The sequence below is a fragment of the Cyprinodon tularosa genome, unplaced genomic scaffold (genome assembly GCF_016077235.1).
Source record: "Cyprinodon tularosa strain WSP-4 unplaced genomic scaffold, ASM1607723v1 ctg66, whole genome shotgun sequence".
Classification (NCBI taxonomy): domain Eukaryota; kingdom Metazoa; phylum Chordata; class Actinopteri; order Cyprinodontiformes; family Cyprinodontidae; genus Cyprinodon; species Cyprinodon tularosa.
Window position 1 is genome coordinate 4,748,080 of NW_024039407.1, and position 126,853 is coordinate 4,874,932.

General features: G+C 37.8%; 4 protein-coding genes across 8 annotated transcripts; 2 read left to right on the plus strand and 2 right to left on the minus strand.

Moving 5' to 3' along the window:
• Positions 1-4,606: 4,606 nt before the first annotated feature.
• On the minus strand, positions 4,607-9,059 carry timm17b (translocase of inner mitochondrial membrane 17 homolog B (yeast)). Its single transcript, XM_038309343.1, has 6 exons — positions 9,013-9,059; positions 7,498-7,597; positions 7,357-7,420; positions 6,994-7,122; positions 6,806-6,916; positions 4,607-4,748 (listed from the first exon to the last, which is right to left on the minus strand). The coding sequence occupies exons 1-6, from the start codon at positions 9,036-9,038 to the stop codon at positions 4,663-4,665; spliced, it is 516 nt and encodes a 171-aa protein (XP_038165271.1). The 5' UTR covers positions 9,039-9,059; the 3' UTR covers positions 4,607-4,662.
• Positions 9,051-19,604, plus strand: pqbp1 (polyglutamine binding protein 1). 2 transcript variants are annotated; one of them, XM_038309341.1, is made up of 7 exons: positions 9,051-9,169; positions 12,383-12,450; positions 12,527-12,641; positions 12,796-12,896; positions 14,762-14,980; positions 15,060-15,117; positions 19,425-19,604. In XM_038309341.1, exons 1-7 carry the CDS (start codon positions 9,075-9,077, stop codon positions 19,573-19,575), a joined length of 807 nt encoding a protein of 268 aa, XP_038165269.1. In that variant the 5' UTR covers positions 9,051-9,074; the 3' UTR covers positions 19,576-19,604. The 2 variants fall into 2 exon arrangements, with proteins under 2 accessions (XP_038165269.1, XP_038165270.1); XM_038309342.1 differs by having other exon boundaries at positions 12,530-12,641.
• Positions 19,605-19,820: 216 nt separating this feature from the next.
• On the minus strand, positions 19,821-31,256 carry gpkow (G patch domain and KOW motifs). The gene is made up of 11 exons (XM_038309340.1): positions 31,025-31,256; positions 30,691-30,851; positions 30,464-30,609; positions 28,359-28,465; positions 26,081-26,285; positions 25,855-25,987; positions 23,903-24,056; positions 23,686-23,806; positions 21,963-22,032; positions 20,143-20,228; positions 19,821-20,050 (listed from the first exon to the last, which is right to left on the minus strand). Exons 1-11 carry the CDS (start codon positions 31,216-31,218, stop codon positions 19,922-19,924), a joined length of 1,506 nt encoding a protein of 501 aa, XP_038165268.1. The 5' UTR covers positions 31,219-31,256; the 3' UTR covers positions 19,821-19,921.
• A 4,733-nt stretch (positions 31,257-35,989) lies between these two features.
• On the plus strand, positions 35,990-121,084 carry LOC119799496 (membrane-associated guanylate kinase, WW and PDZ domain-containing protein 3). 4 transcript variants are annotated; one of them, XM_038309416.1, is made up of 20 exons: positions 35,990-36,279; positions 40,884-40,958; positions 70,215-70,504; positions 74,665-74,781; positions 85,626-85,745; positions 89,547-89,711; positions 94,235-94,436; positions 99,565-99,635; positions 100,601-100,762; positions 102,656-103,175; positions 103,252-103,807; positions 105,004-105,067; positions 105,157-105,570; positions 107,323-107,385; positions 112,205-112,405; positions 112,497-112,573; positions 114,203-114,349; positions 115,612-115,750; positions 116,116-116,219; positions 119,074-119,273. In XM_038309416.1, exons 1-20 carry the CDS (start codon positions 36,197-36,199, stop codon positions 119,140-119,142), a joined length of 3,639 nt encoding a protein of 1,212 aa, XP_038165344.1. In that variant the 5' UTR covers positions 35,990-36,196; the 3' UTR covers positions 119,143-119,273. The 4 variants fall into 4 exon arrangements, with proteins under 4 accessions (XP_038165344.1, XP_038165345.1, XP_038165342.1 ...); XM_038309417.1 differs by lacking the exon at positions 40,884-40,958; XM_038309414.1 differs by lacking the exons at positions 40,884-40,958; positions 116,116-116,219 and having other exon boundaries at positions 35,992-36,279; positions 119,074-121,084.
• Positions 121,085-126,853: the final 5,769 nt, after the last annotated feature.

The window sequence follows — 126,853 nt, forward strand, 5'->3', positions numbered from 1 at the left end:
GACAGTTGTCCAAAAGACGACCATCGACACCTTGCACAAGGAGGGCAAGACACAAAAGGTCATCGCTAAAGAGGCTGGCTGTTCACAGAGCTCAGTGTCCAAGCACATTAATAGAGAGGCGAAGGGAAGGAAAAGATGTGGTCGAAAAAAGTGTACAAGCAAGAGAGATAACCGCACCCTGGAGAGGATTGTGAAACAAAACCCATTCAAAAATGTGGGGGAGATTCACAAAGAGTGGACTGCAGCTGGAGTGAGTGCTTCAAGAACCACCACACACAGACGTATGAAAGACATGGGTTTCTGCTGTCGCATTCCTTGTGTCAAGCCACTCTTGAACCACAGACAGCGTCAGAAGCGTCTAAAGAGAAACAGGACTGGACTGCTGGTGAGTGGTCCAAAGTCATGTTCTCTGATGAAAGTAAATTTTGCATTTCCTTTGGAAATCAAGGTCCCAGAGTCTGGAGGAAAAGAAGAGAGGCACTTCATCCACGTTGCTTGAAGTCCAGTGTAAAGTTTCCACAGTCAGTGATGGTTTGGGGTGCCATGTCATCTGCTGGTGTTGGTCCATTGTGTTTTCTGAGGTCCAGGGTCAACGCAGCCACATACCAGGAAGTTTTAGAGCACTTCATGCTTCCTGCAGCTGACCAACTTTTTGGAGATGCAGATTTCATTTTCCAACAGGACTTGGCACCTGCACACAGTGCCAAAGCTACCAGTACCTGGTTGAAGGACCATGGTATCCCTGTTCTTAATTGGCCAGCAAACTCTCCTGACCTTAACCCCATAGAAAATCTATGGGGTATTGTGAAGAAGAAGATGCAATACACCAGACCCAACAATTCAGAAGAGCTAAAAGCCACTATTAGAGCAACCTGGGCTATCATAACACCTGAGCAGTGCCACAGACTGATCGACTCCATGCCACACCGCATTGCTGCAGTAATACAGGCCAAAGGAGGCCCAACTAAATACTGAGTGCTGTACATGCTCATACTTTTCATGTTCATACTTTTCAGTTGGCCAACATTTCTATAAATCCTTTGTTTTTATTGGTCTTCAGTAATATTCTAATTTTCTGATATGATGAATTTGAGATTTTCATTTGTTGTCATTTGTAATCATCAAAATTAAACAAAATAAACATCTGAAATATATGAGTTTGTATGTAATGTATGAATATAATATACAAGTTTCACTTTTTAAATGGAATTACTGAAATCAATCTACTTTTTCATGATATTCTAATTTTATGACCAGCACCTGTATATATATATATATATATGAGAGAGATTCTTTCCTCCGAGTTACAGTGACATAGACAAACTTGAAGATACAGGTGCTGGTCATAAAATTAGAATATCATGAAAAAGTTGATTGATTTCAGTAATTCCATTTAAAAAGTGAAACTTGTATATTATATTCATACATTACATACAAACTCATATATTTCAGATGTTTATTTTGTTTAATTTTGATGATTACAAATGACAACAAATGAAAATCTCAAATTCATCATATCAGAAAATTAGAATATTACTGAAGACCAATAAAAACAAAGGATTTATAGAAATGTTGGCCAACTGAAAAGTATGAACATGAAAAGTATGAGCATGTACAGCACTCAGTATTTAGTTGGGCCTCCTTTGGCCTGTATTACTGCAGCAATGCGGCGTGGCATGGAGTCGATCAGTCTGTGGCACTGCTCAGGTGTTATGATAGCCCAGGTTGCTCTAATAGTGGCTTTTAGCTCTTCTGAATTGTTGGGTCTGGTGTATTGCATCTTCTTCTTCACAATACCCCATAGATTTTCTATGGGGTTAAGGTCAGGAGAGTTTGCTGGCCAATTAAGAACAGGGATACCATGGTCCTTCAACCAGGTACTGGTAGCTTTGGCACTGTGTGCAGGTGCCAAGTCCTGTTGGAAAATGAAATCTGCATCTCCAAAAAGTTGGTCAGCTGCAGGAAGCATGAAGTGCTCTAAAACTTCCTGGTATGTGGCTGTGTTGACCCTGGACCTCAGAAAACACAATGGACCAACACCAGCAGATGACATGGCACCCCAAACCATCACTGACTGTGGAAACTTTACACTGGACTTCAAGCAACGTGGATGAAGTGCCTCTCTTCTTTTCCTCCAGACTCTGGGACCTTGATTTCCAAAGGAAATGCAAAATTTACTTTCATCAGAGAACATGACTTTGGACCACTCACCAGCAGTCCAGTCCTGTTTCTCTTTAGCCCAAGCAAGACGCTTCTGACGCTGTCTGTGGTTCAAGAGTGGCTTGACACAAGGAATGCGACAGCAGAAACCCATGTCTTTCATACGTCTGTGTGTGGTGGTTCTTGAAGCACTCACTCCAGCTGCAGTCCACTCTTTGTGAATCTCCCCCACATTTTTGAAGGGGTTTTGTTTCACATTCCTCTCCAGGGTGCGGTTATCTCTCTTGCTTGTACACTTTTTTCGACCATATCTTTTCCTTCCCTTCGCCTCTCTATTAATGTGCTTGGACACTGAGCTCTGTGAACAGCCAGCCTCTTTAGCGATGACCTTTTGTGTCTTGCCCTCCTTGTGCAAGGTGTCGATGGTCGTCTTTTGGACAACTGTCAAGTCAGCAGTCTTCCCCATGATTGTGTAGCCTATAGAACTAGACTGAAAGACCATTTAAAGGCTTTTGCAGGTGGTTTGAGTTAATTAGCTGATTAGAGTGTGGCACCAGGGGCCATCAATTTTGAACCTTTTCACAATATTCTAATTTTCTGATATGATGAATTTGAGATTTTCATTTGTTGTCATTTGTAATCATCAAAATTAAACAAAATAAACATCTGAAATATATGAGTTTGTATGTAATGTATGAATATAATATACAAGTTTCACTTTTTAAATGGAATTACTGAAATCAATCTACTTTTTCATGATATTCTAATTTTATGACCAGCACCTGTACATGACATCCTCAAATTTCTATTCTATTAAAATTTCTGTATCTGTATAATGGGTCTGTTCTATATGTTGTCTTCTCAATTCAGAGGGCCCCATGCCTGTCTTTGCCTAGGGCCCCAAATTTCCTAAATCCGCCCCTGTGTAGTGGAATTTGTCTAGTTTTGAAGTTCGTTTTTCTCATGATTCAACCTGTAACAACCTAAACCATTTGGCTTGGCATAAATACGGATTCAAGTAGCCTACTGTAGCCTACACATTTCTGAAAGACCCCCAACAACTCTAGAAAAAGTCGGAACAGTCGATTTAATTATAAATAAATAAATGCCAGTTGATTCCCCCTGCCTCCCGCCTTATGACATTGGCACCTCTCTTCACGCTATTCTCACTGACCGTCTCTACTCTTTTTTCCACGGCGACATCGAACAGACAACCAAAAAAATGCAAGATATGATGAACAGTTTACTTACAGTTGGTGCTTCTCGAAAAAAGGATGCAATTGTTTTCTGTTTTTTCGGTTTGGCTGGCCTCACGTTGATGTCCGGACTCCGGAATTGGGAACTATCCCACCACTACTGTCTGTCTGAATAACCATGGAAACCAGGCTCGAGACGTAAATGCCAGAGACAGGATAACTTTTAGATTAGAATCTCTACGACGCAGGCAGCCTGCAGTTAAACAAAACGATTGCCCGTCTATGATCTGACTGTTTTATGTTGTTGTTGCAAAGCAGTAAATTAGAAAAAGCTTTTTGATTTTCTGTGAGTTTCGCCGTATGTTTTTTTTTTCAATAAAAGTGGGGGGGACGGTTTGAGGGTAATTCTAATCTGTGTACGTCAGAACACCCCTGACGTACACGCTATCTGCGTCCTTGCCCTATACTCCATTGTAATGCAGTAAATTGATGCTCCCCATGTCTGAAGAAGTAAATGTTAACAGATCGGCTCTAAAGATGGGAGTACTTTCCCAGCCTGCTAGCTTCAGCTATGATTCAGCACTGTCCTTTAGAGACACGAGCTGCAGAAATAAAAGGTTCAACAGAATGTTCTGGAGGGGTGGCATTTGTTAAAAAGCAATTACCCGTAGTGTTTGTGTGGATATTATCGATCAAGCTACCTGATAAGATGCCAGGAAGATCAGCATAAGCTTTGAATTCAAATGAGAATCCTCTAATGTTTGCTAATGAATCCATGTCCTGCTTCAGAATAATGCTACATTATTTTATCCAAGTTGATCTGAAATTTGCTGCATAATACTTATGAGGAACGAATCAAGAAATCTGAGGTGGATGTCCTTTAGGATAGGAGCTTCACTGCACACTCCTTTTGTTTTTCATGAACAGGTCCAGAGGATAATCTGCTGAGCAGAAGTGGACAGCAGATTATTGGTAGGTTCCGTAGGATTTACAGCAGCTATACAAGTATATCTCATACTTGTTCTATCCAACAAAGCACATGCAAATAAGCCAGCTCCCCCTAAAAAAAAAAGAAATTCACAGTAATGAAAGAAAACAAACATGAAACAAAATGCAAAATGAGACAATATAAGAATTTCAGATTTCATTCATAATCTCTAAATAATAATATCTGACCCCTGAGGTACGATAACAAAGTGCAGCTACTTTTCAACACTGTAGTGACCACAGTCTCCTGTTAACAGTGGCGTTCTCTTCTCATTGCGACCCGCTCCGATTCCCTGCGTCTTCAGTCTGCAGACGTTATCTAGTGAAAAAGCCCCTTTGAAGCCTGCTGCTGATGGTCTCCGTCTTTGGGAGGGAGCTGACTGGGGTCGTCTGCAAAGGGAACAGCTGCAGGAAGCAAAATGAAATAAGAACAAACATGTTAACATTTTCTACTGAGAGATTCAAATTCTGAATTTTTACAGAGGTAATGTGTGTGTCTGTACTTTTTTTTTTCCTACAAGAGACAATTTTCTGTTAAAGCGCTACGATTTGGGGACCAACAGTCCTTATGGGGAGATTACCGTTTTAGGCTTAGGTGTTAGGTTTAGGACTAAGGTGTGAATTGAGTTTTGGTAAGTATTAGGTATGTACCTAGGTTTAGGGCAAGGGTCACGGTTAGGCTGTATTACTCACCCACAAATGAATGGAGGTCAATGGAATAATGAAACCAGAGGTGTGTGTGTGTGGGTGAAAACATGGGCTTTCTGTGAGCAGCTTATTTCTGCCTCTTGGGGACCAGCATTACCTGTACTTATATAGCATTTTTAAAGTCAGAGAGCTTGACCAAAGCACTTTACATTACATTCAGTCATTCGCCCATTCAAGCAAACACTCACTCACTGATGGTGGCAAACTACATTGTAGCCACAGCTGCCCTGGGGCTCACTGACAGAAGCGAGGCTGCCGTACACTGGCACCAGCAGGCCCTCTTTGTCCAACCATCAGTAGGACATGCAGGTGAAGTTTCTTGCCCAAGGACACAACGACACTGAAAGCCGGAGCCAGGGCTTTAACCGACAACCCTTCGATTTCAGGGCAAACCCCTACATCCGTCGCCACTGTCGCCGTCGGGATAAATGAAAAACAATTTGCAAAGATTTTCTGTTATTGACGAACCATCTCACCACGGAGATTTAGGCTGCATCCACACTGCAGGCCTTACTGCTCAATTTCAATTTTTTGTGAAATCCAACTCTTTTGCATGGTCGTTCACATTTCCAAATTTATGCAACCTATATGTGATCCCATGTGTGAAATGAATTTATACAGCGCAGGTATCCCGCATGCGCAGTAGAGCACGCAATGACCTCACAAGCGAGCGTGCTCTGTGTTTACGGAAGTAAACATTGATGGAATTGCTGGAGCGCATCTAGCAATCTTTCCCAACCTCAGCCAGTGCATTAACAACACAATCTTTTCAAGATGGTTGAAGATAAAGACTGCTCTCCACATCATCGTCATCCATGGCTGTTTGTTTTTCCTGCTGATTCTGTGTAGCAATATGCAGAATAGTGACTTTTGTTGAGTATTAATGGCGTTCAGGTCGGATGAATGCGACCTGACCGTTCAGACACAGGTCGCATTTAAAAAAATCAGATTTGTATCGGATTCAGGACCACATGGCCAAGTGACCCGGGTCGCAGTGAAAAATCAGATCTGTGTTGTTCAGACTGCCATGAAAATATCAGATACAGGTTGTATGTGGGCAAAAGAAAAAAAAAATCAGATTTGGGTCACTTCAGGCTGCTGTTTGAACGCAGCCTTAGTTTTTTTGACACTCATCCATTTCTCTCCCTTTATTCTATTAAAATTTACTGGCTTCACCGGGTCAAATGCTTTGCTTTGTAAGGGGCAATTAATATTAATTCTAATTCTGCACTAACGTCCCGGGGGCATCCTGGGACAGAGTCGGCCTTCCTGAGGAGCTTATCAAACTGCTTCCTCTCAGCTTTAGATAAGCTGCTGCTCCCATAAACCACCGCATAGAATAAGGTTGATGTCACCACACAATAAAAAAAAAAGGTATTCAGGAGTCAATGGGTTTTGAAACACATGTTTAAATCAAAGATATTTAAAATAGTTTTCCAGACCTGGATAATGCTTTAAAAAAATTGCAATTTTTCAAACTTTTCTAGATTGCCAAGAAATATTATCCCAGAGGTCTTAAATATTGAGACAAAGGGGGTCTTTGTATTCCAGCCTTTTTTTTTTTAGTTAGGGACATTTTTTAATTAACAATTTATGGTTAAAAACTAAATATTTTTCAGCTCAAAGGTGTTTTTTTTTTTACATCTAATTTTTAGAAAGTCAAAGACAGGAGACCTTAATTCTCATATCAGTCATTTTGAAGTTTTGTTAACTTGATAAAATGACACTTTTAACCGTGACTATGCTTCACTTACGGTTCTGGAACTGTTGTGCTGTGTATCTAGTCAGAAGAATACCGAAACCCTCAATGAGAGCGAGCAGGATCCCCCCCATCATCGCGGAGCCCATCATGGTTATCGGACCACCTCAAGAAAAACACAGCAATCCTTAGTTAGATCTATTATATCGCTAATTAACAGACGATGGTGGTGTTTTTTCTCACTGCGTGCTGCTAGGATGGCCCCCGTGAGGGCGCCACTTGTTATGGAGTTCCATGGATCCTCCTTCCCTCTCAGACGAACTAAACCACAGTCGATGGTGGAGAAGAGGCCTCCCCAGACAGCAAAACTACCTGGAAATACAAAGCAGTGAAGGTCATATTTTTTATGCAGTGTGATGAAAAAAGGGAAGGTTTTAATAGGGAACATAAAATCATTCACACTGTGATGATGTAAGAATGGATGAAGCTATATCTAAATAAATATTCAACATTAAAGTTGCTTAAAAAACGCATCAGTCTAAAACGAAAACGATGACAATGAATACGGACTTCCGGAAATTAATGAAGAAAACCAGCCTCCCTTACCTCCGATTTGAGGAGCTCTAACTCTCACTGCGTTTGCACTTCCTCTCAGTCTGTGTCCAACCCCCTGGAGTATTACAGAACAGTTGAGGATCACCGAAAATAATGAGTCAGAAAGCAAACAATCACATTCTTCCAACTTACAGCCGGGGCGTTTCGAAAACCTTTCACTGCCTGGAAAACCCCTCCTCCGATGGCCCCCATGGTGAAAGCTCCTCCACAGTCATCCACTATCCTCCAAGGGCTGCAGAGAGAAAGCAGAAGATGAGGATGCATATCAAGACACTGCTTATAATGGAAAATCTGAGAAGTTGTAAAAACTACAAATGCCTTTAAATCAACAACTGGAAAGATCTAAGGATTTAATATATATATATATACTTATGTACAGTACATATTTTGGATGAATGTGCAATAAAGGCACATTTATTTCCAAGGATCCATTCATGCTTTTTTATTACATCCCATCAATGTTCAGTCCTGAATCATCCATCCATTTTCTGACAGCGTTATCCCAGCTGGGGTCATGAGGGATGCTGGTGCCTATATGGGCGAGAGGCGGGGTACATCCTGAACAGGACGCCAGTCCATCGCAGGGCAACACAGAGACAAACAGGACAATTCACACACACAATCACACCTAAGGAGAATTTAGAGAGGCCAATTTAACCTAACAGTCATGAGTTTGGACTGTGGGAGGAAGCCGGAGTACCCGGAGAGAACCCACGCATGTTCAGAGAGAACATGCAAAAACAAAGCAGAAAGAACCCGGGCTGGTAAATTAAACCCGGAACCAGAGCTACCCACTGCAGCCCAGTCCTGAATCAGTCTAATAAAATATTTTCTATAAATGTTACATAGTTATCATGAAGATTAACCCCATTTTAAAACATTTTAATGGTTTTAATGGAGAATAGGCAATTTCTAGTTTGGGAAACTATTAACAGTCAAAGAAAAAAAAAATTTAATTTCCTTTAAACCATCCATCAGAATTAAAGATTTAATAACTTTCAGAAGCAACGACTCATGATTAATTATCTGTCTATCTCATTAGTCTCTTTACATGTAATTTTATTTCTAGTTTCTATAAATTTTGTGAGCTCTGAACTTGAGGTGAATCAACTTAAATGCTAAAAAATAAACCATATTAATCTTTGCCCAAATTAATAGATAGAAAACAGTTCCTTTCTTCAAAGTCATTGCTGATTTATTTTTTGCTTCTCCAAAGCAATAAACTACAAACATCCCTCTGGAGCCAGTGCCTGTTTCCTCCTTTTTTTTAATACATTCGATAACCTGGCTCCAAAAAATAAATAAATGTGTATTTGTTTTTGTTTTGTTTTTTTCCTATTTATGTATCTGAATCACAAAAATATTACATTTGAACACCATACAGTGGAGACATATTGACACGAAGCCCTCTTCGACTCTAATTTAAGATCAACGGGATGTTGTTAAACATTTTACACTATGATCTGAGTTGTTACCGATGGACACCAGCTGTTTATCAGAAAGTCTACAATAATACCAGCCGCTCTAGAAACACGAACTCTATCGGTTCATTCCAGCTAACAGAATAAATATGCTGCAAAAAGCTCTGCTATCTAGTTTTTTTAAACAGCTAAGAGTAATATTTAGCCTACTAATAATTAATCTTACCAAGGCTCGCGGGCATACTCCTCCATGTTTGTTGACGTCAAGCGGACACAGTGACGTCATTAATGTGCGCCGGGGGCTTTCCTTTTTTATTTTATCTTTGGAGGCGGTATTATCTTCTTTACTCCCGTCGAGTATACAACAATTTCCTTTCATACAGGTAAAACATTCATTATTATGAATTATTATATTTTTAAATGCTGGTTATTTTGTTTTTTCTCGTGTAAACCCTTATTTTATGGGTAAAGACAGCGTGGTTGTTGCTTTGGTGTTTTTAGCTGTTGCTACACAGTTATCACTGCAGGCCATACAGTGTTATTCCTCTCGCTAGTGATTTGGCTAACTGATGTTTGCAATTAATCTAGTTATTAATTAATTCTGTATTAATGGTGTATAAACCGAATGGCTGTGAGTTGAAGTCCCAGCAAGGTTGATTATTGGTCAATTCAGTTTATTTCTACAGCGCCAATTCACAACACATGTCATCTAAAGGCACTATACAGTTCACCAGATCATCCAGTCAGATTGATTCAAAGTTTTCTATTTAAGGAAAACCAGTTGATTGCATCGACTCATTGACTCTTCAGCAATCCCTCACACTAAGCATGCCTGTAGCGACAGTGGAGAGGAAAATTCCCTTTTAACAGGAATGAGCTAGCTCTGATCCTTTTTTTAAATTAGCAAATTTAATCTGCAAACAGTCCTGTTTCTTATTGCTTTTTAGTTACACCGTTACCTTATCAGTTTATGTTTTCTCAATGGAAAACCTGAGATACACTATATTGCCAAAAGTATTTGCTCACCCATCCAAATTATTGGAATCAGGTGTTCCAATCACTTCCATGGCCACAGGTGTATAAATTCAAGCACCTAGGCATGCAGACTGTTTTTACAAACATTTGTGAAAGAATGGGTCGCTCTCAGGAGCTCAGTGAATTCCAGCGTGGAACTGTGATAGGATGCCACCTGTGCAACAAATCCAGTCGTGAAATTTCCTCGCTCCTAAATATTCCACAGTCAACTGTCAGCTGTATTATAAGAAAATGGAAGTGTTTGGGAACGACAGCAACTCAGCCACGAAGTGGTAGGCCACGTAAACTGACGGAGCGGGGTCAGCGGATGCTGAAGCGCATAGTGCGAAGAGGTCGCCAACTTTCTGCAGAGTCAATCACTACAGACCTCCAAACTTCATGTGGCCTTCAGATTAGCTCAGGAACAGTGCGCAGAGAGCTTCATGGAATGGGTTTCCATGGTCGAGCAGCTGCATCCAAGCCATACATCACCAAGTGCAATGCAAAGCGTCGGATGCGGTGGTGTAAAGCACGCCGCCACTGGACTCTAGAGCAGTGGAGACGCGTTCTCTGGAGTGACGAATCGCGCTTCTCCATCTGGCAATCTGATGGACGGGTCTGGGTTTGGCGGTTGCCAGGAGAACGGTACTTGTCTGACTGCATTGTGCCAAGTGTAAAGTTTGGTGGAGGGGGGATTATGGTGTGGGGTTGTTTTTCAGGAGCTGGGCTTGGCCCCTTAGTTCCAGTGAAAGGAACTCTGAATGCTTCAGCATACCAAGACATTTTGGACAATTCCATGCTCCCAACTTTGTGGGAACAGTTTGGAGCTGGCCCCTTCCTCTTCCAACATGACTGTGCACCAGTGCACAAAGCAAGGTCCATAAAGACATGGATGACAGAGTCTGGTGTGGATGAACTTGACTGGCCTGCACAGAGTCCTGACCTCAACCCGATAGAACACCTTTGGGATGAATTAGAGCGGAGACTGAGAGCCAGGCCTTCTCGTCCAACATCAGTGTGCGACCTCACAAATGCGCTTCTGGAAGAATGGTCCAAAATTCCCATAAACACACTCCTAAACCTTGTGGACAGCCTTCCCAGAAGAGTTGAAGCTGTTCTAGCTGCAAAGGGTGGACCGACGTCATATTGAACCCTATGGATTAGGAACGGGATGTCACTTAAGCTCATATGTGAGTCAAGGCAGGTGAGCAAATACTTTTGGCAATATAGTGTATGCTTTTTAAACTGTACTTGTATTTTTGTGTTTCTGCTGAAAACCTAACTCTAGAGACCATACTTTGTTATTGAGGTTTGAAGTATATATATTTCTATCAATGTTCTCCAGAATCTTTGATTTATAATTTTTAATTCATAAAATTACCAACTTGCTTCGGCAAGTTCACTGACAGTTCAACGGTCCTTTTTTTTTACTTTTACATATTTAGACTTAGACCAAGTTTATTGTCATTTTGCATTCACATTTCATTGTGTCGTTGAACAGAAACTTATTTTTGATTGTATTATTTCATGCAAAGGACCAACAAAAGTTAACACACAGCTGCTGAGGTGAGGTTTTCTTTTCAGGACTGCTCCTAGTTTGATCTGTTGTCCAATCACAGCCTCTCTGTTAATTCCTAAAGCATGACACTGCCACCACCCCTTTACAGTGGATATTGTGTGTTCAGGGTAAAATGCAGGGGTTTAGTTACACATTTGTTTTTTTCTGCTGTATAAAGTCTTTAATGTTGGCCTCATCTGACCAGAGCATATTCTGGTTTTCTGCTCGTGGCTGGTGACAAACACTGCAACCTTTTATTTCCATTGGAGATTTATAAAGTATTTTTTAATTGAATTGAATTGTAAGGGCCTTTCAACAATAACCATCTCTTGGCTATGTTGCCATGGTTACTATTAGTGTGGTGGAAGATGAATGGATGTTTTATTGATATATTGTCTGATCTGAACTAGGGCTTGGCAATTAATTGCATTTGCAATATAATCACAATTTAACCAAACACAATTTTCAAATTTCAGAGGCACTGGTCTTTAATCACACTATATTTAACAAAAGTAAGACACTAAATGTCTCTCCAGCCGTTTAGGTGGTAGTTAAACGCTTCAGAGTTTGTCACAACACAGAAAGGTAGAGGTTGTAGCAACTAGCATGCAGATCTATGAATGCAAGTAGAAATCAACACTTTTTCACACAATGGTTACAGTAAAGTCCTATAACAATACACTCTGGGTATGCAATCTTTGAAAATCCGAGAGCCTAGTGCAAAGGAAAATGTAAATAAGATTTTGCAATTTTGGTTAAAATAATCATGATTTAGATTTTTGGCAAAATTTTTCACCCCTACCGGTAATCTGAACTCTGGAAACTCCTGCAGTTCTTTTAGAAAATACTGACTGCTCCTCTGACTGGCCCATTAGTTAAAATGAATGCAGCCCTTTTTTTGTTGTTGTTATGACAAAATAAATAGGGAGGTTTAAGTTAATAACAACTGATACTGTATTAGTTTATTCAACAACATATGCTGTTTGACTCAGTGAAGTGATAAATGCTCTCTCCTGGTTTTAAGAATGCCTCTTCCGCCGGCACTGCTGGCCCGCTTGGCCAAGAGAGGGATTGTAAAACCATCAGATCAAGGTAATCAATTATTTTGTATATTTTAGGCTAGTCAACCTAAATAAAAAGAAAATAACTATTTTCTTCTTGATTACAGCAGAGGCAGATGAGGAGATTATTGCTGAAGATTACGATGACAACAACGTGGACTATGAAGCTACCAGAGTAGAGAACCTGCCTCCAAACTGGTACAAAGTGTTTGACCCGGCCTGGTATGTACTCAGAAATAACCCCAAATTAGTCATACCTCCGACATTGTTTTTCAGGACTATTTAACCATCACTTCAATTATCAAAATCACCTGAATGATCATTTCTTATTGTCTCAAATTTTAATGGATAAAATTTTGCTTGTTTTATTCCACAGCGGTCTCCCCTACTACTGGAATGCAGAGACAGATCTGGTTGCCTGGCTATCCCCAAATGACCCTACAGCAGTCATAACGAAACCTGCCAAGAAAGTAAAAGGTGCGTTTTTATGCAGAGGCCCAAACTCTCAAATTATCTATTAATAAACGACTGACTTTAATGATCTCACAGTTGGAGAAATGTACTCGTTACATCGACTCAAATAGTGAAAAAGAAGAAGAAGGTACCAAAGGAAGAAAAGATTTTAGTTATTTATCTTTCCAGCTTTGGTCAGAAATGTACGTATCATTTTTGGGAATTGATTTTCTTTTCTGAACTAAATGGATATTTTAACTTCTGATCTGAGTTTTCTTACAAAGACCAGGCCTCCTCAGTAGGATTGTATTCTGGTCCAGTCTTCCTCAAAATGTTTGTTTGGGATCAATGTCCTTTTGGAACTGTAAGTTATGTCCAACATTCAAACATCTTATAGTTATTTTCATTTCCAGTTCTTGCGATCTGGTCTCCTGAACCTTTTAGGTGTCTCTGATCCCTGGATCTAATGGCTGAATAAATTCCTCTTTGCAGTTGAGTTTTCCTGAGTCCTACTAATGACCCGATTATTCAATAATAATAATAATAATTGAACTTTATTGATCTCACATTGGAGAAATTTACCTCTACACTTAACCCATCCCTATGGCGTGCAGTGGGCTGCCATTATGGGGCGCCCAAGAAGCAGTCGGTGGTTAAGGGTCTTGCTCAGGGAGCCAGAGTGGCAGTCTGCAGGAATGGGTTTCGAACTCAGAACCACAGGATTCCAAGCCTTTAATTTGACAGGGCTGTGTTGAAGCAGAGACACGTCTAAGAGATGCAAAACATCTGACCTTAAGCACTTGAATTAAAAATCTGTGGTATAAGTTGAACTAGAGTTTGGAGATACTCCTCCTATTTCATCCATCTACCCAGTTAAAAAAATAACTATTGTCACCCCCACAGCATGATGCTGCCACCACTGTGCTTGCAAGTCAGCTTAACTAGTTTTTGAATTTGAAAGTCTTCTTTAATCCTCTAAACCTATTTCCTGTTATTCTGTCCAGCCCATCCAGTCTCCAGAAGGCGCTTGGCCTGTTCATGTCGCCACATTTAATGTTTCAGTGAAGCTTAAAAGGGCTTGATATTTTTCCAGCACTGTGGTTTTTCTCTGTTCATTTAAAACCCTCTACCCTGTAAATAGAGACACTGATGATCCTGCAGCTTACGGTGAATAATTGGACTGAGTCTCGATGCTCCCTGGGTTGTTTTAAAGCATCCAAACCAATTTTCTGTCTGACTCCAGGATGATGCTTGAGTGTGACATATTATTGGATTAGATTAGAATTATCTTTAAATAGCACCCTGATTGCTTTTTATTAAAGCAACACTTTTTTAGGTGTAACCACCAGGGGTGCTAGACCTGTAACTTCCCGGTTTATTCCCTATGAAATCAACTGGCCACACCTCACTGCTGCAACAGCTTCTAAGATAAAGCAAGCAGGCGTCATGCCTCTAAATAACCTTCTACAAATCTACTCCATTAAAAACTAGATAAATTCTAATTAAATTACCAAAAAAGAGGCCTCCTGATTCTGCCAGAAAGACAATTTAATAATCATCCATTCCAAATGATTCCAGAGGCTTGTCGATTGCTACAGAAAGCCGTGTTTCTCTGCCATTTGCTCACTTTAGCCATTAGTCTGTGTGTATCTGTAAGCATGTATGTGTTATTATGACCCTGTGCTTGCTGGAGAAAATGAACAATAGAATCACCGATCCATCATAAAGACAAAATGATTTAAATAATCAATGTGATTGATGCTGAGGAGTAAATGAAAACGTTTGACTTAGATCTCTGGAGACCATTTTGTATAATTAGTTTCAAAGAGCTGCTTTTTGTTTGACTAATGTTAAATTAATCATTCTTTTGTCCTTTTTTTTTTTTTTAGCTGATGTCACGGATGAGAGAGCTGATAGACCATTTGAGAAGTCAGAAAAGGAACGAGAAAGAGACCGGGAAAGAGAACGAGATCGGGAGAGAGACCGGGACAGGGAAAGGGAGCGAGAACGGGACAGAGAGAGAGACAGAGACCGGGATGAAGGGAGGGACAGGGACCGAAGGAAACAGAGGAGAGACGACATTGCACCGTACGGAAAAAGCAAAAGAGGTAATAAATCCAAAGATTCTGGTCAATACATAGAACTCTTGTATAGAAATAGATTTTAAGTTCTTTATTTGTTTTTCAGGGAGAAAAGATGATGAGATGGACCCCATGGATCCCAGTGCTTATTCTGATGCTCCAAGGTACAGTAAGAGTGTATATATATATATATATATATATATATATATATATATATATATATATATATATATATATATATATATATGTGTATATATATATATGTGTGTGTATGTATGTATGTACGTACGTACTTTTTTGTAATTCAGTAAGTTTCCAGGTTCCTGGTGTGTATCTGCATGCGTCAGATAATGAACTCAAGCCTACATTACCGTGTTAACATGCTTTTTAATCCTTCCTGCACATTCTTTTCAAACTAAACTTTGCTTTAAACTGTTGTGTGCTTGGAAAAATATAAATTGTAATGTTAAAAATCTAAAAAAAAACTTGACAGGTTAAAAACTTACACTACTACTACTCACCAATTTAACATGTTTAGCTCTATAACATTTAAATTCACCACTCCAATGTCTAAGAGAAAAAAATTAATGAACATTTTTTTAATGTATGACCACTGTACAGATTTTGCCATATAATAGAAATATTTACACTGTGCGCATACAGTTATTATTATTATTTTCCTAATCCCTGATTGATTATTTTTTAATCTAGCGTGTATTATAGTATAGTGGGTGTGTTACTGTACTTACATTATTTTTGCCTTGTTGTTTTTTAGCCTGCCAAGTCGAAAAAAATTTCTGATTCGCGCCAATTCCCAGACAAAAATCCCACCATCTAGCGGAAAATCACGCAGCTTTTTCAAATCACGCGAGAATGTGTACAAAACAACAAAAATGGCGCCGGCAACGCTTGTGGGTCGTTTTCAGCGAATGTCTGTGATTTTAAAGTAATTTCAATGATAAATAAATTTTTTTTGCGATCATTGCACTTGCCCGCCTTTTGCTTTGATTGTTCATTAGGAGTGAGAAGTTGTGACTGAATTACTCAGATATTGGGCATTTAAATAGTTGACCTTTAAGGACAAGGAAACAACTAAAATACTCAAACCATTTTCTTCCTGCTTAGTGTTTATAACAAGACTAGATTGAAGTATCACACTTTGTGATTTCAAATAATCAATTTAATATTTACTTCTGATTGAATTTGTCCAGATTGGATATTTACAAATAAAAAGTTGATTAAAAAGTGCAGCTTATTTATTGCTGTGTAAAAAATAAAAGAAATAAAAAAATCAGCAAGTCAGTTTTTTGCTGCACTGACTTTAATGCAGATGGTTGCAGCTGCAGTGAAACATGATGCATGCTGGTTTGATACTTTGCTTGATTGCTGCTGGCGCTGCAGAGCAGACATCGGGTCACGTGAAAGGTAAACCCCGTGGGAGCGCGGTGGCTGCAGTTTTCTGAGTCAGGCGCTGCAGTTACGCTCCTCTGGTTGCACGATCCTAAAAACATCGATCCCAACAACTGATGAGTTAACACAGCTTATATTTTTCTAACAAGAGCTTCAGATTGATAATCTAGAAAAAAAGATTGGTAAAACAGATTTAGTTTGCACTTTTGTTCATCTCACACTCACAAACGGCATGTTACACATTTTCTTGTTTCTGTCTCAAACTTGATCACAATCACTCTGCAATATTGACATTGACCTTTCATTCCATTTTTTGTTTTATTAGCCAGAAACCACAGTCTAATTTGACTTTTTGTCTTGTTCCTCAAAGTTATTGAGTACAAATATGGGTTTTTAACGGCCTCAAAGTAATAGCTTATTTCCCATCAATTGGATTCCTCAATACAAGCGATGAATATGACTGCTCCCATGGTTCAAAAAGATCTTTGGAAATCCTACAGGAAGGTTTTGGGAAGAAATATAGTCTAGCTCTTTGAAAAAAAATCAACAGGTGCCAAGAATTTTAAAACAAAATTAACTTGTTGGGTAGACATTAAGAGTGTCTATATGTTACAGAAGTCTCTCTGGCCCCTTATGGTGAAGAAGGATCTGTGCCAAGAAGTAAAGCTTTGGATTGATGTTCTGTGTACAATCCAATGCTCACTTAAAGTCAGGGAATGTGTTGTGTGTGTGTGACAAAAAAAAAAAAAAAAACGCCTCTATTTCCTTCACTTCAGAATTTGCTTACTGAGAGTGATGCAGCAGTTTCTGGGTTTGTTTGTGTTCGTGGGTTTTTAATAGCCCCTAAACTTCGGAATAGCCCAGGGGTCGGCAATCCAAACTGCTCAAAGAGCCATATTGGACCAAAAAAAATAAATCTGTCTGGAGCTGAAAAAATATAAAAGTCTTATATATGCCTGGTATGGCAACATGGGCTCTAAGTGTATTATTCCACTATAAAAAATGACTATGTGGGCTTAAATATATAATAATTATTCATGATTAAATGTTTATCCTGGAGCAAATGTCACATAGAAGCATAAAGTGAGGGAGGGGCAGTGAACGCTCTCACCGCGCAGTTTAGGTTTTGTATCATTGATGAAATGATAGAAACACGATAAAAAAATCTTTCTATGGTGGACGTGTTTCTGTTGGGAGGAGTTGATTGAGTCATGAGGAACCAAGCAGGAACTGACATCCATCAGAGCAGAGCTCTCTAACCCTGAAATCCCACATCCTCCGTCACCAGCGTTCGTTGGTGTGATTTCTGTTTTTAGGATTTGGGGAAAAAAGGAAGTAAGTTCACATCCCTGCATCGGAGTGCTACCTTGGATGATCTGTGGATGATTTTCCATCCTTGCAACCAAACTAGCAGCAGTAGTGGAGTTTGGAGATGCAATCCACTTCTTAAATCTATCTTTGCACTCCTAATTTATTCAGAAGTTCTGCAATCACACTTTTTCCTCTCACTCCCAGTTTGTTGGTTGGCTGCATATTTGCCTTTCCAAATAATTCTTTTTATTTTTCGACAACCTCTCATTACAAAACAAAAATGCAGGCAATCCTTCTGCATTGATAATGAAAGCAGATGATTCGCTCCATTCTTTGAATCCTTTTTTTCCCTTTGGGATCCATGGTCCGAAACACACCTGCAGCTTTGTTTGCCTGGCGCCGCGCCGCGCTGGTTGCAGGTTCTGATCACTGATCTCTATGGCTATGACACAAATATTGTTCAAATATACTTATCGTACAAATGTTTATAGCATTGGAAAACAATTTCTGTTTGACCTCCTGCACACCGTATTAAAAAAAAAATTTTCATAAATTTTTGAAAAAGCTCCAGGGAGCCGCGGTTTGCCGACCCCTGCAATAGCCTCTCAAAGCTGCTTGTGTACCTTTTCCTTCTACTAAAGCTTCTTATTAAAGCTAGGAAATATAAATATTTAATCAGCAATCATTTATGGAAGGTCTTGGGGTCTGTTAGGACTTTACCAAGTCATTAGTCTCCCTCACTGTTGTGTCGGTCATTCACAAATCCTTGTGATAAATCAACATTTTAGGAAGCTTAAATTTATTCATCTACTGTCAACATTTAACACCAGAACAAAAGAATTAAGGTATCTGTATTTGATGAATGTGTTTCTATTGAGCTGAATAATTGTAGTGTTTTTTTGATGACATTCTGGTTTGTTGGTGTTGAAGCTGTGTCGTTCTGTTTGGGATGAACAATCTATCGGGGCTAACCTGACTCCGCCAGATGGATTTGCGCCGCATATCCATCTGGGAACCTTCCGTAGAAGTAATTTCGGGAAGTGGCGAAAATACTGGTTAGCTGATTGGCCTATGTTGGTGATAGACGGGCCAAATAAACCAATCAGATCAACGAAGCATATGACGTAACAGAGCGACGACGAAGAGGAGCCAATTCATAGATCAAACTCTTGCCGAAACCAGTCGGGAGAAGAGCAAAAACATCTTTTCCTCTGAGAAAAGCCTCCAGAGCAGTGTTTTGCTCTTCTTTCAGTGAAGAAATACTCTGTAATTCCCATAAAACTTGCTCGTTAGCCACGCTAACGCTAGTTTCATCGGCTGAAGCCGCCATGTTCTTTAGACTGAACTGTTGCACTTCTCGTTGCGTCACACCTCAACTCGCCTCAAAGCCAACGCTGATTGGACGTTCGTTTGGTGAACGGCTCCAAATTTCTTTCAATGGAGAGTCTCCAGACTGATTAGCGAGTGAAATCTTTAAAGCTCGCGAGATCAGGATGGTCTCACGAGGCTATATCGGGACAGCCAGAGAAGAAAATCTGGGTTTTTCCCTGATTACAAAGTAGTCTGACTTGAAGTCTCCCCTATATTTAAGATCACTGATAATTAAATCAAACGCTTGTGGTTTTCTTAGAGAACGCATCAACAGAAACCTCTCAACAGCTTTCTTTACAAGCTGAATATTTCTGAGCAGAAGTGTACTTTGACTTTGCATGAAATCAAGCTGCTAAAATTGATGTTTTCCTCCTAACAGGGGTTCTTGGTCGAGTGGCCTCCTTAAACGAAACGAAGCAAAGACAGGCGCAGACACCACAGCAGCAGGGCCTCTGTTCCAGCAGCGGCCGTACCCCAGTCCTGGAGCCGTGCTGCGAGCTAACGCTGCAAACCATCCACCCAAGGAGTGAGCAGAGATCCCACAACCACCGCTTCAAACGCTCCTTTCATCCTATCTTCATCCTTTCTTTGTATTTTTAGATGTGTGCATGTCAGATCCCATTGTGACTGCTCATGTTAAAAATGGTGTAAATATGTTTTATATCTGAGTGATGCTTTAGTTACAACTAGAATATCTCTGACCATAATAATACATTTCATTGCTGAGATTTGCCTGTCGATGTATTTTCTTAACAGCAATAAACAGCAATACAAATTTAATTTTTGATACTTTTATTATAAAAGGTTACATTGCTTTAAACTCATCTTTGAATATTACAAAATAACGAGATCGGGATTCCAAAGTGAAGCTTGAGTTCAGTGGTCTGAGGCTCCCACATACTGACAAATGGAGTCATAATCCAGACTGAACAATTTCTCCTCATATCTGTCGAGCTGCACCATCGCTTTGCACTTGTTCTTATCCCGCTGAAGAATGCGACCCACCTGAGGCGACAAATGAAGAGCTGATGATTAGCCACAGTTGATCACAGCTAAACCAGTATGAGCTGATTGTGTCTGACTGGCTGACGGCTCACCTGTCCTCTGTGCTCACCCAGTACAACCATTACGGTGTCATATTCTCCTTTAGGGATGATGGTTTCCAACATGTCCTGCTTCACATCTGCCACAGAGAGACCAGAGATGGGTTAATCACTAACATGATTTTGGAGCGGCTGTTACCATAGCAGCAGTCAGGAGTGAATCGATTACCAGGTCCCCAGTCATTATTTGCAGACTTTTGCATAAATGCTGGAAGCTACTGATTATTTCTTCTCAGAGTTATAACCTTTTCAAAAAATCTATTTTTTTCTTTCGAACCACAAAATACTCCTCAGTATGCAGCTGTCAAAATAACAATTTCAAAATGTGGAGAAGGAAATAGTTTTATCTTAAACACCAGATTCAAGTTATTGTAAAACCAGTGTCAATATGATCGGCATACATTTCAGTGGAGGGAAAACGGTAGCCATTTTTGTTTGGCTACTACTAACGGCGCGGTTGTTTCCTTCCTTCCTCTTCTCAGTTTGTCTGGTTAATCCAGGAAAACGGGGCTTTCTCATTTGTTTTTGAGTAAAAGAAATTCTCGTTATTCCGTAAAAATTAAAAAAAATATTCACTGGACTTGGTTTCCAAGATTTGAAGACGTTTCGCCATCTCTCCAGGAAGCCTTCTCAATTCAAATTGAATTGAGAGGTGGCGAAACGTCTTCAAACCTTGGAAACCAAGTCCAGTGGATATTTTTTTTATCTTGTACGAAATGAGTATGACCTGGATCAGCGGTCCCCAACCACCGGGCCGCAGACCGTTACCGGTCCGTGGGTCATTTGGTACCTGGCCACACAGAAAAAAGTGTATATATATTTTATCGACGATCAGAGTCTGAGTGATGTTTTCTTTTGAAAATTATAAAATATTGCGGTATTCTCTCCCAATTACATCAGTCGGGGCATCTGTGCCTCTTGACACAGGTTAATTCAGTTCAAAGAGTCATCCTATCTATAACATCCTATCTTTGTGAAGCGGGATTTTCTGCGGTTACATCGACCAAAACAAAACTACGGAGCAGACTGGACATCAGGAGCGCACTTCGTCTGTCATTTTCTCCGATTACGCCTAGATGGGACCGACTTGTTTTATTTTTATGCTGTTTGTATTTGATTTTATGCCAGTCGTATCATTTTACTTGATCGTATTAACGATCCCCCACTCCCTCGCCGGCCGGTCCGTGAAAATATTGTTTGACATATAGCGGTCCGTGGTGCAAAAAAGGTTGGGGACCTCTGACCTGGATGACAGAGTCTTCATCAGCAAATTCTCGTTAATTTAGAAAAAGCTGATGTTTTTTATTTCTTTATTTTATATTAAGAAAATCAAAGCAGTTTTTCATTTAATTTTGTGAAAGTTATATTGTAATTCAGAAAAACAGACCAATTTCCTTTTCATACGCTAAACCTGAAGCTCACAATTAGGAAAAATTAATTAATTTAACAGATTAATTTAGATGTTCAACATCTTTAAATCGTTAATATTGGATATTAGATCTAACAGGATAACAAATGTGTTTTTAAAGCTTTGTGTTTACAAATGCCCTATTTGTTATATTACCCATGGTAACCTAATTCACTGTAGGACTTCATGTTCCTTATTCTCTGTTAATCGGTTACAAGGGTCCAAGCTGAGGTCATACAGAGACCGCATGATAACCCTGCTCAGTTCATTTTAAACTGAAGTACAAACTAAATGGCTGAGTAATAGTGAACGACTCCCATGGTGCATAAACAGATAAACACACATTTTGCCCACCGGGAACTTCAGAGTACGGCAAAGTGAAGGACGGCCTGCATGCATGACTCACCGTCTAACAGTCCCCCCTCTTCCGTCCGACACTGGCAGGTAAGCGGCGTCAGGACATCCTCCACTCGCATCTGCAGCAGAGAGACACCGTCATGGAAATTCTGAATGCATTGACACCATTTAAAATGATCATCTTTAGGCGTAAAACTTTAAAGACAGTTTCTAAAGATTGAACATTTTAAATAATACAATTTCAACAGTTTAAAATGTTAATGAAATAAGAGAGAGTTGAAGAGTACAGCGTTTTCCCCCTGCTGCGTGGCGTAGCCCCGAGCTTCCCTTGATCCTCATGACCCAAAGATGGCTTCCAACCTAAAGTTCTCACTCTCCAATCGATTCTCACTTGCACTATTTATTGCAAGTTATTGCTTCAATTCCAACACCATATATTAAAAAGTTGTTTTTTTGTTTTTACTCCTTTATGCTGTGAACACCATGATGCCCAGAGGTAACCAATTAAAAACCAGCTGGGTCTGAATAAAGAAAATCATCAACCAGTAAAGATCTGGAGACATTTTTAATTATAAAACGTTACTTTAAACAGAATTTAACACAGAAATAAAATGAGGTGTTTATGCATCCAGGTTATACATTGACTTTTTAAATAAAAAAAGTTAAAATTTTTCCATTTTAAAATCTAAAGTGTTTTTTGAAGTAGAGAAGAACAATTTTGCAGTTTGGTGTATAAAAAATGTCCTGATTCACATATTTTATAAAACACCTGAACTGACTGTTATTTTTTTCTTCCTTTTTTCTGTCTTAATGAGAGCAGTGGACCCTGCCCTGCAACTTTAATAAACCTGGGTTTGAATGGAGACTAAGCCATTCTCAAGCACATATCAAGGTGCTCATTTTGAGCCTGGATCCAGATTTATTCTTGATTCTGTTCATGGTGGAGAATCCTGCTTCACAGCAGCAGGTTGAGCCAAACATCCTCTAAATGTGCAGGGCCATCTTTCAGCACACTATTTCACTTTTCTTTCACCAGTTCACCGCAGTTCTTCCAGCAGTTCACACTTTCTCTGCTCTCTTTTTCTCATCGTCTTCTCCTTCTTTCCCATCGCCCGGCTTGCCACAGGTTTGCCTGCTGTGTCTAAAAGTAGCTAGTAGCAGCAACCCAGACTGACAGCTCATTGGCTCATTTGGATCATGTATAGCCTGGTCCCAGACGCTCTGGAGGGCTTTACCATATTAACAGGAGAAGCAGCGCAAGTGAATTTAGACACTGTCGTCGGACAACATGCGGTAATTTTTACATTTTTAAAATCAGGTTGGGTCCGGATCATGACCGTGGTACGCTTATCTGTGACCTCTGCCCTAAAATAACTGTGTTTTCACACCAATAAATAACTTAACCTGCCACCCATTTTATTTTCGATTGCTTCCATTTGATTTTGTTTTATTTTCCAAAAAAAAAAAACAACAACAGAAGAGGGGAAATGAATAAATACAGACCAAAAATAGACGGAGTGAATGCACTTTGAACTTTAAACTTTATCACTTCCAATGATCCCAAAGCACTTTAATCTTAATTCAGTCTTTCACACAGTTTCATGTTGGATATCCTCTTTCTAAATAATGACAATAAAGCGTATTTTGGGTAGGATTGTACAAAATTTGCATGCTAATAAAACAGATCTCATCTTGAACCCAACACCTGCTCAGCCATGAGAAATGTAAAGAACTGATTTATGTAGAGTGAAAAGATGCTGAGGCTTCGGTACCTTTGAGTTGTAATATTTGCCTGCTTTGAAAGCCTTGTCTATAAAGCGGACTTTCAGGTCTCTCCGGAGCCAGGATGGGGGCGCTGTTCTTTGCTTGGCTTCTTTCACTGGTGGCTTATCTCTGTGCAGAAAACACCAACAAACATTTCAGGAAACGGATTCCAGTTAAAAGTCAATGAAAGCAAACAGAACAGGATCATTTAAAGAGAAAACATACCTGTCTCGGCTGGATTCTCTGTGTTTCCTCTTCCTCTCCTCTTTGCCTTCATCCCTCCCTTTGTCTCTGCTGCTACTCTTTCCTTCCTCCTCAACTCTCTGTCTTTGTCGCTCTTTCTCCTTTTCCTTGTCTTTATGGGCCTTACTAAGCCGGCCTGTGGGTTGGGTAGAACAGTATAATTAGAATCTGCATTGATAGATCAGGGTTTGTGCTCCGCTGTGGTCATTTTATTTTTAGGAAGAAGGTACTTTAGATAAAAGCAAATACGAGATTGTGTTATACTCTGTTGTGCATTAGTTTCTTGGTAGTTTCTTTTTTCCTGTTATGTTTAGGAGAATAAAAAAATGTTCACAGAGTACAAGGGGCACTATTAAATAATAGTAGATCATACTTGATATAGAGAAAAAATATGAATCGTAATAATATAAAAAGTCAGAATATCTTATGAATTATGAGAGATTATTTTGCTCAAAAAAAAAATCCCAAATCTAAACCAAATGATTTTATTCTGATGCTTGGTAATGAAACTCTTATCATTTCTGTATGACTAGAGCATGTCAATGCCATCTAAAAACATTTTCTGATGCATTAGATACAATACTGCCATTGTAATTATTTTATATTCTAAAATCAGTTATATATGTAATAAAGCGTTTCCGATATATAGTCAGTCCTACTTTTGAACATTATTTTTCTCCCCAACAACAGCTGTTATTCCACTTCCTGTTTTTCCCTTCACTGCCTGGCTACAGAGTTCTCAGCAGCTACTGGTTTAGCCTCTTTGTTGAGATTCCAGCATTCTTCTTCTCTTTAGTGTTCAGCGCCACCCCACCCACTCAATGACCCTGATTAAGACGTTAACCTCAAAGTGGGTTTTAAGAGACCTTAAGTGGGGGTAATAACTCAGAATTTAATTTCAGCCAGTAAAATTTTTACCAGCAGGTGGAGCCATTGCGCTCAGCTCCAAGCTGACGCCAAAAGTCCCATACCCCACAGCTCTGGAACTGTTAAAGCTAGAGGTCTGATATTTTCTGCATTTGTGGTTGACATGATGTGGAACAAATATAATACAATAAAACCTGCTTTTTCTCAAGAATGTCTTTATTACTGCCGTTCAAAAAAAGACCTACCATTTCCAACAATAAAAAAACAACTTTGAATCACGTTTGAACTGATGCAGGTTGGTCTGTGTTCCAGTCACCCAATTTTAAATGTATTTATTAGGAAACTAGAGGGTGTTAGCTTTCAAATAATGTATTGCACATGTAATCTGGGCTTACAGTTGCTTAGTTATTTGCTTTTCCATTTGGGTATGCAAAATAGGCGAGGATTACCCAAAATTAGGTGAATTTTAAGAGGTTAAAATATTGTTTTGTAAATAATTTCTTTAAAATGTAATTTTAAATTATAAATATTTGGAAATATATTTTTAGATGTACAAGATAAATATTTAATCTTTAATGACTAGTAAAGCGTCATTCCATTTTTTGTCAGATTGGTGACATATTTTCCGCCCTGGGTCGCAAAAATCTTTGCCCGTTGACTCTCGTTAGTAGCTGTACATGCGCAGTAGCTCCTCTGCAATACAAAGGTATAGGAGACAGGAGGTGTTTTTGCTGACCACCTCCCGCTACTGGAGTGATAACTTAGTATACATTTGATTGGTTTTTGGTATACGTCTATTTTGAAACTGGTGTTCAGGCCATAACATTTCTGCATTAAACCATTATACATTATTTGTTTTGTTCAATATATTTTAAAATTTGTTCTGGATTTTAATGAGCTGTTAGCCGTTATCACTAATAGTGAAATAACTGAAATAAACACTTGAAATGCATAATTTTTGTAAATTGGATTGCCAAAGGTTTTTTTCGTGTGATTTCAAAATATGGCAGCCATCATATTTGCATTTATATCAAATTAAAATTCATGACTAAAAGTAAAATACTCACTGAGATCTTTGCTGTATTTTTCGTATTCTTTCTTTCCAACCAGTTTAACCCCATGCTGGCTGATGGTCACTGCCTTCCCGCCAATGGCCAGCTTGACTACAACTCGGGCGTTGTCTGCATCCACGCCTTCTATCTGCCATGCAAAATAAAAAGTTTTTAGACATTCTTCATGGGAATTAATCAGCTAGAGCTGAATTGGTTGCAGTAAATAAATGATGAGCTTTACTTTGCCGTAAAGGTCCTTATGGGCCCCAGATTCCACCAAAACAAAGCCTCCAGGAGCCATCGCTAGTTCCTCCTCTTTAGCTTGCTCCTCGCCTGGCTTCGGGGGTCGCTGACGCTTGTTTGGCTCTAGATCCTTTACTGCTGAACGATCGGCTCCGAGGCCCAGCCCTTTTGGTCGGAGCTGGTGTTCGATTGGCTTCACGTCTCTGTAGGCGACAGAGTTAAATCAATGTACAAAGACATGGACGTGTGCAGGATTTAAAACAGCCTTCTGGGAGACCCAGCTTTGGTTCTCTGAGCAGATTTACACTGTTAGACTGTTTGTTATAAATACAGAAACAGCTTCTCTTATCACCAGTTTCAGACAAATGACCAGATTTTGTCCATATTGGATTTTAATTTTATAAACTAAGAAATTCAGTACTTTGCGGTGAATAAAAATGTTGCAAGAACTGAATGCTGATCATTGTCAACTTTGATCGCTTTGAGAAGTACAAACTTCAATAACAGCAGGCAAAGCTTTACAAAAAAAACCTATAAAAAGTTATGGAATATGAGAAACAATAAATCAGTTAAATTAAAAACCAAACCAGTAAAAGAAAAGAAAACTTTCATTATCCACACTGAAGTACATCATTATTAGATTCAAAGAAAACAGAGACGAATCAGTACGAGTGGAAGGAGACAGCATTACAGCTGAATAGCTGTGATCTCTGAGCCCAGAGGCAGTTGTAATAAAAATAGAGACGAGTGTGGTGCAAATCTTTCCAAGCGCTCTGAGAACAGGATCAAAAGAGGACACTGTTTGTTGCTACATCTTTAAATACACATACAGAAATCTCCAATAAAACTAAAATAACCAAACTAATTTATCTGGTATTTGTTTTTTTCAATCATAGATGCTGTATATTAATGCTGACTGTTATCTTCCATCCAGGTCTCCCTTTAAAAAAAGAGATTTTATCTCAAGGGACTTCCTGGTAAAATAAGGGTTAAATAAAAAAATTAAAAAATAAAATCTTTGCAAATTGCACAATCAGCACCAACATTGGTATGAAGGTTTATTAGTGATCAGAGCGAGAGCGATAACTGGAAGACTTTTCTGTAGAAACATCACTGAACAAAACCTCAGCAGCAACAAAAAAAAAAAAAAAAAAAAAAAAAAAAAGACAAAACTAGGGCTCTAAAAGAAACTATTATTTTAGGAATGGCCTATTCAAAGTTCAGCCAGAACCAAAGGCAGGGGCCGAGCATTGGTCAACGCTGGAAGCTAAGCTGCTGACTGAACTTCAGACAATTCCTGCATCTGACTGTCAATTTAATGTGAACCTACAACTTTAAAACTTTTATCTCTTTCTTCTTTTTAACTGTTATTGTCTCCCTCCATCGTTGGTAACCATTAGCGATAGCCAACCGCCAAAACACTGGGCGTAAACTTAAACGAAGCCACGAGGCAGATCCATTAATGTTTTCATCTACTGGACGCATTCTCTGACATTTTGCACACTATGCTACTCTCTCTGTGTCATTTTATAGGCAGGGAGTTGCAGCTATTCACATGAATGTAAATGCATGCAGAGGTCAGCCCAGTTTGTAAACAAGAGACTGGAGAACAACAGAGATGCTCTGTGACTTCATACCACAGGTGGACCTACAACGATTATTTTGGACGATATTTACTTTTTTTTCTTGCATTGGTATCAGCCGATTCGTACATGCGTTTGCAGATTAATTAGCGCATTGAACAGCAAACACCTTGAGAACACATTTAGTGCAGCAGCTTTAGATTATTATTGCGTACCCCGGCCTCTCGCCCGTAGACAGCTGGATTGGCACCAGCACCCCTCGCTTGGGATAAGCGTGTAAGAAAATGAATGGATGGATGGATGGATGGATGGATGGATGGATGGATGGATGGATGGATGGATGGATGGATGATTAAGGAAGAGGATTAGGGGGGGGAGTTAACTGATTTTTAAATTTTATTTCAGTTTAGTATGGGAAAAAGGTCAGAATTCTGACTTTAATCTCAAAATTCTGACTTTTTTCTCAGAATTCTGACTTTTTTTATTGTCAGAATTCAGTCAGAATTCTGAGAAAAAAGTCAGAATTCTGAGATTGTCATCATCTGGTGAGAGGTGGTGGATTGACCTGGAGTGATTTTAGGCAGTCTTAACAACCCTTTAGTTGGAACTGCATATAAGGTATGAAGAAGTAAAAAGCATCACATTATGTATTAGAGATAAGAACATTTAAGTTGACATAAATAGTTCACTTACTGTTTAAATGTTCGTCCAATCCCTTCTTCTTTCCTCCAACCCATCCCTTTCAGCATAGCCAGTCCATAGGCCTCAACGGGGACGCTCTCATAGTCTGCCTCTGTCGACTTTGAAAAAATAAACTTATTAAACAATCCAGTAATCAGAGAATACAGCACAGTGCGTGTGTGGGCTTTAATCAGAAGATTATGCTAAAACACAACAAAAGTCTTAGCAGTAACTGACAGACAGAAGCAGTTTGTGATGCGGCTCTTACTCAGCCTTTTGGCCCCAGGCTGTCACACTCAGCTTCGGCTGATCTGAGCTGCCCCCCACCCCCCACCCCAACCCAACCCCTGCCACTCTTCCCTGTCTCCGCTGAAGGTTTTCCCTCGGAGGATGGCTGGAAGCCCACCCTCTGACACAGGAGAGGATGTTAAAATGAGCTTAGGGCCACCGTGAGGCAGTTTGAGGCGCTCAGACGTGAGGTGACCGAGCACAAACAGAACATACTGAGGAGACATGTGAGGCCTGTTTCAAAAAGAAACAAAGAGATCTGATTGGCTGCCCTCATGTCTCTGGGGAAAATGTCGATGCCAGTCTGCCACCAAAAGCCTTACTGCAGTGACAGACATCTGTGCAACTGAATATGCATACAGCCATGTTACTCCACTCAGCACTTTCACACACTCAAATTTCAGCTGCCAGTCCACTGTAGGGGCGATTCTGTACTGTCAGGAATTTTCATGCTCTGACTAAAAGGCCTGCCTTAGTGATTCTATCATGATGTTCACATCACATTTAAATTCTGTTTGAGGAACTCATAATCAGCCTAAGATAGATAGACTTTGGAAATAAACATCCCTATATTGAAGCTTTGTCTACAGAAATGTACACACTGATACTGTCCGTCGCATGTAAGAAACAGCAGAGTGGAAAAAGCTAAAGTCTCTAATATCAAAATCCAGAATAAAAGTAGCCATAATGAGCTTCTTGCTTATAGTACCTGGACTTAGCCTTACAGACGAGGTGAGGAGCTCTATCGCCCTGAGAGAGAGGAGAACAGAGGCACTGCTCTTCTGCATCCAAAGGAATCAATCAGGGTGGTACGGGTTTATATTCATATCTATGTAGGAAGATTTTTAGTTAGGTTCCAATGAGAGGAGCAGGGAACAGAAATCTTTTCTGCTTGATGAGCTTGAGATAACCCAGAATGTACTAGAGAGTTGTACATGCAGCTTGGATTCTCCTCCAGGGAATAATACCCAGGCAACCAAATATTAGATGAGCACAAGACAATAGATAGTTGATAAATGAATGAATGTATGGATGGATGGATGATGCGGCTGAAAGTAATCTAATCCGTTGTTTTGTATGTGCCAAAAAAGTAAGACAGTGACATTTGGATTTCTAAGCAAAGAACTATAAAACTGAGAACACATGCATAAAATAATCTGCTTTCAAACAGCTGTTTAGATAAAATGGTTGGAATAACAGAGGAGATTATTGATTATTGATAAATACGCTTAATAGGATAGACTTTCTTATGAGTGCCTTTCTAATCTCCATTTCAAAAATGCTTGGCCATTTTTTTAGGCAAAAATATAATTTGGCCACATACTTATAGATTTGTTTGTAGGTAGAGGAGTTTTTTTTTTTTATATTTCTTTCAACAGCATAGTTAGAGTATAACAAAAAATTAGAAATACACAAGGGCTCTATAAATTTTGTCTAAACTGTACACTTTTCCAGAGTCAAATTTTGATAGTTTTGCTATTGTTTTTAAAAACATTAATATAATTTGGATTACACACTTCTATAGAGACGGGGCTCTTAATCCAAAACCTATGAAAATCACACTATGGAAGAAGAGATGCATAAATAGATAAGAGGATGAATAAATAAACAAACAGGTGGATTTTATAGGCGGTGAATAGGTAGATAGGTGGTCGGCAGGTGAATAAAGGACGGGCTGAAAAATTTTACAAACAGCTTTATGACATTTACACAAAGAGATAGGAAATAATGACTAGACCTACAAACATGTTTTGATATGCAACTGATATTTTCAATAATTATTCAATTTGCTTGGAAATACTTCAAATCCCGTACTGTTTCCTACTTACAGATTCAGGCCGCAGGTCCACCTTGACGTGATCTCCGTCCTCAAAGCCATCTGGTACCTTGTTTTGCATGAGCAGAGGGATGGAGAGGTTGGTGTTGCTGTCTGGCTGAGGCCCATTCTGCCACAATTCCAGCTGCCTCCGTGAATCTAAAAGCAAAGGTTAGAGACTCATGAGGAGGCTGACAGCATCAGTTATGGTCCACCATGAAATCCGCCTCGCATACAAACCTTCAATCAGTTCTTTCACAGCCTGAGACTCCACAGAATCCTTGTCACTGACAGGGGCCTCCGACTTCTCGTTTCCTTGCCGGGTCTGGCCCACTGGGTGCCAGCGGTTCTTTTGGATCAGGGGGATAATGAGCTCCTTGGGCTTCTCGGTCGGTTTTGTACTGCAAGGAAATAAGATTTATAGAAATGTCAGAAAATATTCCCTCAACCGACAATAGAAAAAAAAAAAAAAACTTCAATTTTTAGCTAAATAGCATTCTCTGATAACAAGATAACGTCAGATTTCAAACGTAACCGTGACGGCTAGATAGCAGCATTAGCTCAATAAGCCTACCTCTGTAATTCATTCCTATCAATTCCGGTCAAGTAATCTTTTTCAACTTTGGTGGTCGGAGTTCCGCCGGCGACCGGTTTAAATTTATTTACTGTCCTAGTGAAACCAAACGACACCGCAGCAGATTTTCTCTCCCCCTGGCTATCGGCAAAAGCAGATTTGCTAGCAGTCGCATCTTCATCGTTCGACGCCATTATTGTTTGTGGGGTAAACCGAACGGGAGCAGTGCATTCTGGGAATTGGAGGAAATACTCTGAAATTGTAACTGCTCTTTCTCTCTAATCAAACTACATATCCCATGATGCCTCATAGTTCTATATTCGTTTGTAGGTAGCGGAGTTTTTAAGATATTATTTTAACAGCACCGTTAGAGAATAACTAAAAAATAATGAATAATAGCAAAATATATTCTCGAAATTATATTTCTTTAGTGTGGTTCTTCCATTTAAGCAGTTTTGCTGAAGACAAATAATAGAATCAGCAATCTCATTAACATAAGGAGACAGAGATGTAGAAAAACAGAAATATGGAAGAATAAAATTACATCAATAAATGTGAATAAAAATTATGAAAACTAGAAGTAAATTAATGTAGGAATATAGGAATAAACTAATAAAAGTAGATTTAGATACATAAATAGAGAAATACAAGAAAACAATGACAAAGATTGAAGCTTCTTTATGACCATACATATGTAAGTTTGTATATATATATATATATATATATATATATATATATATATATATATATATATATATATATATATATATATATATATATATATATATATATATATATATATATATATATATATACAGGTGCTGGTCATAAAATTAGAATATCATGAAAAAGTAGATTGATTTCAGTAATTCCATTTAAAAAGTGAAACTTGTATATTATATTCATACATTACATACAAACTCATATATTTCAGATGTTTATTTTGTTTAATTTTGATGATTACAAATGACAACAAATGAAAATCTCAAATTCATCATATCAGAAAATTAGAATATTGTGAAAAGGTTCAAAATTGATGGCCCCTGGTGCCACACTCTAATCAGCTAATTAACTCAAACCACCTGCAAAAGCCTTTAAATGGTCTTTCAGTCTAGTTCTATAGGCTACACAATCATGGGGAAGACTGCTGACTTGACAGTTGTCCAAAAGACGACCATCGACACCTTGCACAAGGAGGGCAAGACACAAAAGGTCATCGCTAAAGAGGCTGGCTGTTCACAGAGCTCAGTGTCCAAGCACATTAATAGAGAGGCGAAGGGAAGGAAAAGATGTGGTTGAAAAAAGTGTACAAGCAAGAGAGATAACCGCACCCTGGAGAGGATTGTGAAACAAAACCCCTTCAAAAATGTGGGGGAGATTCACAAAGAGTGGACTGCAGCTGGAGTGAGTGCTTCAAGAACCACCACACACAGACGTATGAAAGACATGGGTTTCTGCTGTCGCATTCCTTGTGTCAAGCCACTCTTGAACCACAGACAGCGTCAGAAGCGTCTTGCCTGGGCTAAAGAGAAACAGGACTGGACTGCTGGTGAGTGGTCCAAAGTCATGTTCTCTGATGAAAGTAAATTTTGCATTTCCTTTGGAAATCAAGGTCCCAGTGTCTGGAGGAAAAGAAGAAAGGCACTTCATCCACGTTGCTTGAAGTCCAGTGTAAAGTTTCCACAGTCAGTGATGGTTTGGGGTGCCATGTCATCTGCTGGTGTTGGTCCATTGTGTTTTCTGAGGTCCAGGGTCAACGCAGCCACATACCAGGAAGTTTTAGAGCACTTCATGCTTCCTGCAGCTGACCAACTTTTTGGAGATGCAGATTTCATTTTCCAACAGGACTTGGCACCTGCACACAGTGCCAAAGCTACCAGTACCTGGTTGAAGGACCATGGTATCCCTGTTCTTAATTGGCCAGCAAACTCTCCTGACCTTAACCCCATAGAAAATCTATGGGGTATTGTGAAGAAGAAGATGCAATACACCAGACCCAACAATTCAGAAGAGCTAAAAGCCACTATTAGAGCAACCTGGGCTATCATAACACCTGAGCAGTGCCACAGACTGATCGACTCCATGCCACGCCGCATTGCTGCAGTAATACAGGCCAAAGGAGGCCCAACTAAATACTGAGTGCTGTACATGCTCATACTTTTCATGTTCATACTTTTCAGTTGGCCAACATTTCTATAAATCCTTTGTTTTTATTGGTCTTCAGTAATATTCTAATTTTCTGATATGATGAATTTGAGATTTTCATTTGTTGTCATTTGTAATCATCGAAATTAAACAAAATAAACATCTGAAATATATGAGTTTGTATGTAATGTATGAATATAATATACAAGTTTCACTTTTTAAATGGAATTACTGAAATCAATCTACTTTTTCATGATATTCTAATTTTATGACCAGCACCTGTATATATACATACATATATATGTACGTATATATATGTAGCTGCAGATATTCTACAAATCACTGCCAACTGAATCTGGACCTAAAGCAACCTAGATTCTATGCCTCTCCATTCATCTCCTTCATTTATTGATCTCAATTTCAAAAATTAAACAGAAAAGGTAATTTTATATGAGAAGATGACTTTGGGCTTTGAAATAATACTCTAATAATTTATTTGATTTTCAGGCCGAGTATAATAATTCAAGCTTAATATTTATAGTGAATGCAGTATCTGACGACAATTGACTTCTTCCTTCAACCCAACTTTCCTTTAATGCTATTAGATGTATCCCTCTGAGGTAGTGAGTGACTGTAAATGGGTCAAGTCAGCAACACTCTGCATGTTTGTGTAGGCTGCCTCATGGCCATGACATGTAATGATTTCTGTTTCACAAATATTTGTAATTTGTTGTAGGCCTTTGTAATATCTTACTCTCTGAGGAACCTTTTACTTATTCTGTATATGTCATAAGTGTTCAAGTAAACGGAAATAAAGGTATAATTGACTTAAATAGAACCTCTCTGCATAATTATAATCTATTTTAGAAATACCTTTTTTAGTTTTTAACAACATTCTTATATATTAAGATGAACCTTCACATCTTCTGTGAGTTTTCATGTTAAGTAAAATTCTCAGCAATAGTTATAATATCAAATTTATGCCCATGAGTCACGTTTATGACCTCTAAATGACATGGCCCTATGGAAGAGGATTAGGGCCACTGAAAAAAAAAGAAAAAGTTAATTGATTTAAAAATTTTATTTCAATATAATAGGAGAAAAAAGTCAGAATTCTGACTTGAATCTCAGAATTCTGACCTTTTTTTCTCAGAATTCTGACTTTCTTCTTAGAATTCAGACTTTAATCTCAGAATTCTGACTGAATTCTGACAGCTGACAAACATGTTAGCATCAAGCCGCAGCCATGTCTGTTTTAGAGACTAAACTAGATCTCTTGTTTTTATTGCCTTCTGTTCTTCCATTAATGAAATAGGATCACCAGGACCCCTTGGGCACGTAAAAAGTCGCCTAATTTAGTAATTTTCCACCAATTTGTTACTGGCCCTCCCGAACAACTCGCATATTTGTCAGTGAAGCTGAGTGCTCCCACATCTCTTCCTTCATGGTGCCCATCTAAATTAAGATCCAAAATTCTAAGGTTAAGAATTCTGATATTAAAGTCAGAATTCTGAGATTAAAGTCAGAATTCTGAGATAAAGTCAGAATTCTTAGAAAAAAGTCAGAATTCTGAGATAAAGTCAGAATTCTGAGATAAAGTCAGAATTCTGAGATTAAAGTTAGAATTCTGAGATTAAAGTCAGAATTCTTAGAAAAAAGTCAGAATTCTGAGAAAAAAGTCAGAATTCTGAGATAAAGTCAGAAATCTGAAAAAAGTCAGAATTCTGAGATTAAAGAAAGAATTCTGACTTTTTTTCTCGTATCATAGTGAAATTTACGGAAGAGGATTAGGGACAGTGGAAAAAAAGAAAAAGTTAACTGATTTTTAAATTTTATTTCAGCTTAGTATGGGAAAAAAGTCAGAATTCTGACTTTAATCTCAGAATTCTGACTTTAATCTCAGAATTCTGTCTGAATTCTGACAAAAAAAAGTCAGAATTCTAAGATTAAAGTCAAAATTCTGAGAAAAAAAGTAAGAATTCTGACTTTTTTCCCATACTAAACTGAAATAATTTTTTTAAAACAGTGAACTTTTTTTTCTTCCATTGGCCCTAATCCTCTTCCGTAGAAATTACATTTAACAATCAGTTAACTTAAAAAAAAAAAAAGAAAGAAAATTCAGTGGCTCTAGTCCTCTTCCTTGTCGCCCAGTGCACATCATGTTTTGGGAAAAACCAAGTTTTCATCTTGTTCTCACGCTTCTTAGTCCTGGAAGCAAAAGAGAAGCAGAGAGCGATGCTGTTGATGCAGGTAGGTTTCAGATGGACTGGGTGGGTGGGGTGGGGGGGTGTTTTCAGTCTTTAATTCTCCTCCCTCCGCCGTGTTCCTGAACACCTTAAGGTAACCTTCCCTTTGTTCTATCATCGGATATTTGCACCTAGAGAACAAGTCAGGATCAGCAACCTGATAGAACTTTCTGCAGTTTTACCCTAAAAGCTCTGCTTTCTGCAGCAATGCGTCTGGGATCCACTTAAGGAGCACGTTCTTCCTCAAACTTAAAGGGATCCTAAGTGATTTTTATTTTAGTTTACTTTCATTGCACCTAAATGTTTGCTTTAATAGGCTACCTGGGCCTGAGAAATGATCTGAAGTAAAGCGAATATGGAGGTAAGGAAATTGGTTCTTCTGCACAAGTTAAAATAGATCAGATCAGAACCAGATCATCCATCCTGCGCGCTTTTTGCTCCCAGCTGCTGCAAAATTATAAGCGGCGCTGTTAGATTTGCCTGATAGTCTGATGCATGTGTGTGTGTGTGTGTGTGTGTGGCTTCCCTCTCTCTCTGCTCTCTTCCTCTCCACAGCAGATCACCACGGCGCTCTCAGAGCATCACTAGTGTCCAAACATCCCATCAGCCGCAAACATCGTGTCTGACTTTCTCCTTTTTTTTCTGGCTTTAACTGCGGCGATCGTCTCTCCCCACCAATTTACCAGGACTGCCGTTGCTGCAGCTGCTTCTTCTCCAAACCAAGCGATTGCTCCTAATATTTCTTAAAGTGCTGGCTTGTTCTGTAACCTCAGCAGGGTCAATGTATATAGACGCGTTCAAACGGATCCTCTTTGAAAGGCTGAACTGCTTGAAGAGAATGTGTGTGTGTCAGCGACATGGCAGGTCAGTGTTTTCATGTTTCTGCATAAATGTGAGAAATTTGAGAAGCTGTTGGGAGGAATCAATTATATGTGTTGCAAGTGAGGGCGTGTGTGACTGACAGCATGGTGTCTGTAGTGAGTTTCTGTCTAAAAGAAAAAGTCAACCATGTTTGGGATGAGAGTTTCTTTTGCAGCTGGTTTTGTTTGTCTCAAAAAAGTTTTAATCAGTAGCACCTAAAATTATTATTATTATCAATAATTTGCTTGCCTACTCACTCCACATAAAGCCTAGTATAAGGAGGACAGTAGTGCTGTAGAGGGTGTGTTATTGATGAAAGGTAAATGCAATCTATAATGTATTTGATCATATTTTACTTAAAAATCTAAAATACTTTAACTAAAATTTTGTAACCTGAAAAGAGATTCTCATGGAGGCAGTCAGTGCTTCATCATTAACAGATCAATCATTTTTTTTCCCTCCCAGCTCAACTTTTTGGGTTGCTGCATGATAAAACAGGAACCTCTGCTGAAAGATTATGGATTTAGAAACCAACCCTTATAGTTCATTTATTGAAAGTTAAATAAATACTTAAGCATCAAGAATCATATCTAATCTAATAAACATATTATGCTGCTTAATTGGCCATCAAACTGGCCTAATCTGAGGCGAAAAGTCATCAGGAAGATTAGTAAAAAGCTGACCTAACAATGCAGATGAGGTGAGGGACGCTTGGAAGCAACCTAGGATGATCAAATAGCAGAAATTATGCAAAAAATTCCACCCACCATATAAGTACTTGGTGTGCATGTACATGCATTTCAGTGGGCTTAAAAAAAAAGAAAAAATTCTTTGATCTTGTGCATTGCAGGTACCTCTCAATAAACTGAAAATGACTAAATAATTAAATTATTTCAGTCAATCTAATAAGATAAACACTTTATACAGGTTTATTACACAGACTCCTGTTTTTCAAGCATTTTTTATTTCTGTTAATTATGACAGTTCTGGCATTGGGCTGATGAAAGTGACATTTCGCTTCTTAGAAGATTAAGATATTACATCAGGCCGATAAGAGGGTGCTCTGATTGAAAAATGTGGGCATAATAAAATATGTTCCATACCTGCTTTAAGGTTTTTATCTATTAAAAGACCTTTCAGTCCATCTTCTTGTCTGCTAGAGTCACAGCAGGGCTTAGCAGTCTATGAGCAAAGGGTGGGTTCACTCTGGACAGGTCGCCAGTCAATCACAGGGCAACACAGAAAAATACTACCATGCACACACAATTTAGTGATCCAAAATAACCTACCAGTTATGTTTTTGGACTGTGGGGGGAAGCTGGTGTGCCTGGAGAGAACCCATGCATGCACAAGGAGAACATGCAGACCTTATGCAGAAAGATAGTAGGCTGGGAATTGAACCCAGGACCTCCTTGCAGCAATGCAAAGGTGCTACAAAATGTATCACAGTGCAGCGTCCAAAAAAATTAATAAAAATAAAGAGATAAATTATTCTCTAATTTGTTTGGATAAACAAAAAAAAAAGCTTTATTCCAACAATTTCTGTAATTTTATTGGTATGCAGCACCATTATTTGGCATCGTAGCAATAATGATGACATTAAATCCTTGTGTTGTTTTTTATAGCTCCACTTGAGATGCATCTTTTATGAAAGAATTAGAAATGGCAGCACATTCATAAATACATAAAATACCTACTAACTTGTTATTGAAAAAGTGTAAAAGGAATTTAGATTTTAAAACTATATATGCATGTAAGAATAGGGGGTATGATGGGGAGCCTAGGAATAGACCGGACAATATTTATTGAAGAACTGCCTCTCGTTGTGTTTGTGCATCAGGATTCTTTAGCAGCTGATGTAACTTTTTCTATCTCTTTCCTATATTTGTTTTAAATTTCCAATCTCCTCCACAAATTACCTCAACGAAACCTAAATAGAATCCTTTGTTTAAAGCACCTGCTCCCATTTATCCAGCAATAGCTCAGACATTAGAATATTCTTAGTAATTCATATGGCAGGTGTGTGTGCATTCCCAAAAGTGCCTCGCTGCACTATTAGTGTGACAGTGTGGTGTGTGTATATATGTGTGTGTATGTCGCTGTATGTTTAGGGTGTGTCTTTATTTTAAAATCAAGGTGTTTGTTCCAAAGTGAAGCTCATGGACAGTCATTTGAATTTAACACATTCAAGATAATGCCATAAGAATATCGAATTCATTTGTTAGGGAATGATCTATATGTGATGTTGGATTGTCAGCACATTCAGCACTCATCCTCCTCACACATCTTTTTAAAGGAGACATCCAGGCATTTTTTGTGAACTTAAGCTAAGCTGAAACTCTGGATTTTTATTCTGCTTGTGTTGTGCCTCTGTTTAAAAATTCGGCCATGTTTGAGCCACTTGTAAGTGGAAATTCATGTTGACTTATAAGCACCACTCCCCCTTTTTACTGCTAACAAGAGGGGAGGATGAAGTGAGGGGCGCATCGTAGTAATGCATGTCATCTGGGGGTTGTTGATTGTCTAATTATGTTTCTCCAGCGTCCTTCGGCATCATGCATATTCATGCAGCTGTTTTGAGGTGGAAGTGTGTGTGTGTGTGCGCGTGGTGTGTGTAAGGTAGTTTACCCTTGACAGTGCAGGTCTATGCTGGCACATTCTCCCATCTGTGGTCCAAACCTTTGCTCCCAGCCACTGCATTTGAATTCTGCAGTTGTAGCCTGCTCTATTCTTAGTTCCTGACTCTTTGTGTGCAGTCTGGTATGAAAACAACAACAAAACATGCTAACCAGAAATGGGACCCATCTGCAGGCACATTTAGAGATTGTTTTGATTAACCGAAGCACGTTTAAGTGATTTATTCAAACTTTGCAGGCAGATCAACTATTGAATGAGCAGGCGTGGAGTTGCAGCTTTCACACTGTCGTATTTGAAATGTCAAGCAGGCAATAAGTGTATCCTTGAGTGAGATCTGAGTTGGACAACTGGGATCAATATCAGGAGGGTAGACAGGCAGCAGGAGCAGGAGAGGGTCACCTTCATCCATCCCTACTGAATCAGCAGAATCTCTCCTAGTCACACACAGCCACATGCACACGCTCAAAAGTCTGCTTAGGTTACAAAACTACGACCTCACAAAAACGCTCGTTATAGTGAACCGAACCCCCTCGGTTCGCTTCTGAATTATTCATTTTGTTATTATGATATAAGCCGTTTCTTTCTGAGGTTGCTGTATGCCTCTCTGTGTTTATTCTCTTCCGTTTTTCCTCCCAGGCTGGATCTATTTTCTGTTTCATCCACCTTTAATTTTCCTAATCTCACTCTCGCTGTGTTCGCCCCTCTCTGCCTCCCTTATCCATCAGATAGTCAAGGAGGCGGTCTGTTCTGTTTAATTAAAACACTACCTTGTCCCGATGAGAGCTAATCTGGGACCCCAGTGAGTGGTGTTACCTATTTAGTTACCCAACAAACGTGCTCATATCCCTTAAACTTCTTTTTACATTACAGACGAAAAATGTATTTCATACTGATTTTATTTATCAAAATAAAATAATAAATATACATCGGAGATAGATGGGAAATAAACTGATATTCATTCTTTATTTTTACAGATAGTTCAGAAGGAGTTGCATTAATTATTATTTAGTCAGTACTTTGTAAAAGCAAGTCTCTTTTGGTATTGTGTCCTGCACATCTAGTATGATGCTGCCACTACTGTGCCTAACAATGGTGGCGGTGTATCCAGTGCCATCGTCATGCATAGTATTTAATTCAAAAAGTTCAATTGTGGTCTCATCTAAAAACAGACCAATCATGAATATCTTTTCTGTCCCTTAAACAATTGGAGGAAAACTTCAAAAGGGATTTCTTATAGCTTTCTATCAATGACAGGTTTATTTTTGCCACTTTTGAGTAATAGAAAGTCCTCTCCCTAGATGAGCCTCCCCTTCTGCAATCCCCCAGATTAATCAAAATTAGGGAAATTATCTTAATCCTTGGGCATTTGAATGTCTTCTTGTTCTAAGCAGCAAACAAGGGAGAAAACATCTTAAATGATCACAGATTAATAGAATAAATAGAAAACTTTGCCAGTGAAAAACTGAACTCTAATCTCTTGTCTAGTGCTTATTCACAACTGTTTCTAATACCACCCTAAACAACTGCCCATATGAACAACCATCACACTCCGCAGCTTCTCCTGTTATATACAGATCTTGTATGAGAAGTCATTTTAAACAAGCAGCCATGTCTTGGAGGATTTTTAGTTGTGCCAGACTATTTCAGTTTAAAGGAAAAGTCCGGTCACATTCAGAATTCCAGCTTTTGAAAGTACTTTAAATAGGAAATGATTACATAGTGTTCAATAAATGATAAGTGTTTTTAATTCAGAGTAATTTTCATATGAATGGGCTTTACGGAGACATCCATGTTTGCCAAAAAGCACTACTGCCATCTACTGGTTTGTGATGTCACGGTGTGGTATCGGCTGTTGATCAAGTCCCAGTGCTGTATTTGGTGTTTGTCACAACCCACTATTATTCAAGCCATCTTGAAAACATTCTTCTTCCAAATGTTGGTGACACATTATGTGTTTTTTCTCTGGCCAGAAGTTCGATGGCAAATCCTCCCTCTTCAAGTTGGCAATCCAACGACGAACCCGTGGTGGATCATACATCGGAAAGGTGAAACAACAAATTTTATTTTTTCTTTCACTTTTACCCGATGTATTACTACATCCAACTGCCATGCACGTGGGCATTGTCAGTTTCAGTATAGCTCTGGTGAATTTCAATGGTGAAGTCCTCTCAAAATCTTCAATATTTGTTGTTGATTGCAGATGTGTCTAGTAGTTCCCATTGATTTTGCTTGTAAAGCGGGGAGAATGGCGCTAGGCTTACCGCACCGTGACGTCACTGCTGGAAGATGGCAGGAGTGAGGTGTTACTATATTTGGGAAAAAAATTTAAAGGTTTCACTCGCAGATCAGTCTGGAGACTCTCCGTTGAAGAAAATTTGGAGCCGTTCACCAAACAAACGTCCAATCAGCGTTGGCTTTGAGGCGGGTTGAGGTGTGACGCAACGAGAAGCGCGACAGTTCAGTCTAAAGAACATGGCGGCTTCAGCCGATGAAACTAGCGTTAGCGTGGCTATCGAGCAAGTTTTATCGGAATTACAGAGTATTTCTTCACTGAAAGAAGAGCAAACCACTGCTCTGGAGGCTTTTCTCAGAGGAAAAGATGTTTTTGCTCTTCTCCCGACTGGTTTCAGCAAGAGTTTGATCTTGTGGTTGTGTTTTCGTTGTCGCTCTGTTAGTACGTCATATGCTTCGTTGATCTGATTGGTTTATTTGGCCCGTCTATCACCAACCTAGGCCAAACAGCTAACCAGTATTTTTGCTCCTTCCCAAAATTACAGATGGATATGCAGAGCAAATCCATCTGGCGGAGTCAGGTTAGAAAAAACTGGCTGCTCCCAGACTCACTGATCATGACGAAAATTCTTTTTTTTTTCTTTTTTTTTACTGATTAACACTAAATTAATTAAATCACAGCAAACATATTAGTTTTAGGTATAGACAATGATCCATTGATTATTCCAACAATAAATCGTACAGTACAAACATAGGATATAGTTTTATAACCCAAACCTGTTTTCAAACTAACTGATCTTTTCCCTGACCAGCTGTACATAAGCAAGTAGATAATCTTCTGTTCAGTGGAACTCTGAAAATAATTTTCTATATATTTATGTTTATTAGACTCAAAGCGGATGAATACAAATGAATGATGCACTTTTCAGATTTTTATTTTGAGAAAAATTTGTTTTTTTCTGCTTTCAGAATTTTGCACTTCTGTTTGTCAACCTTTGAAATTCAATCCCAATAATCTATATAAAAGTTTTTGGTTGTGAGCAATTTCAAAATGTAGGTATACTTCAACACTGTGAGAATGATCTGTTATCGCCTTAGATTTCTGCAGATGTACACATCTCTGTACTGCATTTCCCCCCTGCCTTGACCTTGATCCCCTGACTCTAAATATACAGTTCTTCCCCTGAGGGAGCATCAGTAGGCCGGTTGCTGGTGTTATCCTTCCAGGTGTGTGTGAGAACTTTTATGCTTTTGATGATTAAATATTTTTGTGGTTAACACCAGAGCAGTTTTAATAGTTGTTCATTTATGTTATACACTGTAGTAATTTTTGGAAACTGTAGAGTAAAATGAATGTTCTTTTTATTCTGTGCGCTGGGGACTTATCAGCTTTTTTTCTTTTTAATTAAGTGTGTAAGAGATGCAAAATGCCTCCGTAAATGACAGAAAGGGGATATTTTTGTATGTGTTCCTCGGCTCACGCGTTTAATCTTTTATTTCTAAATCTGTCACCGCTATCTGTTTACTGATGAGCAGTCCCATGCCCTAGATTTGAAAGTGAGCGAGCATGGGTGAGGTTTACTACACCCCATGTTGCTTGTGTGCTCCAGTGCAAACGTTTGCTGGGAGATTTCAGAGCGTGCCTATAAGAGGAGACGTTAACAAACCCTGAGAGTTTCCCTGGATTTTTTGTCTTTCGGCTGATTGCCTCTCCTCTAGTATTTAATTTCAAATGAATTTAGGGCCTCTGGTTTTTTTAAGATGCTTTACTTGGCTGACCCTTTGCATTAACCCAGGAAGTTGTTGTAGGATTAGCAGCAGTGGGCTTCATTACCAAGTTCTATGGCTTGGGACTTTCCATCAGAATCTTAGAGAGTTAAAAAAAACAATTTGCTGGACTTTGTTTTCAAGTTTGAAGACGTTTCGCTTCCCATCCAGGAAGCTTTTTCAATTAAAAATGTCAGAAACAGCGTTGAGTTTGAAGCTTTATAGAATGGACCAAAGCAAACCCTAGTTTTGGCTTTGAAAACATGCAAATTGAACCTGATGAGCGGGTCCGCCCCTTTGGAATGGGGGTCATTTTGTTACCTTGTTAACCTGTAATACCCGTAACCTGTCCATGTCTTTGAAAAGGGGATCGTTAAAGGGAATTGTTGGTCTGGCTAAAGATGCGAGGTGCTCTGGTCTCCTGTAATGGGGTGGGTGGCTTGCAATGATAGTGGGAAGGAATCACCTCAATTCATCGCTGAATTGTAGGTTTTAAAAAGCTGAAATCTGAGTCGTCGTCCCCCCCATTTAATGTTGGTTTTTGCTGATGAAGATTCTTAGTCATCCAGATCTTAGTCAATCCGTAAAAGTTCAAAAAAATCCACTGGACTTGGTTTCCAAGATTTGAAGACGTTTCTCCACCTCTCCAGGAAGCTTTCTCAATTCAAATGTCTGGATCTGCAGCGAGTTTGAGTCTTATATGGACAAGGCCTTGTATTGCTTGGAAACATGCAAATAGGAACCGATGAGTGGGTCGTTTGGTTCCATTGTTAGCCTGTAATATCTGAAACCTGTCTATGATTCTGAAGGTTGGTCGTTAAGGAGGTATTGTTCACAATACCTCCTTAACGACCAACCCTTAACGTCTTAAAATCTTGGAAACCAAGTCCAGTGGATTTTTTTGAACTTTTACAGAATGTTGGTTTTTCTTTCTTACCATATATGGCTTCCTTCACGTCCCTCTCAAACCACCTATCCTCTCTGTCCAAAATTTGAACATCAAATAAATGTCCTCCGTCCATAAGGAATAGATGTAACGCAGAGTCTTGTCCCGAGTAGGTCGGCCTTCTGTGTTGGGCCATGCGTCTATAAAGACTTGAACTCAATGCTATTTCTGACATGTTAAATTGAAAAAGCTTCCTGGATGCGAACAAAGTGGATTGTTTTTTTTTTTACTTTTTTGGAATGACTATGACCTGGATGACTGAGAATCGTCACCAGCATTTTTAGAGAATCATTCTTGCCATTTCATTATCTGTCCTGAAATATCTTCCATGAAAATGTAAGCATTAACTGGGCAAATTCACAGACCGTGCCTTTAAAATTACACAAAGAAACATGAAATCATCTTCAAGTAGTACTATATATGCCAAGCATTCTTCCTGATAGGATTTACTTTGTCCTTTTTTAACCCTAAAAATAATTTTTGCACCTGGTGCGATCAGCAGGCATAAACATTATTTTGTGCCTTCACCAACTGCTGGAAGTACTGATTCACTCATCCATCAACTTGGCAGCTTTTGTACGTTTAGCTCCCGCTTCAGTGAACACAAACATTTATATTGTTTTCCATGCGCCACTTTTCTCTCATCCCTCTTGATATCCAGCATTTTTTGCACTTTAGCAGACTTGATTATGGACTTTTCCTTCACAGGGCAAGGCAAGCTTATTTGTATAGCACAATTCAATACACGGACAATTGAAAATGCTTTACATAAATTAGATAATAAAATAGAAGAACAATAAAATCAGAATAGAAGCAATCAGAGATAAAAAACATAAGTAAAACAAATAAAACAGCTGGACCACAACCTTAAACTAATAACACCTCAGTTAACAGTTTAACTTCAACAGTTAAAGGCAGTTCTAAACAATTTGGTTTTCACCTTTGACTTAAAACACATCTCTGTTGCTGAAATACTGACATGCATGGTGCCATTATTTCCTCAATAACTTGCTGCACATATGCCATCTTGTACCTTTGGTCACATTGTCTTGTTATTGTAAATAAACAAACTGTAAAAAAAAAAAAAATCCAACAAAAGGAGAAAGTACGTGGTGTAAACCAAAAATGAAGTATATTTAGCTAACGAAGTAGCATCTTTTTGTTTTCTACCAGTGTAAAAATTCAAAATGTCATTGTACATAACCATAAAGTCTGGGAGATTCATGCAGCATCAGATATCAGAGCATCAGAGATCAGTTTCATCTTTAATAGCCGTTTGCGCTCACAATTAACTCCTGATGCCCATTGTTGCAAATATGCAACAAACCCTTTGTATTATGCACACAGCCAAGATGGCATGTGGATTCCCTCAGTGCCAGTTATTACACATTCAGTGTGGGCCTAGGAAACTTTGGGAAGCTCTTGTTTCCGTTACAACTGGTTCCTAATGCTGTATGTTACCATTAACCTTTATAAACTTTGTCACAAATAATAATAATTATTTTAATTTTGATTAAACGTAATTATTCTAATAATAATTAAAATAAATAGAAAGTTTAGAAATAGAAACTTTATCCTTATTAATATATACATGTATATACATTTGGCTCTCTAGAGGTTAAGGAATTTGACATCTGGCGGCTGGTTTTTCCAAAAAAAAAGATTTAAACAGTTTATGTCCAGGCTGTGGGTATTCTGTTCAGATGCTTTTCTTCCAAAGCTACGTGCTGCTCCTGCTGCTCAAAATGTGCTGCAGGACCTTTTGCTGCTCCTTGATTCGCATCAACCATTGACTTTGCTTGTAAACTAGCCGCTTGTGCTGATTGCAGTCTGCACGTACCATTAGACCCATTTTAGTCCTGGATGAGGGAAGGGTCAGCCCCAATCATCCTCTATTTGTTTTCTGTAGTTCGGACTGGTCTGCTGCTGGGTCCCAAACATTATCTTTGTGTGAGGAGCATCTCCCTGAAGCCTACCATAATTTCCTGATGAACTGTTTAAGCTCCAGGTGGTTCTGTGGGCACCAGCCTATCCACCATCTGTCTGTCCTAGATTAGACCAATCGCAGCAGTATTGGCTGCAAGTTTTTGGGAGTTTCATGGATGGGTTCGATGTTTGATGAGGTGCAGCCATTTGTGTACATGGAGAGGGAGAGAGGAGAGAGATCACGTCCCTGGAGGGCTCCAGTGCTGACAGTTCTTATGTTGGAGAAGCTACCTATCTGTCAGGAAGACGGTGATCCACTGACAGGTAGCGGCCGCCGGCCGGCAATCTCAGTGAGTTTCTAGGAATAATGTGGCTTAATATTTTAGCTATTTATTTAGTTTGGATTAATACAATTTTTAGCGCGATCTCCAAAAAAATTCAATCTTATTTATCTTAAGAATTGGTAGATTTTTGCAGGCATGGCTGATTTTGATCTAAAGTTGGGCAATATTTCATGACGAACATTTTAAACAGTCTTTGAGCTTGAATGCTTTGGTAAATCAGAGCTCTGATGCAAATAAGATTGAATGCATGACTAAAAAAAGCAGCAACCAACATTTTTATTGTGTTTAACTCAGGTTTGCAGTTTGAGAGCAGAGTTTCCCCTGAATCACACCTCTAATAACCCAGCAGTCTGTTTGTACTCAGCTCACCTGTCCAGCTCATCAAGTTCTTTTAAATCCCAGCCTCCAGACGGCTTCATGGCGTATACCTTTTATAACATCTCTACCCTATCTCATTCCTCTTCCCTCTCCTCCTCCCTCTCTTCCTTGTTCTGTCATCCTTCTCCTTTCTTTGTCAGCTATTTTCATCATCTCCGTTAATAAAAGGAAAGTGACCCTTATTATTCATCCTTTATTCGGTATCATCATTTTTATCCCTATTAGTTCATCCCTTCGAATCAATATTCCCTCATTCCATTTTACACCTAATTCTTTAAGGCATTCTAATCCGAATTACTGCATCCCTCTCATCTTTTAATGGTATTCCCTTTTAATGCTTATTCGTCTAACTTCGTCATTCATCATCCCTCTCATTCCACCTCCATTTCATCCCTGTTCTATCATCTAATCTCATCCCCCTCATTCCAAGATCCACAACATCTTTATTTCCTCATTCCTTGATGCTTAATTAATCTCTGCTCTCTTCTTTTCATGCTTGCTTAATGACTCTTATTGCTCCATTCCTCTCTAATCCCTGTCATTTTCCTCATTCTTTCAACAGGCTATTTATCGTTTGAGAGGGTTTGTTCTACTGTATATTAGCAGCTTCAGTGGAGCTCCGACTCTGAGCCTCCATCACTAAAGACACCAGCAGTGAATCTCCTCCATAAATCTTTGAACTCAAACTGTTGTGGTGTGGTTTCTGCTGAAGGGATGGTGATGTGAACACATATTTTTGTACATAAATGATCAGCATCCCATAGCACTTGAGTGTTTGATTTAAAGGCGCCGTGATTCGGTAGTTAATCCAGAAATAAATCACTTTGTTTATGTAACCGTATAACGTATGACTCAGGATTCATTGCTACAGGTGCTGGTCATAAAATTAGAATATCATGAAAAAGTAGATTGATTTCAGTAATTCCATTTAAAAAGTGAAACTTGTATATTATATTCATACATTACATACAAACTCATATATTTCAGATGTTTATTTTGTTTAATTTTGATGATTACAAATGACAACAAATGAAAATCTCAAATTCATCATATCAGAAAATTAGAATATTGTGAAAAGGTTCAAAATTGATGGCCCCTGGTGCCACACTCTAATCAGCTAATTAACTCAAACCACCTGCAAAAGCCTTTAAATGGTCTTTCAGTCTAGTTCTATAGGCTACACAATCATGGGGAAGACTGCTGACTTGACAGTTGTCCAAAAGACGACCATCGACACCTTGCACAAGGAGGGCAAGACACAAAAGGTCATCGCTAAAGAGGCTGGCTGTTCACAGAGCTCAGTGTCCAAGCACATTAATAGAGAGGCGAAGGGAAGGAAAAGATGTGGTCGAAAAAAGTGTACAAGCAAGAGAGATAACCGCACCCTGGAGAGGATTGTGAAACAAAACCCCTTCAAAAATGTGGGGGAGATTCACAAAGAGTGGACTGCAGCTGGAGTGAGTGCTTCAAGAACCACCACACACAGACGTATGAAAGACATGGGTTTCTGCTGTCGCATTCCTTGTGTCAAGCCACTCTTGAACCACAGACAGCGTCAGAAGCGTCTTGCCTGGGCTAAAGAGAAACAGGACTGGACTGCTGGTGAGTGGTCCAAAGTCATGTTCTCTGATGAAAGTAAATTTTGCATTTCCTTTGGAAATCAAGGTCCCAGAGTCTGGAGGAAAAGAAGAGAGGCACTTCATCCACGTTGCTTGAAGTCCAGTGTAAAGTTTCCACAGTCAGTGATGGTTTGGGGTGCCATGTCATCTGCTGGTGTTGGTCCATTGTGTTTTCTGAGGTCCAGGGTCAACGCAGCCACATACCAGGAAGTTTTAGAGCACTTCATGCTTCCTGCAGCTGACCAACTTTTTGGAGATGCAGATTTCATTTTCCAACAGGACTTGGCACCTGCACACAGTGCCAAAGCTACCAGTACCTGGTTGAAGGACCATGGTATCCCTGTTCTTAATTGGCCAGCAAACTCTCCTGACCTTAACCCCATAGAAAATCTATGGGGTATTGTGAAGAAGAAGATGCAATACACCAGACCCAACAATTCAGAAGAGCTAAAAGCCACTATTAGAGCAACCTGGGCTATCATAACACCTGAGCAGTGCCACAGACTGATCGACTCCATGCCACGCCGCATTGCTGCAGTAATACAGGCCAAAGGAGGCCCAACTAAATACTGAGTGCTGTACATGCTCATACTTTTCATGTTCATACTTTTCAGTTGGCCAACATTTCTATAAATCCTTTGTTTTTATTGGTCTTCAGTAATATTCTAATTTTCTGATATGATGAATTTGAGATTTTCATTTGTTGTCATTTGTAATCATCAAAATTAAACAAAATAAACATCTGAAATATATGAGTTTGTATGTAATTTATGAATATAATATACAAGATTCACTTTTTAAATGGAATTACTGAAATCAATCTACTTTTTCATGATATTCTAATTTTATGACCAGCACCTGTATATATTCAGACCTTAAAGAATCCCAATCCTTTTGGATTGTTTATTCACTGCCAGTATGCGCTGAGGGACAAATAAGGCCTTAGACATTCTGGTCACACTTTAGCTGACAGAACACAGAGTCAGTCCATCAATATCCACTGAAATTCACATTTAGGAAAGACAGCTATTCACCGCATTGAACTTTCAGTGCACAACCATAAAATACAAAAATGCTTACAGAAAATTAAAGAGCACTTTAGCTCAGTTAATTGAATTTATTTTCTTTTACTATCGTTTAATTCATTTAGAGCGTAAATAACTTACAGTAACCCGAACGAGCATTTGTCTCCTTATAGTTTTTAACATACTTTCTTTTTTTTTTGACACTTTCATGATTTTTAGCTTCTCAAACAAACTTTGATATCAAACAAAGATAATCATGGTTATATAGGATTGACCAACTAGAAGAAAATGTATCAAATCACACCAATCATTAAATCCTAGCACTCTCTTCCTGTTAGTCAATAAATAGATAAAAAAATATATTTAGTGAATCCTGAATCTTCATTGGTCTTAATTAGAGCTGAAGCAATTTACCAAATGAATCGTGATTAATTGATTATTGAAATAACTGTCAACTAAGTTAGTATTTGATTAATTCTTAACTGGAGTCTACAGACTTGAAAACATTGCTTTAGCTGACAGAGCAACCCACTTAGAGCAGTACAAACAGTACAAACATTGTAAAAAAAAAATATATATATATATTTTGCATTTAAAATAACAAAAAAGCCTTTTCATCTCTCGATATCCAGAACTCCTCAAGTGGAAAAGCCTTAGTCCCACCTGGTTTAATTCCTGTGAAACATCTTCTTTCAGATTATTTATTATATCAGATTATTAAATGATTAATCGAAAAAATAAACAACATTTTAATCGATTTGCAAAATAATCGTTAGTTGCAGCCCTAATCTTTATACATTTCAAAGTTGCTTGTTAGTCATGAACCATCAGTATCCCTGAGATAAACAGCATTCAGTTTATTCAGCATTTAGTTGACATGTTTGTCAGCTCTGGATTAAGCTGCATGAAATGTTGAGATGTGAAAAAAAATGCTATTCTTTACACAGACAGACAGACAGACAGACAGACAGGCTTTTTTTCTGGACTCAGGGTCCAATAACTATATAAGATAAAAAGTACAATACAAGTATCAATTAGTTAGGAAATTTAAGGAGACAGGAAGTGTCTTCACAGCTTAGACTGGTATCGGATTGCACTACGTGTGGTGTCAGTAAGTGACAAGATTATATCATTGCCGGATGCATTTATCCCACAGATGAAAGTATATATTAACTTTCGTAAAACAGCATGTAAGGTATTGACTCTTACTGTGACAAACATCTCACTTGCACCAGTCCATCTTGGCTATTTAGCCGCAGAGCATCATTATGGGCCACCTGTAGCCTTTCCGGGCTGAATTTTTTTCTATGTAGACCACATGTGAGCAGTGTACAGAGAGGTACAATATGCATTAAATACTTCCACTTTTACTACATCAGAACATGCACCAAATGTAGGAGCGAGGGTATTAGCTGGAGCATACAATATTCTACATTGTCTTCAGATATCATCATCATCTGACATCATCGTTATATCAGGTCTGAAGCTTTGTTTTTTAATCTATCTTTAACATAAAGTCCCTCCCTTAGTTTATTCTTAGCATGTCAAAGCTATTATTTTTATGAAGTTTTACATCTTGTTTAAACTGTAATCTGTAAATGCATTTCTTGCTTGAAATATAATCTTGTTATCTCTATTTATTTTCCTGTAAAGTGCATTGAATTATGAATTAGTACAAACATCTAAACCTACTTACTCTGTTTGACATGAATTAGAAGAATTATATGAATACAATGAGTCAAAAAGGCTTGATAAGTGCAATAATTTACAGAAAAATCCATTTGTTTTCAAAGTTTTCTTCATCTTTTTTTTTTAAGTTTTAAAAACTTGGCTGCAGTCAAAGCCGATTATGTCAGTGAGTGATCTACAAGCTGAGGGTTGGCTTTGATGGGGATGAGGCCCGGCATCCAGATAGACATCAGGAACATGTGGAGAGTCACGAAAGCTGACAGTCGTAGCTTTCTTCTCCCAGCCTGACACATTTTATCGATAACGGGGAAAAGGGGGCAGAGAAAACAACGCTGTTCTCTCAGGGAAAACAGTCTTTAAAAAAAAGCTATTGAAAAGCATAAAAAATGTATTTCTAGGGACCATTCTTCTCTTTGAGAGCACTTAAATAAAAACAATTCTTTTTATTTGTTTTGGCTCAAGCCCAGATGAACATGCTACTTCCTGGCAGTGGATAGATTTATAGAGGCTCTGGATTTATTACTGTCTGAAAGAGAACTGCTGCATCTCAATAATTGCTTTTACCTTTTCTTACAATACGTGGGATTAAAAATGTTGTAAAAAATTTGAAATTATCATGTATTTATAAGAAAAATCTTTTGTTTGTACCTTTGTGAATTTTAGATTTTACCTTGAAATAAATCAGAGCAAACCTTTTTAACAGCCCTGCCAGAACTAATTTAAACAAAACAAATCTAGTTATTCTTGTAGGTTAATTAGTGTGTATTGCTTACTCTCTTCTTTTTTTTTGTTTTTTTTTTTTGTTTAAAAGTCTTACAGGAAAATTTCTGGCCTAGTTTCAAAATCTAGTTCCTTTTGTTTCAGTTTTTCTGCTTCGTAATGTTAAAAATATTGAAATACTCAGCTTTGTGGTTAATTTTCTGAAACTTGGACACTCACTGTGGAAAGAAATGAAAGAAAATAACACAATTTTTATGGAGGATAAAAAGTACCAAAATTAAATAAATAAATAAATACAGCATTAAATCAATGATTAAATGTGTCAATAATTAGTTAAATGTGGAATTAAATAAATAAATGTGTCATTAATTAATTAAAACCACTTCACTAATATAAAGTGCCTCAATTAAATAAATAAATACTGCGATAAACAATTAATTAAATGTGTAATTCATTAAATAAATAAGGAATTCAATATATAAATGTGTCATTAATTTAATAAAATTAATTAACATTTTATTAAAAATATATATATTATTATTTCAGTTTGCATTTTATTATTTCATGGTCCTGTGTTGCAGTGGATCGAAACCATTAAAAGAATCTGTCAAAATCACCCATCAAAGTTAGGGGCGGGGTTAACGCGAATAAAGTCTCTGTAATCGATTTGCTTCGCCTTAATGTGCAGGATGACCAATCAGGTGTTAGATAACCGCCCCCTAACTTTGATGTATATATTTAATTCCTTATTTATTTAATGAATTACACATTTAATTAATTGTTTATCGCTGTATTTATTTATTTAATTGTGGCATTTTATATTAGTGACGTGGTTTTAATTAATGAATGACACATTTATTTATTTAATTCCACATTTAATTAATTATTGACACATTTAATTATTTATTTAATGCTGTATTTATTTATTTAATTTTGGCACTTTTTATCCTCCATAAATTTAAGGGTTAATAAAAGATTAATGTCTCCTAGAAAAACAGGATGTATGTTAAAGATTAACAGTAAAGGGGAATAACAGGATTTGAAGGTAAAAGTGCACTTATGTGGTGTCATAAAACAACAGAGGGTTTAAATATTTATCACTGTTAAATAGTTAACACGTTTCAAAGCGTCATTTTAACTCAAACTCAATATGAATTATATAAACTTGGAAAAAGTGTCAAATTTATCACTCTTTGAGTTAAATTAACAAGTCCTGACTTTGCTGTGTAATGTGATTTGATGTGATAGACTAAGAAAAAATATGGAAGCCCTGCTGAGTCTTTGTAAATCCTCCTGCAGCTTCCACCACCACGTCTCAAAGTAAATGTTTTTCTCTGTTTTATTTGCAGATAGGCTCTTGTGACAAACCATAAATTGAATTACTTATGGCTTCCATGCAGTAACCCGATGATTTCCTTTGTGACAGTATGTCATAATAACAACATTTTTTGGACCAAACAATTAATACATTTCGGGTCAAGAGATTTCTTACTTACCTGAGCTGTGAAAGTCTACAGCTCCTCCAAAGTTACCCTAGTTTTCTTTTGACTGTGTTCTGTAATTAATGATCTCCTAGGAAGGAATTTTTACAGTTTATAAGAATAGAAATCTTTTTTGTAGATTTGAACAGTGCTCAGTGAAATCCTGGGCATGCTATTTTAGAAATGAACCTTTAAACTCCTCCACAGCTTTATCAGTCTGATGCACGGCTTCCTCTTTTGTCTTCATGATGCCGTCCATCCATTGATGTTTTCTAACGAACATCTGAGGCCTTCAGAGAACAGCTGTGTGTTTATATAAGATGAATACAAATTAACCCTATAATGCCAAATGCATCGTATTTGATACATACGGTTTCTGAAATGTTTTCAGTTTCAGTTTATTTATATAGCGCCAAATTCACAACACATGTCATCTCAAGGCACTTTACAGTTCAACCAGATCATACAGTCAAATCGATACAAAGTTTTCTATCTAAGGAAAACCAGTTGATTGCATAGACTCATTGACTCAAATACAATCCCCCACACTAAGCATGCTTGTAGCGACAGTGGAGAGGAAAAACTCCCTTTTAACAGGAAGAAACCTCCAGCAGAACCAGGCTCAGTGTGAGCGACCATCTGCTGAGGCCGACTGGGGTTCAAGGAGACAGAAGCAGAGATACAAAAAGCAGCTGTAAAAGGCGGCCCCGTCCAGGAAACACACAGCCAGGCAGACGAGCTCCGAGCCAGCTCCCATGCCAGAGGACGAAGAGAGCACATCCACTCAGTCACGGTCAGAGAAACAGGACCACACTGGAAAACAGGCCGATCTCCAACATCTATAAACAAGGGTGTTGATGGAGCAGCACAGCTGATGTTTCTTTCCAGGATGGAGTCACAGCCAAACAGGAACAGACGAGGCAAAGCTACTCTGAGAAAAAGCAGAGAGAGCAGAACGTTAGAGATTGAACTAACAGATTCTGCAGAATAGGAGAACAGAGAGAGAATGAAGCAGAATGATGAAATGGGCGTCCCTATGTCCTCCAGCAGTCTAAGCCTATAGCAGCATAACTATAGAGATAGCTCAGGATAACCTGAGCCACCCTAACTATAAGCTTTATCAAAAAGGAAAGTTTTAAGCCTAGTCTTAAAAGTAGACAGAGTGTCTGCCTCACGGAATAAAACTGGTAGTTGGTTCCACAGGAGAGGAGCCTGATGACTAAAAGATCTGCCTCCAATTCTACTTTTAGAAATTCTAGGAACCACTAGTAAACCTGCAGATTGAGAGCAAAGTGCTCTGTTAGGAACATAAGGAACAATCAGATCTCTGATATAAGATGGAGCTTGGCCATTTAAGGTTTTATATGTGAGAAGGAGGATTTTAAATTCTATTCTTGATTTAACAGGAAGCCAATGAAGAGAAGCCAGGATAGGAGAGATATGATCTCTCTTTTTAATTTTCATTAGAACTCTGGCTGCAGCATTTTGGATCAGCTGAAGGCTTTTAACTACAGTTTGTGGACTTCCTGATAGTAAAGAATTACAATAGTCCAGCCTTGAAGTAACAAATGCATGGACTAGTTTCTCAGCATCACCCCTGGACAGGAGATTTCTAATTTTTGCAATGTTCCTCAGATGAAAGAAGGAAATTCTAGAAACCTCTTTGATATGGGATTTAAATAACAGGTCCTGATCAAAAATAACACCAAGATTTTTTACTTTATTATCTGAAATCAGTTTAATCCCATCCAAATGAAGTGACTGGCTAATCAGCTTCTTTTTCAGAGACTCTGGTCCAAAGACTATAACTTCTGTTTTGTCTGCATTCAGAAGCAGAAAGTTAAGAGTCATCCAGGTTTTTATGTCTTCAAGACATGCCTGTAATCTATGTAATGGGTTAGCTTCATCTGGATTTATTGACAGATATAGCTGGGTATCATCAGCATAACAGTGGAAATTAATCCCATGCTGTCTAATAACTCTACCAATTGGGAGCATGTATAAAGTAAAGAGAATTGGTCCTAGCACTGATCCCTGTGGTACTCCGCAGGTAACCTTTGAGCGTGTTGAAGATCTATCATTAACATGAACAAACTGAATTCGATCAGATAGATAAGATTTAAACCAGTCTAGTGCTGTTCCTTTAATTCCAACAAAATATTCAAGTCCTTCTAAAAGAATATTATGGTCAACTGTATCAAATGCAGCACTAAGATCCAACAGGACGAGCACAGATACAAGTCCATTTTCTGAGGCCATGAGAATATCATTAGTGACTTTCACCAGAGCTGTTTCAGTGCTATGATGAGCTCTAAAGCCAGACTGAAACTCTTCAGAAAGTTCATTATGGTGTAAGTGATCGCAAACTTGTTTTGCAACTACTTTCTCAAGAATTTTGGATAAGAAAGGAAGATTGGATATAGGTCTATAATTGACCAAGTCATCTGGGTCAAGAGACGGTTTCTTAAGCAGAGGTTTAATTACAGCAACCTTAAAAGCTTTAGGTACATATCCCTGTAACAGAGATAGATTAATCACATCTAAAATGGAGGAGGAGATCAAAGGGAATACCTCCTTAAATAACCTGGTTGGAACTGGATCTAACATACAAGTTGAAGGCTTAGATGAAGACAATAATTTTGCTAATTCAGAAAGTTCAACTGGATCAAAGCAGTCTAAACCCGGTTCAGATTCCATGACTACCTCAGGTACAATCGCGGATAGAGGAGTGCTTATGATCTTATTTTTAATAAGATCAATCTTATTTATAAAGAATCCCATAAAATCATTGCTGCTAAGAGCAGGTGGAATGGACGGTTCAACAGAGCTATGGCTCTGGGTGAGTTTGGCAACTGTATTAAAAAGAAATCTAGGATTATTCTTATTCTCCTCTATTAATGAGGAGAAGTATGCTGCTCTTGCTTTACAAAGGGTCCTCTTATACAGCAGTAAACCATTTTTCCAGACTAGGAAGGACTCTCGCAGGCCTGTGGAGCGATATTTTCTCTCGAGTTTCCTAGCATTTTGCTTCAAAGTACGCAGCTCTGCATTAAACCAAGGAGCAAGCTTTCTATTTTTAACGGTTTTCATTTTCAAAGGAGCTGCGTTTTCTAAGGCAATACGCAGAGAACTAGCAACCCCATCAACAAAATCATCAACCTGTGAAGGGGAATAAGCTATGCTTTTGCACTCTGCAGCACTGCTCAGCGACACAGAGGAGAGAGAAAGTGAAGCAGATTCTTAAAATTTTATAGCTGCACTATCTGATAAAGATCTACTAAAATCGACAGGCGCGCTGGAAGCTGTTTCAAGCGAGGGGGGCTGATGGCTGGGTTGGAAAACACATGACGTCATTATGTTGAGGGCTGTGGCTGACGTTTTTAACATAATATTGTAGGCCTACATTTGTCGCCAAAAACTGCCATTTAAAATGCATCGGAACAAAGCATGAACATTTTAAACTTTATTTCTTCTCTTTTAATCATTCAAAACAAACAACAGCTCCCAATCAACAGGATCAGGAATACTTGAATAAAACATGGCCTAAATATAGCCTAAACTGAGCATTGAACGTCTTGAAAGTCCATTCGACTATGGATATGGGGGAATGATTTCATATCTGAAACAAAAAACACACACAAAAAAAAAAAATTAACTAATTTCATATTTTATCACTAAATAGCTTAATACAGACATAATATTTAGTGATATGCAGCCTTATTCTAGCGTAGACTTCTTCAGCCACAGGACTACGACAAATAGGCACATAAATAACGCTAAATGCGGCAGTATAGGGGAATTAAAACCATTTCTTACCTCGAAATAGTCAGAAATACGTTTCTGCTGCCTATTGCTAGCCATGCCTAAATGAATGTGAGGTGGCGGAAGCTTCCGGGAGAGTAGCCTAGTTTTTTATGAAATATTAAAATAATGAATCATTAGTTTATATCTTATACACAGCCCATCATTTTAATCCCATATCAAACACAGTCTTTAAAAAAATGAATACATAAATAATTTCATGTTTTTAGGTACAATATTATGTTACTCCACAGCCCCCCACCATGGGGGGCTGATGCTATGACGAGGGAGGCTGCAGCCCCCACAGCACCCCCCTTCCCGTGCCACTGAAAATTGAACCTTCTTTTGGGGGAGGAGAACTCTATTAAAGTAATCCTGAAGGTTATTAGAAAGTGGTCAGAGAGGACAGGGTTGTGAGGAAATACTGTTATTTCTTCACATTCTATGCCTTATGTCAGCACAAGATCCAAAGTATGAAGATGAGAATGCGTGGGACCATTCACACTCTGAACAAAGCCAATAGTGTCTAAGATAGCATTAAAGGCTGCTCTTAAGCTATCGCCTTCAATGTCAGCATGGATGTTAAAATCTCCCACTATGATGACCCTGTCAGTATTTAATACCAAATCTGACACCTTTTGCATAATTTAATGGTAAAAAACTTTGCTCAAAATCCTATTGTACACAATCAGATATACCTGATAACAGCCAATAGAAGACTACACAAAAAATAATCTTGACTTATCCCAATATCAAAAATGTATTTCTGTTTTTTCTTTTTACATATTTTGTTAAAAGGGCAAATAAGGAATTCAAACCAAAAAAAAATAATTTTCTGTTTTGTTTTATTCTTGAAACGGGCTTTAAAGGGTTAAAAACAAAGAACATCAGATTTTGAAATAGCATAATAGATAAATATCTAAATATACAAGCATGTATATGTAAAGTTTATAGAAGAGTTATTTATTTAAAGCAGAAAAAATGTGCCTGGACAACTATTTATACCGTACATTTAAAATAAGGACCGCCTCTAGCATGGGGTTTTATGCTTCATGTGTAAAGAGTTACACTGCAGATAAAACAACATACAGTTTATGCAAGAGAAGCCTCCGGGTTAAATATGTGTTTATTTACTGATGGATTGCTTTGGTTTGAAGTTACAGAGGAGGGCCAAGGATGAGATCTGTAAGGGTTGGAGCATCTCGCTGCTGGTGAAACATGAAACGTGTTTGTCAGCTCTTTTCTGACCTAAAGGTCAAAACTCTCAATGCAGCATTCTTTTTATAGGCTAGGAAATCTTGAAATCCTATATTGTGTTTCCCTAACCGGATGTTTGTGACTGTAATTCATGTAATTCATATACAGTTTGTTATTTTTAGCCACGCCTAAACATTTGGCTTTATAAAGACACTAATGCTACTCTGTTCCCAATATTATGATTTAAAATACCCAAACTAAAATAGCTCTTCATCGCCCCGTGGTTTCCTGTACGGCAGTTTTTGCTCCAACAAAGAAAATAGGTCCTTTCATAGATATTAGTCCTAATGGACTTTGTCATTGCTTGGAATGCAATTAAAAATGAAGATGACTCATTCTGCGCTTTGGGCCACATTCTAATTTATATCCACTGAATCACAGTTTCAAATTTTTTTTATTTTTCAGCTAAACTGACATACAGAGGCGCTTTGTGTCTGGACGGGCCAGCGCCGCTGACCAATCAGAGCAGACGTTTATTTTATTGAGGTGGCTGAGCTTTTCGGCTCTGATTTAACCAGAGACGTGTAAATAAAATGTACTGTTTATAGAAAGTAGACATAAAATGTGATTTCAGTCAGTGGTTTTAGAAATACTCTAAAAAAATAGAAAGTTAGAATATAATGTAATAGAACATAATAAAATAGAAAAGAATAGAATAGATACTTCACTTCCAGAAGAGATTTTAATGGGGTATGTTAAAAATCACAAGAACAATAGACAGCTCTGCACCAAATCAATTACCTTAATATCAACCATACTGACATTTATAGATCAGCATATTTATCCTTTTTAATTCCAAAGGGACAAAAAAGGTAAAGAGTAAGAAAGATCCAATCTTTTCATTTTATAAAAGAATATTCCAAAAGAAAATTAAAAACAAGCCACTGGACTGGGTTTCCAAGTTTGAAGACGCTTCTCTTCCCATCCAGGAAGCTTTTTCAATTCAAAATGTCAGGAATAGCGTTGAGTTCCAGGTTTTATCCAGCAGCCCAACAAAGCCTTGATTTTTATTTAGAAAACATGCAAATTGGAACAGACGACGGGGTCCACCCATTTGGAATGAGGGTCGTTTGCCTTCTTTTGTTAGACTACAATAATTTAGTTAGTTAGTTGGTTCACTGGAAAAACGTAGAAATAAGTAAAAATGTCTTAAATTAAGTCTATTTAACCTTAATTTGAGTAGGTAAATGGGATATGTTGCCAATTGAATGAGTATTTTTACTTTTAAAATAAGATAATTAGATAATATGTACTTGAAAGAAGACATTTCAATTATCTTTTCTTATTTTAAGTGTAAATTTTCTTGTTCCATTGACAAAATGGCTCCTTTACATCCTCAATCCAAGAGCAAATGCACTTATTTTAAGAAAAAAATACAAATTGCAAAATTGAATTGAACAAGCTTCCTGGATGGGAAGCGAAACGTCTTCAAACTTGGAAACCAAGTCCAGTGGATTGTTTTTCATTTTTTATGGAATGACTATGACCTGGATGAATGAGAACTTTCACCAGCTTATAACAGAATACTTTTCAGAACATTTTTAGGTGATAAACAATCAATGATCACATCAAGATGACCTTAGTAAAGTTTATTTTGCCATGATGACCATTTGACTGAAGAGGATTTTTTTATCAATCCATTTGTGATGCCAGCCACATGCTGATGCAAGTTCGATTCGATGCAGGTCCCGCAGATTCTACAACAGTTTCTTCCCCGCTGCCATCGTTGTGCTGAACTGTTGAAAAGAACTCTAAATCATGTCACAGACTCTACATCACAAAAATACTGTATATTTGCACCATATATATTTAATGCTCTGAACTTCCATATCAGTGCGTTTTTTTTGCATCATGTTTTTTCTCACACACTGTTTACATTTGATCACTGCTGTTCATTTAGCGTCTGGAAAGCTCTACTAAACGAAATTCCGTTTTGTATACACTCTGCGTATAAAAAAATGACATTAAAATGTGTCTAAGTCTAAATCTTAGTCTGAGGTCTGTCGGCGTGGCAACTGAACGCTCTCCTCCTGCATGTCTGGGTTGTCTCTGGGTACTCTGAGTACAGTACAAAAACATAGCTGCTAATTAGTTTCTCTTAATTGCCCTTTGATATCTGTGTGTGTATGAATGCTTGTTTGTCCTCTATGTTGACCTGCGATGGACTGATAAGTGTCATGATTTTACAAAAGTTCAGACCCAAATGCTGAAGACCAAAAAGGGAGACCAGGAGAAAAGGTTTAACAGGTTATATTGAATAGATAATGCAGAGAGAAGTGTTGCTCTAAACACTGCTCAACCGGAAGTTTCCAGAGAGGTTGTTGAACCTTTGACTCCAGTCTGTATGCTGTAGTTCCAGTGTTTGTCTGATTCGGTGGAGGGCGGAACAGGGTTTACCCAGAATGCGGTTGTTTGTAGGTGAACGGAGAAGCTGACTGCCACTCAGATTTCCTGCGGTACTTGAACGGGTCATAGTGGAGATGAATCCCTTTCTCAGTGTGAAGCTCAAGCGATCTCTTGGGGAAAGTGGGTCCAAACCTCCTGTTTGTAACCCCAGCTCAGTTTTTAGCTCAGTTGATCCTTCCAGGGAGAGAAGGTCCGAAAAAAATCCAGTTTGCAGGATGACTTCCTGCTGAAAGGCAAAGACAAAACAATGTTAAAACTCATGTTGACAAGAACTCAGTTTGACTTAGGAAAAACTCAGCTTGGCTAGAGTACCCAAAACTGGCAAACACTCTGGCGTTGATGTAGTGGCTGTTAACGAGGAAACCATAAGCAGGTGTGTGAGGAGGCGGACCAAAATCAGGCCCGTCCTGGTGGAGGAAGGGAGACAAACAAAGAAACACAAACACAAAGACAGGAGTCCTGACAATAAGGTTTCCATGATGTACCGCCCAATGATGCTAGGCGCCGCGTGTCTGAAACGGTGAGGCAGGTATAGTAAATGAATGGATTTGTGGAATCCTGCTTCTCAAGTAAACAAAACATGAAAGTATCATGTGCTTGCAGCAGTCAAATACTTTAAAACCAATAGTTTTAATTTAAATAAAGTTTTTACTTTTGTTGTTTTAGTCTGACTTTGTATATTTAAGGTTAAACATGGACCTTCATCTCTAGGTAATAGGTACCTTTGTTGCATTGATATAATGGCTTTAGTAAATTGTATTGTTGTTATTAATCTGAACATTAGCTTGACTTATGATCTAAACTGTCTGCTTTACTTGAGTGACATGTTCTTCTGCCTGACCCATTTTGAGGAGTGGCTAAAAGAAAAGGGCATATATGTCACATTCTGTTTGTAACCCGGAGACACTGAAAGCTTATGCACACTCTGAACCCAATCAAAAAGTAAAAATGTCAATAAAAAAAGCTTTGGTTGTATTGATATTAAAATGACTGATAAGGGCACAAATACAACTCAGTTTATTTACCACAGCAAAAAACAAATGAGGAGAATCTTACACAAAACATCTTTTTTAGAAACAGATACTGTATTAAATGGTTTAGAACCACCATTTTCCCCAAAAAATACGTATTTTTCTTCTATATATAAGCTTATAGATGAGGCATGTTAAACTTTGCTGCTTCAGACAGGAAGATACATCCTCTCCTCATTCAGTCTCACCTCCAGCTCCTTTTCTCTAAAAAAAGAAAAAGGAAAATAAAAAAAAACTCAGATTTCTGTGGCACACAGAACCACTCAGCGACAATTATCAGTCCAGTCTCTCTTCCCATCCTCTCTCTTTCGGTCCCCATGAACAAAGCGACCGTGTGACAGGCATCTACAGTCGGTAGTGTCAGGTTGTGTAAAGCAGAATCTAGTCCTATGAAATACAGAGGAAAAGGAGCTTAGCCTGCCTGCTTTTTTTTTTTAGGCTGCATTTCATACATTCATGATATTTCTGGAACATTAATGTTTGATTAGAGAAGATTTGTCTTCAAAAGCTTCTTCTTTAATAAGATTCTCTAAATTGCGCCTTACTTGAAGCAACTTGTGGTACATATTTAAAACCTGAGTGCTTTTAATATTTTTGGAGCATTTATACATTTTAAATATAATGTATTCAAATCTTGATTAATTAGGCTTCTAAATATAACTGTTAGTTTAAAAAGAGTATTCCTAGATAAATTAGAAATTTGTTATTTCTTTCTCTCTTGCATGAAAGGGGCAAATAGGAGTGTTTTTAAGAACATCTTAAACAACATCAATGTGTAGTTTGATGTAACATATCCCTGCTGGTGCATCTGATAGAAACACGATGTGTTAATGTTGCTGGGAATATGCTCAGATAAAGAAGCCGAGCAGATTGTGATATTTCTCAACCTGAAGGTGAAATCGTATCTCTTTTACACGTGGAAGACAGCCGCTGTTATTTAGTTCTATAGAAGTTGAGACCTTATTCTCTCAGAAGAAAAAGTGCATTTGTTATTTGTTTAGGGGAATGAAAAAGGAGAAGTTTTAAATCTTCATCCATCATCCATGTTATTCAACATCCGTCTCATCCTTCATTCAATCTAATCGATAGTTTTCTTCTCTCTTATCCCTTTTTTTTTCATCTTCGGTTATCACTCTCATCTTCTATTCAGTCTCATTTAATATCCTCATCCTGATGCCTCTACCCCCCCTCCTTTTTCACTGGTTTTATTCTTACCCAACGTCCCTAAAATGCATCATTACTCTTAAACTTCTCGCCTTACATACCAAACCCCTTATTTCTGTTATAACTCATTGCTGAGATCTCTTTCATGTATCCTTTTCATTCCTAATCCCTATTTTCCCATTCCTCCTTTTGATTGCATCCTATTTATCCCTATTCTCCCACTTTAAACATTAATTAATGAACATGAACAAAATAAAAAGAGATAAACAATTAATGAATGAGGGGAGAAAATTGCTTGGCCTTTAAAAAACATCAGGTTCTGAGTTCCTTTTTTTTTTTCTTACACTAAAATGAAACATAGAATTCAGCATTACATCATTTCAATGTCAGCCTGTTGTTGCATTAAGTCCCATGTTGATCTACAGCTCATTTAGGGCTAAATCACTGCTGTGGCTTACAGGACTCCATGAACAGCTGTAGATCCCTACTTTTTAATTTAAAGGAGCATGAGTCAGCAAATAGAAGGTCATCATTTTACCCTGTCATTTTGTAAATGTCACATGTTTCCTTGTTACAGCGATGCACAAGCTGAGATTGTTTGGACTCGCTGATAATCTGAGTTAAGCAAAGCGCAGTATTTTTTTTCCGATGCTTTATTTTCATGAATTGAAAATGACATGGATGAAGTGAGCATGCACTGGCAGTTTGTGGCATCCAGCGACGTTGCAGGGAGAAGTCCAAGTGTCTGTGGAACCTGACAGGCTGTGGCTCATTAAACCCCCGTCAGACGCAGGAGGTCAAGAAAACAGCTAAATCTCAGCCGAAGAGCCCTACATGGATGCATATTGAATCAGCAAAATGCGCACAGACCCGGGGAGGATAATACTCCAAACGTATCAGATGATTTATATTTAGCATTTTTTTAATCTGTGCTGCTGACCAGTTCTGAGAAATCTTTAAAGGGAGCACAAAGAGAATTATGTTGTTAAGGTCGATGCTCATGGGAGCATGTTTGCCAGAGCATGTCTGACATTGAATGGGGAATTAAAGCATGATTAGATTTTGTTTGCTTATGTTTTCCCCTCTCCTATACCAAGCAGGGCACCTGCAGGGCTTTAGGGCAGATGGCAGACTGGCTTTGGGGAAGTAGGAAGACAATGTTGCTGCAGAAGGCTTCACAGTGGGGTGGACAGGGGAAGAATGGGGCCACGGAGGATGTGATGGGGAGGATTGTATGCTGAAATAAAAAGTCTTTTATTTATTTGCCATAACAGTAAAGGACATATGATTGGAGACATTATTTTATTTATTTTTGTGTTTACTTTTTTTCTGGAGGGATTCAGTGTAACACAACCTGAACTAGGTTTCTAGTTTTTAAGCATTTTACTTCTGAGCTGCTCAAGGTCAATAAAATGAGTCGTGCGCCAACCTCAGGCTTTGTGGTGCCTCTCTATCTCTTTTTGACCTTTGTGCTTCCCTTTTTTCCTCCTCTCCCTCCCTAATCTCTTAATTCAAACAATTCAAATATGTCTACTTTTTAAGTTATTTTAAATAATTCTAATTTTCTGGCCAAATGAGCAGATATCGTGTGTTTAGCATGGCGGTAAGAGATAGAAGGATATCTGTCAGATCTGCCTGTTGAAGAGCCAGTCAAGTGGACAGGATTAGGTACATCCTGTCCTTCTCACACTCCCACATCAACCTATCAGGCTCACACTACTAGGGTACTCAAATAAAGAGCTGTGGCTGTTATTGGTTATGTTTTCTCCTCCCTTTAAACTGTTAAAGTAAAAAAGACTTGTTTAAAACTCCAATACAGAAATAACAAAACACAAAGGAAATAACTAACAGTATGTGGTAAGACCCTAATATCTATAATAAATAAAATAAAAATGAATAGAGTCTGGTAAGACTGTTCTAGTAATAATGCACAATTAAAATTGCAGGAAGAAACAAATAAAAAATTATAAAGAAATCCTAAACCGTAATCCAGACAATGGAGGACCATTAATGTATCACTATTTTGCGTTATTTTGGTGAAACAGTTTTTGGGAAAAATTGGATTGTTGGTGATTCCCAGTGTTTAAAAACACAGTGCATGCAAAATAAAGCAGATATTAAATTATATTGCAAGTGTTTTGTTCTTTTTTCATCTCGTTACAGGTGATGAAGCAGGCTAAAAAATGTTTTGTCATTGTCTCCTTTCTATCTCCTCTTTCTTTCACCTTTTCTCTTTTTTTCTTTTTTCCTTTTCTTCTTCAGTTTTTCTGCTCTATTTACATTGCAGTGTCCATATAAACTGTAAAACTCCCTGCATAATTATAAAAAAGCAATTTATATGCATGAAACAAGTGGAGCAGTATTATTATTCTTATTCTTATTGCCACATTGCCAGACAGGACATGGTAAAAAAAAAAAAAAAAAAAAAATTATTGCAAGTTTGGATTTTTTTCCAAATGACAGGTTTAATCACACTGTGTTGGATCATAGCAGTGCTGTTTTAAAGATGCATTACTAATGATACTGCCCCCTGTGGCTAAAGCAATGAAGCTGCTGCACTCTTCTCCTCATTTTCTTAGCTCGTCTCTGTCAAGTATAAACTTTTTTTTGGGGACTTTTTTCAGCTTACCTGGAGTTGCCATTGTTGTCTGAGTTGAGCTGGATGCTGGTCACTTCTGAAATCCATCTTGAAAATAAGGCTTTGTTTGCTAGATTAGACCAATGGATTAGACACATTCAACATGGACGCACTTGACATCACATCCGCAGAACAGGACGTTAACTTCCAGCCCCAATTAAAGGCAGTAAAATAGGTTGACACGGATCTATGGATCTGCTCATCAAACAATGTTTTAGTCATAAAGGAGCAAATCAAAATGCTATTTTTCAGTAAAAACATACATAATTTCTCTTAAAACTCATAAAATTTTGTTTAATTTCCAAACTTCTTGATTAAACATGAAGGTCGACATATTAATCCAAGGGCGTAGGTTTGATTTCAACTTTGGTAGTAGGGACACTGTTGGTCTGATGTCATTGGTCCTATGCAAAAATATGCATGCTCGTTTTTTTTACGCTTGACATGAAAATCAGGGTGTATTTCGTTTAAAGAGAAAAGCAGCATTTCTTGCTATATTTATACAAATTTTATAAGCACTACACACACTAGATGCTGTTTATCAATGTTTGAAGCATCACTGGCTCTGATGAATGAGGAATTATGACAAAATTCCACTTTGAAAAGGTTTGCATTTGAAATTACCTAAGACAGTAGGTAAATCTGTGCCTATTTAACAGAATATAGTCTAAATATATGTGGATTTATACTTTTTTTTGAAGATATAGAATTGTGCAGAGGTAAACAGAGGTAAAACCCACTCTTATCTTTTGAACGTTCTCTTTGTATCATTAAAACAAAAAAAAATAATAGATTCAAGGGACGCCAAATAAATGTATTGTATTTACATGAGCACTGGAAATAGAAGAGGAACTGACACTGAGCATCTAATATATTAACTTCACTCTACAAGCTCTACATCTAGGCTGTAGTTACTCTGTTTAACCCATTTCATATGTTTTATTTATGGCTGAAACAATTCATTGGATTAATCAATTATTGAAATGTCAACAAATTTAATAATCGATTGATCATTATGGAGTATCGAGACTCTAAAAGATGTCTTTAGTTCACAGAGCGACCAACTTAAAGCAAGAATTAGTATTGGTAGGGACAGGTAGGTCCGTCCAAAGTTTTGGTAGGGACTTGTCCCTATGGTCCCTGTGCAAACCTACGCCCATGTACTAATCTACAAATTTTTTGTTTCCTGTTTCCAGTGCTCCATGCGTTGACACTTTGGCATATTTCAGCTGCAGGCTCAGTTTCCTCCTTTTTACATCTTTCTCAATTTTAGACATGAACATTTATAGAACTACTGTAGTTACTTGCCAGGAAACAGCTGAAATGTAAAAGTTTTAAGATAACTAGATTTATGACTTTTATTTTCAACTTTTGCAGTGCTATTTAGGATAGCTTACAGTAAATTATAAATTACAATAAGAAACAGCCTCATTTTGATTTTATGTCTCTAATGACTGTTTAGCCTTGCAGTAGAATAAGATTTTCTTATTTTTCCTCAAATGTTACAGCATTTCTTAAAATCAGATTTTCTTTTCTGTCAATTTTTTTGATATTCCATGTTTGTCTTTTTGATCTACAAACATCTTTGTTCATCTGGTCCTGCGTGTTAAGGTGACAGGGCTCCTCTGATCACGTCAGAGGAACATCGTCTGTTGTTTTGCATCAGAGCTGTCACATCACAGGCGGCTCAAACAGATCTTCACCGTGTCAGCCACGTCTACAGCCTCTCAATCTCACAGCTGCTCTTCAGGAGCCGCATCTCAGCAGATTTTCAACTCTGAGCTACTTAACCTTTTAACTTCTTACCTTAAAAGGAATGTGCCATAAATATTTTACACACTGACACAGAAACCTTAAAAGTTTCAAACTGCTAAAAGACAAAAGAATTGAAAATTTGAATTTTGTACATGGATACTTACTTTTGAATATGTTAAATGAATTGTGAGTTTCCTTTAGCTGAGATACGTCATACTCGACTGTACTTTCATCTGTAAGTAAATCATTTTCTTTTCAAACTTAAGCCAAAAAAGGATGCAGCATTCTTTCCATTTTCATACACTCAGCCAGATCTGGTCCACAGCATTCAAACCTGTTTCATGACACATGACCAAAAGGATAGATTTTTCCAAAAGTCATTATGGCAGCTGCAAACTCTGAGACATCCCTAACCCTGAATTACTCTTCTAACAAATCACACATATGCAGGCATCTTTATTGTACTGATAAACATGCAGAATTAATGTGCAAAATAAACATCTGCATATTCCTTTATGACTTTAATGATGAGGCCATCAATGATTAATTGTATATCAGCATATGTGACAACAAAAAACCACCAAGGATAACATGAAAAGATATTTTCATTGGAAATATTATTCCATCTCACATAAAAAAAAAAAACTTGGATTTCATCAAACTTTTGGTATCTAAAGAAAAATCCTATTTATTTATTTTTTGTTCTTTTTACGAATTTAGTAAAGATTTGAAATGTTAAATTCTACTAAAATCAATAGATTTTTTGTTGTTGTGACAAATTCATATTACATATTGAATGGTAGCTTAAACTGGTTAAGTTTGAAAATGAGACTTTGTCTTTTACTGGAATTTACCTGCTAAAATAAATACAATAAACGACTCTAGCTTCATCTGCATCTGGTGGAGGTATGAATGTAGCACTCATCACTTCCTGTCAATACCCCCAATAAATCCTCATGATTATCTCAATTACTGCTGTAAGGTTTTTTGGATTTAGGTTAAGAATTTGGTTGCCGTGTCAGGGTTTGTGTCACAGAAGAAGCACAGCGGTGGGTACTTCGTAAAGATAAATGTGCCTGTCTGGCCTTTGCAGGTTTTGCTGTAGTTAAAAGGAGTATGGCTACCATGTTGGCATTCTTATTTGTTTTTATATCATCTAGGATTAGTGATTATTAGCCATATTTAACAATAAAAGTGTGTTGAATTCTACTGTAGATTTCCTAAAGGTGGCCAAAAAGTCCAAATCTAACTTGTTTATCTATGATTTTATACACTCAGCCTATATGTCATCTTTTTAAGTCTCACTATCAGTTTAAAAGTAACATCTCCAGCTTTAAAAATTTCTAGACATGTCATAGAAAACACAGCTTCTCTCACCATGCAGTGATCGGAGTCTTTTAAACAGAGCAACTTTTTTTGATTTGGGTCACAGAAAGTGGGATGTATTACAAAAATTGTCAATATTTGAGAAAAAAGTTGCTAATGTTCATGAAAAATATAAAATGTCATATTGTTATTTTTATGGCCTATTATATTCAACATAGAAGTAACTTTTGAGAGAAAATGCAATTTAATTAAAAAACTAAAATGCACTGCTTAGACTGATCTAAAAATACGTAAAATGTTTTTTAAAATAAGTGTATTTGACCTTAATTTCAGCAGATGAAAAAGATGCTCTGCCAATGGAATTAGGATTTCTGTAATATAATTAGAAATCATGCACTTTAAATAAGCTAATAGAGATTTTTGTTCTTATTTTAAATCTAAATTATCTAAAGCATTTGCATATTATCATACTTACTTTCTCAAAACAAAGGGAAACACACAAATCTAAAATTAAATCAAAATATTTCAATTCTTTTAGCCTGCATATACTGGATATTTACATTTTCTGCTCAGTGTGAGATTTTAACCTTCACCACTTTACATCTTTCCTTTTGATTATCAATGTGTCCTTAATGTTTTCCTCCATCTGCCGTGCTTGTGTGCTCTGCTACCACCTACACTGGAAAAAATCTAAATCTACATAAGTAATTTTTTCTTAAAATTAGTGAATTTTTCTTGGATTGAGGAGGTAAAAGAGACATTTTGCCAATGGAACAAGACAATTTACACTTAAAATAAGAAAACATAATTGCATTGTCTTATTTCAAGTGCATTTTATCTAATTATCTTATTTTAACAGGAAAAATACTCATTCCATTGGCAAACTATCTAATTTACCTACTCAAATTAAGGGTAAATACAGTTAATTTAAGACATTTTTACTTATTTCTAGATTTTTTTTCCAGTGTACCTGTCCTGTTTACGAGCACAGATACCATAACAGGTGACCAATTGCTTGGTTTGAACTCATTTACTTTAAAGTCCCAGCTTTAAGAACTATTATCATCACAGGGTTTACATCCCTACAATGTAATGATACTGAAAATAACTGAGTTTTACCCTCCTTCCTGCGATAAACCTTCCACACTGAAGAGTGTGAAATATTGCTACTTGTTTAAGGCGTGTCTCTCCAATCAGAAAATAATTATAATTTGTAGGCAACTTTAGCCTCCTGCTTACTTCTCAGGGCATCTTTTTCTTTTACAAATCTCATTGCTTTATTTTCATTTTATGATTTACTTAATTTTTTATGCTTCTACATTTTTGTGCAAAATTTTTTTTAGCAATTTGAATGATATTAGAGTGTGAAATATCTTAGTCTGCTGGTGGAAATGTGTGTGCGTAGATTTGTAAATACGCTGGAATGTGAACCGGTTCCTACCGTGTTTACATGTAAACATAACGTCAGTCTACAGCTGACACTGTGAACATGAGGATCTGATTCTGGTGGCGGCGTTGCATGTTCTTGAGGCCGTTATATGTTTGCATAAAACAAAGCTGCAGTTTCCATGTGATGTTATTCCTGAATTTCAAGTTGCCACCCATTTAGCTAGAACACATAAGACGGTGGAATTATCCATGACTTTTGCACCTTCTGATGTGAAATGGTCCAACTCCCACAGCAGAAGGTGCTGACACAGGTTACATTACTGAAAATCACAACTTCTTTTCCTTTCCTTGTTATGTAATCGACGGTCTGACACGTTCTGCTAACCTGTTTTCTTTTTCCTCTCCAGCTCATTTGCCATGTCTAAGACAGCGGTGAAGAAGCTGCACTGGCGGTCCAATGTGCAGGACACCTTTGTCCTTCTGCTTGGGGAATCAGGAGAGGTGGGGGTCGCGATAGGTGGCGGAGCAGATTATGGAGAGTTTCCTTTTGTCACATCGGCTCCGGGCGGCGGCATCACAGTGGGAGATGTCATCCTAGAGATCGGGGGAACACCTGTATTGGGGATGACTTTAGGTGATGTCCGAGGAGTCCTAAACTCGTGCCCCCATCCTGTCCGAATCAAAACTGTTTCACCAGGTATGACGTTTGTTTTGATAACTTGTGGACTTTTTGCATTTTTCTGACAATCTCATCAAAAGATTTAAATGTTAATTTATTTTAGAACTGAAGAAAATATAAGTCATAGCATGTAAAAAAAAATTTGTCTAAGCATTGCTTTAGGGTGAAGGTTTCTGATCAATGCAAACTAATTTATATACAGTATAGTAAGAAAGTTTCTTTTCCTAAAAAAAAAGGTTAGACTTGAAAAGTTTTTGATTATTTTTGAGGTACCATTTTGATCATTTAAAGAAGAATCCAACATTTTATGGCTGTCTTAGTGTGTAGAGTAGCTGTGTTAACATCCAAAACTTCTGTTTCTGATTCCTGCTTCCTTCTATCGAATGTTGATGTGCCCATGAGCAAGGCACCACCAAGTTTCCTTGCGATCCATGTTTATTTTTATGGATCTATGAAGGTTTTTACCAGTATTGGCTGAATGCAGATCTAGTTATAGATTATTTAATTGGTCGTTGTGATTAGAGAAGCACTAAATAAATTCAGTCCATTAGTTTAAAATGTTACATGATTTGAAGAAATTTTTGTATTATTTACAATTTTTGGTTATTTCTCTAAACCAAAACTGTGTTTATGAGATCAAAAATACACAAAACACTTATTATACTGTATGCAGTAAACTGTAATTTAACCTATTTCCACAAAGTGCTACTATTGGTTTTGTGAGTGTTATAGATAGATGGATAGATGGATAGATGGATAGACGGATAGATGGATGACATGAAAGGTGGGAACTCCTAAAGATTTATACTTTTTACTTTTTTTTGGGGGGGGGGGGTCTTTAAACTTTTTTGTTACATCTTTTCCTTTTTTTTATCTTCATTCTTTAGAAATAAAACTTTTCATTCATTCATTCATTCATTCATTCATTCATTCATTCATTCATTCATTCATTCATCCATAAAGCAATATAATAACTTATTCAAAAAGATAAACTAAATAATAAATAAAAGTCTTTGTTTATTTTTTATTATTTGCCTCATTTTGAAATTTTTTTTCAAAATAAGAAAAATTGAACTATGATGATTCTGCAACACCCATCTCTATATACTGTATAAAACAGAATTAAAATGAGTTGAGTTTATATGTTTATATCACTAAATTATAACAGATGTTATCTCTAAACAAATTATATGATATAACAAATCAAATTCAGCCCCCATTTATCTTGGATTATTTTAAATCAGAATATTATTATCATATGGTCATATCTTGATCAAATACCATATTTGTTAAATATAATAACATTATCCTTAACCTTGTAATAATACACTGCAATCTGAAACAGTTGTTCCTGTGATGCCAGCTGATAGAAATCAGTCTGATAAGAAATACCAATCAATTCAATAGAATCATGGAATTGGCAGATTCTGTAAATGACTGGTGTATAAAATGGCATGTATCAAGAATCTTGTTGTCATTAGGAAACTGATCTTGAGACATCCAGATTAGAATTTGTCAAAGTTATAAATTAAAAGACTTTTCTTAAAAAATGAATCGATCTGTTACACTGAGGCTGTCATCCATTCACAAAACCAACAGCCAAATCTGCGGCGTGTAATTATTTAGCACTGAACTGTCAATAAGTCTGTGTTTGAATGTGCATGTCAAGGAAGCTGGTCGATATTTGGGTTGTCTCCATGATCACCAATGACACATGACAAAAGAGTTTGTGATATGGTTTTCCGTCAACCGCAACAGGCCTTGATGTTGTGAGTTGGGGGTTTGAGACGTAGATATCTTTGTTGGCTCTGAACAGGGTGATCAGTCACTGAAGAAGTGTCACCTGACCGTGGCTCCCCACGGCCTTGGCTTGTTTGATTGATAGCTGATTTGGCAACAAGGGTATAAATGGGGACCTTTGCTCCTGGTAGCTCTGCTGCTGGTAGAGATCCATTATCAGCTGTGAATTCTTCCCAGCCATCCCTGGGCAGCTTGACTGCATGCAGCCTGGACAGTGATGGATGTGTTGGTGTTCTGGGTTGCTGTGGCACACCTCCTTCTCCCGCTCTCTTTTAGAACCACTACTACAACAACTCCCACTGCCCCGGCTTTCAAACACAGGACACCAAGGTTTGTTCCCCAGATGCAGGAAACACAAATAGCGGCGGTGCCTCGATAGTCATAAACTAAGAAATTTGAGAAGAGACAACAAAAGTGCTCCAGACGCCCTTCTTCACATAGTGACTGTCACTTCTGTGCTAAATTTTTTAACTTGTCATACGTGGTTAATGCTGTGCACCCATTCTTGCCCCTTTAATCTCTTCATATTTTGGCACTTAAACTTTTTTTAAAGGGATTTTGAATAAAGGATCTAATATCCAAATGTAAAACACACTTTCTAAATTTGCATTCTTAAATAAAATGTAGAAAATCATTTGTCATCAGTCAATGTGACAAAATATGTCATTTCTCATGGCACTGTAATCCACTGCTGGCTAACCAAGTCAAAGAGCACATTTTCAGGCTTGAACATACAAAAAAACATCAGCTGATGAAAACATCAGCTGTTTTTGTAACGCGTTGAACAAAAGCCCATTTCTCCCTAAAGGCAACAGACGAGATTATATTTCCTTTTACAGGCAGTAGCCATATGTGACCATTCATACTTACAAGCTGCTGACCGCCAAACATAAAGTTAAATCCTTTGATATTTTTGAACCATGCATTAAAATCCGTTTTCCATTGGGTTGAGCTAAGTTGTGCAGAGGTGTCAGGGGTCTGCAGGGGTAGCACACTGACAGAGTTGTCGTCTGTTAGGGTGACAAGTGAAGACGTGTTCAGCCCATCAATAACAGGAAGCAGCCTGTCATCAAATGCCATAAAGCACTTGCGATGTTATTAAGAGATCACGGAAAGGAAGAGTAGTCCTGCTGATCCACTCCTACTCCATTAACCCCCGTATGCTCTATTTTTATACAAGAGGGATGTTTTGGACTGAGTTCATACTCAGGTTGTATGGAAATTAATGTGAACTTATGAGTTGACGTTGGTATCAGGGTTGAGGTTATAAAGCCTTGCATTTAAATCAAACCTAACGGGTGTAATGATTTGAGCTGAGCATGGAAAAATACCCTTATTAAATAATTAAAAGCTTGAGATTTATGAAAAAAATAAATAAAACATGATCCCTATTTTGCAACAAGACATTGGCGGCATTTGTTAGGTTTATTCAATGATGATTATAAAATTAATGTGTGCTTATGAAACATTTTTGCAAGGGGATGCTCCACTCCTGTCTCATGATTCAGTCAGGAGCATTCTGTCTTCATGAACCGTCAATTGTTCTGTCAGAACAATACTCTGTTTGTAACCATGCGTCATGTTCTGTTAATAAACGCTCTGCAGAGGAGGTCCAGTGGGAGACAGTATGTTTGAGTCTGGGGTTCAACTGTCCCTCCTTCCTGCAGGAATTGTATCGATAAGTCTGTATTTTAGTTCTTCTTAAGAAAAAACCTATTTATGAACCCGACAGCACTATGCTGTGGGGATGCCTTTCTGTTATATGCTTTCTAGAGATCCAAATTATTAAAAAATAAAAAGTGCAAATTTAAATTAGCAGAGAGATTCGGCTTCCCCTTCCCTACCTGTTACTGTGGAGCTAGCTAAAAAAATACTTTTCTTTTCCCTAGCATATAAAACAGAAAAAAATAGAGAATAATCATGTTATTTAACACTTTTCTAAAAAGTAGAGTTTTCCAGACATGATAATCATTGTTGAAAAGCAATCGGTTACATTTTTTGTCTGTGATGAACTTGAGTAGCAAACATGCAGCTGTTAATCTTTTGTCGTTTTAGAAAAAGCAGATTAGCAAAAAATCTTCTTAACTAGCAAGTTAGCTTGAGAATTATTGCAAAATGTATTTGGTGTTTATGTTGCTTTGGAGATAACATCTTTGTGTGAAGAAAAAAAAAGTGTTAAATCCAACTTCCATAAACATCTCATGCCGTCTTTTGGTGTTAATTTTGTTATTTGTGTGATATTCTAGGCTATCATACTGTGAGAATCTCGTACCACCTCGTTCCCAATTGGAGTATCCAGTTTCTATTTGCTCCCTCTGCTCCTTTTCTCCCAGTTCCTCCCCTTCATGCCCTTCTTGTTTTGTTTGCGCTCCCCTCAGGCTCCACATTGTGCAAAGATCTCAGGTTATATCTGAGTAAGTGCTTCACACCCGGCTCCGTAGACAGCCAGCTTCAGCAGGTCATCAGAGAGAACCTCTACCTTCGAGCCGTACCCTGTAAGTCTCTCTCTCTCTTTCAATGCTATTATTTCCCAGTATATCCCTGGTCTTTGTCGACGGCTGATTTATGTCCTTTAAGTCTCCTCTGCATATATTTACACCTTTCATGTGAGGTTACCTGTCAGATCATTTCTGTTTAAGACTAATATTAATTTTACTGGGACCTGGCTTATACTCATAATTTAACCAAGCGTGTCTCTTCTGTTCATTACCGGCCTCATTAATTCTGTGACAACATATCTCCTGTAGCTGTCACGTGAATATCCTGGTGTTAATTAGTACTTAAGCATGCAGAACTGTTTTCTTCACTACCCCATGTTGAAGCCTGCTCTACTAGGTGACTTACTATAGCAATGTATTTAACATTGCACCCCAAAGGGTCAATTATATCACTAAAGTATAATACATTTAATTAAAAGGCAAACCCTGCATCCAGTTTGGACAGTCATTATTGCCACAACACTGTTTATTTGCTGTGTTTTTTAGAATCCACAGCCTCAGTGCTGCGGGGAGTTAGTCCAGGTGGTGTTAAATCTGATGGTAGTGGTATAGAACAGGTTCTTCTTGGTTATGTATCTTTTTTTATCCTGCTCAAGCGATTTCATTTTGATTATAATGAATAAAAGCATGCACAGTGGCAGCCAAAGGCAGCTAGTAGTTGTACATCTGTTGCTATCTTAATCCCCTCCATCGTGACGTCACTGCAAACGGCTGCAGGATATAACAGCTGACTATTCTGAGTCCAGCCCTGCCTTTCGCTTTTTTTAATGCACTCTTCTGCCTTGTTTTGCGTTTTTAATTTTGTTGTACAAGAGGTGATGCAGAGGGCACCCAGCCACCACTTTTCCATGTGTGTGTGTGTGTGTGTAGTCTTAACCTTGTCGTGGGAGTGTGGAGTTGCTGTTAATCTCTCCTTTAGTCCAGTAAGTAGGTCAAATGGCACAGCCTGCCCCTACACCACACAACTCAGCCGCCGACAGAACAAAGAACAGTTCAAAACTCACAGGACGGTGTAAGGAAGCGTCACTTTATCTCTCTGTGACATCAAATTGAAGCTTAATTGCGATTTTAACCGTTTTCTCATCTTATTATTACGCTTTGCATCTTCAAGTGGCTGCTCAGGGACGCCACTCTCCAAATTAACCTTGGTGCCCTTAGCTTTTTTTTTTTTTTTTTTTTATTAAAATGGGATGAATATGAGCGAATCAGATGAAGGCGAGCCAGAGGAGGATTTTAAGGAAGCAGTGCTCTGATTTTAATTATTGATAAAGATTAAAATCCAACATAACTTAGTTAATCCGACTTGTTTTATTGTTGCCAAACTTGCAAACTTCCTCCCGTCCCTGGGCTCTTTAATTGAGAAAGAGTGACAACAAAGCAGGCTCAGCCCCATGGATGTGTAATCCCCTGATCTCCTGAAGATGACACAGTCAGATGCCGTTGTTCTCATGCTGACACCGGCACACCAGCCTGATCCCCACATGGCTCCTGCAGCATCACTTTTTATTTCAGCGTAAAGGCTTTTCTTCCTCACATTGTTTTCCTTTTTTCCTCCTCGCTCTTGAATGAGGCAGCTGTGTTTAAAAGGAGTGAAAGCTGAGGAGTTCTCATCAGTGGCTCATTGTGGCCCCCTTCAGGACCATAAGTATCTTCTTCCTGCTTTCTTTCTTAGCTTGGTTTTGTTATTTGGAACAAATCAAGGTTTTAAAATAGTTTTCATAGTAGTAAAGCAAAGTATTTTGACCGTCTAGTTGTTCTATTTCTGATTTTTAGATACTCTTCTCTGTCTTGTGAGTGTGTCTTCATGCTGCTGTGTTATTTGAGAGCAAATCTGTCGTTGAGCTCTTTTGATGAGACAATATTCTCTGATATTGAAGTTGGCAGTGATGCAAGAAATTACATTACAAAGGCTCATTCGGGAGGGCAGCTTATAAAAATGGAACTCAATGATAGAATGAAGCAAATGCACGCTGGAGTATGAATAATCTACAGAGATGAATCAAATTAAAAGCTAATGTCTATCAAAAAGAAAGTAAAGAGGGGATGACGGTAGTTTAATTGACTTGTGTGTTAATGCTGAGGCTGACAGGAAGCTATTGTTAATTCCTCAGTAGTCAGTAAATCCAGTTAAACATCTGTTTAATTAGATGCTGAGTGGGTGGAGCTTAAATCTTTGTCCCCCTCCCCCACTTGTTGCTGTGCGCTACAAGTCATTGGCTGAAAGAAATTGACCGAGCAGAGGAGAAAGATAACTTTGTTCTTTTGGGAATTTGTCATAATTAGACAACATTGACAGTCATTGGATGGAAATGAAAGCAGAACCAGACATCCCTCCTGTTAAGGTAAAGATGTGTTAAAGCACATTTGTTACTTAAGCAGAAGTATAGATACTGCAGTTTAGAAAAAAGTATGTACTCCAAAAACTACTGAAGTATAAAAGTATAAAGTAACCTTAAAAAAAAAAACAGCCAGATGCCACTATATGAATTGAAAACTCAATTTTTCAACTATTTGGAAAAGTTGGTCTCCATCTCCCGATACGCTCTCGCCTGTGTCCGACCTTTCAGACATTTTGACATCTTTCTCTGAATCCGAACATCGTAGCATGGCATAGACAATTCACCTTTTTCAGTTGGAAGAACACCTGTTTGCTTCTGATGATTTCCTTTGGTGTCAGCACAATTTGACAAATTGATAAGCGATGATTATTTGCATTATATGACTCATCCAATTACACTACACTAGGAATTGAAAGTACAGATACTTGTGTGAAAATGTAATGAGCAGCAGTCAGAAGTAGGAAGAAAAATAAGTAATGAAGTAAAGCATATATACCTAAAAAGTTTACTTAAAGCTACAGTGTGTAATAATTACAGGGATATACAGTCAGAAATGTAATATATTATACATAACTATGTTATTTATCATCATCTACGAGCTCAGCCTCTTAACCTTAATATTTGCGTTGCCTTAGAATTCGTTATTTATAATTACATAGGAGCGGGTCTCGCAGCCATGGAGGCAGACATCTTTGCGCTACGGCAGCGCAGAGCCAACAAACTAGCGATTGCGAGATCGCCCATTACGCTCGAAAGTAACTACGGCAAGTTGAGAGAGATGAACTGAGACGGTACTGAACAATAGATGGCAATATTATGCCTGAGAATACTATCTGTAAAATTATCTATGTAAACAAACCTCATCACTTGAGAAGGTAGGTGATGCGGACGTCATGGAAGACATTTTGTCCCGTAACGCTCGCCGTACTGTTGGGGGGGAGAAGCGGTGGGGGGGAGATGTTCATGTTGCTGCGGTCTGCAGTCTGACCGCTAGATGTCGCTAAAAATTACACACTGTAGCTTTAAGTACAGTAACTAAGATTTTATAGACTTAAGACCAGTGTTGTGCCTGAACGCGTTCATTGAACGAAAGTTCATGAACTCGTTCATATTTTGGGCGAACGTGAACTGAACGTACTGCATTACTGCCTGGTGAACGTTATTGTGAACTCGTTCATTCTGGTGTCTGTGAACGATACGCTCTCTCAGTTCAGCTCCGTTCAATAGGTTGCCAGATTTCTATAGAGCCCTCCAGGCGAAACCCCGGCTAAATCACACCGTAAATAGGCCTTAATATGTAGCGGGAAAAACACCCAATCTGGCAACACCAGCTACCAGCGTCGTAGCCTACAGCCGCGTGCGTCATCAAAACAAAATGCAGCTTGGAAGCCATAGCAGCATGGAGGCTACCGTGGAGGCGACAAAGCAGCAGTATGATCACTTAAAACAGGTTTATGACCAGGTGGTCGGTGAGGACGATGGCAACAAGTTTGCCCGCCGGCTTTCAGTAAAAAAATCCGCACTTCAGTAACCTTAAATTCCTACCTCAGCCTGGTCCCTCAGTTTGTGTTAGTAAAATCTTCTTGAGCGGAGGTCTTCAACAGGGGATCCGCGACCCCTAGGGGGTCTACGGAGGTACTGCATGAGGGTCTGCATGGTTAGTTGATATTTTTATATTCCCCCCCTGCAATTTTTTCCCCCACTAATTGAAATGTCTTTAAATACCCATTAACATGAAATCAACACACTGTAGTAAACAGATAAATGGAGACAAAAGATGTCTTTCAGTCATCAATGCACACATTCAGCGACACACAGGAGCTCTTTCAAGATGGGCACCGTTTCCTTCACAACAACCAGGAATCAGAATCAGAAAAAACTTTAATAATCCCAGGGAGAAATTAATTTCTTTACATTACTCCATCTGTAATAGAGTGACTATAGGACACAATTTCATACAATATATATAGTTAGGGGGTCCCCGCTCCATCTCACCATCAGTTTGGGGGTCCTTGGTCTGGAAAACATAGAAGACCCCTGTTCTTGAGGGTTTTACTATCCTTGTAACTTGTTTGTTAAACCTGCCAGGTATAATTTTCCAGGATTCCAGTATTCCTTTTTAGTATGTATTGAAATGGAATTTCAAATGGAAAAAATTATTAAAATAAAAAAAAAACATTTGCACCTTAAAGACTACTTTCCTATTTTTCTTTTAATAATTACTCATAAAAAAGACCATTCAAGCAGCACATTTTTCCTGATGTTTTTGAGAATATACTGTAGGGGTGAAAGCTGCAGCTGCTACTAGTGTGAAGTGAATGGACAGCAACAAAGCGTTAAAGCAACAATGGGGAAATCTGTCCCCTCAATGCTAATGTAAACCCTGGTTGGATAAGGATTCAAAACTGGATAGGAAGATGAAATCTGACGCACAGTTTCAGAGTTATAACTGATAAAATAATTGCTGTCTGTGGTTCTACAGTAGGCTATGGTGTAATTGAGCAATATAAAAAAAAAAAAAAAAAGAACTATGAACTAGTTCATTTTTTGGTTTTGAATTATGAACTATGAACTGAACTAGTTCATTTTAAAATGTGTCAACTGAACTTTGAACTAGTTCACGTAGAAAGAGAACTTTCCCAACACTGCTTAAGACTTTATATTAACGTGTTAAACTGAAACAATGTTCGAATGAAGCTCTTTCTCTCTAGGAAGAGCTTTTTTTTTACAATAAGGTTAGCTTAATTCTGTTCCAGTCTCCTCCTCTGATGAATAGAAGATTTTTGATTTATTTTTTTTATTGAATGTTTAATATATTGTGGACAAATCCAAACCCTTTTGACTCCTTCGTCTGGACAGGTGTGTTAAGGTAATGCTCCAGTCCAACAAGATGGTTATCCCTTCTTTTTATATATATATATATATATATATATATATCTTTGGAGCTTTTTTGTTTTATTCTTTCTTTTATATAAAATCATACCATTTTATTTTCAAATCAAGAAACAGTCTATTTATTTAATATTTGTAAACAATTTTTGTTTTACCCCCTATATATATATATATATATATATATATATATATATATATATATATATATATATATATATATATATATATATATATATATATATATATATATATATATATATATATATATATATATATATATATATGTATATATATATATATATACATATATGTATATATATATATATATATATATATATATATATATATATATATATACATATGTATATATGAATATATATATATATATATATATATATATATATATATATATATATATATATATATATATATATATATATATATATATATATATATTTATTTATATATCTATATGTATTTTGATTTCTGAGACTTTTATGTGGTTTAGCAATGCTAGGTTATTCTTGTGACTATACAAAATGGTGATTGGAAATTAGATATAACATTTTGGATGCTAAGTTAAGAAAACAATATTAATTTAGGGGTAATTATTTGGGCGTTTCTCAATTCACGAGAACGCGAGTACGTACTCGCGTGAAGTCCGTTCTTGGCGAGAACGCAGGAAGATCGGACTTGACGAGAACGGGAGCACACAAGCACGTATGTGTATTGGAGCAGAAGCGTACTCGTGACGTCATCACATGCAACGTTCTTTAGCATTTCTTTAACAGTCAAAACTATTTATTCCCTACACAAAACATTTTGAAAACAATATTTTTAATTTCTAAAGCGTAAAAAACATTAAAAAAAATTACCGAACCGCAAAAAACCGCCATCAGAACGAGCGGTAGTTCACACATAACTAGACCGAGAGAAGTGCACTACAGACGGGGTAAATTTAGCCCTTGCTGCGGTTACCCTCGGAGGTCTGCTGGTCACTCTGGTCCGCTCAACGTCAGACTTTTTTTTTTTTTTTCACACTAACTCTGTAAACAGACCACACAGGGAGGCTTCAATGTATAATGTTATCGCCTCAAACAATTTCAAAACGTACTTTTGAAGAACAACAGCTGCAGAAAAGGGAATGTTTAACTTACCACTGTGAGCGCTGTCTGGAATCAAGCTGCGGCCGCGGGGCATTCTGGGGAAGCGGTCAGTCTGAAGAACGCACAAGTCTGCTCTGATGCATGCTCGATAAAGAGGGCGGGGCGAGAACAACATCCGGGGATTTGTTGCGTTCTCGATCTGGCGTTCTCAAGAATTGGAACGGTACTCGGGCTGAGGCTGATGACCTGTCACGAGTACACGAGCACACGAGCACACGAGAACGCTCAAGAACGCATATTGAGAAACGCCCATTAATTAGGGGTAAAACAATAATTGCTTACAAATATTCAGTAAATAGACAGTTCATTTATTTGTAAATAAAATGGTTTGATATTTAAATAAAACCAGTTGATATACTGTATAGTATTTTAATGAAGTATAATGATTCAGCTTACTCTTTGTGCACACCGGTGAAAAGTGGTAATAATGTCTGCAAAATAAACTTTTGCCTTAACATTTGACCCCGAGACTAAATTTGAAGTAATGTAAAAATTATGTCCTCTCATTTATACTGTTTTGTTTTGGGTTTCTGCTTTTCAAATGTCACTTTCACCATTTTTTATGCCGGCTTTCCCATCCATTCTTTTATAACCACTCTGTATTGCTCATGTGCCCTTGGATGATTCAGAGCCAAAGTCGTTCTCTCAAGGCTGGCTGCTTCTTCATCTTCTCCATGAAAGACTTTTCTAATTGTCTGACTCATAGATAAGGAACTTTATCATTCAACGTATTCTAATACGCTCCCTCCAGCATGTCTGCCAAGCCGTCTGTGGCCTTTTAGGCTGCATGGTGTCCGTTGTTTTTGCTATTTATGCCTGGTTGATCCTGACAGACATTGCTCTCTGGGTGTTGATACAGAGTTCTGTGTAATTACCTCTTCAATCCTTCCCTCGCCCATGTTGCAAGGGATCAGTGTGTGTGGCGCCTACAGGGACAGGCAGGGAAGAAGAAGATGTCAATAATCCATTCTGTCTCCCCACTGACATGTCATATATATAACTGCAAGGAGGGTGTATGGATAATGATTCCCTTCCTCGAACCTATCGGCTGGAGAGATACTGTGTGTCCTGAGGGTAGGAGAAGAATTACACAAAAGTCAGAAGTCATGAGACAGCTTGTTATCAGATCTTTAATTAGACACAAAGACTTTTGATCTTTTTTTTATCATGGGTATTTAAATTTCAATTGCACTAATTTTGATGTTTTAGAAACTAAAGGTGAAGCAATTGTTTTGAAAGCATAAAGAGGCATGCATTATGCTATCCCAGCTGCTTGACAGCAAGTGAAACAAGTTGTTTTATAGCATCACAGGGTATTGAGACCCCTTTATTTTCGTGTTTTGCATCCTCTGTGTGAGAGAGGATTCCTGCAGCTTTGAAAATGCAACCAAAGGTTGCATTTAGGTTGTGTCTGCATGCTCATCCAGGCAGAGTTATTGGTGCAAGTCAGTGACTCGATGCAGTCGGATGGGTTTCCTGTTTAACAATTTATATAATTAACTGAACTTGCCTGCCTTGTTTTGTAACTAAGGTCAAATTGTTGTATGTTACTTACTTTGACCCTGTTTGCATGATTGGACAGAATTAACTGAAGTGCTTTCATTTGAGTTTTGAATTAGGGGTTTATTAAAGAATATATTAAACTGAATCAAACTAAACATGGTGGGAGGGTTGTCAACAAAAAGAGTACTTTGTTGTGAGGAGGAAGGAAAAGGATACATGGTTTTTAGCATATTTAAAAAAAAAGAAGCAGCTGATAAGTGTGAGATGCATCTGTATTAAGGTTTTAAAATGTCTACAACCTGCAGTTTTTACCTGCTTTTGCTAGAAATAGAGTTCAGCTTCACTTATTTTAAAATGAGAACCTCTTAGCATCAGTTTTATCCATAGAGATCCACCAATCCAATACCTGGATCTAATTAAATGGATCGGATGTTGGTGATTTGGATAACGGAGATCCAGTTCAGTGACCTTTACATGGAGCTGTTATTTCTTACTTTTTAATGTTTATTTGTTAAAAACATAATATAAAGTACATTTATATTTGTTTTGTTACCTTTTTAAACAGTGTAAAGGCTGCAGCTTTCACTCACATCCATTCAATCCAGTTGAATCAGATCGGTATCGGTTATCGGCGATATGTTCAGCTTAGGTATGGGATCGGATCAATAAAGACTGGATCGGTGCAACTCTACTTACCAGAGTATTACGCCTGCACTTTGCCTGAGCCTTTCTAATACATACTTAGACTTAAATGCAAACCATTGCATCGTTACTCTGATTGTAGAGTATATTCTGAAGGAAGGTGAACCTGCATCCTGGTAATAATCAGTGCTGGAAAAGTTACTTTAAACAGTTAGTAGTTATAGTTCATAACTACAGCTTTGTAAATCAGTTATTGCATCAAACTAAATAATTATAAGGCAAAGTAACTATGGAGTGAGTTTTTATGCAATTGGGAGTTCAACTATCAAACAAAACCTGCTTAATATTCATTAAAGACAAATTAGTTAAGGGAAAAGACGACATATCTAAAAACATTGTACACTAAATTACATCATTATGTATCTGCCTGGTGGGTCAACTTAATCAACACACTGAACTGTAATAAATTTATAAAGTGTGTTATTTTTTTAGTTTGTAACAAAAAAAAAATCAAGCAAGTTAGATCTTTAAGAACGTGATATTTTTGCTTTTTTAAGGGCTTTAACTTGTCACAAAATAAGTATAACACTGAAAAATAATGTTATTGAGGCAGTTCCACTAAACTGCTAGCATTTGTTATGTTTTTCCAGATATTCGGCCAATGCGGCCAAAATCATTTTTGCCTGCTAGTTTACACATTTAATCTGACATTTAGTCTGGTTTATCAAGCTACAGGAAGGCTGCATTTCCATTAATTCTTTGTAAAATAACAGTAAATCTTGCAAGTTAATGCAGGCAATTTTAAGCTTTTAGTCCTTTAGCTCAAGTAATCCGTTAAAAAAATTTCTGAAAATTGTAAAAATGTTTAAACCATAAAAAAAAAATAAAAAAAAAATTCAACTTAGGGTTAAATCTCTTATTTGTTTATAGTGCCTTTGATTTTGCCATTTAAACATTATTAGTTGAAGTTGCCATCTAACTTTATTTACCTTAATAATAATAATCTTATTATTGAAATTGTAATTATTAATTTTTAGCATAATTGTGTCCCTTTAAATATCTTTTTTTTATTACCTCTGATTCTCACTTGTATTTTTTTTTTCTGCTGCCACTGCAAAGTGTTTTCTTGTTATGATTTAATAATGTCCGCCCCTTTGTTCCTGCACTCGCATAAAATCAAACCACTGGACAGATTTTACAGATTTTGGTGAGACAAAGACTACAAGTATTAACTGCTGGACGAAGCCCAAATGGCAGACTGCCAGAACTGATTGCAAAGTAAACACACTTTGTGCTCCAGAGGGAATAGGGCAGGTTGATGGAAGAGCTGTCCAGGGTTTTGTGTAGCTACCTGTGAGATCCGGCCGCAGTGTGTGAATTCCCTCGTTTTGTTTGTTTCCGGTCTTAAGCGTATGTTTGTGTGTGGGAGAATGCTCAGTGCAGTCCTGCTTGTGTCATTGTGGCTGTGAGAGCTGCTCCCAGGACAGCAGTGCATTAATCACAGGTTTTATAGGGTAGCTGGGTGTGACTTCATCCTGCTTGCCCCCCACACACAGACATCACATGCGGTCCTCCGGGGAAAGGACGAAGATTTGTCTTTACTTTGAAGGGATTCTGTCTGAAGCAAAGACAGGACGTGTTTCAAGGTCAGACTGGGTGCTCTCCAGTCCAATTTGCAAATTAAAACAACTCCAGTAGCTTAATGGGAAACATAAAAAAAGTGATATATTTCACACTGCATGCCTCTGCTTGCATACTGCCATGTGGAAATCTGCAGTGTGAGTTGTAATAAAGCAACATTGTGATCCTGTATCGTGCAGGATGCTCAGCCCTCTCTGCTTTCTTCCAGGCCAAGGTCGATGTGAATTAATTATGATGACAGATCGTTGATCATCTAAGTGCTCCACCAATGCAATGGTGGCAGAAACACTTTAAGACTTTCCCAGTGTCTCATTAATATTTGATCCACTTCTTATTGATCTTTTCATAATAAAGAAGCTTGGTAAATGCCTGCTATCGTCATACAAACGGCCAAAGGTTGGTTTGATTGTGGATCTTCTGTTGGGATAATGAAACACAAAAATTTTTTTTCAGAGTGTAATTTTTACATTTTGCACCATTTGTCAAAGATTGATTATTTATAGTTTGCTGATCTGCAGCTTGTCTGAACACTGAGCTCAGATTGATGACCCTTGATTGGAGGAGAGGGTTTTGATTAACCCATACATCACCCATGTCACAGCACACTTTATATGTAGCTTCATCTCTCTGAAGTCTGACATCATGTCCTTTATCACAGGTACAACCAGACATCCCAGAGATGGGGAAATATCAGGGGTAGACTACAACTTTGTCTCCGTGGAAGAGTTTTTCTCTTTGGAAGAGTCCGGAGCGCTGCTGGAGAGCGGAAAATTCAAAGGTGAGGGTAAACTTTTAGAAATGTTCTCCTTTCTTCACAGGATTTTCTGAAATGATTATGAGGATTCAGACACAAATCAAATATAATCAAAGTATATAAAGCTGTGGGGAAGCAAATAAAATGTTTTTCCAGATCTTTTACTAAAAGCTATTTAAATTAAAAAAGCAGCATTCAGCTAAAACATTAGGCAGGATTAAATACAGACTAAGGCTTTCCTCTTTACCAAGTTCAGCTGATTTCTTGTTACTGTGCCCCTATGGCATTACAGCTATTGTTTACTGATAACAAAGCACTACACTGGTAACCAACGTGCACTGCGCACAGATATATTTACAGGCAATGTATTTTATTGAGTTGTGGCTACTGATTTTGATTTAATGTTGCAAACTTTTGCCGTTAAGTACACGTTAATTTTAGCCTCCAAAGTCAGCCACCTAAACTGTGTGTTGGTGAGCAATGTTGGAAGTGGGAAGAACAGGAAGATTTGGTTTCCTTTTTTTAACAGAAAAAAAATATTTAGAAGCCCATTAGAATGTGAATTGCTTTTATAGGGCACTTATAAAATATTTTTTTTTATTTCCCAAAAGATTTTATAAGTGTCTCTTTGCACATATTTCTTTTCTTTCTTTTCTTAATTTCTCTCTTCTAGGTGTTTTATTATGAAAATGATCAAAATAAAGCCAATCGTGTTGAGTGACTTGCATAAAAAAACAAATTTTTTTTTTTAATGGCTCTTTGCTTTGAACTGATTCCCATCTCAGTCAGGCAGCGATAGCCTTTCAGGATCTCAGCCGTAGCCTGCCAAATAACTACTGACTTCTTTACAGCAGCAACATAGACGTCATTCTGCCCGCTTCCTCTCCCTATTTGATGTGATATCAGAAGCTGCTTGGTTGTAAAATCATATTAACGGCATATATTGTAATCAGCTGACCTTAAATAACAGGTTCTAGGTTTTGATTTAGAGGTTTTTTACATCAAAAATAAAAATAATTGCTTGTCAGTCTTTTTCTTTTTTGTTTTGTTTGCATTTACATTTTGATGTAATGTAAACACAATGTGTAGAATGTGCTATAATTTACCAACAAAATATGCTTGTATAAGATATGTTAAATAGTTCATTACTATTAATAAATTAGAGAATATTGCAGGAAAAAAACAATTATTTAAAATATATGAAGATGAATTTGGTATCTATCAAACAGAATCATGTTGAATTAAAGAATTAAAGAATTAAACCAGATCCCTCCCCTCTAATATTATCCCAATCTATCCCCTCAAGAATGATTCATTTGGACAAAATCCCCGCAGATAAACATTTAGTTTGATTTGTAAAGTGAAGTTGCTTAAGTTCTCAAATAACTTGACTTTGAATAACTTTAACTTGAAATAAAGAAAAAGAATTCCAAAAAAGCTAAAAAAAAAACATCCACTGGACTTTACTTCCATCTGCGCAATATCTCCAAGGTAAGGAAAATCCTCTCTCACGATGATTTGGAGAGAATCATCCATGCCTTCGTCTCTTCAAGACTGGATTACTGTAACAGCCTGTTTACCTGTCTGAGCAAGAAGGAGCTGGGTCGCCTACAAATTGTCCAGAACTCTGCTGCAAGACTCCTGACCCGTACAAATAGGACAGCCCATGTAACTCCTCTCTTGAAGTCCCTACATTGGCTTCCTGTTGCTTCCAGGATAAAGTTTAAAATCCTGGTCCTTACTTTCAGGGCCCTTCATGGACAGGCGCCCGGCTACATGACAGGTCTGATCCAGCCGTATACGTCGGTCCGTAGTCTACGGTCTTCAGGTCAAAACCTGCTTATGGTTCCTCGGACCCGTTTTAAAACCCGAGGAGACCGGTCCTTTAAAGCGGTGGCACCCCGTCTTTGGAATGAACTCCCCCTGTCCCTGCGCTCTCTGGACTCGGTGGACATCTTTAAAAAACAGCTAAAAACACACATGTTTTCACTAGCCTTCCAAAGCACATAGCCTGTTGTTTTATTCCCTTATTTATTATAGCTTTTATTGCATTTTATCTGTTTTTACTTGTGTTGTGTTTATGTTATCATGTGAAGCACTTTGTGACTTTGTCTGTGAAAAGTGCTATACAAATAAAGTTTACTTACTTACTTACTTATTTCCAAGTTTAAAGACGTTTCGCTTCCCATCCAGGACAACATATTCTTTATATGAGTGCGTATGAAATTGTACGAAAAGTTATGCACACTATTTCGTACGTTTTTGGACGTTTTTCCTCAAAAAAAAAAAACACATCAGTGCGCATGCGCTGGCAGACAGGAAAAAAAAGCAGATACGCGGACGGACGTAAAACTGGGAAAAACAGTGTTATCATCACTTATTCATGTCTCTAACTACATTGCTTGCTGTTTTATATCTTAGGGTTAGGGTTAGGGTCAGGGTTAGGGCTAATTGTAATTTATATTCTATATTGTGAATGGTGCATCAGATGCGCATGCGCATACGACGAAAAAAACGTCCAAAACGTACGAAATTACGGTGCATAACTTTTCGTACGATTTCACACGCACTCATAATGAGAATAGGTTGTCCAGGAAGCTTTTTCAATTCAAAATTTCAGAATTAGCATCAGAATCAGCAGAATTAACAGCTCTCAAAAGCCTACAATTCAGCGATAGAGTTGATTCCTTGCTGCTATCATCTCAACCTCCATGAAGGGGACAAAAACATCTCACCTGGTCAGCCAGACCAACAATTGCCCCACAAACTAAACAACCTTCCTTTCAGAGGCACAGACCAGTATCAGGTATTGCAGGCTAACAAAGAACCCAAACAACTCCCCATTCCTAAGGGGCGGCCCCGTTCTTCTGGTTTAGTTTGCATGATTTTTAAGCCAAAACAAGTTTTTTGGCTACTATATAAAGCTTTGAAATCAAAGCTAATTCTGACATTTTGAAACGTCTTCAAACTTAGAAATCAAGTTCAGTGGATGTTTTTTTTTTTTTTTGCTTTTTTGGAATGACTATGATCTGGATGACTGAGAATGTTCACCTGATTTTTTTACATATTTACTCCAATAAAAAAAAAAAACCTTCACAGCAAGTAAAAAAAAATCAGTTTCTTAGTGTATATTTCTGGCATCAAGTGCCGTTCTGCTCATATTTCCATTCTTCTGTAGGGATCAGAGGCTTACCTTTGATTAAAAAACCTCCATGCATTAGCATCCATAATTTATGAGTTTAATAGGACCAATAAATGTCATCCTCACCTGCCTCACATCTGACATTGACATGCACAGCGCTATCAGTGTCAGCAGTATCAGCAGCGCTCTGCATGCTGGAGCCTGCAGAATACGCAGTAAATGGTGACGGCTGGTGACCTTGCTGTTTAGTTCTCTAATCTAATATTTCCCCCTCAGCCCATTTGTATCCCTACGAGCCAAATGGGTGGAAGGTGGGGGGCGGTGGTACGGATAATGTAATTTTGTTTTTAGAAGCGGGAGCAGATGGCTTTAAGAAAAAAAGTGGATATTCTCAGGAGATACATAAAGTACATAGAGCCATCGGTAACCTATTCTGTAAATGTACATAATTGCATATGACTATAATGTCTCATTGATTCAAACAAAGCAGGAAGAAATGACGTTATTGTTTTATGCCAGTCCTTTATGTGTTAAGTAGGTTTGATTTACAACACCAGCTGTGATTTGTGAACCTCTGTTCCAAATAAATGTATATCCTCCAATAAGGTTTTTTTATGGCTGTTTTATTTGCTTGTTGCTCGCATTAAGACCGCTTTTCCACGTTCTGTTCTCATTTATTTCAGGGAATTACTACGGCACACCTCGGCCTGTTCATATAGGTCCAGAGAGCCCCCCCATCACCTACCAGGAACACCGTAATCTGCTGAGAAACTTCCGCACACGCAGCAAATCCCTCAGCAACCTGGAAAAGGCTGTAGACGAAGGCATAAACAGCGAAGACGACTTAGGCAAGTGTTGCAATGCTAAGCTACATTAAATATGTGTGAAGAACATAGGTGTTAATTAGTTCTTCATTTAGAAAAAGTCAATAACTTGTATTTTTATGTTCAGAGGTAGATTAATAACAAAATATATATTGTTTATTGGTAAACTCTGTACAGTTTCCAGTGTCCCTGTATCTATAGCTGGGGTCTCTGATCCCCAAATAAATCAATCATTAGGACAATTAGTATGCTGAAAACTCTCAGTGGAGCTGTGGCCTCATTGATTGTTGGCTCCTGTACAAAAGAAGGTCATTTTGTCTTCAGTGCCTTAAAACAAGAAAAGACTAAGCAGATTGGAGAGCAAAAAATATAATAATAAACTGGTAGAGGAAGAAAAAAAGCAAAGTCATGTGGTGTGAAGCTATACTAAATGTGTTTCAATAAAATTAAATAATAGATTACTACCTATCTTATCCAATTATATTATATATTACTTATGTTTCATCTATTAGATGTAGAATCAAAGGCTGATTGTTCAAATGTGTTGAAACATATTTAGTTTCCTAACAGGAATGAAAAAAGCTGACTGGTTTTGAAAATCTGCAGCAGATCATGAACACGACTATTTAACCCGTTCATCCCAGATGGTTTTATAAACAATTTATGCCTGAAGATATATAGAACGAAATAAAACAAGAATAACACTTTTAACAGATCTAAATGCAAACTCTTAGGGTTTGATCTTCAAAGGTTTTAGAAATGAGAAAATAAATTGCACATCCAATTTTTTAGTACATGAAAAGTTAAGACGTTCAAAATTTGGCTCGGCTCATCAAATTGAAAAGATTGTCTGTTCTACTGACAGTTTGAAAGAAGATGAGGTTCAAAGCCATGTGCATGGAGGAAAATAATTACACTCTTAATATTTTCAGTGGCATTCATTTATAACAAATTTCTACAGTCAAATTTCTACAATGGCGTAACGACACAACAATAGGCCCGTAAGCAACATTATGTGGCTGGGCCCCATACGAAGTACAGCCGCCGTAGACAACCATGCACACTTCATGACTCTGCACCTTCATTAGACATGGATATACTTTAGTATATTCTAAGGGTTGAACGGTTCACAAAATCCACGGTTCGGTTCAGTTCACGGTTTCGTGGTCACGGGGCAGAGCGGGGCGCTGACGGAGTATGTGGGATTTCAGGGTTAGCCTGACATGTTGGTCATGTTGCTGTTAGCATAAACAAAACGTGTTGCACAATGCTTCCACACTGTTGCACTTTTATCCACAACTTTCTTTCCGCCGTCATCGTAGGTCACTCTAAATGCAAAGTGGTCCCATACAGCAGACCTATAAATTCTCCACAACAAATGATTTTTTTCTGCTACACCCGGCTACGCTGCTTCGCTTTTTCTTCTTGTTGTTTACTACTGGTGGTTGGCTTTGGTCGCAGTACCGCCACCTTCTGCCTTGGAGTTCCATCCCTAGTATATTCTGCTGTAAAATGAGTCTTATTGGGCTACCTTTAGCTTCACGGTCCCCTCCTCGCCCACCCTCTCTCCATTCATCTCCTGGTCGCAATCTTTAGTCACTGTAGCAGCAACGTCCACTATTCCCTCTTCGGTTCTTTAAAAGAACGTGTTTATTTTGGGAAGTTTTTCCATTCTTCCAGCAGCTCTTATTTGCTTTTTCTTTTCTGGAATTCGCTTAAGTACCTCTTCTTTATCCATCGTTGCTAACACATCTACGCTCTGGATTACCCATAATTCCAAGTCGTAGTATAAAAAATAAAATAAATCTTTCTTTTAAGATCTTTTTTGCGGTTTGAAACCTTATATAAGAGCATTTTTTTTTTTTACCAACCATCTAATGAACTATACACAGTTATTAACAGAGTAATTAAAAGTACCACTGTCTGCTTTGCTATTGGAGTTGTGTTTAAATGGCTCACCATCATGTTGAAATCTGGCACATGTTGCGGTATAAATACGGTCCGGTCAGACAGTTTAGCATCCGGTGGGTAAAATAGGAATTTTTCTCACCATTACATTTGCAAAGAGACATCCTATTCCAGAATTGCATAGGGGGCCTACCAGGAGTCAGTGACGGGGCCCCTAAGCAACTGCTTACCGATATTTACGCCACTGTTACCCTACATCTAACCATTAAATACACCTACCCTAACTAAATTCACATTCTAGTCCTAAAGGTGACCCCTGTCCCTGAAACAGTAATTCCTCTCATGGGGTTCAGGCATCAGGCCCCACAATGAGCAGTACTTGGCCCCCACAATGTGCTATGTTCTCCAGAAATGGGCCACAAAATGTATCAAATACAAGAAGACACACACAAACACATCTCTTTAGATGTCCTTTACTATAAAAATGTCATAGCCTATTATTTTAGTCAGTCATTATTTTTTTCTATTTTTTTTATTTCCATAAAGATTGTTTGCCTTGCAACTGCTTTAATTTTAACCAACAAGTAGATGTTTTTTTGCTTTGTTAATATTCTTCTGTTATTTCTAACAATCCAAATGTGTTTACAGAATCCCTCTGCATCCTCTGGCATTTTACCCATGCGTCGTTCTACGGCAAAAATGACTGCAGATATTTTTTGTGTCAGTTTGACTTTCTGCAGCCACAGTTGAGTTTCTGATTTGGAAAATCACTTTGCATGTAGTAAATGTTTACACCTGCATACCCTCCGCCCATGAATTCGAGCGGTTCGGTCATTTGAATGCTAATGAAGGCAAACAAGCAAGAAATGTTTGCACACACTCTGCTGAATTGCAAACCTACACCACTAAATCAAACCTAAATCACTTTAAACCTTCTTTGAAGATCTGCTCTGCATCTGCAAGCAAATTTGCATCAATTTTAAGATAAGCAAACCTGAAATGAATCAGGCCATTAGTGCCAGGAAAGAGCTAACACCAATCCTACGTCACCCTAAACGTATAGTGGTAGTAGCATCATGCTTTATTTATGCTTCTCTGTAGACTGAGAAACCTGTCAGAGTTCAAGGGAAAATTTTATCTAATACACAACAACGAAGGAAGAGAATCTCTTGGAAACTGTAAAATATTTTAGGCTGGAGAGGGTTTTCACCTCTCAGCCAGTGGCACCACCAGGGGGTGGCCAGGGGTGCCCACTGGCCTGTGTAAATTGTAGTAGCATCAGTTTAGCACTTCATCTCATTATGCACAGCCAGCGGTGTAACATTAAAAATCACACAATAAACCAAGATATAAGTAGGTGTTCACATAAGTCTTTATGATTTCTACAGGCAGATTTACCACAATAGTAGATTCAAACCCTGAAATTATGGCTTTTAGTTTCAGTGTGCCACCCCAAGATTTTTAGTGGCCCCATCTGGCCGCCCCATGAAACATTTCTGGAGGCGCCACTGCTCTCAGCATGAAGAGTACAAGTAAAATATTAAAAATACACTGCAAAAAATGTAAATCTAAGTTAGTAAATTTTTCCTAAAACAAGTGCATTTCTTCTTGAATTGAGCAGGTAAGTACGACTCTTTGCCAATGGAATAAGACAGTTTCCATTTAAAATAAGAAAAAACAACTATATTCTCTTACTTCAAGTGCATAATATCTAATTTATCTTATTTTAAGGGTAAAAATGCTCATTCCATTGACAGATCATCTTATTTTCTTGCTCAAATTTAAGGTAAGTACACTTGTTTAAAGACATTTTTACTAATTTTCAGACCGTTTTTGCAGTGTACAACCAGAGCTAGTGTCGAATGCATTGCTGTCCCTGTCATACAGTGACAACCATAAATGCACAAACAGAAAGAAGCTGGACCTTTTACAAAAATCTTTATAATTACAATGATTTTAGAGTACCTTGTTTATAAGCTGTATTCAAAGCAATAGTTTTATACAATAGGTGAGGAAAAATATACATTGTCTGGTAAGCATAAGAAATCCCAAAGGAAGCTGGTTTTGGGAGGGGAGGCAAGTTGCCAGGGTGCTGCAGAAGGAAAAGGAGAGTGGAGCCTGGAGTGGGTGGAGAACGATGCAGGCAGGCAGACATCCAGATAATTCTAAAGAAGGATAGTTATGAAGGTTCGGCCGGCAGTCGGGACCAGTGGGGGGTGAATTCAGGATGGGGGCAGAATGGAGTCTGAGGAGAGAGTCATCCAACACTCTGATCTCTGCTGAGTCATCTTTTGAAGTGTAACTTTGTGGGTGGATTTCTCGGCAGTACTTGTCATGTACAGCAGGACTTCAGGCGCCCCCAGTGTCCGAGATCTCTCCGATCCATGTTGGAGCTGAAGGCTGAAGGACAACTACAAGGACGGAGGAAGAAAAAAAATATATGCTGATTTTTATTCTGCTTGTTGTGTGACATGCATGGCCACACAGCCGTGCTCCTCAGTGGGCGGACAGAAATGGCATAGATGCTGACACTTCAGGAGTTGTCAGAGCAAACATCAATATGTTTCGCTTGCATAGAAACTTTCCTCTCTTCATATCTGTTGGATGTGTCATTGTTTAAGTTCATGTTATTATTTTAGTCACTACAGGAGGCTCTGCAGGAGTAGGCATTCCTATTGGGCATCGGTCCCCTGGTCGGCCGCGGGCGTCCAGCAGCGGAGGTGAGGGTCATGGCTTAGAGAATGGGATCATCGGCAGCAGAAGAGGTGCCAGAATCAGAGGCATGATGTATGATCACTGGGAGCAGGCCTTCAGTGACCCTGGAGAACCACTTTACATAGAGTGAGTATTCACCAAACAAATCTGGCAAAAGTAAAAAAAAAAGTGTTCTTTCCCTTTTATATTCATGTGTATATTGTTTCTGCTTAAGGAATAGGAAACACCATCCTTTGTTTGAGAAGCAATAATCCCTCATGATCCCAGTGTATTGTTTTTTTAATGGGATCTTAGTCAGGGGACCTAAATAGCCTCTGAAGACAGTTGACCCATTTACAATTTACAGGTGGATTAAAGCTGGATTTAATTTTAAGGGTCCTGATATTCCAAGGATTGTATAATCCCCTCCTCTCTAATCAGGTCAACATGGCTTTTGGAAAAGAAACAGGCCCACAGCATCATAGAATCTCCTCCATACCTGACAGAGGGCAAAACTACCCTTTGTTTAAGATCTGACTTACGGTACATGTTTGTGGTCAACACCTTGACTTTAAATTAATAGGAATAAACTCCAGTTCCAGATGAAAAGTCTCAGCAGAGTTAAAAAAATTCAAAACATTTATGCTTGTGATAGTCGGATGTAACAAACCAGCCCCCTTGAGTAAAGTATTTTCTTAAACATGCTGAAGTAAAAGTAACTAGTTACTACGGCTGCCAGCTAATTAAAACATTAGGTTGCAGTTTAGAGCACTGATTTGATAAAAAAGAGGAAAGAAAAGCCCTGGTCCAGATGCATTTTCTGCCCATTAAGCCCATATGTCCATCTGGCTAAAGATATCCTGAGGCTTCTTTGGTTAATATCAAAACTCACACTGTAAATGTTTGCCTTTATACTTGACTAAAACTGAGTTATTATTTTGTCCTGCAGAATAAAAACGTGATTCCCCCAAATGCCCAAATATGGTGATGATTTATTGGGAGAAAGGGGCTCAGATGGTGGATACCAGATCAGCTAACCAATGCAAATCCAACCAGCAAACAGAAGCACATGAGTAAATTAACCATATAATGCCAAATGTGTTGTATTTGATACATACGGTTTCTGAAATGTTTTGCGTCTGACACATTTTGCATAATTTAATGGTAAAAACGTTGCTCAAAATCCTATTGTACACAATCAGATATACCTGATAACAGCCAGTAGAAGACTACACAAAAAATAATCTTGACTTATCGCATAGTAATAAATTATTAATATCAAAAATGTATTTCTGTTTTTTCTTTTTACATATTTTGTTAAATAAGGAATTCAAACCAAAAAAAAATTATTTTCTGTTTTGTTTTATTCTTGGATCAGGCTTTAAAGGGTTAAAACTACAAATATAGATAACATGGTACAGAACAAATAACACTGAGAGGTATTATCCCAAAGGTATAATTAGTAGAGGCCATGTGTAAGGTAATTCTAACACAGGTCAACTGAGACAGAAGATGTGAAAAATAAAGGGTTAAATATGTTGATCCATGGAAAGAAACTCCCTAAAACCATACTCTGAACACAGAACACATGATTAATAATGGGATCCTGAGAAAAACACTGAATAAACATAATCAACCCTCCGGTACTGTGTATTTTTGCATGTCTCCAGTCAGTGAGATGCTTTCTATTCAGTGCGTAATGCAGGAATGTCACATCAATATTTCCTTTAATTTAATTAGTTTGTTCTCTTTTTGGAAGTATAATTTACAAACAAATGCCCGCTCATTTGTTTTTATAATTCCAGCAGGCTGCTTTCGTTTTCCCCTTATTTCATTCATTTACCATGAAAACTGAATGCCTAAGCTTATTTGAGCCAAAAGCAAAATCCAATTTGAACCATTAACTTCCAATCCATCCATCTCTTCACATCCAACATCTTCTCCAAATTTACAGCAAATCTGTTTATAATAATATAAAACAGTTTTTTCTCATACTTTCAAAAAGTCTATTGTCATCCTGGTCATTTATCTATGTTTATGCTCTTGCTTTATGTGAAGCATTGAGTGAATCATGAATGAAAAAGTGTTTGCATATATTTTTCTCTTTTACTCTAAAATACTTAAAACCAATTAAGTTTAAATAGTTAGTATTTAGATGTGTTTTTATAGTAGCGTGCTAACCAGCTATTAGTGTTAGGTCACATTACTTTGCTTCGAATTAGAATAAACAATAGTCTGGTTTTAGTTTAGTTACATTAAAGGAAAAGGAAAAGGGTTTTACAGAATAGAATAGAATAGAATAGAATAGAACAGAATAGAGAATCCCTTTACTGTCCCACAATTATGGAGGATAAAAAGTGCCAAAATTAAATAAATAAATAGAGCATTAAATAAATAATTAAATGTGTCAATAATTAATTAAATGTGGAATTAAATTAATAAATGTGTCATTAATTATTTAAAACCACGTCACTAATATAAAGTGCCACAATTAAATAAATAAATACAGCGATAAACAATTAATTTAATGTGTAATTCATTAAATAAATAAGGAATAAGGCGGTTATCTAACACCCGATTGGTCACCCTGCATATTAAGGCGAAGCAAGTCGATTACAGAGACTGTGATCCACAGGTTGTGAACATACTCTGATACAGTAGGTGGCGACTCGATTCGCGTTAACCCCGCCCCCTAACTTTGATGGGTGAGTTTGACAGATTCTTTTAATGGTTTCGATGCACTGCAAGAGAGGACCATGAAATAATTAAATGCACACTGAAATAATTATATATATTTTTTTAATAAAATGAAGACGTATTTTATTAAATTAATGACACATTTATATATTTAATTCCTTATTTATTTAATGAATTACACATTTAATTAATTGTTTATCGCTGTATTTATTTATTTAATTGTGGCACTTTATATTAGTGATGTGGTTTTAATTAATGAATGACACGTTTATCTATTTAATTCCACATTTAATTTATTATTGACACATTTAATTATTTATTTAATGCTGTATTTATTTATTTAATTTTGGCACTTTTTATCCGCCATACACAATGGGGAAATTCTGGTGTTACAGCAGCAAAAAGATTATAGGTAAAATAGTCACACAAATGTGGACCTTATAAAAGTGAATAAGAATAACATAATAATTATAATAATATTATTTAAACAATTATATCTTGTGTTTGAAGTGTATAAAGAGTTGACATTATCTAAGGTGGTATTTAGAAGTCTTGGAAGGAAGAAATTGTGTTCGTGAAGATTTAAGGATAATCGTTTTCCTTTTTCAATTTCCCACCAATATCTGCAGTGAAACCATAAAAGATGATCTGCATTAGTGAATCAGTAAATCCACTGAAAATAATGATAAGAGCATATATGAAAATCATTGCAATAATAAGATTTTCTGGAATGGGTCTGAGCCTGAGAGGTAGAATGAGGAGCTTGGTCATCTGAGAGAAACGTGGAGCAGACTAGTTCTGTTTCTCTCCTTTGAAAGTCATCCAAATCATTTTAAAGGACATTCAACTTGGATAAAATCCACAAAAGTCATAGAAGGAGATGAAAACATTTTAAAGCGACCATTAAGTCTACTTACTGCACAAAATGTTTCTCGGCTTTTACTCATCAGCATCTCGGTTCGCCTCCTATTATATAATTTCTGAGTCATGTATTAAGAAAGTGATTTATTGAAAGCAAAATTCAAGAAAAGTAATGATCTGTTTACATAAATAGTTGCCTTGTGGCACAGTTAGAAGCCACTTTCCCTTGCATCTAGCATATCCTGGTTTTAAATGCCAGGGGTCTTTTTGTATTGAATTTGGGAGATTCTCCCTGTGCGTACACTAGTTCTCTCTGGGTACTCCAGCTTTCCTTCACAGCCCAATGAATATTGGTCAACTCGCCTGACTAGACTTAGACTCAACTTTATTAATCCCTTGGGATTACTCCTTCAGGGAAATTCTGGTTCCATTAGCTGTTATAGAGTGCAAAGAGTTTAAGCAAGATGCCATTAAAGATAAAAAATATGACAGACAATATAAAAAGAATGTATATAGTACCAAAAAAGCATAGTAAAAAAAAAAAGGTCAAATTTGTGTGTTTCTCCATGTTGACTTATAGGAAGAGGTGGGTAGTAATTAGTTACATTTACTCAGTTACATTAACTTGAGTAACAAATAAAAAAAAAAACATTTACTGTTAAAAGTAGGTTTACTGCATACTTAACATATATCTCTGTTATGATAAAAATAGAAGTCACTCGAGAAAGATCTTTCCTTTGTCTCATCCTCCAAGTAAAAAAAATAAATAAATAATAATAATAATAAAAAAATAAAAATATATATGATAATAATAAAGAAGAAAAAGAAAAAGGAAAAACAAAAACAAAACATGGATCTTCAGCTCGCCAACTTGTTTGGTTGTTGTTACCCAATTTTTTGTATGGTTGTATTGGAAATTGTTGTTTCTGGCTTATTGTATGAATCATTGATTTCTAATATTGATCTGATAAAATAAAGTCTTTGTTCAAAAAAAAAAAAAAAAAAAAGTAGGTTTACTGTGCCGTACGTCTTACTTTTCCTTTAGTATTATTCCTGTAAATATTCCCACTTAAGTAAAATCTGACTACCACAGAATGTAGTCAGATGTCCTCTGAGTAATTTGATCCATTCCAAAATCAGGTAAACATACAGTAAACAGATATTAACAGCGGAAATTCGTTTTATGTTTCAAAAGAACTGGTAATAGTATTTCTTCTGCAAGAATTGGTTCTGTTATATTCATTACATGTATTTGTATTCTTTAGGCATTTCAATCTAAAATACCTGAACTTGTACATAAAGGTTGTTTGCCATCATAATTTCCAAACATTAAATCTAATGTTAGTTTACAACAATTACTCAGTACTCAAGTAGCCTCTATACTAAAATCCTTTTTTACTTTTACTTGAGTAATTTTTTGGATGACTACTTTTTACTTTTACTTTAGTATAAAGATGTTAGATTAGTGCTACTCTTACTTGAGTGCAATTTTGGGTACTCTACTACTCTGCTAATATGTGACTGTAACCTTTCCAGAGTGTATCCCCCCTCTTTCTCAATGCTGTAGATCCATCCATTGTTTATAGACAATAGATCGATGTTGGAATACACATTTATTTATTTCAATTTGAAAGAAAAATTACTTTTTTTTCTATTTTTCAGTATTTTAAATGTACTTAAAACTGTGGCTGATCCTCTGCCTCTTTATCCATCCAAGGCGCAGCCCTAGGAGGACCAGCTGGCTGGGCCCTCATGCCTCAAGCAGAGAGATGAACTACAAAAATGAATGTGAGCGTCTTTGTTTTCTCTTTCCTGTCTCTCCTTTTTTTTCTTTGTCTCTCTCTCACTCACAATTACCAGCATCCAAGTGACATATTTAACAGTTAAACATGCTAAATTAAGCTGCAAATTTATCATGCTCGGAAGTCACAGGCTTGTTTGAGTCAAATGAGATTGAACGAGATTGAATGAGCTTTTGGGTTAACAGAGGCATGTAAGTGATTAACGCCGAAAGCTCTGAGCTGCTGGAGATGGGCCAGACCTGCTGCACAGGCTGGCAGGGTCAACATGGGGAGAACATGTGATGGGCATCGTAATCTGCTTTTTGAAAAAAAAAAGGCCATTTAGGATGTCTATCTGTGATCACAGGAACATGGACAGGAAAAATACTCCAGTTGCATTGCTTTGCTCACATATTTTTAGTGTAGTGTCCATTTTTAACCAGCAGAAGGCAATATTGCATACGTTTTGAACATTGACATCTGAAGGTCAGGGTGATTTGGGTGAATTCTGCTTTAATATGTCGTAATATCATGCATGTCTGAAATTAGAACACACACATGCTTTCATATAAGAGGGGAACCTGGGAATTATGCACAATCCAAACTGCAGTTTATAGCTTTGCTGATACACTGTAACATATGAAAGTAAGTAAAAAAGTGACCTGAAAATCTCTGCAGAGGTTGGTCAAGCATATGGATTATGATTTAACTTAGCAGATACTCAGTAATGGACTCTGCTTTTAAAGCAATCTCTCCGCAATATGCTTTGGGTTGTGTAGCATTTTGTTAAAAGCCATCTGGTGGATTGGTTCACAGTGATGAAGGGAAACTTACCAATTCTGAGCACTAGACTGTGTATAAAAACCTTGGACTGTTTCCACTTTCTTTTTTCGGTCTAGTGACAAGTTCTTATCCTGACGTCTCTATCATCACCTCTGTGTGCTTTTCTCTCCTTGCACTGGTGGTCACCAGGGTTCACGGACCAGCCTGAGGACCTGAGGGGTTTCCCTATCCATGCACACTTGATCAAAGGCTCCAGAGGCTTTGGTTTCAACATAGTTGGAGGCAGCAGGCCAAGAGAGTTTTTGCAAGTCTACAGTGTGACAGCAAGTGGTCCTTCCACTCTTAAGACAGGTAAAAAAAAGAAAAAAAGTTCAGTTTATACATACTCAATTAGCACAGATAGGATGTTTATATTAATGTGATTCTTTTACAAGATATCGAGCTGTACTTAGCCCTGAGATTTGCAGAAAGCAGTTATTTGAGTAAATGTAAGTCATTACAGTCAGAGATAGAGGGCCAAAAAGTTTAAACCAGAACATCTTTGTTGTACACTAGTTAGTCTTCCTGGTGCTGTTAAATGTCTTGCTCTTTCAGTCTTTTGTCTGCACAAACTACAGACAAATCTCGATATGTTCTTTTTACTAGCCTCTTAGATCTCTGTGCTTCTTACTTCTTTTATAACAGCTCAGTGATAATGAAAATGGCTTTGAGTTTTCTTTACACAGTAGCACTATCATTTCTGAGGAGTGTTTTTACACTTGAAGCAATTCAAACATTTAATAATCATAATGTTTGCAAAAGCTACTGAATAGGAATATCTGCAGACTGCACCTTTTAAATGTTTAGCTCTATTTGAAACAACAATGTGTTTTAAACACATTTGCACACCTGTAGCTCCACATTTTTTTTTATATCAGTGGTTTTCCAACTCCATCCTAAGGACCAATAACCCTGCATGTTTTAGGTATTTATTTCACCATCTCCACATATTAAAAGGCCTCTGCAGCCTTTGGTGGCTGCTGAGGAGGAACAAATGTAATCATTTAATATTCAAGGTATGCTGAAGCAGAGTTATATCTTAAACATGCAGGACGTTGGTCCCGAGGACAGAGTTTGAAAACCACTGGTGAGGATAAAAATCTCTTAATCCTTGTGACTAACACTCCTTAATCTTGCTATCATAACATTTGCAGATATAGTGGTGCACATCCTATTTACAGACAGTCACGCAAATTCTCTCACAGGCAGCTATTACCACCCCAGGAACCTAATGCACAGGCTGTTTCTGCAGGGGCTGATAGTTCATATCTGTTAAATAGGCTGCTTTAGGCAGATTACTTTTCTGGGTTAGTTCACAAGCTCACAGAAACACAGACTGAATTTTAAAAGCAAACACATAGAGACATGGACAAATATCTGTTCTACCATAACCTGGAACTAAATTCAATATTAAACACAAATAAGTCTTTGCCAGCAGGTGGTTTAGTTTTAATGCTATGGTTCCAAATGTGACCAGTGGTGCATTCAGGAAGTAAAATATCTTGACTTAGGACTTCAGCTTGAAATGTTCAGGGTGGTTCTGATGGTTTATTTTTGACATCCACACTAGATTAAGTGGCATTTCATTTCCTCTTGCATTGCATAAACAACTTGTTTACTGTCTTCTAGAACAGCGGTCCCCAACCTTTTTTGCACCACAGACCGCTATATGTCACACAATTTTCCACGGACCGGCCGGGCGGACTGGCATAAAATCAAATGACTGGCATAAAATCAAATACAAAAAGCATAAAAATAACACAACAAGCCGGTCCCATCTAGGCGTAATCGGAGACAATGACACACGAAGTGTGCACCTGATGTCCAGTCTGCTCCGTAGCTTTGTTTTGGTCGCTGTAACCGCAGAAAATCCCGCTTCACAAAGATAGGATGTTATAGATAGGATGAGTCTTGAACTGAATTAACCTGTGTCAAGAGCCACAGATGATGTAATTGGGAGAGAATACCGTCTGGTACCAAATGACAGACGGACCGGTACCGGTCCGCGGCCCGGTGGTTGGGGACCGCTGTTCTAGAAGACAAGCTGGTCAGAAGTCTATTAAACAGTTCAGTAGAAATAGACCATTCTTTCAATGGTATTGATGAAATTTTGCTTGCACAATTTCCCAAAATATATAAAAAATAAAAACAAAATGTTTTTTAAATATTAATATTAATTTCTCTGTTTTATTTTGGCTTTGTTAGCGGACATACTGGTGTACATCAACGATACGTGTGTGTTGGGAATGTCTCATAAAGAGGCTGTAGAGATGCTCAAAGCAGTGCCTGTGGGCCATAGCATAGACATAGAGGTAAGAAGGGGTTATCCGATGCTCTACAACCCCGACGGTCGTCCCAAGCATTCCTCACCAAGATCCCTGGACAGTGAGGATCACAATGTAGCACCTACAACTACCCAGCCACAACCTCTGCACCAGCTACCTCGTCTTTCAACACCTTCACCACAGAGTCAACATTTTAATGGTTTCCACAGCGACAGAGGCTACGTGGAACATGGCGTGACTCTTGATGCCAATGGAAATGCCACATCTTATGCTTCTAGACTGCCTCCACCATACAGAGGCTCTAACATGAGCAATGTAGCACCGTTCTCCCCAGTTCGGCTGCCTCGGTCGCACAGGGGTTTCGCCAGGTTGCAGTCGCTGGACCCGACACTGGCCAGTCAGAGCGACAGTGAGGTTGTGTCCGCAGTTGGTTCACACAGGTAAAACTTATACTTCACGTTTTCAGTTGCAGACATTAGTTCAGTGTTGTCTTTACGTACTTCACTTTTCCATCAGGGCGTCAATGATCCGAAATCACAACAACAACTCCCTTTCAACACCACAACACCATTTACGTTATGGTAATTCAAAGTCATCTGAAAGTGACCTGTCAACATGCACAATGCCAGGGACCCGGCTGCCACTCCCAGAGTCTCCAAGAAGACCCTCCTCTTCCCCAGGTGGTCAACGCAGCACTCATTCCCAAATTTTTAGACCACAGACTTCCCATCTCAGACCACCTCCCACAAGAGAAAGCCCTCACCATCACATTGTCAATGGTTTTCATGGCAACACCAGCCCCACTGCCAGCCCCACCAACGTTTCCTCTCCTGGTGCTTTAAGTGTGGGTAGTGGGTTTGGGGGATTCATTGGAGGGGAAGTTGTTCCAGTGGCCTTGGCACAGACTGCAGGAGACCAGGGCCTTGGTTTCAGCCTGAAAGCTGGTGGCTCTGGTGGCAGGTTGACTGTAGTGGAGCGAGTCTGGGATAGAAAGCAGTGTAACTCCTTACAACCGGGAGATGCTGTTGTCAAGATCAATGGAGCTGATGTCCAGAGTCTCACACCTTTGCAGGTAATAAAGAAACAGATTATTTTAACTCTTAAAACTTGAGCTAACAATGTGTTTTAGTTTTCATATTTTCATATTTTGCAACTTAACTAAAATTAATCCAGAAGTTAAGCAGTTGAAGATTCTCAGTCATCCAGGTCATAGTTATTCCAAAAAAAGAAAATCATAATAATCCACTGGACTTTGTTCGCAAGTTTGAAGACGTTAATCCCTTCTCGCTATCATCACAGCCCCAGCCTCTGTACAGGAGAGCGGAGGAACTCGCCTATTCAGCCAGGCCAACTATTCCCTTAAATGACGGACATTTCAGACACTTAAGGGCGGATTATACTTCTGTAACCACACACATCAAATGTCACTTGGTTCTGGTCGCGAACCAGTTTTGCTGGTATGCTTCTGCACCGTCGGTCTTGAATTCCTAGGGACATACAGCGGTTTCCCGCCAAAGCACTAGGGGGAGCCTATTCGAGAACTCCCGAGAACTTCGGAGGATGGTCACGAGAACTTCTTCGGTGGGGCCAGCGGGAGTGTTTATTTTCCAAAACAACATGTCTGAGGCATTGTACAAGTGGTTGTACTTCCGAACCTCCTCGTTCAACCTTTCGTCGTGGTTATCCTTTGTTGTTATTACTCCTCGGTTTTTAAAAATGGCGTGCCCCGGCACCGAATCGAGAAGGACGACCACACAGACAGCCGGAAAGGCATACCAAGGACCAATCACAGCTGCTTTTTGTCTGCGCACTTCTGCTCGAGGTCTGTACGGGTTTGCGACCGTCCAACGTGTAGTCAGCATTTTTTTGAGGTTTGCGACAACAGTTGTAGAGCCTCTGTGCGGAGGGCGTGGTCGCGCACAGAGACAGATTTGACAGTTGCCTAGGCTATGCGTCAGAAGCATAAATTGGCTTTTAGACTGGTATGGGGCATTGCAGGCTAACAAAAGAAGCCAAACAACCGCCATTCCAAAGGGGTGGACCCATTCATCTGTTTCAATTTGCATGTTTTCAAAACAAAAACAAGGCTTTGTTGGGCTACTGTATAAAACCTCAAACTCAACGCTATTCCTGACATTTTGAATTGAAAAGTCTACTTGGATGGGAAGCGAAACGTCTTCAAATTTGGAAACAAAGTCCAGAAGATTGTTTTTAACTTTTTTTTGTGGAATAATCCAGAAATTGCTTAAACCTTTCCTTTTTTTACAGATACAAACAATCCTACAGGAACACACAAAACAGGGAGAAGTTATTCTGCTGGTGTACAGAGGAGGTAAGGTATTTACAGCCTCCTTAGAGTCAGCAATTTCATAACATTAATACTCAGTGGATGGATCACTTTCATTCCTCTCTTCTTGTCAGGCATCTATAACTCTGTTTCTCCGGCCTCTGTTCGGAGACTTCCTCCACCTCTGCTACATCCTCCTCCTCCTCCTGTTGACACGGACAATACGTCTTTGCTCCCGGAGGCCTTGCCTGTGCCCCGCACCTCCACAAGCAACCCTTCTTCTCCGCGCCTCACAAGTTCCGCTTTGATCCAAAGCACCAGTTTTTTGGAGTCAATTCCAGTGACCCTGACCATGGAGCCCAAAGACTGGATAGACATTGGCCTGGAAGATGAGGCTGGTGGTGGTGTGTCTGTGCCTGAAGCAAGTCTGGAGAAGCGAAAGGGTGAACGAACACGTCGTTTTAGAGGGATCGAAGTGGAACTGAAGAGAAAGCCAGGGGAGGGGTTTGGGTTTGTGATTGCCTCTCAGGACTTGGTGAATGGAAGAGGTAAAAACTTACTTTACTCACATAAATGTTCTAAAATACTAGTGTATTGAAAATAGAATTTGACGATATTTTAGTAGACGTAGCTGACCTATTGGGTCCATCACAGGCATTTGGTTACCTGCCCAAAGAAATAGATTTTTTTTGGATGCCCTTGTGGAAAGAAGCACCATTAGGTAATTGAACATTAAAAGCGGCTTGCATGGCTACAAGCCACTGAATGAGTCACAGTGCATCATTTCCACTCTCTGGTGCATTTATCCGCCTTGGTTTAACTTGCATTTTAAAGAGCTTTACTTGAAATTTAAAGATCTTTACACTGTTTTTTTTAATAGTGTTTTTAGACTGGTCTACTGTGTTTCACAAATCCCCTGGCTCCAGGAGTTCAGAGTACTTCTTTATCTTGTCTCTTCAGTAATTACCTCCTTTGTCTGGTACTTTTGAGTTAAAAGAGTTTTTTTATTAGAGAGAGAAGGACTGTCTCAAAGTTTGGACAGCTTGGAAGTGGTTGGTCTCCAAAAAACCCGATTAAAGAATTCAGTTTCGTCACGATGCCAGACCAGTTTTAATTGTGTGTTTTCCTGACAGCATGCTTCCTCTGGTTACTTTGTCCATCTTCTGCCATCTGCCCCTGCTAACGCAAAAGGGGTTAGACAATTTGCTATTGTCTTGTCTCAAGCTTTTTTAAACCCTAAATACTTTTAATCAAATGTAACTGAGCTTTTTATCAATGATAATATTGAGATACGTTCCATCGGCACATGTGCTAAAGCTGACAGAGCTACACTGTAGCTGCAATTGCAGTAAAAAGTTATTACACAAAGTGTTAACTAAGGGCTTCTCAATTGACAGGAACATCATACTTTACAGATTTTTATGGACACTTCCACCTCAGAGTCACAATTTGCTTTGTGCAGGACTTTCATTCTTATAAAATGCAATTAAGTTTGTGACTCCAAGGTAATATAATATGAAGTGGTTCCAGGGATATCAATTAGTCAGGTGATATTGTCTGATTATCAAAATTAGAGGCACCCAAAAATTAGGCGTCCTGTTGGGATAGAAACTTCCTGTGAACTTTTAATCCCATGTTATTCTAACTGTGTCCTGTGGAACCACTTTTTTTGAGCAATGAGGTTGGTTTCTGATCTGCCTGGAAAGAGTACTGCCCTCATCACCTTTCAGTACTGTGTTTAGTGCCTCCACTGCAGGTGAAACGCAGCATCCCCATTAGTCAGAAGCCTTCTCTCTTCCTCTTCTCTTCACTTGGAGAGGTTACCACCAGGATGCAGATAAAGCTGCTGTATGGCCTAACATCAATGCATACATGTTTTCATGCAGATAAACCTCAATGTCGTCTTATCCTGTCGAGTGGTCCCCTCTGTCCCTTTCTCTCTCTTTTTTCTTATGTCCCATCTTTCTCTCGCTCGCCTCCGTGCTTCTCTTGAGCTCCCGCCCACTCTCCATCTCTTACCCCCCTTTTCAATCTGCAGTAAAAGCGTCCAGTCTGGTTTTTCAGAAGATTAAAACTCTCCCCCTCCCTCTTACCTCCCTGCTCTCTCCACCACCCTGTGAATGCTCAAGGGAAATGCTACGCCAAACATTTCCCTCGCTGCGGAGCAACAGAGGGGGGACTGCCAGTCTGTGTTTTAGCTCCTGTTGCAAGTGAATCTCTGAGCTTCTAAGCTGCTAGACCTGGAATATAGGATTCTTTTGTTGTTTTTTATTTATTTTGTTTCCTTTTTGTTGCATTAGCTAATCAGAGAGCCATGCTGGAGAGACTACAGTCCGCTTTGAAAACTGTGAAGGAGTCTAAACGTAATTATTCAAACTTGCACTGCTTTTAACTTCATGTTTGCATGTTCTGAAGTTTGCTCTGTCCTGTGCACCAGCTGTGTGAAAGTTGTTCAAATGTTCTGAATGCCTGATGCTGTTAATGTTGCCGCTCTGTTTAAATGAATGATGCAGGGATTTATAGATGGGACTTTTGCATGAGCCTTAGAGAGAGCTGCAAGAAAGAGATATGCAGTAGATTTAGCAGTACTTTCTGGGGTCATATTTGTTCTGAAGAAACTGCCTGAGCTTGATGTCTGCAGCTTCATCTGGGCTGCAGAGGGGGGACTTTATGATGACAGGGTGGGGGGGCTGTTACCTTTCATCAATGGTTATCAGTGCATCATGTCAGAGGCTGACTGCAGGATGTACCACAGTGGGATTTATCTAGATAGGAGAACTAGGAGAGTCAAGTGAGGAAATACCCCACAGAATAAAAAAAATCAGTGAATTTGCATGCAGCTGTGTGCATGTGAGTGTTCCAGATATTCTACATCTGTGACTGAGTGTGTTTGTCCCAGTCTCCCGGCGAGTGAGTCACTGGGCATATGTGTCTGCACAATAGTGCCGTGTGCGTTTATTCATCTGTTTGTTGATGTATTATGCATGTTAAGAAGACTATGTCCAAAGCTGCCTTGGCTTTGATCTGACCTGATTGCCGTTTCTGCCTGGGTCACCCAGATTACACCCTGATTGGAGATGTTTCTGGGCTCCGAGCTGCCGTTTAACTGAATCATCATCCCTGTCTGACATGCACTTCATCTCATTTGGCATATTGTTCACCCTGTCTTTGTAGGCCTAATCTGTTAACCAGCATTTTAATCTATATTCAGACATGCTATTTCTGTCCTGACAGCTATGAGTTTTTTTTTATTTTGCCTTAAATGAGAGTGGTAAAAATCTTTATTCTAGGTTACGTAAGGCTCCAGGCAGGACTCTGGAGGGTCCAGCTGTCACTAAAATGCAGTCTGCTATTAATGCAGGGATGGGGGTGGGTACTATTGGGGAGGTAACTACTTCAAAAAAGACCAGAAAATCTACATCTGAGCAGAGGAACATCGTCCAGCTAAAAACTATAAGGAGCTTTTTGAGCTGCTCAAGGAGATTATTGGGAGAACATTTGATTCTCGGCTGCTCAGTGTTTTTCCTCATCAACCTCTTACACTGATCAGCGATTAGATTAAATCTGAGCAATCTCATCATACTGAGGATATGAAATGATTAGATCATAAGCTAACATAGTGCCACTTCTGTAGTTCACTTTAAAACTAGTAAATTGAAACAACCCACTCAGTTGGATATTATCCCTGACCTCTTTCTAAAACATGTTTAATTTATCAAAATTATTGGGCTGAATGTATTGCAGCTCAGTAAGTGGGAGCAGTGCAGATGCTGGAAGGGAAAGATGCTGAGAATGTTTTCTGCATAAAGTGAAGGAAAAGGTCTCTAAATGCATGGTTTTTAATTTTTAAAGAGAGTTGTATATGATCATGTTAATGCAATGTTTGCTACGGGCATTTAATTTTCATTTTATAATTAAATTAACAAAGAAAAAAAACATAACTCCTAAAGCTGAATATCTACAAATTTAATCTGATAAAAGACTCATAGCAGTTATTAACCTGTATCTTTGAAAGACAAAAGAAATTAAAGAAGGAGGTGAAAAACTGTTAAGTGGAATGACTAAAAAGCACAAAAGGGAAGCCAAAAGAATGGAAAAGATAATTAACTAAACACAAGAGACAGAAAAGAACCTCAAAATCAGATGCAACAGGAATAAAATGAACTGTATTTTATAATGCAAATGGGTAAAAATAAAGTAAAGCTCTTGTAAACAGGGTGAGACATTGACTAAACATTTTTTTTAATAAAAATCTTAGATAATGCTTAAAAAACAAAAAGAACAAAATAAACAAGAGGTTATTCTAAATAAATGCAATAAATTGAATCACGTAAAATGTGAGCTTTTTAATTATCATCTTACAATAAAGTGAAGTAACATACAGCGTGTCATCATTTCCCCTTAGCTCATCCACTAAAGACATTTTTTATGTGCCAGTCTCTCTTCTTTTTCCTTTTCTTGGCATTTTAATTCAAAATACGCTGCTCCATCACAAGTTAAACATTTTTAAAATGTCACTGCAGTTTCCTAACAGTTCATCACCTCAAAGGGGCCGACCTTTAGTATTTGTTTCTATACTTAATATCAAACCTATGCTTTGTCTTTACAATGTAGTCATCTCACTGCTAGGCTAAAGCTAGCATTTATGTTTTAATGTCAGTTCTGTGCATTTTTATTTGGTCCTACATATGTCAGTTACCTCCGGAGGTTTCTACTTTAAATGTTTCATACAAATATTTATCATAGATTGAGTCAGGATAATTAGGCTCAGATTAGGACCTGGTAAGGCCAGTTAGAAAAGTGGAAACAGAATCAGGAACCAAATGGAACCAAAATAGTTGGGGAATCTGATGACAGAAATGGCAAAACGAAAAATAAAACACAAAAAACAGAAAAGAAAATTTTATTTTCTGCTGAGTAAATATTAAGCAGCACATAAAACAACAGAAATATGAAAAAAGAACTAAGTTTTGTGCAGATAAACAGTAACTGAAGTGTGACCACAAAATCTGACGGCGAAACAGAATGAGTTTATTAATTGGATTAATTTATATTTTGATAGACAGACTTTGAGGAAAAGTCAGTTTTTGAACGTCATAAAATAAAATAACCTGAGAAAAGTATCTTCTCTTATCTATAGGTGCCTGTGACTTTATGTGCAGTAGGTAGAACAGTGCTGATAACATTGACAGGGATCTTCTTCAGCTGCTTTATCTCACTTTCAATTTGAACTCCAAAGAGAAGAGTTAAAAACATCCAGATTCTAAGAGAAAAGCTCAGATTTCATCAAGAAAATTATTTTAAGTTTTTCAAGCCAATAAAAGTGGTCTTCTTGGAAAAAAATGCAAAATGCAACCTTAAGTCTTGCTAATGTATATATTTTGCAACGAAACCAAATCTCCTTTAGCTTTAGCGTATTTGATAGAATAGAATAGAATAGAATAGAAAATCCCTTTATTTTTCCACAATGGGGAAATTCTGGTGTTTACAGCAGCAAAAAGATTATAGAAAAAATGGTCACACAAATATGGACCTTAGAAAAATATATAAGAATAACAGACAAGTGGAGAGTTAAAAACTACAAATAAAAAAAAATAAAAGAGAGTTAAAAACTACAAATAAAACACTGTAATGTAAAGTGTTTTTACAATAAAGTAAAGTGTTTTTACAATATAAACTGTTCACCTGGACAATAAATAACCAATATACAGCTATGGACATTTTTACAGTAATGGAAAATTTGAAAATAGCAGCAACATCAAAGATGTGCAAAATGACAGCAGCAGGTTATTTAACTGACTAAGGTAGAAACTGTGCAAAATCAGCATGAATGTAACAGCTTATTATATTAGCTATATATTTATCTTTAAAATGTTCTTAAACTAAGAGAACTATGGATTTGTTATAAATTTTAATTAGAGCAGTTACCTGCAGATGGAAACTCTTTAGATTTAAACCCAGAATATGTGATAGTAAAGGCTAAAAGTGACAGCTAGTCCTGGAGGGGCCTGATCAGAACTGACATCCATCCTCTTAGAAAAAAGTCTAAGCTTCATATGACTACTTTTAACCTTGGCCAATAATTATTTTGAGTGGAAATGATAGTTTGACAGGAAACGGTTGTTAGAGGAAGTGCAAAATGGGTGGAACAGAATATAAAACGTCTTTCCCATCAGAATAAGGCACTCTACAATTAATTTAAACAGGGTTCCATGAATGCATGATATTCTTAAACTCTTTATTTTCATATGAAACAATTACTCTGACAAGAAACACATGTTCCACACAGGGATAATCTCCATTACCAATGTAATCGATCATTACCTTCTCTGTAAATAACCCTCTAATTCAAACTTAACGACGGGTGAGTGTTCATAAAATGCACCCGAGTAAATAGCCATGAAATGATTTATACTGGAACAGTTCCAGATGCTGGAAGACCACCTAGGTCTTGGTCTCACCTGCTAACTGTTAGCTTCACCCTCCTGGTTCATTTAATCCAGATTGAAATTAAATAGATATGCCAAAAGTGTTGCACACTGCACATAAAATACTATCTGCTTATAATCTTTAAACAAAGCATCATTTCAAAGAGTGCTGAACTATCCCTTTAATTGTCTACACACAACAAAAATCTAGCAGGGAACATTTTATGCATGAGTGGCATACTAATGAAGACAGCCTGCAAGTTTGCAGTTAGTAGAAAAGTGGAGTTTGAAGATTACTGAGAGCGTTGCAATCCCAAATCTGTTGTCATCTGACAGATTGAGGACAGAACATTATTGCTTGAAGGTTTCTGGTCATGACTCTGCTCTTGAGGTGAAAGACGAATTAAAAATGGGGAAGAAATGTTGCTGGTGTGCCAGAAAAAGGTGAGGTGCAGTAGGGCAGAAAAATGGAATGTAAAACAGAGAGAAACTGTTTCAAGGAGACAGAGAGGCTGCTTGTAAAATAAAAGCTGCCATCTGAAGTAATTTATAAGGTATACCCAGCCAAAAACCTTAATTACTGCTTGTTTTAGCAAATCAGGCATGTGCAATGCTGGAATAAATCTTCCTGCACTGAAAGCAATAGGTAATTAAAATAAATAGTTTCACACTACTTAAGGTTTTGCTACTTAAATTATTAAATTTGACTGAGTATTTAGAATAGTTGGACTCATTCGGTCTGTTCTTCTTTCAGCCGCCTCCCTTCTTCCTCACCGCTTCGTCACTGTCAGACGCGGCAGTCCCGCTGCGAAGAGCGGCCAGATCAGGCCCGGAGATCGTTTGGAGGCTGTTGATGGTCGCTCAGTGGTATCTGTGCCTCATCGAGAGCTCGCTCAGATTCTTCGCAGAGCAGGAAACACTCTACGTCTTACCATCGTTCCCCGGCCCAGCGCCTGTAAGTGGACACAAAAACATAGAGACCCACGTATAATACCATGAACAGCTTTCCTCTCAGGTTATCTAAGCAAAATATTAATCCCTCTCAGATTCCTCCAACAATATAGAGGCGGCCGAACATGATCATGGTCACAGAAGCAGAAAGGGTCAGAGGTCACGCCCAAAGGTGAGGACAAATCCTTTATTAGAATCCCCCACACTGCAAAAACAATCTAGAAATTAGTAAAAATGTCTTAAAGTCGTAGGGAAGCGGCTGTTCCGACAGTGGCAAATCCGAATTCTCCAGAGTGTTTCCCGATTTTACACGAGTGAATAAAGAGAATTTGATTGGTCGTTTATCAAGAGGGCGGGATTGTTGTGGCGGAAGGTTTGCAATCAAGTTTGGTTGTGGCCGGTGTCTCGGAAGCATTGTGCTAACCAGTTAGCAACTTTGTGCTATTAGGTTCCGAATGGGAAATTCCATTGGAACCAAGTAGCACTAAACTGGTGACTTAGAAACGACACTAACAAGGAATGAACGCTATGGAGAGAAGAACATGCAAGAGGAGGAGAGTTTAGTGTCGGAGGTCGTGAATGAGTCTCTTCCGTTCCACATTTTTTAAAAGCGGGGACAGAGTTATTGTGTCCGAGGACACCAGGGCGGCAGAAGCTTGGTTTGGTGTAAGGTCTTCCAGCCGTACATCTTTGAGTCCTTGCCTCGCAACGCTGCCAGTTCTGTTAGCTCTACGCCTGCTGAAGACACAGACGTCAATCAGATCAACGAAGCATATGACGTACTAACAAACCGACGACGAAAACACAACCACAAGCCAGGCTACTCTTGCCGAAACCAGTCGGGAGAAGAGCAAAAACATCTTTTCCTCTGAGAAAAGCCTCCAGAGCAGTGTTTTGCTCTTCTTTCAGTGAAGAAATACTCTGTAATTCCGATAAAACTTGCTCGATAGCCACGCTAACGCTAGTTTCATCGGCTGAAGCCACCATGTTCTTTAGACTGAACTGTCACGCTTCTCGTTGCGTCACACCTCAACCCGCCTCAAAGCCAACGCTGATTGGACGTTCGTTTGGTGAACGGCTCCAAATATTCCTTAACGGAGAGTCTCCAGACTAATCTGCGAGTGAAACCTTGAAAGCTCGCGAGATCAGGATGGTCTCACGAGGCTACGTGAACACTGGGACGGAACTCAATGGGAAAGGAAATTACTCTTATTTCAACCATTGCGTATATTAGCTGCGACATATGAATGAAAAGTGCTATGACCAAAAAAATTTGATTGACAGATGACCATTGATAGCTGATTGGCCGAATTCAGGTGTACAAGTTGACATATAACTAACTGGCCTGCATAAGATAATGAAAAAAAAACAACACAGATTTAAAGACAGAAATTTTCTAAATTTTGTGACAATATTGTCTGATAAAGAGTACATTTATATACATGTTTAAGCCCGAATGATTTAACATTTAAATATGACTTCCCTACGACTTTAAATTAAGTGTATTTACCCTTTATTTTCAATGGAATGAGTATATTTCTTAAAATAAGATAGTCAGATAATATGCACTTGAAATAAGACAATACAAATGTTATTTTTTTCTTATTTTAAACATAAATCGTCTTCTTCCATTAGCAAAGTGTCTCACTTACCAACTCAATTTAGGACAAAATGCACTTCTTTTAAGAAAAGATGACTTATGTAGATTTAATTTTGCAATGCAAACAGTACCTCTATGAGTTTTATACTTCCATTAATAGGATGAGCACCCTTCATTTTTTTTTCTACCTTTGTCACCCAGCGTGACTCTAGGTACTACAGTGTGGACCTAGATCGAGGCCCCTCAGGCTTTGGCTTCAGCCTCCGAGGGGGAAGTGAGTACAATATGGGCCTCTATGTCCTGGGACTGATGGAGGGGGGTCCCGCATCACGGAGCCAAAAGATACAGGTTTGTAGTGTTATTCCTGGCTTTATTCACGTTATTACTGGCTTTATTCCCTGTCTTATGGTTAATAAGACTTATTTGCAATAGCAGCACAATTGTGAGCTAGTAGATTTGGAAAAATCCATCATTGGAGTAAATTTCTTCAGTGAGAAAAAGAAAATAATTTTTTTTAGAGTTATATGCACCTCTAACAATTCTCATTGAATAAACTTAATCAAATATATATTTGCTTTTATTTTGGTTTTATTGAAAATTTTAAGTACATTACAATATCTTTGCCTTTTTTTTCCTGGGTGATGATAAAAAATTACAGATTAGAGGACAATTTTTCTTTTTTCCTACAGAAACTTTTTGTTCTTTATGTCAGAAGAAATGATGACCAAGAAAGTAGCTAATTTATCTAGCATCCAACAACTTAGAGTTTTAAAATAACTTCTACCATGACAAACACAAAGGCTCACAGTTTGAAAGCTGAAACAAGAGAAACACTTCTAAGTATGATAGAGGTTGTGTGATGCTGAGGGCCTGTGTCTCTTTCAAGGGCTATGGAATCTTTCTATACAGGAAAGCATCATGAAATGTAAAATACCAGGAAATGTTAATTAAAAAATTATATATTTTTAGCAGGAGAATGATCCAAAAAGTGTTTAATTACCAGGAATTAAAATTATTAAAACCAAGTGAAATGTGTTGTTTAAAATTGAATTAATTTCATTTAAACACGCCAATATCATCTATTTTTTAATGCTGGATATATTTTTATATGCTGGATATTCTATAATAATAGGAAAATATATTGAAAGGATTTTCATAATGGGAAGATATTTAAAATGGTCTGATTATTAAATTATCTCCCCTTAATATCCCTTGATTATATCTGGTGCTAAAGGTGAGTGAGATTGGAATGATGCAAGTAAGAAGAGATAAGATAAAATAGACTTTATTGATCTCACAGTGGAGAAATTCACTTGAGACATTTTAAACATGACAAAAGAATAAATAATAGTCATAAATAAACATCAAATGCTATGTAACCTCCAAAACTACTGTTTATAATAAAAAGGTTGCAAACTGTTCCATGTTATTGGATAGCTGAATACAGACATTATACCTGTGGTAACATTTGGCAGTCTAAGAACTGTAACAAGAGGACTTTTGATGAATCTGGTGATGTAGTGCCACCATGAGGTGATTCTGGATTAAACGTCGTCTTACCTTTGGTTTTGCTCCTCTGAGTGACATTTTAAGTGATGCTGTAATTGCAGGTGAGCGACCAGCTTGTGGAAATCAATGGAGACAGTACGACGGGGATGACCCACAGCCAAGCAGTGGAGATGATCCGCCGAGGAGGCCACCGAATCCATCTGGTCCTCAAGAGGGGGAACGGATATGTGCCAGATTATGGTAAAGCAGAGTTTTTTTATTTTTTTTTTATTTAAAAGTATCTAAATAAAGTGTGCTTGGTCCATGATAAGAAACTCTTATATTTTAGTATGTGATATCTGTGTCTTTTGGGTGCAATTTTCTCAATGTCTCTCTTTTCAGAATAACTCTAACTAAAATATTTTCCACTTTTTTATTCTCTCTTCCACTCCTCTGGTGTTTCCCTTTTTTTTAATCCATCACTTCCCGCTTCATTAAAACCTTCTTCTGCTGTTAACCTTTCCACACTACCTTCTCCTTATGCATGGTCCCTGCTTTGGTTTTCCCCTTTATTCCTCTTTTCAAACACTCCTTTCTGTCCACTCTGATTTCCCTTTGACTCTCAGTGGAGCTCTCCAGTTTGTCTCTATGTATGACCAACTCCAAGCTAGGCGAGCCTTGCTTCTATGTCATTGGACGGACAGAGAATACGCGGTTGGTAATGGTTCCTGTTAGTTCTCCCATTTTCTGCCTCTCTACATCTCTTGAACCACTCACCACTGCTGTCTGCACCCAGTGAAAGTTAGCATGAAGCATATGTTGGATTCCCTCATTATAAAATGATGAGACTAATTAGCATTGTAGGTATGTACATTATGTTTCTAGCAAATTTACCTCTAAGCAAAATGCTTGGCCTTCCTATTGTGTAAGTATGCAAAGGTATTGACATAATTTAATCATCTCAGAGCATGCTGATAATTAAAAACACTTTGAATGACTAATTAATGTTGCAGAACAGTAAAGAAGCAGATGTTCTTAGCCATGCTAACCTTAGAAGCAGCAAACCACTGAAACGAGGAGCTCTGTAATCTGCAGTGCCTTGTAGGATTTACAGTTTGGAACTTTTCCATATGTTGTCAGATTAGCACCACGCATTTTATTGTATTTTGTTAGGATTTTGTTCAATAGACCTGTACAAAGTGGTGCATAGTTGTCAAATAGAATAAAATGTTATCAATTAAAACCTAAAATTTGTGGCATGCATTTTCAGCCGAAATAGACCAATACTTTGGAGATCTACCTTTTAAAGCTTTAACACCAGTGTTGATGTTCAGTGTTAGCTGTCTGTGACATTCGCTTTACATGTATACCTTAAAATATAATTTCGACCAGACGATCTGACCAGAGTATGTTCTTTCTCATTTTGCCTGCGCACCCACACGGGTGCAAATGCAAAAGAACTGCACAGTGAATACTAACACATTTTAGACATCTTTGTTCCAAGAGAACTTTTTATTTCCTTACATTTTTTGCAATTATCTCTACTTTCAACTCCTTACGTTTTCAAAACAGACTTCTTAATTTTGTTTCATTTAAGCTCATTCTCACCATATACCATGTTGTCCGCCACATACCAACATGGATAGATTTTCCAAGATAATGCAAAGTTAATTTGGAATCTGTTGCCATTAGTTATACCACCAAGAAAATTAAGTAGGAAATTATCATCCAGAGTTGTAGAAAATGTCCCTTTAATAGGGAAGTGCAGTAAAGCTTCTGTCCTTTGCATTTTCTCCTGCATTATTTTTACTTTTATATTTTAAGCAGTTTTAAAAAAGCATATGTTGATACTCTAACTTCTACAAAAGTGTTTTTAACAGAGGTGGAAAGTGTACTAAAAAATTGTAATTGAGTAAAAGTATCTTTACTTTGCCTAAATTTTACTCAGAGTAAAAGTAAAATTACCCATCTCAAAATTTACTCAAGTAAAAGTAAAAAATTACATCATTTAAAATGTAATTTGAGTAAAAGTTACTTAGTTACTTTGAGTTATTTAATGCGAAAAAGGATGAGTCATGAATCGAATTGAGCACAAGGAGTTTTAATCGATTTCAAGGCGTATTTCAGTGGACATCCACTCTTGCAAAAGATCAGCTGGGCTAAAGAACATACTTCCTCACAGCACAAGGACAGTCACAACCTGTACCATAAAGTGCAAACAATTTTCAATCCTACTGTCCAACAGACAACATCATGATAGGAATAAAGAAATTTAAACTATGTTTTAAATTTTTCAAAATGCACACTAAATTAAATGCCCAAAAGATACCAGAAATCAAACTAAAACGCAACAGGATCCCACTGTTATTAACAAGCTCCTCATTTAATGATTTTAACTGACGCTTGTTTTACTTTAATTGTGATTTTTAACTGTCACTTATTTTAACATCAATTGTTTATATGTTTGAATTGTGTAAATAAAGTGCTGTTAAAAGTCAAAAGTCTTCTTCTATTTTTTAATGGCGATTAAGTGTCGGTTCCGTGACACAGGGGTTTAAATTTCCAGCCGCATTTAATTTTTTCATCATCAGTATTTTTGTTTTTTTTTACTCAGTAATGTGAGGGGGTTTTAAATGTAGCGAAGTAAAACTACTTAGGTTAAAATTTACTCGAGTAAAAGTAAAAATTGCATATTTCAAAAACTACTCAGAAAATTTCAAATTACTCAAAAAGTACTCAATTACAGTAACGTGAGTAAATGTAATTCGTTACTTTCCACTCCCGGTTTTTAAACAGTAGGATTTAAACTACTGGAGTGATAAACTAAAACTTTTGACACCTCTGTTCTTAACCATAATGCATTTAGAAACCTCCATTTATTCTGTCAAATCTGTCATTCTTTTTTCAAATGCAACACTTATTTGATTAGAAAAGAAAAATATAATGAGGAGAAGGATTTTAAAAATTAGAACCAAAATAAATGGGATTATTTCAGCGTTATATCCTTACCACTCCTCTGTAAAAGCCAGATTTGTGGCCTGCAGAGTTAATAGTTGTACCAATTTAATTTTATTTTGCGAAACTTGAACAGAGCTCAGCAATATGTTTAAAGCTTGGGATATTATTTTTATAACCTAACCCTGCTTTAAACTTCCTTGTGCTCATATTATGTGATCCGTCAGATGCGTTTCTTGGTCGTTACAATGCCATTTGTTCAGCGCTGTTCTTCAGCAAACCTTGAGTTTCTGCGTAACTCAAGGTTTCTGACTTTATTTAGGGAAAATTGGAGTAAACATAACTCAATCAGAATGAATGCCACACCTTTTTTTGTGTATTTTTGTAAAGATGAACACATTAGCTATAATTTTTATTCTACTTTCTTTCTTTTTTTTCTATTTCTACTTTAAAATAAAATGAAAAATGAAAAGTATGGGATTGCAAGAAGAAGACAAAATAGGGGAAGTTTCCTGAATGCTCTTGCAAGGTTCTGCAGATTACATGAAAATTTCAGGAAAAAAATCTAAAAGATTTTCTGTCATTGACTCATTTTGTTTTCTCTCCCTTTTTCCACCCCACCTGTCCAGGCCATGAGCACAGAATCACCTCCCCCTCCCTGCTGTACAACCCCAAAGAGCAGGGTTTGGCTGCAGTAAACTCCACCGGAAGGAGGGGGCGTCGCTCCAATCAGAAAAGGAGAAGCAGATCGGTGGGAGACGTGAGGGGGAATGAGGCGAGCAGAGGAAGAAGAAGAAGAAGGCGGGGCTCTGTAGGAGGAGAACGCTTACGGAGCCCCATCTCTGAGCGACGGGAGAGTTCTCGCGAGGATAGGGAGAGGAGGAGGAAAGGGAGATCTCAAAGTTTACCAAGAGATGTTACCAGGAAATATGAAGATGATGACAATGAGACAGTAAGGGGAAGAAAAAGGGACAAGGAAAGCAGAAGGAGAAGACATAGAGAGAGAGAAAGCAGGAGCCTAGAGAGGAGGAGGATGACAGAGGGAGAGGAGTCTGAGCAGGGAGAGGAAGAGCAGGAAGCACCTGCTGTTCAGGAGATGCAGGAGGAGGAAAGAGAGGAGGAACTGGAGGGAATAGTGGACTTATCAGAGAGTGAAGAAGATAATGTTTTCCTACCTATTCCAAGCCCCATCCATAGACTTCCCAGACCTAAAGAAAGCTGGCAGGTGCAATCTGAGGAAAACTGGGACATGGCAGCAGCGTACCGGGAACTTCAGAGAGACGAGAGTCAGGAGCAAATACAGGAAGAGGCTCCAGAAACCGAGCTGAATGAGGTCCAAGAAAACTACGACACAGAGTCAGTGAACTCCGAGAGGCCTTTACCAGGTGTCGCTCTTTCAGATCCGGGGTTACACAGAGAGCCCTTCTCCTTCCTCAACTCCTCATGGTCTGTGAACCAACTGGGAGAAACTGAGTCAGAGTCTGGAGACAGTCAGTCTGAAGGCAGCCTCTCTGCCGCCAGTATTTCAGGGCTTTCTGTCGCCACAGGCGCCCTGCCGGGCCCATGGCTCGCACCGGTTCAGTTTGTGGGAGAGAAACAAAGGCGCCATGGGAGAAGGACGGGTCAGAGGGGAAGAAGAGGCGCTGTCTCCTGACTGTTAATTGGAAATAAATCACGCAGCATCCGATTCTCTTTCACACCCTGTTCAATTTCTACTTGTTTTCCCCAAAGCTCCCCTTTCTCTGAGTCACCTTATTACCTACAGTAGAGCTCGTATTCTTTGTGCCTTTCTTGCAGCCAATCTCTGGACGATGCCACATTTCAGTTTGAGCCTCCCTCAGCATTATTCGCGTCTTTCCAGAGCACTGTAGCACATTTGGTTTGAATCCATACAAATGTTCCCCTTCCCTTCTGCTGGTCGATCGCCTGCCCCCTCAGCTTCCCTCTGAGCATTTACTCTCCCTTACAGCAAAGACTTTTACCTCATGAAGATACTGAGCAATAAAAATGCTGCGGCCGTCCAAGACTATCAGCATCCATATGCCCTCCACTGCATCTGTGTGACGTGTCTGTACAGTAACCTTGTCTTATTGTGTATGTGAGCCCCTTTTTTGAGGCTGCTGAATTCTGTAAATATCTGTAAAGAAATCATATAAGTTTATTGCAATTATCATAACTAGAAAAGCCTGGATTTGTATACCTTTATTGAAATACTCATGATTATTCTATATATTTGAATATATATATTTACCAAATACACACATATGTATATATATATATCTTGAAAATAACAGGTAACTGATCATTTTTTATTGTTGTGTGATGATGTGGTACTCAAACATTTGTAACAGCAGATATCCAGTGCCTTCCAAACGGATTCACACCCTTTCAACTTTACTTTCCCTTCATTTTTGGCCTTTTGTCATGTTCCAACCATAAAATGCAGTAATTGGATTGGGATTTTTATTTTTTATATTTTTTTTTGGATAGACTGAATATTTTATAAATAAAAATCTAAAAAGTGTGGCGTGCATTTGTATTCAACACTTTCCCCCTCCTCAAGGCGATATTCTGTAAAGCCACGCTTTGCTGCACCTAATTGATTTAAGCCAGTACTTTGACTAGGTCATTTTGATACTTGAAAATAGTTTATTCAGAATAATTTATCTATTCTTTAGTATGTTTAGGATTGTTTGTTTGTTTTGTATTTTTTTTGCTGAAAGGTTGAATCCCAAACCAGTAAAAAAAAAAATCTTTTTTGGCAACAGTTTCCCTTCCAGGATTGCCTTTTATTTAGCTTCATCCATTTTCCCAACAGCTGAGTCTCTAAAGAAAAAAAAGCCACAGCATGATCCTGCCACCACCATGTTTCTCTGTGGGGATGGTGTGTTCAGAGGGATGCTATTTCTCTGAGACAGATAGCACTTTATATACCAGCCAGAAATTTTATTTCTGATCTGACATGTTGGGGACCCACCTAACGTGTGAATCCCCAACATGTCAGAATTGATTATAACTTTGATTCTCTTTGCAGGGTCCATCCATCCATTTTCTTACACGCTTGTCCCAAGTGGGGTTGGGTTGGACAGGTCGCCAGGCCATTGCAGGGCAACACAGAGACATATAGGACAAACAACCATTCATGCACACACTCACCTAAGGAGAATTTAGAGAAGCCAATCAACCTAACAGTCATGTTTTTGGACTGTGGGAGGAAGCCGGAGTACCCAGAGAGAACCCACACATGCTCAGGGAGAACATGCAAACTCCATGCAGAAAGACCCCAGGCCAGGAATCGAACACAGAACCTTCTTGCTGCAAGGCCAATGAGCAGCCATCATTCGTTGCAGGGTGCATCCTTAAAATTCTCTAGCCTCAGTTGTAGACTTTCACAGTTTGCCATAAGGCTCCACAATTTTAGAAAAACAATTGATGCGCAATATTGATTAGCAACAAGTCATTTAAATCCCAGTAGTTGAAGCAATAATAAAGTTGCACAAAATCCCACTGCAATGATACAGCATCCTATAATATTGTGTACTCCCTTTTGAAGCGGGGTGTTTGTTTTAAAACCCTCCTTTAAACCTTTCTCCATTATTATCTATGACCTTCCTGCAGTATTTTGTCATCTAACAGACTTCTAATTAGTCTTTCAGTTTAAGTGATTGTTTTTGATAGGAGCCATATTGACACTGAAAATCTATTTATCAGATGCATCCCTGATTTTTTTTTTCTAATTAATCTATGCATGAGAAGTTTATTGTGTTTGCTGTCAGTCAGAGAGGCCTTACATAAGGGGAGCTTTAACTTTCCTCCGTCGTCGACCTTTAACAGAACCCAACTCAGAAGCTAAAAGACAGAGCTGTGCTAGTATGAGGCAGATGAAGGAGGGCTCGTTCAGGGCACCGCTGATACAGGAACTGCCTCTGATTTTCCTTTTCTTTACACTTAGTTCCAATTACTTCCTATTGATATTGGTCTGATTGTTGTAAGACAGAGGAACCTAAATCCCTTCTTTGAAAAACTCTGTCCTGCTCTCACCCTTCTGGATCAAACGGCTGAATTCGTAATCAGCTTTCAGTTATTCGGCTCCGTAGAGGCATGTTAGTTGGCCATTTTTATCCAGATGTTTAAGAACGTCTAAAAGTTGCAGAACAGAGAGGGATTTGGAAACCTCTGTTATAAGACAAGATCTGTAAAAAAAATGAGGGGTGTGAATCTTTTCCTAAGGCACTGCATACATGTATTGCAAATGACAAGTATCTGTTCCTATTTATTATTGTGCAATGATGTGAAAATCCCACCTTTTTGTAAACATGGAGAAATATAGCACCTGTCGTAGTCTTAAATGAATGTTTTGTAAAATGCTGCTTAAGTGTTTCAGATGTGTTGCACCCCTACTTTAACCGTTAGCAAAGGATGCCAAAAAATATGCACCCGGCGTGTGTATTTCCAGTACTGTTATTACTGTATATGTGGGGTCAGAAAACAAAACAAAACAATATCGAGATTCAGTGCTATGCCCATTGTGCCACGTACAGTTGCCTTGGTAACAAACCACTTTATCCTAACCACTGATTTTTCTTACTGTGAAGATCTTTTGCTTAAAGGTGTCTAATACTCCAGATGGGTGGACCGTTGAGAAATTTCTACAGTGATAAAAAGAAAATCAAGAAAGGAGAAACTGCAGAATCTGAGCACTGAGATGGTAAAAAAAGCCAATCATTTTCTGTTGCTCTCTTTCTAAAATAATCTGTTGAATATTCAGTAACAGGTTTAATACTGTGAGATGTTATTTTTCTATTTACAAAAATTATATATATATGTTTTTTCTTATAAACTCAGGTTTTCTGACACTTTGCTCTAGATAAGCCATTAGGAGTGACTCCATACACTTACTTCATAACACTCTATGGATCCCTATTGTTTAGATGTCAAAGCAATATTATGTTGATTCTTCGCAGCAGCATTAAGAGACACTGACTGTTATTGTTACCAGTTATCTCCCAAATACATAAATTAACTTTCCTGCATTTTTCAATCCTTTTTTTTCATCTTTGTGCTGCAAATGACCAAATGATCATGATCTATTCTCCAACCAATGACCACACAGAGTAGCTTTGTCTAATTTATAAAGTTTTGCTTATATTGTTGTTTTCAGTAAATTCATTTTGAAATGGGAGATCTTTTGGCTGAACGGTAAAAGTCCAAATAAAGTGCTGAAGCAATTTTATGTTTTGGCTCTAGTTTTTCTGTTATTCATGTTTTTTTGGAGGCTCAATTATAAACAGCAGATGGCAGCAAAAATGCATCAAAAGTGTTTTTGGACAGAAATGGAATTCAGGCTGGATTATGGATTTTTTTTTTTTTTTTTTTTTTGGTGGGACGTGATTAAAAAGGGGAAAATTAAGTTTTATCATACAGAAAGGACATATTTAAGGTTGTAAGTTTAAATCTAATAGATCTATTCTAATAGATTTTTTTTTTAATTATGAATATAACCAATTATTTTATTTTTATTTTTTTTGTATGTGTGGGAGCCATAAAGAGCGAGCAGGTGAAATGACTGCGTTTCACTCAATGTATAATCTCTATAAATAACAGCGCTCTGAGGTTTTCTCCATCTCCTATAAGCCGCATCCTTCTGTTCAAGTCAGCGCAGGCTTCTAACGCTAATTAAAACATAGATTAAAACATGTTTTCTATACCAAATATACAAGAAAGGAACCAGTGAAATCAACCCTTGGATTTTTGAATATAGTGACTAAGAGCAGCCACTGAAGTGATTATGTTTTCCTACCTGCCTTCACTGGATTTACTCACTAAACGGAGCCAAGCTTCAAAGACGCCATATAAGATTTAAACTGGACTTTCAAAATAAAACATTCATTTTTGACAAGGTATACCTACTCAAGATTAGTTGAAGTCGTGATTAACATAGATCATAATATGCATTTTTACAGAAAAAAAAAATATTTTTATCATATTTTTAATAGGAAAAAAATATGCTTATTATCCAGTTCATTCAGTTATGACCCTCAAACAGTCCTGATATATAAACAGTATTTCCAGAGCAGATCCTTTAACACTCAACAAAAAGTACTATGCTAGTGTAGTTAAAGTATACAAATTTTAAACATGCAAATGTTTCAGTTTACTTGTAGTATACTTGTCAGTGACTTAACAGCAAAACATGAAATCGATGTCCATTTTTATTGAAGTGTATTTTTCCTTGAGTTTATAAGGTAAGTAAGACAATTTTCTGGTTAAATAAGAGGATTTATGCTCAAAATAATCAAAATAAAACAATTCTTTATTCAATTGCAGAATATCTAAAATTAATGAAAAACAGGCTGATTCAAGACATTTTTACTTATTTATAGATTAGACTTTGCACTGTATTCATTTCATACTAAAGCTCAAAGTACCTATAAGTATACTTACCAAAATGAGTAATACTTTAAGTTCCTATTTTCAAATATTGCCTACTCAAGTATTCAAAAGTACTTCTCCCAAGTTTGCCAAGTTTGTCGATACAAGTATGCTAGAAGTTTAATAGGAAACACACCTCCTGGGACTAAATGATCCCAGTTTAAATTTAGTTTTAAAGAACACGGTATGAAATTTTCCAGATACACTTTTAGTTTAAATGTAATAAACTTTTAAATGTATTTTTAGGATCTGAAATACACTTTGAATTATACTTAAATTAACATTCCAGGTATATCAAGATTATGTCAGTAGAAGTATATTATTCACTAAATCATATGGTTAATTTCAAACGATAAGTAGACGTAGAAGGTTTTACACCTAAACTACTTGAAAGTAGAAAAAAAAGTTTTTCAATAAACTTATATTAAGTATACTGCAGAGTATGAGCTTAAAATTAGGCTATACCTAGTTTTGGTAAGGTTACCTCCAGTGGCGGTTCTAGACCAAATGTACCAGGGGGCCAGGAAGGGGCCAGCATGTTTTTATGTTGGCACAGAAAAGCCTGAAATAAAAAACAGGGCAAGGGGTTCAAATATATTAAGAAAGCTGCATGAAGTAAAATTTCTATATAATTAGGTTCAATTGAAATAAAAAATTTTATTAGGTAAATATAAATTCATAATTTAGGAATTTTACACATTTCTGACTTAATTTAAGTTAAAATGATCGTTTTCTATAAAATCTGAATTAGAACTCAAGAAAAACTGATAAATTTAGCTGCAAAAATGTTTGTATTTTTTAAATTTGTTTTTTGGAATAAAACATTTAGCAGATGAAATGTTTTCAGTACAGAGGCCATAAAAGGGGTAAACTATCCGTTCCTACAGCCTTTGCTAACAAATAGACGCATATATAGTGGATAAAATTCTTTCAGGTTTAAGTTCTGGGGCCTAACATCTGTTCCATTGTCATTACTTATTATCAGCAATAATCATTCTGCAAAAACAGTGATATTTACAAGTAAAAATATCTACATAAATTGAAAATTAAATACATTTTTATTAAAATTGTTATTTATCTATGATTTCACGGGAGACTCCTATATGACTTGCAGAGACACATAATTTTCTCTTTACCCCATATAACACAAAATCTAGTTCTAAAAAGAGCATAAATTATGTACTTATCTTTAATTTCAGTATATTTATATGCATAATTAACCACAGTGTCTTTGTTGTCAAGTAAATGTTAATATATGAAAAGTTAAAATGGTTTCAATATTACACTTGACAGTACTACTGTTGCCACTGTCTGTATTTGAGGGAAAAAGTGGCAGGGGTGGCCAATGATTGGCTTAGGGTTGCCATGGCCACCCCTGGCCCCCCATCTAGCTCCGCCCCTGATACAGGGGCACTAACCCCCGTTGGCCCCTGTCTAGAACCGCCCATGGTTGCCTGCATGTGTTGGACTTGTCCAGAACATCTGGCTGATAATTGAGATGTGAGCAACTTTTAGGTCAGGAAACTAATTACTAAAGTAATACTTAAAAAAAAAAAAATAATAATAATAATTACCATCAGTTTTATTTTTTCGTTCTATTTTATTTTTTTGTATATTATGTACGGTCTACCGACAGTTTGACAGGAAGTCTTTTATTTTGAAATTTCCTTCCGGATGACTTTTTGCGTTTTATGTGTAAACTTGCCAGAGATGCGCTCCTGGGCAGAAGCCAAACGCGTTTTTTCCCCCTCCTGCTAATGAGACGCGCAAGCAGCGCATCCTCTCCGCCTGCTGAGAGGAAAATCATCACTTCTCTCCTGCCCTGATGAAGCAGCTGAAGATCACAGAAGTAAGAAGAGCTGCTTTTATTTGTTTAGACACATTTTCTATCAGCTTGAAGGGCTGCCGCACATAAGTGCCGTTTTCAGATTTCGACACTATGCAGTGAAAATAGTCGTGGTAGCTTTTAAAGCAACA

Coding starts and splice junctions, on each gene's coding strand:
- timm17b (XM_038309343.1), bottom strand. CDS start 9,038: ATGGAGGAGTATGCCCGCGAGCCTTG. Junction 7,598..9,012: donor GAGTATGCCCGCGAGCCTTG/GTAAGATTAATT, acceptor TTCTCTCTGCAG/CCCTTGGAGGATAGTGGATG. Junction 7,421..7,497: donor GTTTTCGAAACGCCCCGGCT/GTAAGTTGGAAG, acceptor GTAATACTCCAG/GGGGTTGGACACAGACTGAG.
- pqbp1 (XM_038309341.1), top strand. CDS start 9,075: ATGTGCGCCGGGGGCTTTCCTTTTTTATTTTATCTTTGGAGGCGGTAT. Junction 9,170..12,382: donor AACAATTTCCTTTCATACAG/GTAAAACATTCA, acceptor CCTGGTTTTAAG/AATGCCTCTTCCGCCGGCAC. Junction 14,981..15,059: donor GTACGGAAAAAGCAAAAGAG/GTAATAAATCCA, acceptor TTTGTTTTTCAG/GGAGAAAAGATGATGAGATG.
- gpkow (XM_038309340.1), bottom strand. CDS start 31,218: ATGGCGTCGAACGATGAAGATGCGACTGCTAGCAAATCTGCTTTTGCC. Junction 30,852..31,024: donor GATAGGAATGAATTACAGAG/GTAGGCTTATTG, acceptor ATTTCCTTGCAG/TACAAAACCGACCGAGAAGC. Junction 23,807..23,902: donor AGAGAATCCAGCCGAGACAG/GTATGTTTTCTC, acceptor TTTTCTGCACAG/AGATAAGCCACCAGTGAAAG.
- LOC119799496 (XM_038309414.1), top strand. CDS start 36,197: ATGTATATAGACGCGTTCAAACGGATCCTCTTTGAAAGGCTGAACTGC. Junction 103,176..103,251: donor TCCGCAGTTGGTTCACACAG/GTAAAACTTATA, acceptor CTTTTCCATCAG/GGCGTCAATGATCCGAAATC. Junction 105,068..105,156: donor TCTGCTGGTGTACAGAGGAG/GTAAGGTATTTA, acceptor TCTTCTTGTCAG/GCATCTATAACTCTGTTTCT.